The sequence below is a fragment of the Biomphalaria glabrata genome, chromosome 9 (genome assembly GCF_947242115.1).
Source record: "Biomphalaria glabrata chromosome 9, xgBioGlab47.1, whole genome shotgun sequence".
NCBI lineage: Eukaryota > Metazoa > Mollusca > Gastropoda > Planorbidae > Biomphalaria > Biomphalaria glabrata.
The window spans coordinates 39,595,698-39,720,011 of record NC_074719.1 but is presented as its reverse complement, the minus strand read 5'-3'; the positions used below and the strand labels follow the sequence as shown (position 1 = coordinate 39,720,011).

Genomic DNA, 124,314 nt, shown 5'->3' with positions numbered 1-124,314 from the left:
TTTTTGGTACATATTTCGTCACGGTGATATTAAAAAGATCTATAAATACCCTCCAATCAGTATTGTCTTTTTGGTACATATTTCGTCACGGTGATATTAATAAGATCTATAAATACCCTCCAATCAGTATTGTCTTTTTGGTACATATTTCGTCACGGTGATATTAATAAGTACTATAAATACCCTCCAATCAGTATTGTCTTTTTGGTACATATTTCATCACGGTGATATTAATAAGATCTATAAATACCCTCCAATCAGTATTGTCTTTTCGGTACATATTTCGTCACGGGGATATTTCAAACATCTATAAATACCCTCCAATCAGTATTGTCTTTTTGGTACATATTTCGTCACAAGGATATTTCAAAGATCTATAAATACCCTCCAATCAGTAGTGACAGAAATATACACGTTTACTTTTCTAAAAGCAAGAAAATAAAAAAAAAATGTTTAGTCTACTGCATAATGATAAAAATCAACCAAAGAAAGATTTAGATTGAGACAATCCCAAAGTAATGAAACCTACATTTTTTTTAATTTGTGTTCCCATTTTCCACTTACTTCGCCAAGGTTTTGGCTGGCCGGATAAGAACTATTTGTAGGCGGGATTGGGCCCGCGGGTCTTAAGTTGGGTATCACTAATCTAGATCAACAACAATAATTCTGTGTGATTATTATTTTATTTGTACCAATTGTTCTTGTTAAGCGCTGTTTCATGCGTTTAGCTTTCTTAATACGCTATGATCTTATCACTTATGTGGACCAGTTGGGGGGGGGGGGAGGGAAAGAATATCTGGGTGGATTTTACCGTAATTTTTTTTTAGAGGTATTTTTTTTTTAGAAGTTGGAACGACCTAAAGTCAAAATCGCGGCTCAAGACTGTTTCGACCTCATTCTGCAAGTGAGCAACTTGTGACTGATAAGAGTTAAAGAGTGTATAGTTATATATTGTTTAATTCAATTTCAAAGGGGACAAATTGAGCTTTACCAATCAAATACAATTTTTTTCCCCTGTTCAAGATACCTAAACAAAACAAAAATAATTACCAATAGTTAAATAACTAATAGTTTTTTTTAGTGATTTTTGTGTTAACATGTTGTTAAGGAAATAATTGTGCAAACTTTCATCTTAATCCGAAACTTGGTGTCTATATAATGTGTTCAAACATTTTACCAGACAGAGTGCGTTAATATAAGCTTGGTAAAAATAATGGGGATTAAAAAATTTGATGGCTAAAAACTTACAAAATTTCATACTCCCATTTACTTTGAGAAAAGAACCCGAAACTCCTACAATCTTTACAACTCAGCCACGACTCATCCTCTCACCTAAACACGTTGAATACATTCAAGCATGGGCGTAGCCAGGGGGGGGGGTTCAACCTCCCCCCCCCCCCCCACCGAAATGAAATCCCCCCGGGGGGGGGGGGTGGAAGGAATTCATTGACTGATTTTTTGCTTTCATTTCGCTTATTTTAGGTGAGATTTTAATACTAAATCATCACTTTCCACAGCACAGCCGAGGGGGGTTTTGAGTTAATAATCCCCTACCAGGAGGATTTTTAGATTTTAAAAAACCCTATCAGGGGGTTTTGAGATAAAAATCCCTCTACCAGGGGGTTTTGAGTTTAAAACCCCCTACCAGGGGTTTTGAGTTTACAACCCCCTACCAGGAGTTTTGCAGTTAAAGCCCCCTATTCTATAAACAAAACAAACAAAAATGCAAACGACAATACCCAAATTCCAAAAAAACAGCTAAGGAAGATTTTGACTTTAAAACCCCTCCAAAAATTACGATAAACACCCTCTCAATTTGAAAAAAGTAAATTACATATTTTAAAATTCTATGAGCCAAAGGGGTTTTGAGTTTAGTCCCCCTTCCAGTTGGGGTTTGAAGATAAAAAGATCCTATTCAATATAAAAAAAAAAGCAAATTACAAACTTTAAAATCTATAAGCGTAGCCAGCCAAAGGGGTCTTGAGTTTAAATCCCCCTTCATATGGTTTTGATGCTAAAAAATACCTTTTTCAATATAAAAAAAGTAAATTACACTAAAATGAGGGGTTTTGAGTTTAAATCCCCCTCCTCCAGAGGGCTTTTTTAAAATTTAAAACCCCTTCAGGTGGTTTTGAGTTTAAAATTCCCCTACAGAGCGTTTTGAGTTGAAAACCTCTCTCTTCAATATTATTTTAAAGCAAACTACAGTCACCAAATTCTATGACCGTAGCTAAATCGGGTTTTGAATTTAAAAAAAAAAAAAAAAAAAAATCCAGAGATTTTTTAGTTTAAAACCCTCAACAGATAATTTTGACGATAAAACTTCCCTTTTCGATATAAAATCTAAAGCGAATTACATGCATGTAATTCCAAGAGCGTAATCAAGAGAGGTTACGCATTTCTTCCAGTGGCTGGGCTCCATTAATAAATTGTGAATGGTCATCTGCCGAAATTGAAAAACACTAAATGTGGCTCAACAAAGATGGCTAAGACAGATTTGAGGAGTCAGTTATAGAGATCGGGTCTAAATCAAAGAAATCAAATACCGAACTGGGAGTGGAACCCTTAGTAAGGTTGTAACAGCGCGTCGCATGAGGTTTTGCGGGGCATGTTCTCCGACAAAATGAATTATGCATAATAAGAGTTGCAATGACATCCTAGTATACCTTGGCGTAACACTTTCATTGAGATCCTTAGAGAAGGTGGGAAGAGGCTTCAGACATTGCCAGTGACAGATTTTTGTGGAAACAGCTTGCCGGAAAATGCGCCGAACGGCGCGAGAGGGTCTAAGTCAGTAGGAATAGCACATAAGGTTTTTGAAATAAAACTTTATAATAGCAAGATAATGCACTGTAGATACCTCAGAAAATGCATATTGTTGGCTTTCAATACCAGAAATAGTGCTCGGCGGCGGGGCTTCGCCCCGCGCTGGGGGAGCGCTGCGAGCTCCCCCAGACCCCTTTGCTAACAAGTGCGGGGAGTCTTCAAGTTTTCCCCTAATTCCAGGAAGAACCTATTCTAGGGCACAATAAACGTTTTCCGAAAGGGTCAGAATTTATTAAAGATTAATTATGTACACACACATATATATATATATATATATATATATATATATATATATAAATTTCCGCGCCGGGGGGGGGGGGTCCCAAAAAAAAATCCATGCATTCAAGTCAATACATTTCACGTTTGATGTACTTATTTTATATAGCTGAAATAAAAATAGAATATGTACTTACATAGTCCATGTCTTAGTGCTCAGAGTCGTGTACATCCTTACATACTTTGAACCGTGATATGATTGCATTTATCTTTGTTTGTATTGAAATCATTTCTGTTCCACAGTAATGGGTCATAAAATGGCCGAAGCATAACCTTTATGTATAGGTAAAAAAAAAATAATTACATAAATGTTGCGTCACAATTCTTCGTGAAAAAAAAAAAGACAGATACATAAATTGTTTTTAAATGAGAACAAGAAACACATTTAAAATACTATTTATTAAAAAAACAATACTTTTTTTAGTTGGAGATTTTCAGACATGAAGGAAAAACTACAAATAGAAAGCTTTTTGGTCATCCGGTGCGCAAGATAAATGAATTAAAAGGAAGTCTTGAGAGCATCGCTTTTTTTTTGCTTTTGCAGCTATGCGATAATTCGTTTGCAATTTTAGTACCACAGAATAAAACATTCCTCGCTGTTCCATTTCTAGCACACTATAAAATCATAGTGGAGGAATCAGTAGACTTTTACTTTATGCACGTGGCCATCTCTCAAAATGTATTTAAATGGGCAACTAACAATATGTACTAAAAAAGATTTGTTATGTAGATCTAATGGGTTCAAACAAAAACTTCTCAAGAATCTAAAGTTTAGTTTAGAAATGATGTCATTAAATTAGAATTAGATCTAAATCTAAACTATGTAGATCTTGTCTATCATTTTCAAAAATAAAAAAAAAGGGCGTCACTTCTTTATTGATCCTTATGGAAATTCATTGTGATTACAAGGACTCTTCTTACATTAAAAGACAACACAACAGAATCATATAAATAGAACAGACACAACATAAAGAGTTCATTCAGCGACTACACACAACCATCTTGGTTCTTTTCATGTTTCCCTCTCACTAATACACTAATACTAACACTAATACTTCTGATCTCTTTCTACATTGCATTTAAAAACTAGATCTAGACATTTATTTTAAATTATTACATATTAAAATATGATTTACATTCACATTTCACGGCTTCTAACATATATTTGACACACGGATGTTTATTATAGATTTACAGGCTAGAGTGTATTTGTTTTTAAACATTAAGAATTGCGAAACTTTTCTTTTCTTAGTTGGTATCATTGTGGGATATCCAACTTCGAAATCTCTAGATTAAAACATATAGAGCGATGGTTTTCCTTTAAATTACTTATAAATGTTTGATTAAAAAACAATGAAAATTATTTTTTGCTCAGCTGCCTAGTATACTTCCAAATTAGCTTTACTATAGCACTACTTTGGTTGCTCTTTAGTGGTTTGGGTGCTGATTTTAGAAAGAGTGGCAGTCAGTAACATTGGAAGGTGGTCACTACCAATATCGCCTAGTACTTGATACGTTATGGCAGATTCAAAGTTATCAGAGACTAAAGAAAGATCTGGCCGTGATAGTGAACCATTGCTAGCATGCAGAAGAGTAGGAGGAGAGTTCTTATTTTGCAAAAGAAAAAGGTTAGTAGAATTTCACAGGTCATGAACTTTTGTATAAGATACATCATTATCATCACAACCCCAGGTAGTTTAATGGGCATTTAGATCTCCAGCTATGATAGTGTCTACAATTATTGTCTCCCTGACATTTAAAGACAGTTGTTGTTTTAGTGGATTATAAACATTTATGCACTATTTTTTTTTCCTAATTTCTAAAACCAAAGTATCTGTCATCAATTAAATTAAGTCTATGGTCACTTTCTTGGCAATTAGAGCATAAGCAAATGTAACCAAGTATCGGAAATCCTCACAGGACCAGCGGAAAACAGAGTACCCGGGTATTGAGACAGGTGACCCGAAAAAAAGCGCAGACTTATAATGATGTGTATAAAAGTTCCGGATTATTAGTAATTTAATGCATGGGCAGCATTTTTGTCGATGTCTCTTTCTTTTTCAATATTAATAGATTTGAAAGTATGCCATATTTCCAGAGAGCGAGAGTACTTTAAATTTTATATCATCCCCCTTTTTCACCAATGTTTAAATTGTATAGCTTTCTAAAATAGGATTTTTAAATGTGGTGACCCTCTAGCAATCAAGAGACAGTCACACAATGTACTCAAGCAGAAGTCTAAAGTTAAAGACAGCTCATATAAATTATGTAGTTAATGCGGCAAGAACCTTTTGACGCCGACCCAGAAATCTGTTACCTTCCAGCAAGGAAATACTCACAACTAAGACACCAGATCTCAAGGTGGTGAAGAAAATTTTGACTCCGAGAAACAGTCTCAGAAACATTATTATGACAAGAGGAAAGGAGTTAAGAGTCATAATCCATTACAAGGCGGAACGGCAGTTAGAATGACACTAATTCTAATTGGAAACCAGGAACAGTAGTTTCGTAACATTCTAAGCCTAGATCGTATAATGTCAAAAGTGGAAATCGGGTCCAGAGGAGAAACAGGAAACACATCAGAAAGTCTTCTAGGAAAGCAAACAGATTTGACAATAATTATTACTTTCCAGATGACATCTCAGAACAACAGCGCGTCAGTGCAACACCGCTGTTTATGTAATAAATGGATACAACGGCTACTTTTTTCTTTTCTGAAAGCGAAAAATCTTATGTTTTAAATCACTTATGCAAGCAGTTTTTTTCATAAAAATACACCACTTTTACAACTATTCACTATTAATAGTGACAAATACAAGATGCTCTTTATTAAGGAAATTACTATTTACTAAATTTTTAAAACAGTAATGCAAATATTTGTTGATTTTTGTCAAAAAAAAATCTTTTTACATTTGTATTGTCAAGTTACGTAAGGTCTGTTTGTTTGTTTGTAAAATGTTTTACATGTTTCGGATGTTCCTTCAGAGTTGAAGATGGTTTACTTCCGAGTCCAAACCTCCCGCAGGACGACGGGGGATGGCAGCGGGCAGGGTTTGAACCCTCGACCGTCGATAAATCCGAACGACAGTCCAGCGCGCAAACCGCCATTCTACTAACAACAACATTTACCAAAAATACATGTTTTAAAAGAAAAAAAATCTATTTAGTATGCAACAACAATTAATAAGTAGGTTTCCTATTCTCGCATGAACTGTAGCACTGTGTTTTTACACAATAGTACACCAGCTGTGATGGGCAGGACACGTCTGCAGAATGGAAGACCACCGCTTCTCTAAACGACTCTTGTATGGCCAACTAAGTGAAGGAAAGCGCTTGCAAGGTGGTCAAAGAAAGCGCTTCAGGGACACCCTCAAAGCTTCTCTGAAGGCGTTCAGCATAGATTCAGGCACCTGGGAGACAGAGGCACATGACAGAGCATCATGGCGTCGCGCTGTGAAAGCTGGCGCACAGGTTGCTGAGGAAAAGAGGACAACGCTGGCAGAAGAAAAACGCTAGAGAAGAAAAGCAAGGCCAATGACACTAGTTCCAGCTGGAATAACCTGCCCAGTGTGCGGCCGAACATTCCGAGCTCACATAGGATTTTAGGATTTGAATAAGAGATTAACTCCTTACGATCAATTAGATCAATTAGATATTCATTATAAGACATCAGTAAGGCCAGGTTCGCATTTAACTTCACATTCACTTTTACTTATCCTTTGCTCTGTTGGACCGCTGGGGCACCACACAAGATCTGTCAACCATCTCTCTCCATTCTTGTTTGTCATTTGTCTTTGATAGAATTTAATTCTGATGTTCTTTATAAAAAATATTGATACATTCTATTTTACCTACTTGGGTGGAGCACTTCAGGGACCCAATTTGAGTTTGTCCGACCACATACCAGACACAGAAATATTAGAGCTGTCCAACATGAACAGTATCAATACGACTAAAGAAAGGTCCCAACTTCGATGGGCGGGACATGTAGTCAGCTTGCAAGGGTGAAAGAGAGCCGAACCAACAAAAAGCTGACAGAAGAAGCAGGCCTATCTGCAACTGACCCAACCCACCCATGCCACGTATGTGGCCGGCTTTTTAAAGCGAGGATTGGAATGTACAGTCATCTTCGAGTCCATAGGAAATGAAAAATGTGCTCATCTTCGATCACGAAGGAGGAGCTATATATATATATATATATATATATACTAGTTAAAGAACTCAACTGCAGGACGTTTGGACTATGAGATAATGATCTTCATTTTTTGAAGACGAATATGAGCATAGAAACCAAACAAATTGTAACAGTATTCTGGCTAGATCTTTTTTTTTTCTCTTTTACACTCTACATTCTAATATTTTTTTTGTTAGGGTGGGGGGGGCACCACAAATTGTTGAACCTATGACAAACGTACCCTCCTCTGCCACTGGTTTAAACTAAGACATAAACTACAAATACTAAACAGAATCAAGACTACATACGGACACGTGCTAGTAGATGTCACACTTGCTACTGGACATATCAGTTTCTAACCTTATATCCCCGTATTCGCCGCTTCCTTTACAGTGACTTATAACTTGTCCTTCTAAGGTTTTAGTTACTTCATAATTGGTACAAGGAGAGGTGGACAGCATCCTGAAAGCTGGGACAAGAAGGTAAAGTAAGTTGTTATTGGATGTGTTTGTTACATTAGTAGTGTGATTGATGCGATGTCGTCAGTGGTCTTTGACAGAACTAGGGTCAAAGTACAATTCCCCTTTAAGGCCTTATGATCTATAGGTCAGATGATGTAAAGTTCAACTTTTTCTTTGTTAACGAGGATGTCAGGTGACCAGCACAACGACCAACCACCTTACTTTTCCCCAAATTATGTCAGGTACACATTAAAATCCAAGTCTTCACAAGGATTCGAACCCGGGACCCCCGGTTTGCAAGCCAAGCGCTTTACCACTCAGCCACATAGAACGAAAAAGAAAAACAGAAACAGAAGGAGTGAAAAAAAAAAGAAATTTCACAGTTAGAAAAAAAGTAAGAATAAAATGAAGAATAAGAAAGAAAGAAACAGAAGACTTAAGAAAGTAAGAAAAAAAAACAGAAGACTTAATTAAGTAAGAAAGAAAGAAACAGAAGTCTTAAGAAAATAAGAAAGAAAGAAACAGAAGTCTTAAGAAAATAAGAAAGAAAGAAACAGAAGTCTTCAAGAAAATAAGAAAGAAAGAAACAGAAGTCTTAAGAAAATAAGAAAGAAAGAAACAGAAGTCTTAAGAAAATAAGAAAGAAAGAAAGAAACAGAAGTCTTAAGAAAATAAGAAAGAAAGAAACAGAAGTCTTAAGAAAATAAGAAAGAAAGAAACAGAAGTCTTCAAGAAAATAAGAAAGAAAGAAACAGAAGTCTTAAGAAAATAAGAAAGAAAGAAACAGAAGTCTTAAGAAAATAAGAAAGAAAGAAACAGAAGTCTTAAAAAAGAAAGAAACAGAAGTCTTCAAGAAAATTAGAAAGAGAGAAAAAAAAAAGAAAACGATACAAAATCAAGATTAAGAAAAAAAAACATCTAAAAAGAAAGATGAAAAAATAGATGACAAAGAAAAAAGAAAGAAAGTAATGTTATTAAAACAAGATTACAAAAAATAGTTTTTTTTATCACAAAAACTTCGCCCATGTACCAGGAATATTTAAGTCATGGACTTGATCGTTTAAAGTAATACATTTTCAAAAAATTATTAAGCGGTTTTTTTTTTTCACTTAAAAGCAAACAGGACATAACTTCTCAATAACACGACTGTTCTAACCATAGACTTATATCTACAACTAGACTGGAAACCGGAAATAAATTCTTATCTGATCGATCGTGAACTTTGTGTAGAAAGTTGAATCAAGGCGTTGGTTTGTAAAGTCAAGTTGTTTTGTAAAGTCGTTGTTTTTTTCAACCCTAATGTATGTGACATATAATTTTTTATTTTTTTTTAGTTTTCTAGATCTAGTATTTGATTGTCAAAAATAAACAAAAAAATCACAATTCAGTGTTGCATTCAGTCTTTTGATAAAGATCATTATGTATCCAAAAATTGCAAAAATAATAATTATGAGACGAGAGTACTCTTATTTTTGATGTTCATTTACTAGATCTAGATCCAAAAATTTAAATTATATGTTACATTGGTTAGGGTTGAAAAATATAGCCTTTACATCTTTTAACTACTTTACAAAACAACGCCTTGATCCAACTTTCTACAAAATTTTCAAGACATTTGTAGTGTTAAAAGTCTCCATGTCCAGTCTAGATATAGTATATATAAGTCTATGGTTCTAACTATTCAGGAATTGGAATTTTAAATTACACATCTTGAAAGCAGAGTTTACTGATGGCCTAAGTACATCACAGAAACATCGCTGAGACGTTTTCGCTTAATATCTTGAGTAAAATGCAGCGAGCGCGCATTAAACTATTGTAAGCTATTTTATTAATGGTTACAGCGAAAATGGTTTTTGATTCTATTATAAAATTTCGTTGTATTTGACAATTTACCAATAGTCATTACATTGAAAAAAAAAAGTAAAATTATTGCATTAAGAAACATGGAGTTGAATATATTTTTTATTATAATTATTTTAGAGCTTCTTACGGAAAATGTTTTAAAATATGATAAAGTTTCTTAGCTGCTTCTGAAAAGGCCAATCAAACACTGAACACGTTTACGTCCTGCGAAACATCGTCAGGCGAAGCCTAGAAAACCAACAAAGGATGTCGACCAGTTTTGTAGATTGATAAAAACAAAGTTTGCTAGCGTCCAGCTGAATTACTCTGGCCAATAGCAAGAGAATAAGGCGTCTCACAACATTTTGTCTAGATTCAGCGCCATCTCTCATCTTATCCCCCATTTCTCATTCTTGTAGCCATCGACGATGTCATAAAAACACATTAAACAGGCTGCATTTGGGTTCTCATGGGGTAAACCAAACCGAGTTGGATTTCGAAGACTACTTAGAATTACTTGGAAATACAATTAATGTATTCACGAGATGACGGATACAGGCGCCCTCAAAATTACACATGTTGGGTGCAGGTTACCCAGTGCCGTCGTCAACATCAACCGTCATCAACATTGGTCCTACTGATCTTGAACAAAAAGAAATGTTAACCTATTTAGGCAGTGTTATTTGAAGTGATGGAAATGCCTATCATGGTACTGCATGCTGGATTGGAAAGCGGAAGCATTCTTTCAAAATATACGGCCTATCTTAACAAACAAATCCATTAGCCTGGAGATAAAAATCCACCTACTCAATACAATCATTATGCCAGCGGCAACATACGAATCGAGACGTGGAGGATTGAAAAAAAGCTGAGCATCGATGGATGAGAAGGAAACATACCAAAATAATGTTACCAATAGAAAAATGTATTACCTCACATGCATCTGCCGTCTACGAGAAGTGGCAACAGAACATTGATTGATATTTCTGAGACATATCATTAGACAAAACGAAACATGTTTACCAAAGTCAGCCTTAAAATGAAAGCCAAAAAAAGAGGCTCGCAAAATAGAGCCTTCCATTTCTAACAAGTCGTCAAACCTGAATTTCGTGGGCACCAGCTGGGAAGTGGCGGTGAATGTCGCCCTAATTTTATTTCTATGGAGAGAGCTTGCAGCTCTATGCGTCGAATGGCGCGTGAGGGGCTTTATTCTATGTGTTTCTCAATATTTTACAATAAAAAATGTTACGTTCGTCACTCTACTGGTCAGATAAGATGTTAGGAGGAGCGCCTTAAGATAAGAGTTGTCCTGGGTGAAGCGTTTTTCGATGTTTCTGATTCTTAGAAACTTTCTCCTGGCGTATGCGTCGTTTTTTTTCATATTAAGAAAATTACAAATCAAATACAATTAAATTATGAAAGTTTGGGACATGCTGATATTAAACTGAGACAGATAATCAATTTAGTAATTTTGAGCGGCCCCCAAAAGGAGAAAAGACGCTTATAGATTTTGTGTGGCCCGTCCATCTGTCCGTCCGTCCCGTTTAAAACTCAGAAACTCGAAGTATAAATGAAAATATGGAATATCATAATATTTTAGATCATTCAAGTTCTGATGTACTTAGTACTTAGTACTTAGGTCCTCCCGCGCCGTTCGGCGCATTGGGCGGCAAGCTGTCTCCATAATGATCTGTCACTGGCAATGTCTGAAGCCTCTTCCCATCTGGTGTCCACTGTTCTGAGGTCCTCCATGAAGGTGTGTCGCCAGGTAATACGAGGACGTCCCTGTTTGCGCTTTCCTCGTTTTGGCTTCCATGTTATCGCAACTCTTGGTGTGCGTAATTCATTTTGACGTAGAACATGTCCCGCAAACCTCATGCGACGCTCAGTCACAACCTCACTAAGTGTTCGACTCCCAGTTCGGCAAAGGATTTCCTTGTTTGAGATCCGGTCTGTGTAACTGACTCCCAAAATCCGTCTCAGCCATCTCTGTTGAGCCACATTTAGTCTTTTCTCAATTTTGACAGATGACTTCCATGTCTCACATGCATATGTAGCAGTTGGAATGACGATTGTGTTGAGAAGGTGTATTTTTGTCTCGAGTCCAATGGCTTGGCTAGTCCAAATAGGCTGCAGCCTTTGGAAAATGCTCCCTGCCTTTCCTATTCGGCACGCTACATCATGGTAAGCATCTCCATCATTTGTTATGATGCTGCCAAGGTACGTGAACTTGTCCAGCTCTTCAAGCTTTGACTCGCCAAGTCTGACGGGGACACCCTTTGCCTTATATCCCACTCGCATAATTTTAGTCTTATCCAAGTTTATGTGGAGGCCAATTTTGGGTGCCTCTCTGTCTAGGCTCTCCGTCATTTCTTGAATGCATTTATTTGTAGCCCCGAGTAGTGCAACATCATCAGCAAAGTCCAAGTCCGTCAATTGGAGTTGTTCATGCCATGGAATACCAAAGGCAGTCTGGTTCATTGCTCTCCTCATTATGTAGTCGATGGCTAGGAGGAAAAGGAAGGGAGATAAGATGCACCCCTGTCTCACACCTGTCTCGATTGTAAAAAACTCTGTTGTTCCCTCTTCTGTTTTAATGCAGCAACTAGACTGACTGTAAAGGTGTCGTAGGATCTGGACGAATTTTTCTGGTATACCGTATTCTCTAACTATTTTCCATAGTGATTCTCGGTGGACACTATCAAACGCTTTTTTGAAGTCCACGAAACTGATCGTTAGCCGTTGTTGGTACTCAAGACTTTGTTCTATGATATTTCGTAAAACGAAAATCTGCTCTGTACATGATCTGCCTCTTCGGAAACCTGCTTGTTCTTCTCTGAGCCTTTCATCTACAGACTGTTGAAGCCGTCTCAACAAAACAGTGCTGAAAACTTTGCCTGGGACAGAGAGGAGAGTAATGCCCCTCCAGTTGTTACAGTCTGCCAAGTTGCCCTTTTTTGGAAGCTTTACAATCACTCCCTTTTGCCAGTCCTCTGGGACTTTTGAAGTTCGCCAACAGAGATTTAAGAGATCAGTCATTCTGTTAACAATGCACTGTCCCCCATATTTTAGCATTTCTGCTGATATCATGTCTAGTCCTGGTGCTTTGTTATTCTTTAGCACTGCAATGGCCATGGTAACCTCCTCAGCAGTTATTGGGTCTGTCTTGACCTTGAGATCATTGTCTGGAGAGGGGTCCTTGAATATGTAAGTTAGGTCTGGCGACAGTTGGTTAAGGGTCTCTTTAAAGTGCTCTACCCATCTTGCATCCTGTTCTTCTTTCGTTAACAAAGTTTTGCCTTGCTTGTCTTTTATTGGTGCCCCATGTCCACTCTTTGCTCCAGTGAGATCTCGGACAATACGATGGAGGGTTTTTGTGTCATTTCTGCTTGCAGCTGCTTGTGCCACTTGTCCCTTCTGCTCAATCCAGTCCCGTTTATCTTGCCGACAGCTTCTCTTTACTTTCAGATCTGCTTCCCTATAGGCTTCTTCCGCTAGGCTGCGATCCTGTGTTTCATTTTTCTGATCTCGTCTACGTTTCGCCTCTTTCCTCTCATCTATCAATTTCCATGTTCTGTCTTGTATCCACCGTTCCTTGTATGAACCTCGCCTCCTTCCGATAACTTCTTCTGCGCACCCAATAGTGGTATATTTGAAGTTGGCCCACTCTTCTTCAAGGGTCAATATATCTGCAAGAGCCTCAAAGCGGTTCGTTAGTTTCAATTGGAACTGTGCTGCAGTATTGCCGTCTTTAAGCTTCTCTACATTAAATGGGCGGGGTCGTGTGGCTCGTTTTGGTTGGCGTTTCAATCGGAGCTTACATTTGCCACTGACAAGGTAGTGGTCTGAGCCGATATCAGCTCCTCTGCGGGTCCGCACGTCTAACAGAGACGACCTCCATCGTTTGGAGATGCAAATGTAATCTATCTCGTTGAAGGTTTCTCCATTTGGTGATCGCCATGTTTTTTTGTGTATTTGTTTGTGCTTAAAATATGTGTTTCCAATTGAAAGGCTGTTGGATGCGCAGAGAGAAATCAAACGCTCGCCATTATCACTGATGTTTTCTGCAGAGCCATATGGTCCCATTACATATTCAAAGCCAGTTGGGTTGGGATTGATTTTGGCGTTAAAATCTCCCATCAGTAGAATTAGGTCGTGAGTAGGTGTTTCATCAAGAGTGGTTTGTAGTTGATTATAGAACTGATCTTTGATGGTATCTTCTGCATCCTCTGTAGGGGCATAAGCTTGGATGGTAGTGACTTTAATTTGCTTTGTTTGGAGTCGAGCTGTAATGATGCGGTCACTGATCGGCTTCCAAGCAATTATTGCTGAAGCTGCTATTTTAGACATGATGATTCCTACACCACCAATGTGCTCCTTGTCATGTCCTGAATATATTTTTGTCTTGCCATCATTGATAATTTTTCCACTTGACGTCCACCGCATCTCGCAGATCCCAAGGATGTCCAGCCGATATGAGTCAAACTCTCTTAAAAGTTGATGTAACGGCTACTTTTTTCTTTTGCCAAAATTGAATCATCTAATTTTAAAGATTATCTATGCAAGCAGATTTTTTAAATAAAAATACACAACTTTTACAACTATTTACCATACATAGTAACAAACACGGGAGGCTAGTTAGAGGGGGATATGACAGCTTATCATATTTTTAACATACTTATGCAAACGGTTTAAGATTTTTTTTTTTACATTTGTATTGCCAAGTGAAGTAACTAACATACTAACTACTACATTTAAACAAAAAATGTTAACTATTTTTTAAAGAGAAAAAAATATTTTTATGCATTTAAGTTGGACAGAATGTAAAACAACTGTTAGTAAGTAAGTTGTTTTTCATATAATCGAGTTAACTGCAGGAGTTACCTATTGCTATAGAACACTTAATCGTAGGGGTTTTCTTTTACGGATTTTTTTTTTTCTTGAGGATTTGAAAAAGAGATTGACCATTTACAAAACAATTAGATCAATTAGATATTCATTAAAAGACATCAGTTAAGCCAGGTTCACATCTAACTTCACATTCACTTTCACCTATCCTTTGGTCTGCTGGACCGCTGGGACACCACACAAGATATGTGAACCCTTTTTTTTTCTCCATTTTTCTCTGTCTTTTGTCTTTGATAGAATTTCATTCTGATGTCCCTTCTGAAAATTTTGAAACCTGCCTTTTTACTTGACTTGGATGACCACTTCGGGGGCCGATTTTGAGTTTGTGTATCCACAAAAACTGTTTTTGTAACCTTGTTATTTTTAAAAGTTGCATTTTGGAAAAAAAGAATTTTTCCCACTTGGGTATTATCTAGATACAATAGAAGACATGTACTACCTAGAAATAATAGAAAACATGTTCTATTTAGACACAAGAGAAGACATGTATTTATCTAGACATTAGAAGATATGTACTATTTAGACATAATGTAAGACATGTACTGACTTTCATTGCATTTAATTGAGCACAAGAAGAGAGCCACCATCAAATCAACACGGGCCTGAATCATATCTTCCTGGCAATCTATTTCAAGGTCACTAAGGTTATGTATGCACACTCGGGCATTTTTATTTAATCTGCACAAAAAAAATATCAGAAATATTTTATTTGTTATTACAGAGAAATAAATTATGGTAGATAAGTAACTTTAAGAATTAATTAACAGAGACATCTTGTTGATATAAATAGACATTGACATCTTGTTGATATAAATAGACATTGACATCTTGTTGATATAAATAGACATTGACACTATCATTTATTACCTTTCAAGTAATTACATAACATGCACAACATAACGAGGCACGGTGGCTGAGCGGTAAATCGCTTGGCTTCCGAACCGGGGTCCGGAGTTCGAATCCTGGTGAACACTGAGATTTTTAATTTCGGTAGGGCGCCTCTGAGTCTACCCAGATCTACTGGGTACCTGACATTAGTTGGGGAAAAGTAAAGGCGGTTGGTCGTTTTGCTGGCCACATGACACCCTCGAACACCGTAGGCCACAGAACCAGATGACCTTTTCGTCATCTACCCTATAGATCGCAAGGTCTAAAAGGGGAACTTTTTTTTTTACTTTACAACATAAATTGACGCTATATAAACATAGTAGCACATTTTCCTTTTAAAGTTCTTAAACAACACTTCTAGTTGTCATGACTGGCACAACAAGCTCTCTAGAAGTATGTGTACAACTGTTTTTTTTTAGTTCTAACAGTTGGTTGTAGGGTGTTTTTTTCTGTTTCATAGTACCCAGAGATGTCTTTTTCTGTATCGTAGTATCAAAAGATGTCTTTTTGTGTATCGTAGTACCAAGAGTTGTCTTTATCTGTATAGTAGTAGAAAGAGATGTCTTTTTCTGTATCGTAGTACCAAGAGTTGTCTTTATCTGTACAGTAGGGTCTAAGTCAGTATGAAAAGCACATTAGGTTTTTGAAATAAAACTTTTTAATAGCAGGAAAATGCACTGTAGATACCTCAGAATATGCATTTTTTTGGCTTTCAATACCAGAAATAGTGCTTGGCGGCGGGGCTTCGCCCCGCGCTAGCGCTCCCCAGACCCCATTGCTAGTAATGGCAGGGAATCTACAATTTTATGGAAACAGCTTGACGGCTAATGCGCCAAACAGAGCGGGAGGGTCTAAGTCAGTAAGAATAGCACATTAGGTTTTTGAAATAAAACTTTTTAGCAGGAAAATGCTCTGTAGATAACTCAGAATATGCATTTTGTTGGCTTTCAATATCAGAAATAGTGCTTGGCGGCGGGGCTTTGCCCCGCGCTGGGGGAGCTCCTAGCGCTCCCCCAGACCCTCTTGCTAATATTGGCGGGGAATCTACAATTTTTCCACTAACTCATGGAAGAACCTATTCTAGGGCACAATAAACGTCTTCCGAAAGAATGAAGGGTCAGAATGCAATAAAGATTATTTACACACACACACACACACATAAATACATATTTAAAAAAATTCGCGGGGGGGGGGTCGGGAGAAAAAAAATCCCCCCCAAACCCCCCCCCCCCGAAAAAAAAATCCTGGCTACGCCCATGGTACCAAGAGTTGTCTTTATCTGTACAGTAGTACAAAGAGATGTCTTTTTCTGTACAGTAGTACCAAGAGTTGTCTTTATCTGTACAGTAGTACCTAGAGATGTCTTCGAAACACTTGTTTAAAATCGTTGATTTTGCTGTAAAAATCTATTAATACATTTTTATTTAAATTGTTTATTCTTTACATTTTTAGTTCTATATCCATCCATCCATCTTTTCGTCCATCCATTTAATTATCTATCCACTTATCAACTTATCCATTTTCCCATTCATCTTTTTATCAATCCACCCATTCATCCACCATTTATCCATACAGTCATCCAACCTTCTATTCATCCATCCATTCGTCCATGTTTCTATAAGCTTTACGTGTTTGTGATGTTACATTAGATTTGAAGATAAATCTACTTCCTTATCCCTAACATCCCACAGGACGACGGGATGGCAGCGGGCCCGGGACCATCGAGACGAACGAATGACAGTAGAGCGTGCATACCGCACGACCAGCAGCCATCCATAAAAACAATAATATCAAGTAATTGCAGTAATAACAAGTATCACTGAGTCTTCTACTTATAAGCAGTAGTGATGGTGAATAAGTTATTTCACTTATGGAGCATCTCGATGCTAACCAGGCGAGATATGGATCTTTCCAACTTGTGTGTGTTGACTATCTGCTTAACGATACACCTCAATATGACCATTTGATTTGAGGTTACGTGGGGCTTGATATGGTTATCTTAAAACCCCATTCGAGTGTTTCTTCTACTCAGCATAATATTCATAAAGAGTTTCACCTTTTTTCTGATTTCTTATCAATAATTTATATCAGTCATTGACAGTGTTAAACTTCAGTACTATATAGCACAAATTTTTCAATTATTTTGTCTACTGTTTTCACATACTTGAAAATTATTGTAGATGTCACGAGCGGGTTTACCAATCATAACAATAAATCTTTCTTCACTGGCTTAGGCTTCGTATTCTTCTCAGTGGCAATTATAAACAGTTATATTTTGTCTCCATTTTTCATTCTCTATGACAGATTAACGTCACTGGTATAGTGTAATGGAATAATTCCAAAATCTGTTTAGATTATATATCTATGTCTAGATCTAAGACAAAAACGACACTGAATAAATAACATCACGTGATACAAAATAATTATCGATCTCTAAATTCACTTTCAGCAATTAAGAAATCACTATCTGACACCAGCGCTTTAATCACTAGCATATCAGATCTAGATTTCCTCATCTGATACCAGCTCTTTAAATCAGCCACTTTTGATGTCAGCGCTGGTAGTCTGACACCACGTTCTGATATTACAAAGAAATAAATTATTGTAGACAATTAAACATAAGAATTAATTAACAGAGACTTCATGTATATAGACATTGAAAATGTTGTTATAACCCCGCCATGCGCACCGCTATTCAAGATAGTGCAAAAGTAAAAGGTGCGCGGTGCCAGAAACTAGACAGAAAAAGATGTTGACATTAGAAGAGAAAGATTTCCGCACAAGTCTAGAGACTTGAAGAGGCTGTGCTAAAGACACATGAAGCGAAGAACGTAATCATCTTCTTTTTTGAAATATAGTCTGTAACATTTAAGATAAGACAGATTTTGTTTGATGTACTTGTGATGTCCTGTGAATAAACTTTGTTGCCTGGGATTATAGGCAACTCAACGGGAAGAGGTAGGATTGGAACTCAATGGCATCTTTGAAGCTATTACATCAACTCTTAATTAAAGTGCTAAGACAAGAGCTTCGGTACGGAGAATTAAAACCCGTTAGTAGCAGGGAAACCCTCAGGGCTCGTCTCTGGCAAGCCCTGATCGATGAAGAAGAAGATCCGGAGACGTACCAATTTAAAATTGAACCTGGGATTGTTGAGGTCATTGGCAGAGATCCAGGAAACTTCAGGGATGCATTTAATGAGCTAATGAACATGATTAGGAACATGATGGAGAACATGAGTAGGAACATGATGTTGAACAAGGTAGATGAATATGAAAGTGTATTGCAAGTAAAAGACCAAATAGACCAAAGTGACAAAATTGTGTCGCAAGAGAAAGGAGGAATAAACTCGTTAGTGAAGGAGCAGTTACCTGGTCAGGACTGTGGCTGCACAAACAGTGGTGATGGAGGCGCTGGTGATTGGAGCGCTGTCTGTGACTGTGTTGTGGGCAAGTCTTGTGGGTGTGAAACGTGGCAACGATTAGTGCGACGATCTCAACGGCATGTACCGAATCGAAAGAAAAGAGACAAATGAAGGAACTGAAGTCTGTGATGTGCCTGAAGTGTTGGCTCCTAATACACCTGCAACGAGGTGTTGACACCGCCATTCAAGAAAGTGCAGAAGGTGCGCACCGCCATTCAAGAAAGTGCAGAAGGTGCGCACCGCCATTCAAGAAAGTGCAGAAGGTGCGCACTGCCAGAAACTAGACAGAAAAAGATGTTGACAGGAGAAGAGAACTATTTCCGCCCAAGTCCAGAGCCAATAGGAAGAGACTGTGCTAAAAGAAGATGTTGTTCTTATGTATTTGTGATGTCCTGTGAATAAACATCCTTGCCTCGTTGAGTTGCCTCCCTTAAGTTATTACAATATCTTTTTATTCATTCACATTGTTTCAAGTACTTTTAAAAAAATGCACAACAAAAAATTAACGTAACATAAAAATAGAAGCAAAACTTACAAAAAAAAAAGTTAATATTAAATTTAATTGAATAAATTAGTTTCGTTCAGTAATGTGATTAAATTTGCAATACATTTCAGGAAGTTTTGAGATTGGCCAATATGAACAGCATGTATGCTCTCCTGACACAAAGAAGATTACGCTGGCTCGGACATGTCACCCGCATGCCAGATGGTAGAATCCCGAAAGATATCTTATATGCTGAGCTTGTGGAAGGAGTCAGACCCAAGGGCCGCCCAAGACTAACATATAGAGATGTCTGCAAGCGAGACATGAGAGCCACAGGCATCAGTGAAAGTATGTGGGAAAACATAGCCAAAGACCGGAGTGCATGGAGACAGACTGTGAGTGCTGGGACAACCCTTGCTGAGAACAAAAGAATTGAAGCGGCTTTAATCAAGAGGGAAAAAAAGAAAGCTGCCCTGTCTGCTAGCCCTAAATCAGAGGCATACACATATACGAATTGTGGCAAAGTCTGCCGTTCTAGAATTGGCTTGATTAGCCACACCAGATTCTGCCCCGTCTCAAGATTAAGCCAAAACCAGTGACTCACTTGGGCGCATCCATTGCCTTTCGAGACAAAAGGAGCCATATATATATATATATATGTAAATGAACGTTGAATGACAAGACGAATACCAGAGACTGATTGAATGGTGTAATACTGGGTTCTTACTTCCTGAAGTGCTCTAGACACGTGACGAGACAAACACTATACGACTGACTCAAGTCCGTTCAGCAGACAACATGAAGATTTTATTTACAACATAATAATAATATACTGCACTCCTTGTTAGTGCTACAAGTCAAGAAATAATAATCATATCCGCATAACAGCGGTATCAAAAGTATCCAATACGTTAACAACAAGTCACGTCCGCATCTCAGCGGGTAACAATAAGAACAATTACTACTAGTGACACTGGAGCTTCAACTATAGATATCCATTGAAATACGAATAATACCTTAATATTCAATAAGCACATTATGAAATCAACTCTCAAATATTATTAATCAACAATGACTAGTCCTTCGACTCTCATGCTATATGCATACATATCCACCAGTCCAGGAGGAAACGTCCAACCTTCCTGTACCGGGAGCAAGACCTTACTGACTTGACTTAACTCAAAGTCAACTCTATTCACTCTACTTCCTGTTTTCTACATCAGGAATTCCACGTGTCTTTTAAACTCTTAACATGACGTGAACTTTAGATCATGCAATGTCAATTGAGACTGTGACAATATATATATATATATATATATATATATTATATAATCTATGGTATAGACTAACAAAAACAAATCTGATCGATTAGAAATATTTTTATGCAATGATTTTCTTTAAAGCAATTTATCACTTTTAACTTTCTCACTGAGCTATGATCCTATCAACCAGAGCACTACTTTAAGAGAGTCAAGCAAATCTAATAAATTCGATTCGAGTTGGTCTACAGCTCGCAGTACATTTCACGTAAGAAAGAATACAGATATGATCAAAGATTTAAATAAATAAATTGTTAATTTACATTTCAATAAAACAGTTCATGATGTTCATTCATGTATGAATAATGTGTTGGTTTTTTACTAAAAAGCAAAAGGAGATAAAGTGAATAAAGTAACTTAAAATTGTCGGAAATTTTAATATCGCTCACAGTTTAATTAGTCCCTTTACGGCAGGGGTTCTCAACCTGTGAGTCACGACCCCCTTGGGGGTCGATTGACGATTTGCCAGGGGTCGCCTAAGACCATCGAAAATATGGATTGTTATTGTCTATTCTTTTATTGCTGTATCTGTATGTGTGTGTGTGTGGGGGGGGGGTCGCGTCAGAGTGGGGGATTGTAAAAAGGGGTCGCAAACTTAAAAGGTTGAGAACCGCTAACCAACATGTCTGCTGGATTCGTAAGTATATAATATAAATTTACCAGCTGTATATTATGGCATAACTAATACTTAATTACTGGCGTAACAATGTGATGAATTAGCATAAATTACTTACCTACAGTATTGATCATAATAGCTTTGGTTAGTTAAGGACCACAGTCTCAAAAATTCATACTCCCTAAATAAGTCAGTGTTGAAACAACTACTAATGTTAGAACACTCAACATCACTTCGTAACGAATCCCAACAGTCTGATAAAAAATATAGACATATATAGAAAAAAAATAAAAACTTAAAAAAAAACAACATATATTGAGTAAAATTGCAGCAATAATTTTAAAGCAAGGTTACACAGACAAACTCAAAATCGGCCTTCGAAGTGGTATAATCAGGCAGGTAAAAAGTCAGGTTTCAATATTTTCAGAAAGAATATCAGGATGGATTTCTATTGAAGGGAAATGAAAAAAAGAATAATGAAGAAAGAAGGAAGAAGGTTGACAGATCTTGTATTGTGTCCCAACGGTCCAGCCAGTGGCGGACTGGGTATCAAAATCGTCCCGGGCCAAAATCGGCCATATGAACCTGCCCACAAATGAATGGCATGTCATATTATGGGCGTAGCCAGGATTTTTTCGGATTGTGTGGGAGACCTTTTTTCATTCTTTCGGGCGTTTTTTTTTTTAGCCTAGAATAGGTGCTTCTTTTAATTAGTGGAAAGACAGTACACACCAACAAGGACAACTAGTGGGTCTGGGGGGAGCGCTGTGAGCATTATTTCCGTTATTTTAAGCTTTACAAAATGCATATTCTGAGGTATCTACAGTGCAATCAGCTTGCTACTCTTCCGCTAAAAAGTTCACAAATCCAATCCACTATTCACTGCACTTAATAAATGGAGTCCAGCGACTGGCAGAAAATTGTAACTGTAGTTTTGGTTTAGTTTTTGTATTTGAGGGGGAGGATAATCACAAAACCCCTTTTGGCTACGCTTAGGAAATTTGGTGACTGTAGTTTGCTTAAGTTTGGCATGTTTCATGTGTCAATCAAGCATGCTGATCTGGGACTTAAAAAAAAATATGCTAAGTCATTGGTTTTCCTGGCTGACTCAGGCAACCCATTACAATAAAAGATAAGAGAATGCAGAACGGTTAGAGGGGCACTTACAAGTAAATTCTCAAAAAAACGCGAATTGTATATGAATATATTATGTTTCATTATTTAAAATATAAATATAAATCTCCTTTGATTAAATATTGGATGTGACAACGCCATAGGTCTATTAATTATTATAATTATTATGATAATTTTCATCATTAATGACCTTACACTATGCATACTAAGCATAAGGTTTTCATTCATTATAATAGTAAAAAATGATTTAAATCTAGTTTTTTTTTTTAATATTTTTTTTTATAAACCTTAAGAGTAATATTTTTAGATCTATGTTATTAAAAATAAACAAAAAGAAAACTTCCCTCTCTGTATAAATCTCAAAAAGATGAAATCTATACCCCTATTGAGTTGTGAAAAAGTTGGGTGGTTTTGCGATTTCGCGGCCTTGTGTGTGTGTGTTAAAGCTAATTCCTATTTAGTACTGTTAAAGAGTTTCTTCTTCTTCTTCCTCATTCTCATTTTTATGTTGGAGCGTTCAGATGACTAGACCAATATATGAGATGAACTTCTCAGTAGTTTCCAAAACAGGGAGCTCTCCATAGAGTTTTTTTTTTCTATTTGGGTGTTTTGGGGCCAGTGTCTTGTACGGGTCTCTTGGTAAAAAGAGCAGTTTTGAAGGACATGTTGTCTCATTCTGTTGTGTCCGGTCCTGAGTCGAAAGAGTCGACGTTGATCTTGTCAGGATAGCTTATAATAGGCATCATCTTTCTTGTGATTTGGATGAGAGCTTGTCCATTTCTTATTTAATTTATTCACTATTAGTTTCTTAATCTCTTCTGGATAGAGTGCAATAATTAATTGTGAGTTTGTTCTCCCACTCTTGGCGAGTGTGTCAGACTTCTCAGTTCCTTCTAGTTCTATAATCTATATGTGCTGGTATCCATTGTATCCTTTAAAGAGCTAATTGTCGCCCCTAATTTTTTCTGCGTTATATCAATGTTTTCTAACTTAACCTCTCTCATCCCTCTTGTTCGTTAACTGACAATGGAACCATCAAAAGACGGGGAAGGGAGGGGGGCAGGGAAGGAGCAAAAACAATAGGGAGTCCCATCAAACGTACGTGTGTCTGCCAGCAAAATGTGAGGCCAAATACAACCCGGAAGACATCAAAGCAGTGTTTAAGTTCATGCCGCCCGTGCATATCAAAAAGTAAGGTCTAACGTTTTGCAAATGATAATACGTATGCTACAGTGTATAGTGTAATTTTTTTTTATTTTCTTGTTGAATTTAAAAAAAAAAAATTAAGTGTAATAATAATAAAAAAAACAAACAAACGTGTTCTTGCATCTGTGTCTCTCTGCTGTCATTTTTTTTTAAGTTGTCTGCATTGATAATGCGGCCCATTTAGTACCGGCCCACCGGGCATTTGCCAGTTTGCCCATTTAGCCAGTCCGCCCCTGGGTCCAGCAGATTTAGGGATAAGTGAAAGTGAAGGGGAAGTTCGACGTGAGCCTGGCCTAACTGATGTCATAAAATGAGTATCTAATTGATCTATTTGTTCTGTAAAGGGTCAATCTCTTTTTCAAAACCACAAGAAAAAACAATAACATTTCCTTAAAAAATAAAAAAAAAAATCATTTAGTTAAGTGTTCCATAACCATGATTGCATACTGCAGTTCACGCGATAATATGAATAACTACTTATTAATTGTTGTTCTAAATTATGTTCCATTTATATGCATAATAAATAGATTTTTGCTCTTAAAAGAAAAAAGTAAACATTTTTTGGTTGCAACGTAAGGCTAATGATTCTATTGAGTATTTCCAATGAGAAAACTACAAAATGCAATGTTTAATCGTTTAATTAGATGTATCCTGTTAATGTACCATTGTTATAACAAATATCTTTTTTTTTCTAATATTGTACATCAGACATAACCTAATGATATTTCAACAAAACTTTGTATAAAATTTTACTTTTGAAAGTTTATATCTATCTACACAGATATAATTTTTTTTTGTAAACGTGTTTGTTATTGCTTCACAAATATTGCAACATTTATTCTACATCATCATAGTCGATATTGTACATATGTGTACTATTTAAAAAAAAAGAGAGAGGGGAAGAGGAAAATAGAGAAAGTGGGGGGGGGGGAGAAGGGGAAGAAAGGAAAGAGGGGGAAAGAAAATAAAAGAGAGAAAGAAAAAAAAAGAAGAAGAAAAAAGAAAAAAAAATTCTGTACGACTCTAATAGACTAAAAGACAGTCACAAAGATATTGTAGCAAAGATACTGACTCTAGCAGACATAATTGCCACCTTGATGATGAGGAAGTACTGTTCTGAATCGTAAAGGAGGAAATAAAAAATTGTGATATGAAGGGCAAAAGGAATAAATAAAGCCACAATATTGTTGTTTGGATGCTTATGTACGGATACACGTTTAATAAAAAATAAACTTGGGACATGTGAAGTGCAAGTCATTGTTTATAAGAGAAGTTTGATCCAGTTATTTAAAGTGTATTTATGAAATATATAATACGTCTACCAAGGTTAAGCTTTATTAGCTGTTTGGAGCTAAAAGGCCAACAACCGACCAACAAACAAAATTAGGGGAGGGGGGGGGTGGAGCAAAAAAAAAGTTTATTTTTATTGTAAATATTAATCCATGTCTGAATTTTATTAAAATTACATAATTACAAATGTTTTAAAATTAAAATATCTAAAGTAAGAGACGTCGTTTCATCTTCTATTTGGACCTTGGCAAATTTAGACCATTTTCGTGAAAGGTGTATAGATATAAATTGAAATGTATTATAGTGACGAATTTTGTTTGAAAAAAAATGGTCCAAGACATAGAAGTACTTAACAAGAAGATTGTCTAAAAAAAGGGCATGCCAATTACAGACGTCCGTGCTCTATACCTACCTAGAATGTCCCTCGCATAGCACTATTGGCCAAGCTATACTCTTTTTTTATTAGATTTAAAATGGCACTCCACTTTTTTTTTTTTTTACTAGGATGATTAGGGCGTTCTGAAAGAAAACACATCAATATTGGCATTTTCGATATTCTCTTTTTATACTACAAGAAAAAGTGAGTTGTAGACGCCCCGTCCCGACATTAGACTTCTTGTCCACTGATGAGCTTTGTAAACACCGGCGCAGAAACTTAGGTACAAAAATATTAAAGAAATTTTATAATTAAAAAGCGAGTGTCATACAAAGGAATTACCTGAAACAGCCAGGAGTGAAGCAAGACAACTTAGCAGCAGAGGGTGAAACATTTTCTGGTTCTGAAAACACAACGTCTTCCACGGACTGGTTCTGGAACGTCTGACGCAAGCACCAACTGACAATGGACCTCATTCACCAATCGTAAACAAACAACATTTAACCACGTGATTCTCTATCTCTTCTATACAAATTATGTAATCCATAAAGGCTGTCACGTGATACGTTTTTTTCCTTGTTTAATCAATATTATCATGTGGCTAGATGTTGTTTGTTTGCCATTGGTGAATGATTTCCATTACAGAAACGTAGATCTCAAATGTTTAAATGTGGATCCCAATTTCATTTTTAGCAGCCCCCGAAAGGGGAAAAGACGCTATTAGTTTTATGTGGTCTGTCTGTCCGTCGGTCCGTCCTTCCCGTTTAGATCTCAAAAACTAGAAAAGAAAATGAAAATGGGACATCATGATATTTTAGATCATTCAAAGTTCTGATACTTTTTTCGTTCAAACACAAAGCACTATATTTTACTGCTTAAAGGTAAATGAGAAATAAATGACACTTTGTCTTTATGATTTGCATATATTTACTTTTCATTGCGTATTCACCATTGTCATGTTTTATTTCTCAATTTGAAAAGCATGACGGAGCATGGTAAAAATCTCGAGCAACTGAATCCGACAATGTTACAAGAGTTTTTGCGACAATTAGTGAAAAAAGCCAAAATTCCATTGCGAAGGTTGAACCTCCTTATATTTCTCCCGATCAGGACTTCTAGGGCAGTCTTTGCAAGACAAGAACGATGTCATCTTCTGCATCAAATCTACTTCTGTTTTTAACAAGTTGAAAAATCATGTTTTGCAAAGATATGTTGTTGGAAATTTAACTCATTGAAGATGACAAAGATGTCGACTAGACGTATTTTCAGTAGTTCACTTTCAGCGCTAAGGAACGCTTACAACTGTGGGTTGTTTTCTACTTAAAAACGAAGATATAAAACTTGCCTCGTGAAAATCACTTCACTTTCGTTGGGAATTAGCAGAACATTTGAGGACGCTTTGAAAACAGTTCATTTCCCAACAGTAACATCTTTTTTTTTTTAATTACTTCTTGTGGAAATTACTAATATTCGTCTATGAATCATACAGTGAGTTCCAAAGACAAAACGCATTATTTCTGCAGCTAGTAAGGGCCACTTGACACATGTTGAAACAAAGAACAATATCCAATCATGCTTGAAGTAGAATCTTTGGAGACACTAGAAATATTACTTCAAGAAATTTAGTCTGATACATCGGATGCTGTAGCGGTCGTTTCAAGAGATTTACAAAAAAATTACCATCTTTTAGCTCGGATAAACTGGCTTTCTACACAGAATCAGCTCTACATCTAAAATATTGTATGTTCTTGTCAACAAAGCTTGGGGATGTTTTATTTCAAAATGATGTTTCAGAGCGTTCTGATAATTATATTGCACTACAATTGAAGTATTGAGGTTTTTCTATTTCCGCTTTAACTATTGAAATAAAACCATAGCGTCAAAAATCGTCATTATATAATGTATATATTATTTTTCCGAGATTTTCATGATTTGTTCCATAATGCTAATATTACCTTCAATAACATGATAGCGTACTACTGATATTAAATAAATATACTTTTAAAGTACGTGCGTAAATCTTCAACATAAAAATAATATCTAAGATTCTGTAATGGTGAAACGCGCATTTTATCGCCGCTGACCGAAACAGTAACTTTCACTGTTACAAATATTTATGCTGCGAAAATCAAAATGCTTGTAAGGTTATGATTCAGTTGTTTTTAACATCTATTTTCAAATGACAATTATAGGAAAAAATTATACCCATGACCAATTTTGAACATTGACAAGTCTTAGGCAGCCCCTGGAAAATAGTAATTCGACCCCCAAGGGGGTCACGACCCACAGGCTGAGAACCCCTGCTTTATAGGATCTCCCATTATTATTGTTACCTCCCTTGATGGGATACAATATTCATTTGTTAGCTCCCTTCATTTATGAGACTAGCTTACAGTTTCTTTACATCATTCTGAAGATGTCCTTCACAGAAAGGTATCTACTACCAAATGGTGTTATTATGATTAACTGACTTATACATCATATCGTTGCAGCTTTTATCTATAGTTAATCTGCACTTGGTGACTTACCAACTCATTGCTGATGCCAGAATTGTTGATACCAGATCTGCCGACAACTCAGCCCAGATCATACATTACGAGCGTCCAAACAACAACGCTAACCAAAGACCCGTCACTGGCTCCGCTGACAGTAGCCGCACTTGATCCCTGCCCCTATTAACAGTTGCACTGCACACAGCCTGGAGGGAATCCGCCAGTCCACTTGCAGACAACGTCAGCACCAGCCATACCAGTCTCCTTAAGGCAGCACCGGACACAGATAGGCTAAGAAAAAAAAGCCTAATGACACTCAGACCACTTGGCTCCTAGTATCTAGTGATGATATATGTATGCATATATACAAATGTACTAGATCTCATTCATGCACACTGTAAAACATTCCACCTTTATCCTTTTCTTTGTACAATAAACCTTGTATATATATATATATATATATATATATATATATATATATATATATATATATATATATATATATATATAATTTGTTGCCTGCATTTCTAACGCTGTGCCTGTATGTAATTTTGTGCTATTGTGGGTTCTCAAACTCTAAAACCCCCTAGACACCCTAAACGGCCATCTCTAAACCCCCTTGTCACAATCCATTCAATTATCCATCCACCAAGTCAACCATCCATTTTCCCATTTATCTTTTTTATCAATCCATTAATTGATCTGTTTATCAATCTATTTAATTATTCATCCACCCTATCAACCATTCATTTTCCAATTTATCTTTTAAATAATACATCCATCCTTTCATCCATTCATCCATTCATCCATCAATTCATTAATTCATCTGTTTATCAATCCATTTAGTTATCCATCCACCCTATTACCTACCATCCATTATCTCATTCATCTTTTTTTAATCCTTTTTTTCCATTCATCAATCAATCCATTAATTGATCTATGTTTGTCCATCCATTTATATATCCATCCAACCATTTTTATTCGATTTATCTATCTTTTCAATACACCAATCCACAAATTTTCACTCCCATTTATCCACACAGTCATTCACCGTTCAATTGGTCCATCCATTCATCCATGTTTGTATAATTTGTAACTGTTTCGGATGTTCCTCCAGGAGTTGAAGATAATGCATTTCCTACTTAATAACCTCTCGTAGGACGACACGGGAGGGTATAAACCTGAGACCATCAAGATGACCTAACGATAGTCCATCAGCGCTTACAGCACGACCATGCAGTCATCCACATAAATGTGTCACTCTGACCCACCTGTGGATCTTGACAATAGGAATTTAAAATACACACAGATTTACGTAGTTTGTCTGCATTGTTAGAAGCTTTTATCTGTACTTGACTTTTAAGTAAATCGTAGTTTAATAAACAGATGTTCCCCCTCGCCTGTGTCAACTGAAAAACAAACAAACAAGAACTCTTTTGTTTGAACGAATCGAGCACACGTTTTCAAGTACGTCCAGAGACTCCACTCCCTATACTTACTACTCTAAATAGTAACACAAGAAATCTTGTGTTGATAAGTTCTGTGAGCTGGATTTCATACAAATACATGTTCGTTTTGAGTTGTGAAGCATTTAGAGATATATCAGATAAATCATAGATTACAGAAAAAAGCTAATATTTTTTATAGCGCTAAGGGAAGTAATAGCCATAAAAATACTTTATTAGTAGCTTAAGGAAAATATTTGCTCAAAACCTTTGTTTTTTTTAAACATTGTTATATACATATACATATAAGTGAGAGAGACAGAGAGAGAGAGAGAGAGAGAGAGAGAGAGAGAGAGAGTAATAGCTACATTAAATGGGCACCCTTAAGAATGGAGCTTTAATTTTAGTAAAACATTATATAGAAACCATAAAACAATAATGTGGAAACCAGACAGGAAAGTTTGACTTATATTTTACACACCACGGCAATGGAGTAATGAGAATAAGGAAATATTTGTAATTAAAAGAAAATTAAAATAGATCCCTGAGTGATCCAGAGTGACCGGTCATTTCATCCCCTTGCCGTTTCATCCTTGGTCACGTCATCTCTGGACATTTCATCCCCGGTCACTTCATCTCTGGTTACTTCATCTTTAGTCACTTTATACCCGGTCATTTTTTTTCAGGGGACTATCTGAATTTGTTTAGTAGAGTTGTGCGTCTCACTTGGAACTCTGTGGCCAGCAAAAGCAAACATAAGCTCCCTTCCCCCAGGCTGAAATGGGCGGAGAGTTACTCCTTCCCGCCACCCTTTCCGGCGGGGGTGAGACTCGGGGTTAAACTTAGAGTTTGGTTTTGCGTTCACTTCCTGTTGATACGGATACCCCGGACTCGCGGCCTAGAGATGGGGCCGAAGGCCGCACCACTGGGACCCCCGTCGTATTCCTATACTATACCAGGCTTGCCATGCGGGACACGCCATTTATGTAACGGCGCCTGGACGTTGACTGATCGCTGCGGGAGCTCTTTTTCATCCCCGCACAGTGCAAAGAGGATAGTCTCTCACCCTCTTAGGCACTCCCGCAGGAGCATTGTTTCCCCACCCGTTTGGCCTGGTCGTCTCCTCTCACGACCGTTTCTACCCGGGCGCCGCGATGAGGCAGGAGAGCAAGCCCGGGTCCAGGGGGACCTCATCTCTAGTCACGTCATCTCCGGTCATTTCATCCATGTGACTTCCTTTTTTATATGTGAAAAATGATTTAATAAGCACACATTGAGCTTAATTTTTGGTTTGATTCCTCTTTTATCATTGACAATGACAAAAAAAAAATCCTGCCCCTCGATACTATAGGCCTCCACTATATCCTGACCCAGGATACTATAGTCCTCCACTAAATCCTGCCCCTGGATACTATAGTCCTCCACTAAATCCTGCCCCTGGATTATGTAGGCCTTAACTAAATCCTGCACCTAGATACTATAGCCTCCACTAGATCATGCCACTCGTTACAACAGACTTCCACATATACCCTGCCACAGGATACTAGATGCCTATTACATAATTTCATCAAATCGAACCGAACCCAAACGCAAACTTTTTTATTTCACCGAACCGAACCGAACCCGAACTATAATGACCGATCCGAACCCGAAGTTTAAAAAAATGTTCGATTCCCATTTCTAATTCAACTCTTTCTCTATCTCACTATCTCCCTTATTAGTTCACTCTTTATCTTTCTCTCCCCTAACATCTCTCTTTCTGGCGCACTCTATTTTTCTCTTTCTATGTCAGTATTTCTTTCGTTTTTCTCTTTCTATGTCAGTATTTCTTTCGTTTTTCTCTTTCTATGTCAGTATTTCTTTCATTTTTCTCTTTCTATGTCAGTATTTCTTTCGTTTTTCTCTTTCTATGTCAGTATTTCTTTCGTTTTTCTCTTTCTATGTCAGTATTTCTTTCGTTTTTCTCTTTCTATGTCAGTATTTCTTTCGTTTTTCTCTTTCTATCTCAGTATTTCTTTCATTTTCTCATTCTATGTCAGTATTTCTTTCGTTTTCTCTTTCTATCTCAGTATTTCTTTCGTTTTCTCTTTCTATCTCAGTATTTCTTTCGTTTTTCTCTTTCTATGTCAGTATTTCTTTCGTTTTCTCTTTCTATCTCAGTATTTCTTTCATTTTTCTCATTCTATGTCAGTATTTCTTTCGTTTTTCTCTTTCTATCTCAGTATTTCTTTCGTTTTTCTCTTTCTATCTCAGTATTTCTTTCGTTTTTCTCTTTCTATCTCAGTATTTCTTTCGTTTTTCTCTTTCTATCTCAGTATTTCTTTCGTTTTTCTCTTTCTATCTCAGTATTTCTTTCGTTTTTCTCTTTCTATCTCAGTATTTCTTTCGTTTTTCTCTTTCTATCTCAGTATTTCTTTCGTTTTTCTCTTTCTATCTCAGTATTTCTTTCGTTTTGTCTTTCTATCTCAGTATTTCTTTCGTTTTCTCTTTCTATCTCAGTATTTCTTTCGTTTTCTCTTTCTATGTCAGTATTTCTTTCATTTTTCTCTTTCTATGTCAGTATTTCTTTCATTTTTCTCTTTCTATGTCAGTATTTCTTTCATTTTTCTCTTTCTATGTCAGTATTTCTTTCGTTTTTCTCTTTCTATGTCAGTATTTCTTTCGTTTTTCTCTTTCTATGTCAGTATTTCTTTCATTTTTCTCTCTCTAGCATTCTTTCAGAGTCTCACTTTTATTTAGTAATTCTGCATCTTAAAAAAAAAAACAAAAAAAAAACTTTGTATTATGCTTTATTCTCTGTTCTTCTAAATATAATCTGGAATATGGAATTAAGTAAGAATAAATGGAATCATAAAATGCCTAATGCAACATAATCAAATTTCTTTTCAAATTTAGCGTCTCATTTCAGCTTTGGCCTTTGTAAATCACCTGTAGATAGAGAAATAAGATTTTAATTAGTAGTTTTCTTTGACTACATTGTTTTATTCTTTTAAAAGTATTATTTATGATTTACGACAAAATTTTAGGCCAAATTAAAATTTGTGTGGACAGTTAGGTCATTATTTTCTCCCTCCTCCTCCCCCCCTCCCAGAAATATATATATACACACTATCAATGATATAAGAAAATCGTTACAGCCATTTTCCAAAAACCAGTTCTCCTAGTGTCCACCCAATGAGCCACATTCACCAATCGTAAACCAACAACATTTAGCCACGTGATTCTCTACATCTTCTATACAAATTATGTAATCCATAAAGGCTGTCACATGATACGTATATTTCATTGTTTTGTCAATATTATGACGTGGCTAAATGTGTTTATTTACGATTGGTGAATGAGGTCCATTGAAACGTAAACCCGTGAAGAGTTGGCAAGATACTAGGAGGACTTGTGAAATACAAATGGATACAGTTTTGGTGTAACCAGGGTATAAAATAAAGAAAGTGTTGACAAGCTATGTGATTTTTGATCATTGTGATCATTGAAGTGCACTTTTTAGCACTGAAGAATTCAAGTTTCAAAGTTCTTTAGTTTCCAGCCCAAAATAAAATTCAGATGGAGGAATCATCAAATTTTCGCTCAAGGGATTGAAACTTGTTTGAAGCCTTCCTAAAGAAATTTAATACGAAGATCTGCTATCACGCTTAAAATTATTTTTTAAAACTATAGTTCAATTATTTTTTATCATATTTGATTTAGGCTGAGCTGTAAAGCGCTTAATTTCCAAACCAAGGGTCCCGGGTTCGAATCCTGGTTAAGACTGGAATTTTTAATCTCGAGATCTTTGGGTGCCTCTGAGTCCACACAGCCAAATAAATGTAGGACACTCATATCGTGGACACACACACAAAAAATTCAAGAAATTCTTCCCTACATTTTCCATCGTGTTATGACTGTGTGAAAGACACACGGCTATTTTTTTTCGAATTTCTCTATCACTGCTGCGTCCAGGCCCATGACCAATAGGGGCATAAAATATTTTCAAAGTTTATAATACATTGAATTCTTTTTTTTTTTTTTTTTTTTTTTTTTTTTGCGCTATTCAATTTAGTGTTTATCGTTATCAAATTGTATTTCTGATTAAAGCAACGTAGAATCTGCATTGAAAAGACTTTTCTAAATGCACTTATACATACAGAATAAACAAAATTTAGTTTTGGTCAACTTCGCGAGGGGCGCTTTTTTTCTTGATTTCAGTCCCTGTGGGTATCTTAGCTATTCAACTATTTTCTTGTCTTTTTAGTAAATATTTTCGTTACGGGGATATGTCTAAGAACTATAAATACCCTCCAATTAGAATTGACGGAATTTAAGCGTTTACTTTTCTAAAAGCAAGAAAATTGTAAGCAAATATTTTTAGTCTACGCCTACGGCATAAATAATAGAAATCAAACAAAGAAGGGTTTAGATTAAGAGACTCCCAACGTAACGAACGATAATTGTTTTATTCAACTTTTTAAAAATGTACCCATTTTAGACACTCTGCGACGACGATTTGGCGGGCGGATAACAACTAGTTAAATGCGGGATTGGACCCGCTGGCCTTAAGGTGGGCATCACTAATCTATATCAACAACAATAAATCAGTGCGACTAATACTATTAGTACGAATTGCTTTTTTTTTTTAAGCGCAATGTCACCTGCGTTTAGCTTTCTCAATACTCTATGATCTTATCGCTTATCTGGACCAGTTGTGAAAATGGGGGGGGGGGGGGGGGAAGAGGAAATTGATATATGGGTGGATTTTACCGTAAATGGTTTTTAGATGTATTTTTTTAAAGTACAAACGACCTGAATACGAACTCCTGGCTCACGTCTGCTTCGACAGACGTGGTAACCACTCTGTTAGTGAGTAACTGAATGATAAGAATGTATAGTTATATACTGTTTAGTTTCATTTAAATAGGGACTTCTTCAGCTTATACCAATCGAATACAATTTCTTTCCACTGTTCGAGATACGGTATCAAAATAATTAATTACCAATATTTAATTAACTAACTGTTGTTTTTTTTTTAATTGATTGTTGTGTTAAAGAAATAAATAATTGTGCAAACTTTCAGCTTAATATCCTAGATTGGCTGTTTCTAAATAATGTGTACAAACATTTTACCAGACAGACAGAGTGATTGATATAAGCTTGGTAAAAATGAAGGGGACTTTAAAATATGATGTCTAGAAACATTCCGAATTTCATACTCCCAGACTTCTTCGAGATAAGAACCTGAGAAGTCTAGTGTCGGAGGGTCTAAAGCTTTACAACTCAGCCACCACCATAGCACGTCGAATAGATTCAATTGTACAGTTTTTATGTTTGATAGACATATAATAATAATTTTATTTATAAAGCGCTGTTAACAAACAAAATGTAGGCTCAAGGCGCTGTAACAACATTACAAATAAAAACACGAGAGCTGAAATGACAGTTAATCTAAAAAAAAGTTTTAAACAGATAGGTCTTAATGTTCTTCTTAAAAGTGGTGTAGCATGTTGTCTGTCTGAGATCAATGGAGAGTGAGTTCCAAACCTTTGGTCCGTGAACTGAAAAAGCACGCAGACCGTAGCTTTTGAGGGAGAAACGTGGCACTACTAAAAGCGTTGAGTCCATTGAGCGCAGGGCTCTCTGGGGGACATATGGAGTAATCAGTTCGCTAAGGTACAAGGGCATCTCATTGTTATATATACACTGATGACAAAGTGTGGCGACCTTGTAATCGATTCTCGCTTTCACGGGAAGCCAATGGAGCGTGCGCAAGAGCGTAGTAGCAGAATCTTGTCTAGTTTTTTTAAGGACTATTCGAGCGGCGTTGTTCTGTATACGTTGCAGCTTGGCTATTTTGTCATCAGATATACCTGCTAGCACGCCGTTGCAGTAGTCAAGGCGGGAGAGTATGAATGCCACAGCTAGCGTTTTTGTTGACTCTGTTGTTAAATATGGTCGGATCTGGCCTAATCTGCGCAGCTGCAGATAAAGACCTTTGCAGAGCTGACTTATGTGTGGGTCGAAAGATAGTGTTGAGTCGAAGAAAACTCCAAGATTCCGCACTACATGGACAAAAGGAACATGGCAGTTCGTGATAAAGAGAGAATCTGTGCTTTCAACTTTTGAGACATTGTTCCTAGTGCCAATCTTAATTATTTCTGTCTTGTCTTCGTTCATCTTGAGTTTATTTTCAACCATATAATCGCTCACCCTTGCAACGGTACTACTGATTTTCTCTGCCAGATGCGACACCTCTGAGGGTACTGATGAATCGTATAACTGTGAGTCATCGGCAAAGAAATGGTATAAGATGCCGGTTGGCCGTATGACACCGCTGAGTGGATATGTGTACATAGTGAACAGTACTGGGCCTAGAACTGATCCTTGGGGTACTCTGTACTTCAAAAGTAAGCTTGTTGATTCCGTCCCGCTAACAACGACACTTTGGGTGCGTTCCGTCAGGTAGGATCCAAGCCACTTTAGGACGACTCCTGCTAAACCAAAAGTGGCAGAGAATCTGGCCATCATAATTTCATGGTCTAGCGTATCAAAGGCTGCGGACAAGTCCAGCATGGAAAGAATTAATATGTGGCCTTTGTCGGAATAGTGAAGTAAGTCGTTTAGTACCCTGACCACTGCTGTCTCTGTGCTACGGCCCTTCCTATATGCAGATTGAAATTCTTCCAAGAGACAGTACTGTTCAAGATGAGAAAGAATTTGCGCTAACACGATGCGCTCCAGAAGCTTTGACAGGAAGGGAAGATTTGATACCGGGCGATATATACAGCTCTAACAATAATACAATATGTACTTACATATTTCATGTCCTGGTGTTCAATCGCTATCATTTTTCGCGAGATATGATTTCATTTATCTTTTTTTGAATGTAAGTAATTTCTTCTCCACATTTCCTGGCCAGAGGACCGGCAATGCAAGAGCTACATGTAGTGGTGTAATAAATAATTACATAAATGTTACATCACAATTTTTTGTTGACAAAAAAAACAACAAGAGACACATGCCTTACTTGTTGTTTAAATGACAACAAAAAACGCATTTAAAATACTATTTATAAAAGAAAATACCTTCTTTATAGGAGATTTTCCAACATGGCGGAAAAAAACTATAAATAGAAAGCAATTTTGGTGCATCCGGTGTACAAACTAAAGGAAGTGCCGAGAACTTTGCTTTTTAAAAGTCATGTGTTAAATTGTTTGCAATTTTAACTCTACAGAATTATACATTCCTCGCTCTTCCATTTCTAGCCCAATATAAACTCATAATGGAAGCATCAGTAGACTTTCACTTTACGCCAGTGGCAAATTCAAAAAAGGTATTTAAAAAAAAAACAAACAGACGCTAATAAAGAAGATTCGTTACGTAGACCCAAGGGTTCCAACGAAAACATCTCAGTAATCTAAAGTTTAGTTTAAAAATGATGTAAATAAATTGGAAATAGATCTAGATCTAAACTATGTAGATCCTGTCTATCATTTAGAAAAATTAAATATGACGTCTACAGTTGATGTTGTTTAACTACTCTGATAGTTCTGATCTCTTTATGTATTAGACTTATCTGACGAGAATACCATTTCATTTAAAAACTAGATCCAGACATTTATTTTCAAATTATTACAAATTATAATATGACCTACGTTTCACATCTACGGGTTTATAAAATATATTTGACACACGGATGTGTATTCTAGAATTACAGGCTAGAGGGTATCCATCCAAGTAAATACTAAGACTTTTAGAACTTTTTTTTTCTTTTTTTTTTCTTAGTTGGCAACATTGGGAGTCAAGGTCGCTTTGGTCTTACTTGAAAATCTGCATATTACAATTTATAGAGCGATTGCTTTTTCTCTACATTACTAATAAAAAACCCAATTCTCCTGGGAAAGAAATCCTGCTTAAGCAAATGTATAGATCTACAACACTTTATAATATTCCAAGGACTAGCATTGCCCACAAGCTACGCCCGTTGATTTGATCAGAGGCTAGGCCTATTTATTTTTAGTTAGACCTAATTTAAAACCAATAGTTAGTTATCTTGTAAACTTCATTTTTCTATCATTGCACACACTATCTCAGTTTTTTTTTTTTTTTTTTTTTTTGAGGATTCAAATAAGAGATTGAGCGGTAAAGCGCTTGGCTTCCGAACCGGGGGTCCCGGGTTCAAATCCTGGTGAAGACTGGGATTTTCAACTTTGGAATCTTTGGGCGCCTCTTGAGTCCATTCAGTTCTAATGGGTACCTGGCATTAGTTTGGGAAAAGCAAAGGCGGTTGGTCGTTGTGCTGGCTACATGACACCCTCGTTAACCGTAGGCCACAAAAACAGATCAACTTTACATCATCTGCCCTATAGACCACAAGGTCTGAAAGGGGAACTAGGCCAGGTTCACATCTAACTTTACATTCACTTTCACCTATTCTTTGATCTGCGGGACCGTTGGGGCACTACACAAGATCTGTTAACCTTTTTTCTCCATTCATACCTTTGTCTTTGATATAATTTCATTCAGATGTTCTTTCTGAAAATATTGAAGCCTGCCTGGGTGGACCACTTCGGGGGCCGATTTTGAGTTTGTGTTACCACACAAACTGTCTTTGTAACCTTGTTTTATTTTGTCATAACCTCCTCCTTTTTTTTACACACAACTTGGAGAGTCCCGTCGATTCCGACTATCTTCTTTTTCTCGGCCTTACTATATAATCTTCTTTAAACTATCTGAATGCTTTTCTTCTTTTCATATATCTGAAATTTTGTATAGTCTCTAGTTTTTGTGTCTAGGTCAGCTTGTGTTTTGTGTACTGTGTACAATTAAGTCTAGGATCAAGACACGTCTTCCGGTAGTGTTCTATTGGGTTACTACAATGATATTTTTGGGCTGGTCTTTTTTTTACTGTTTACATCATGCTCCGCCCCCCCCCCTAAAAAACTTTATTTTTATAATCTGTTACATCTAATTGGCATGACCCGCTTAATAACGCTACCCCTTCCAGCCATTTCCTTTTTATCCTTTTCATTTATTTTTCTACGGCGCAAAAACGACGTCTTTTGCTCTCTTGCTCTAGAAAAAATGCACCCAAAGGAACTAATGAAAACTTGTCGTTGTATTACCCTTAACATGTACAAGCATTGAGTGTCATGACAAAATAAAAAAAAAAAGATAATTGTTAATAAATACATTGTTACTTATAAGAGGACTCAACTGCAGGACATATGGACTATGAGGCATTAGCGGATTTAGAACTTTGGAGTTGGGGGGGGGGCATTTGTTTCCAAACCCTAACCCTAACGCCCAGTAAACCTTAATCCTAAGCATAAACTGGCGTACAGCAAATATATATATATATATATATATATATATATATATATATATATATATATATTTCATATATATATATATATATATATATATATATATATTTCATATATATATATATATATATATATATATATATATATATATATATATATATATAGATAGATAGATAGATAGATAGATAGATAGATAGATAGATAGATAGATAGATAGATAGATAGATAGATAGATAGATAGATAGATAGATAGATAGATAGATAGATAGATAGATAGATAGATAGATAGATAGATATAGATATATTAGAATGTTAAAAAAAAGCAGTGTTTCTCGACCTTCGGCGAAAAAAAAGTCATGTTGAGGCATTTCTCTTGACAGCTAAGCCAAAATCGTTTTCTTGCATTCTTCACTGCAGAAACACATTCTCCTGACATCTACAGCTTATTATTTATCGTATTCAAAATAGGAACTTTCGAATAATGTTGTACTTGAAAAATATTCTAACATGAATTTACAGGCCCTTACTACATTGCAAATACAACCGATTTGTTCGTTGAAAAAATAAGAACTCATCTCAATTGTTACTCTTATAATGAAAAATTTCGAATGAATTCTAAATTTTCATAAACAAAATCTTTCTTAAAATAGCTAAGATAAATTCGTATACAATGACATAAACTCTGTCGCGATATTTGACTATTCTGTTTTAAAACGTCATCTTTTCGTCTGGAAAAGGGGAGGGGGTGGTAGAGTGAAAACGATTAATCCTCACTCCTTTTTATAATTCTGCTAATGGTTGCAATTTGGCATTAAAGAATAGGGTAGGTCGACTCGATATAAGAATTTAATTTATAGCATATATAAATTATATTAGGTACAATTCTTTTAAAATTTTGTAATTTCTTAACTAAAATTCAAAAAGAAAAAAAAGTATTGGCTTGTCCGATGGGCGGAAGGCGATAGTATGTATCGCCCCTCCCTCCTGGTACAACACTTTTTCATTTTAATTTTTTTCTAATGATAAAATTTGAGATCAGAGTGTCTGTGCGACATAATATACAAATGGGTTAAAACATTAATATGTAGCTTATATTATATAGATATATAGATATATTATATAGATATTCATCTAATTTTGTTCACAAACTATGATTTCTCCATAAAAATAAGACCGCCCCCCCATTCAGAGGGTTAGAGTGGGGAGGGCAGCAAAAGCAATCGCCCCCCTCAACTAACCGAATCGACTAAGATACAAGAAGTGTATGGACATAAAAATGATATTGTAATTCAACTAATTTTGTTCACAAACCACTCAAAGAGCTTAGGATGGAAGGGCAGTAGATGTATTCGCCCCCCCCCACCCCACCCAATCGGCTTACAGGGGAACGACATAATATAAAGATCGGTTAAAATATCAATAACAAGTTTTAATTATATAGATATTTAATTGATTCAGTTAACAAGCTGTTAATTTTACAAATAAATTGGACCGCTCACCCCACTAGAAAGTTTATGGTTGGGGGCGGGCGGGATTGATGCCCACCAAATAGGCCAACATACTTGAGGTGGGGGGGGCGAAATAATCTATAAATAGGTTGAAGTATAAATAATTAGTATGTATTATTAATATAACTAATAAATTCTTATACCAATTGTGTGATTTCTTTACTAAAAATAGTCCGCCCCCCCCCTTAGGGGGGAAGGGTCGACTGAGTGGAGGGGGGGGGCATCTACCCCTATCGCCCACCCCCCCTGGATCCGCCAATGTTATGAGGCAATAATCTTTATTTCTGAAGGCAAGTATGAGCATAGAAACCAAACGAATGGTAATAGTGTTCCGACTAGATCTTTTTTTCTCTGTTATATTACATTCAAATATATCTTTTTGAGGTTGGGTGGTGGGGGACACAACATTTCGTTGAGCCCATGCCGCCTTCATCACTGGTTTAAATTAAGACATACACTTTTAAAATACTTATTAGAATCGTGGCTACACATGGGCGTAGCCAGGTTAGAGGGCTCACCCCCTTACAAATGGAATTCCCCCGCAGAGGGAGGGGGTCGAAATTTAGTGACTGATTTTTTGCTTTGATTTTATTTAATTTAGGAGATATTTTAATACTTAATCATCACTTGCCACAGCGCAGCCAATGGGGTATTGAGTTTAAGACCCCCTACAAAAAAAAACAGCAAACGACAATCCTCAAAATGCCAAGAGCATAGCTAAGGTTTTTAAAAAACCCTTCGAAATTTACGATAAAAACCCCTATTCAATATAAGACTATCCATACATCAGTCACCAGATTCTATGAGAGTAGCCAATAGTGGTGCTGTGTTTAAAATCCCCCACCAGCGGGGTTTGCAGCTAAAAACCTCCTCTTCAATATAAAAAAAATTATACACTCAAAATTCTATGAGCATAGACAAAATGATTTTGAGTTTAAACCCCCCTTAAGCGGGTTTCTAAGCTAAAAATACTATTCAATATAAAAAAAAGCAAATAACGCACTCAAAATGCTATGAGCATAGCAAAAGGGGGTTTTGAGTTTAAACCCCCTTTCAATGGGGTTGAAGCTACAAAAATACCTATTGAATAAAAAAAAAAAAAGAAAATTAAACGCTCAAAATTCTATGAGCGTAGACAAAGGGGATTTGAGTTTAAACCTCCTTTTAGAGTGATTAGAATCTAGAAAATACCTCTTCAATATAAAAAAAAGCAAATTACGCACTCAAAATTTTATTAGCCTGGCCAAAGGGCGTTTTGATTTTAAAACAACACCTTAAGCGGGGTTTGAAGCTAAAAAATACCTCTTCAGTAAAAAGAAAAAAGCAAATTACACACTCAAAATGCTATGAGCGTAGCCAAAAAGGGTTTTGAGTTTAAACCCCCTTTCAGTGTGGTTTAATGCTAAAAAATATTATTCAATATAAAAAAAGTAAAAAATTACACACTCAATATTCAATGAGCGTAGCCAAGCCAAAGGGGTTTTGAGTTTAAACCTCCTTCCAGAGGGCTTTTTAAAAAGTCTCTTCAATAATATTTAAAAAAAAACAACTACAGTCACAAGATTCCAAGAGCCAACAGAGGTTACAAATTTCTACCAGTGGCTGGGCTCCACTAATAAAGTTCAGTGAATAGTCATGTACTAAATTGAAAAAGACTGAATGTGGCTCAACAAAGATGGCTAAGATACTCGATCAAAGAAATACTATACCGAACTGGGAGTCGACATCTTCGTAAGGTTGTGACAGAGCGTCGCATGAGGTATGAGGGGCATGTTCTCCGACAAAATGAATTACGCGTGATAAGAGTTGCGCCACACTTTCATAGAGAACCTTAAAGCAGGTAAGAAGAGGCTTCAGACATTGCCAATAACAGTTTTTTTTTTGGAAGCAGTATGCCGCCCAATGCGCTAAACGCCGCCTGAGAATATAAACCAATAAAAATAGCAGATTAGGTTTTTGAAATAGCAGGATAATACACTATAGATACCTTAGAATATGCATTTTGTTGCTTTCAATATTGGAAGTAATGCTTGACAGCGGGTCTCGCCCTGAATTCCGTTGGAGGAGCTCATAGCGCTCGCACAGACTCAATTGCTGGCAATGGCTGGGAGTCTACAATTTTTCCACTAACTCCAGGAAGAACCTTTTCTAGGGTACAATAAACGTCTTCCGAAAGAATGAAAGGTCAGAAAGCTATATACATACATACATACACACACACACACACACACACACACACATATATATATATATATATATATATATATATATATATATATATATATATATATTGGCTGGTCTCCTCCCCCCCCCCCGCAAAAAACACAAAAAAAAATCCTTGCTACGCTCATGAGGCTACATATGGTTTCTAATTAGAAAGCGTCTAAATCTTACATACATTACAGGACATATCAATTTCTAACCTGAATTCCTCATTGTTTCCATAGCAGTCACTTGAAGCACTATCGTAATAGCATTCGGCCAGTTTAGCATGTGTACAAACAGACTTGGGCAGCATCTCCACAGCTGGGCACAAGAAGGTAAAGTATGTTGTTATGGAGGGTGTTTGTTTGTGTGTTTCTATGGTGACAATGGAAAGAGGTTACATTTGTAGTGTAAATGGTGCCTTGTCGTCAGCGGTCTTAGATAAGACTGGAGTAAAAGTAAAGTTCTCCTTTCAGACCTTGTGATCTATAGATAATGTAAAGATCATCTGTTTCTGTGGCCCACGATTAACGAGGGTGTCATGTGGCCAGCACATCGACCAACCACCTTTCCTCCATTTCCCCCAACTTATTTCTGGTACAAATTAGTGCTGGGTTGACTCAGAGGCACCCGAAGATCTCGAAATTAAGATCCTAGTATTCACAAGTTTTCGAAACCGGGACATCGGGTTCGGAAGCTAAGCACTTACCACTCAACCACCACACCTACTTAGATAGGACAAAGAAGTATATTATCTGAAGGACCATCCGAAACATGTAGGACATTTTTATAATGCTAGAATCAGATTTGCAAAAAATTATTGAAATGTTATACCTGAAAATTGTTTATTAAATTAATGGTTCCTACGTGAATGTAAGCGAGTTACTATTATCAAACGCAAATGACAAAGAAAAATGGAGAAAGAAGGTTGATAGATCTTGTGTGGTGCCCAAAGCCTGTCGATTTTCACTCTTTCCTAGTTTACGAGATCTAAATAGGATGGACGACAGACGGACAAACAAACCACACAAAACTAATAGCGTATTTTCCCCTTTTGGGGAAGCGTGGTCGAAGTATGATTATTTCATTTTTTAAGTTGCTGTTCATCACAATCATGGTTACAAAGATATGGACAGTTAAGGACACAAAATTAATTTTACGTCACAGTTTTTCGGATATTTTCTGTATTCCTATATCATACAGAAAAACAATTGCCACTAGCTTCTTCTCGCCTAGATAGAAAGATAGAAAGATGATCTTGGCCTCGATGTATTCATTACACTAAGCTATACAAAACTATGTAATGTTTTTTAATTATTTAAATCAGTGGCTCACTAAGGTCCCGTCAGGAAAACAAAAATCCCTCCCTAAAAAAAAACAACAACTATTGTTTGTTTTGTTTCATTTCTTTCTTTTTTTGTAAAATAATTGTTAGATAATTAATTTCGATTCTATTGTTTCTCAGTTGTTTCTGAAAAGGCAAATTAAGCACTGAACAGGTTTTTACGTCCTGCAAAACATCGTCAGGCAAAGCATGGAATACCAATAATGGATATTGATCAGTTTTGTAGATTTATAAAAAAAAAAGTATGATATCGTCCATAGAATCACTTTTCAAAAATAGCAAAAGAATAAAAGGCATTTTCGCAACAATTTGTCCAGATTCTGCGCCATCTCTCAAGCGAATCAAGCTGTCGTGTCACATTGACGGATATGAGATTATCTTATCCCACATTTATCTTTCTTGCAGCCATCGACGATGTCTTAAAACACATGTATTCACGAGATGACGGATACAACCGCCTTAAAAATTACGATTGTTGGGTGCAGGTTACCCAGTACCGTCATCAACATCAACCGTCATCAACATTGATCTTACAGATCTTAAACAAAAAGAAAAACTCAACTATTTAGGCTGTGCTATCTCAAGTGATGGAGATATATATCATGGTGTTGCATGTTGGATTGGAAAGCAGGAACCGTCTTTCAAAAAGTACCGCCTATCTGAACAAAAAAAATCAATTAGCCAGGAGATTAAAATCCACCTACTCAATACAATCGTTGTCACAACAGCAACCAACACTCCGAGACGTGGAAGGTTGAAAAGAGGCTGAGCATTGATGATTGAGAAAAATACATACCGAGACAATGTTACCAATAGAAAATTTATTAACGCACAGACATTCGCCGTCTAAGGAAGATAGCGACAGAACATCGGTTGATATTTGTAAGACATAACATTAGACAAGACGAAACTCGTTTACCAAGAAGTCAGCCTTAACTGAAAGCCGAAAAGATGAACTCAAAAACATGGCCTTCTACGTCTAACCTGGCGTCATACCTTATTTTCTTATCTTATATAATACAGACGTTACTTCAAAAAAAAAAAGATGATTACGTCCTACGCGTCATGCATTTAGTCATGCATATTAACCAATGACTTAAATTCTGCCAAGTCACTGGTTTTCCTGGCTAGCTCAGGCAACCCATTCCATGCTCTAATAGCACTAGGGAAGAAGGAGTATTTGTACAAATTTGTCCTAGCATATGGGACGAGGAATACTCCTTTATCTTTGTGTCTTTCAGAGTATTTTATTAAATTTTGTTTTTGTATTTGAAGATTATGGTTCAGTGTTTTATGCATAATTTAGAAGTCCTGAATTTTTGTGGGAACCAGCTGTGAAGTGGCGGTAAATGTCGCCTTAATATTGATTTCTGCTGGAGAGAGCTTCCAGCTCTTATCGTCGAATGTCGCGTGAGAGGCTTACGTCTATGTATTTCACAATATTTTACAATAAAAAATTGACGTCCACCACTTAGCCGTTCATATAAAATGTTTGTGGGAGTGCCTTAAGATCACTCAGAGTTGTCCTGGGCAATGCGTTTTTCTACACTTCCGACCTTCAGAAACTTATTCCTGGCGTCTACATCGCATTATTTTTGTTTTCATATTAGGAAGAGTACAAGTCAAATATAATTAAACTAAGACAGTTTGGGACATGCTGATACTAAACTGTCACAGATATTCGAGGTAGTCATTTTTATTTTTAAAAGTTGAATTTTGGAAAATTGACTATTTCCAGCTTGGGTGTCACAACCTGGTGGGTGTTGCCAGGGGCGTGTATTATCTAGACAAATAGAAGACATAAATAATCTAGACAAATAGAAGACATGCACTTCCTAGAAATAATAGAAAACATGTTCTGTCTAATTATCTAGACACAAGAAAAGACATTTTTTTTTGTATCTAGACACATTAGAAGATGTGTACAATCTAGACATAATATAAGACATGTATTGACAATACTTGCCAGTTTTGCCATTATTGGAGCACAAGAATTCAGCCACGTCCAAATCAACTCTTACACGTCGCATTTCTTTCTCGCAATCGTTTTTAAGGTGACTAAGATTCTTTACGCACTTCTCCGCCTTTCTGTTGAATCTAAACGAAAAACAAAAACAAAAAAAATATTTTTCTTTTATTACAGAGAAATAAATTATGCTAGACAATTAAACATAAGAATTATTTAGCAGACACTTCATGGTGATATAAGTAGACATTGAAACTATCCTTTTGTTACGTCACATCCTATCAAGTACTTTCACAAAAACATGCACAACAAGTAATGAGCTTTAACAACTCGACAACTTCTGGTTGTCTGAAGTGGCACATCAGGCTCTCTAGAACAGGGGTGGGCAACATTGTTCTTTCGAGGGCAGCATGAAAACAAATTTTGGGGAATGGGGGGCCGCATATATATATAATTACATATATATACTATAAAGTAGAATGTAAGATGTATGTATGTTCCTTAAAGAAATCAAAACCGTTTGACCAATCGTGATAAAACTTGGCAGAAATGTTCCTTGGGTACTAACTTGAACCGTAACGTAAGTATAGTAGCCCTAAAACAAACTTAAGAACCTCAAAAAAAGTTCCCCAACTCTATGAAAGTATTATCAGTTCTTCGATCTAGGCCATGATTACCATGTATAAATCGAAAGGATCTAGATCTAGATCTAATTTGAAAACTACACTTTGCACTTATAGTTCACAAAATATAGTGTATTGATTTCATTATTTAATATATTATTTAATAATTTAATGTACTTATAAAATTGTTATTTTGTTTAATTTGTTACAAAACACTCTCAGTGACAACATCGAAAGTAATACGCAAATTAAGACCCGCTAGCCGCGGGTAACATATGGTTAAAAATTAGACAAATACGTTAGGTAACTGTGTATACATGTCTTTTAATTAAAATTTGTACTGTATTATACATTTACATTTCATTTTTCTTGTACACTACCAATAGAGTATTTGCAACAAGAGTTAGCAATATCTCAAACTCATTTTACAAATATTTTTTATTTGTCTTTATAATAGTCATTTTACATCACAACATTTCACCACAAATTTAATGTGAAGTATTTAACTGTTTAATGTGCAGGAAATGTGGAACTAGCCTACTAGTTGTTATCTTTGTGACTGCTGTCAAATTACTGTCAACCTATTCTTAAACTTATTTATTTTCAGTCAAGAAAAAAATATACTGTCGCAGATGTATGTCGATTGGAATAATATGACAGTTTAGAAGCTTTTTTTTTTAATGTGGAAATACAGCTTGTGGCACCATATAGCTCCCGCAGAAGAACTGACTGATTAAATTTAACTTTAGGTCATTTTCTGCTTGGAAGTATATCTACTGGAGCTGAATCAGATTCAGCACTAAATGGTAAGCTGAGGGTATTGAAAAATAGTTCGAAGTTCATGACGTCTTAAAATTTCTTTCTAATTCCAAAATCAAGGAATCCAAATACGTTTTATACTTTTCAACAATTTCACTAGGAATAGTTTCACCTTTCAGCGACAGAAAATGGCAAAACCTGTTTTCAATTGCTTGCCTGGACAAATGGGAAAGCTTTGTTTGAAAAAAACAAACATTTAAAATTTATGTGCATTGCAATACACCAAATGTAATACAATAAGTCTGTCTTCCACTCTTCATTAGAAATATTAGTCACAGTCAATACACGACAAGAAACATGAACATTTTTTCCTTGAGATCCCATATTCTTCTCAATACCTTGCCCGTGCTACACCAGAGGATACTACTGTGGTACCAAACATCGGAATGTTTGGTTTCCAATCTTTCTGTGCTTCCCTCAACTGCCTGTGACTAAATCCTCTAGTTCTGATACGTTTGATCACTGAGATAATTGGGTTAATAATATGTTTGATATTCATTGCAGTCTATGATTTAGATATTGTTCTTCAGTTTAATTTGTTTTTCTCAGTCAAACCACGGACTCCGTCAGTTGTTACACTTGCCGTTTTGTTCCATGCCAACTCAACACTTATTGTAATTTGCCCACCCCTGCTCTAGAAGTATGTCTACAACTGTTTGTTTCCTTAGTTCTAACAGTTGGTTGTTCGGTGCCTTCATCTCTATCTTCATCTCTATCTTCATCTCTATCTTCATCTCTATCTTCATCTCTATCTTCATCTCTATCTTCATCTCTATCTTCATCTCTATCTTCATCTCTATCTTCATCTCTATCTTCATCTCTATCTTCATCTCTATCTTCATCTCTATCTTCATCTCTATCTTCATCTCTATCTTCATCTCTATCTTCATCTCTATCTTCATCTCTATCTTCATCTCTATCTTCATCTCTATCTTCATCTCTATCTTCATCTCTATCTTCATCTCTATCTTCATCTCTATCTTCATCTCTATCTTCATCTCTATCTTCATCTCTATCTTCATCTCTATCTTCATCTCTATCTTCATCTCTATCTTCATCTCTATCTTCATCTCTATCTTCATCTCTATCTTCATCTCTATCTTCATCTCTATCTTCATCTCTATCTTCATCTCTGTATTTTTTCTTTAAAAAAAAATAAATTAAAGTTCAATTTCAGACCTAGTGGTCTATAGAGTTGATGAGGCGGATGATGTAAAGGTCATCTGTTTATGTTGCCTACGGTTAAAGTTGGCGTCACGTGGCCAGCACAACGACAAACCGCTTTTACTTTTCCCCCAACTAATGTCAGGTACCCAGTAGAGCTGGGTGGACTCAGAGGCGCAAATAGATCCCGTAATTAAAAATCCTTGTATTCACTAGGATTCGAGCCCGGTTCGTAAACCAAACGCTTTACCACTCAGCCATCGCTCCTCGTCTTCTTCAAAACTCTTGTTTAAAATCGTTGATATTCGTCCGTAAAAATCTATTACTAAATTCTTATCATTTTCAGTCCTTTATCCATCTATCCATCAGTTCCATTTAATTATCCATCTTTTTATCAATCCATCCATTCATCCACCATTCCCCACTTCCGTTTATCCATACAGACATCCACCCTTAGAAGATGATCTACTTGCTTTTCCAAACCTCCCGCAGGACGACGGGGGATGGCAGCGGGCCCGGGACCATCGAGACGACCGACAGTCCAACGTGCATACCGCACTACCAAGCAGTCATCCATAATAGCAATAATATCAAAAAATAGCAGTAATATCAAGTAATTGCAGTAATAACATGTATCCTTGAGTCTTCTCCTCATCAGCAGTTGTGATGGTGAATAAGTCAGTCCACTTATTGGAGTTTGGAATATTTCTAAAACTCAAGAATGATGAGATATGGATCGTTCCCACTTTTGAATGCTTTGTTGAATATCTTATTTACGACACGAATATACACCTAACTGTGAAGATTTGATTGAAGGTTCCTGGGGCCTGATATAATTATCTTGAAACCCCATTCAGAAGCAAAATCTTTATATCGATAGGTATTGAATGGCATTATGTAGCTCACTGTTTCTTCAGGTATGCCTATTCTGGCAAAATTAAGTTCATCGCCCTGATAACCCATTCAATTGTTGTGTTCTTACATTGCTTAATTTCAGGGCATTTGAGAAATAATGAACTACTAGCAAGTAGTCATTGTTCCTACATTCAAAAAAATTAACCTTTTACCATGGTCTGTCTGTACAGCATAAGGTAGCAATTTTTTCTTTAACATTATCTCTTTTGAACATGAGCATTTTATTATTGTCGAAAAGTATATTAAAACAATCCTGGCCAAAAAAAAAACTACTTTGTTTAACTTTGGATATATTTTTTGTCAAGACCAAAAAGTCCTATGTAGAAATTTTCAAAAGTTTCATTTCTTATAGTTGAAGGAATTAAAACTCTGTTCTCATAAAAATATATTCATGAATACTGTCTTGACCAATATATCTTCATTGCTCCATGCACCTGATTTTTTTAATTTTGACCATCCTTCTCTGACATAATTGCTCAATAACTTCAGCTTAACATTACGTGCATTTTTCCGACGAATATCTTCTATCTTCTAATCACTTTTCAAAAATTATGCTGTTCTGCTATGAGTTTTTATAACCATGAAATCATTTGGACTTGATGGCTTTTGACCTCGTAATAGCTTATCATTCTCTTGCAACGGAGAACTTGACTTAAAAATATTGTTAGTTGACGTCTCTGCATCAACTCTCGTGGAACTTCAATGTATTGTATTAAAACGTCTGCTTCAAAATTTCTTACTAAAACTGGGTGATCTTTCTTTACCACATACATATCATCTTTGACTAACATCCTCCAATTCAAATGTGACTGATGCAGCTCCCTACAACTCTTATGCTTAGTCTCCTAATTCTTGTAGTTATTGTATTTAAGAGCTTTAACTGACTATCAGTTCTAAAATATTTTGCGTCAACTCTGATATGAAGTTGGCTTGTGCTCCTGCATCTATCTTCATTTTGACTATTTTCCCCATAAAATTGGCGTCAACCATCCAAACTTTGACATTGTTGTCAGTAGGCTACCATTTGCCTCAAGCCACAACTCATTTATTTGATTGCTTGACTTTTATCTTCCATTGAATCAACAACATTGAGATATATAATAAAGCACCATGCCATCTGCAGTCTCTATTGACACTTGTTATTTTGTCCTTTGAGCTCTTGACTGGCTTCTATATTCTGTCTTCTTTGACTTATTAGCAGCATTTACTTTTTTGTCCAATCTTATCTTTCATTTTGGTTCTGCGTATGTTCGTCAGGAAGAATTATACATGAAGCTTTCTCTAAAGTTAAGTTAACATCTCCTAGATATAGCATCTCTTTCACTTGATCCAACTGTATGCCGATCAATACGATAAGTTCATCGAATTTTGTCAAACTTAAAATTTTTTGACAAATTTTTCTGATCGAGAGTTTCACCTTCTTTCTGATTTCTTATGAAGAATTTAAATCCGTCTTAAACAGTGTTAGTCTTTCGCAAAGAATGATAAGCACTCCTTTTACTTATGTTGTCTACTGTCTTCACATACTTGAAAATTATTGTAGATATCACGAGCGGGTTCTCCAATTAAAACAATAAATCTTTTTTCACTGTCTCGGGCTTTGTATTCTTCTCAGTGGCGACCATAAACAGTTCAAAACATTGTCTCCATTTTTCCTCACAGATTAACGTCTAGTGATAAGGGTCCACAATGAAAGAATACATCCTATAGCCGTATATATATTCTATATCTATGTCTAGATCTAAAGCCAAAAATGACACTGAATAAATAAGATCACCAGATACAAAATAATTATGGATCTCTAAATTCAATTTCAGCAATAAAGAAATCACTATCTGATACCAGCACTTTAAACACTAGCATATCATATCTAGATCTGCATAGTCTGACTTAAGCGACTTAATCACTAGCTTATCAGATCTAGGTCTGCTACGTCTGACACCAGCACTTTAATCACTAGCCAATTCTACTACTACATTCACAAAAACATGCACAACAAATTGTGACGTAAAATAAACAAAGTAGCACAATTTTTAAAAAAAAGTTAATATTAAATTAAATTGTATAAAATAAGTCTGGATTAGTCATGTTATACAATTCTCAATAGATTTAGACTAACAATAAGAGATCTGTGTAAATATTTTACCAATTTTTTTGTTTGTTTAGAGCAAAAATTTTATCTTTCTGAATACACTATGATCTTATCGACCAGTGAAATGCACTTCTTTAAGAGGGCCAGACAAATCTAGTAAATTTGATTCAAGTTGGTCTACAGCTTACTGTACATATAACTTAAAAAAGAATACAGACATGATCATAGAAGCCGAAATGGATAAATTGTTAGTTTATATTTCAAAGAACAGTATTTGGTATTTGTTGATATATGAACAATGCGTAGAATTCACTGAAAAGCCGAATGGGATAAAGGGGTAAAGGAACTTAAAATTTGTGGAAATTTTGATATCGCTTACAGTTTAATCCCCTTTCGGCCGAAACGGCACATTTCTAGCTACGCCTCTGATTCGGCATGTCTGCTGGATTTGTAGCTGTTTAATACACATTTACCAGCGATATATTGTGGCATGACTAGTTCTTAATTGCCTGGCGTAAAAATGAGATGCATTAACGTAGATTACTTACCCACAGTAATTATCATAATAGGTTCGGTCAGCAAATTTCCACAGTCTTCTAAAGTCATCTATCTCAAAACGGTCAATACTGTCTAAACATTCATTAATTTTACCACACTTATCGTCTCTTTGTGACAATTGCAAACAGTCTGATAAAAATATCAGTAAAGAAAAAAATTAACACGTTTAAAAAAAAAAAAAGCTTATATTGAGTGAAAAACGCATCAATAATTAAAAAACAAATTCATAGATCTAGACAAACAATAATTCATTTATGCGATTGAAGGTGTCTTTTTTATGTTCAGAAGTCTCATCCTTAAGGATTGCTTAGATTTCTGTTTCACACACTTTAGTGAAACAGTTGTGGAGCTATTGAGATTATGGGACACGGTTTCCTTGATGACTTTACAAAAACAATTTTAATAATAAAACGGTGGTCAAGTCGGAACTCAAGCAATAAAGGTAAAAAATAAAAATTAACAGATTTTATAGCCTTTTAATTTTTTTTCACATAACGAACTAATTATCTATACAAGGCTTATCTCCCCTTTAACTCCCGAAATGAATTAATAGGAAATATTCCATTGACTATTAAGTCAAAGTTGTCTATGATTCTTGTATTGTCATCGACAATGAAGCTTTATGCTAAGTTTTAACTTGAGCTGAGATAGGAAAGTGGAAAGAAAAAACTGTGCGACATTCCAATTCGATGGCCAGGTGCATTGAGTTCATAAAAGCTTTATATTGTCTACATTAAACTCAATGTCAGTAAAAGCTTGTAGGTCTCAAATTCTTTTAAAACAGCTTTTTTTTTTAAATATAGCGCATCTTTCATGTTTATAGCATGCTCAGGGTGCTATGGTCCATTCTCTTTGGTTGACCAGTGAGGGGAAGGAATATCTAGGAGAATGTTTTCCGTGCTGCATTTAGGTTCTTAGTAAACACAAATCTCCTCAAGATGGGCGTCGTATCTATAATTTATGTGATAGATAGCCAAACCAAACCCAAGCGTACTTAGCCTCTCAGCCACTCTTTTCCAAAGGTCATGGACCTGTAGTTGTGCTCATTTGGGTCAATATTGTCGTGCGCATCTACAGTTAGTTCTTTCTGGGTGTTTTCTTTTATGCACCATAACGGTTTGTTCCCTCTAAGTTCTTAAGGACGCGCTTTGTTGATGTCATTGCTTCTTTGCCTTTGTTGTGGTTGTGGCGATGGTAGATCTTTTGTTGGAGTTGTTTTCTTTGGTATTTTCTTCCCCAGTATTGGGTAAGTTAGTTTATTTTACTTGATTCTTCGTGGTGTAGCTCTAAAGTCGTTGGTCCTATGATCTTGTGAACCAGCGATCTCAAGGAATGCGTATTTTTCTTGTTTAGGGACGCAGACTTGGGACTCTGTTGGAGTCAAGCCAGATTGTATGGTTTTGTTCTTGCCTCCATGGCTTTAGATTGTGGGCTTCGTGGGCCCCGATCGATTGTGAAATATGTGCTATGTTATTTTGAATAATTATTAGTGGAATGCTAACCGCAATGATATATATATATATATATATATATATATACATGTAAATAATTTATTAATTTACAATTAAGTATTATTGAATATAGTTCACGTTGACAATTGTTATTTAATCAGTAACAGTTCCGTTGGAAAACGTTTATCCATTGTTCAATTTAGTTTGTGGTCTCAAATGCTAGTATATTATGAGGTATCTACTGTAAATTTTCCTGCTATTAAAATGTTTTATTTCAAAAAACAAAATGCTATTTTTACATCCTTACTGGCGCCAAGTTGAACTAGGATGTCATCGCAACCCTTAGTATGCGTAATTCATTTTATTGGAGAACATGTCCCGCAAACCTCATGCGACGCTCTGTCATAACCTCACTAAGGAGTCGACTCCCAGTCCGTCATAGGATTTCCTTGATTTAACCCGATCTTTATAACTGACTCCTAAAATCAATCTTGGCCATCTTTGTTGAGTCACATTTAGTGTTTTTCAATTTCGACAGATGACTATTTAATGCACTTTATTTATGGAGTCCCGCCACTTGTAGAAATGTGCATCCTTTCTTGAATACGCTCTTGGAATTTGGTGACTGTAGTTTGCTTTAAATTTTATATCGAAAAGGGAAGTTTTATCGTCAAAAGTATCTGTTGTGGATTTTAAACTAAAAAACTCTGAAGTTGTTTTTTTTAAATTCAAAACCCCATTTAACTACGGTCCTAGAATTTGGTAACTGTTTGCTTTAGAATTTTTTTTTAAAATCAAAACCATCTGGAGGGGTTTTAAACTTTTAAGAAAAGCCAACTGTAGGAAACGGGTTTAAACTCAAAACCTCAAATTGGCTTTGCTAGGCTGAAATAATTTTAGTATGTAATTTGCTTTTTTTTATATTAAAGAGGTATTTTTTAGCTTCAAACTCCACTGGAGGGGAGTTTAAAAACAAAACCCCTTTGACTACACTTACAGAATTTTGACTGTATAATATTCTTTGTTTTTTTTTTATATTAAAGAGGTATTTTTTAGCTTCAAACCCCGCTGAATGGGGGCTTAAACTCAAAACCTTTTGGCTACTCTCATAGAATTTAGAGCGTGTTATTTGCTTTTTTATATTGAATAGGGGGTTATAAAATCAAAATGTTCCTTAACTTCTTTTTTGTTTTGTTTTGTATTGTTTTTAAAAGAGAAGGATTTAACTGCAAGAAAATCCTGGTAGTGGGTTTTAAACTCAAAAGCCGCTGGTAGGGGGTTTTAAACTCAAAACCCCCTGATAGGGGTTTTGAACTCAAACCCCCCTGGTAGGGGATTTTAAACTCAAAACCCCCTGGTAGGGGGGTTTTAAACTCAAACCCCCAGGTAGGGGTTTATAACTCAAAACCCCTTGATATGGGTTTTAAACTCAAACTGGCTGCCTTGCGACATACCAGAAATACAAATAAGAAAAATAAAAACTTCTGTGTTCATGTTACTTCCCATCTTGATCAGCTTTGTCAAGTGGATGCCCTCCAAAATGTGAAGCAATTGTTCCTTTTTAAAAATGTGCCTATTTTACTCTAGGCTTGTGTTTCACAAATATTTGCTTGTCTCTAACATGGTAATGCAATAAATACTATGGCGTGCCAGCTCGTGGTTGAGCCTCAGCCAAGGAGTCGAAGAGACGCATACGTCTCGAGAGTAGCAGTTTGCGACATACGCAGGGCTGTTCCTAGGCAGCCCCATATTCGCTTTTTTTGGTCGTCTTGTGCTATGATTTTCTGTTTAATTCTCTCCCCCCAAGTGAACAGAAGATTATCAGACGTTGGTAACTGTTGGAGTAATTCTGGAATTTTCTTTTCATATATAATTGTGTGAATCTCCTTGTTTTGGAACCACATAGAAGGATGGCACTTCACTGTACCTAATTCGTGACATTGATTTTATTCTTTGTCTTGCTTTGTTTATTATATACTTACTCTGTCTGGTAAAAAAGTTGAACACGTTATTTCTCCCACACCCATTCTCAAATCAAGTGGAAAATTAGCACAATTATTCAGTGGCAAAGTACGATTCATTAAAAAAAAAAGCTTACAATTTTTATTTACCGTTTAATAATTTTAATACTAACAAAAAAAATACTTTAGTAATTAAATATATGGCTAAATGTGTAAATGTGTCCCCATAGTTAATTGTGCTTTCTTAAAGTGTTTCTCAAATCAAGATGTGACTTTTAACATTTATTTATTGTATCAAACCAAATCACAAACGAATCACTTTAAAATAAACAAGTAATCAATCAATTATTGGTAATTAGTTATGTATTTTTTTAAAGATCGAAAATCTAAATTGGAGATATTTTGTTGTAAATATGGTGTAATTCCTCTAATACAAGTTATTTTTTTCTGTAAAATAATTTTTCTATTCGGATTGTCTTCTTATTGACCCATTCTCTCCTTCCAGTGCTTTTATTTTTTTGTAAAGAAATAGGTGCCGGTACTCAGTGATTATTGCCGGTACTCAGTGATTAGGTGCCAGTATTCAGTGATTAGGTGCCAGTATTCAGTGATTAGGTGCCGGTACTCAGTGATTAAGTGCCGGTACTCAGTGATTAGGTGCAGGTACTCAGTGATTAGGTGCCGGTACTCAGTGATTAGGTGCCGGTAATCAGTGATTAGGTGCCGGTACTCAGTAATTAGGTGCCGGTACTCAGTAATTAGGTGCCGGTACAAAGTGATTAGGTGCCGGTACTTAGTGATTATGTGCAGGTACTCAGTGATTAGGTGCCAGTATTCAGTGATTAGGTGCCGGTACTCAGTGATTATTGCCGGTACTCAGTGATTAGGTGCCAGTATTCAGTGATTAGGTGCCAGTATTCAGTGATTAGGTGCCGGTACTCAGTGATTAGGTGCCTGTACTCAGTGATTAGGTGCCAGTATTCAGTGATGAATCGCCTACTTTTAACTAATTATATATTAATAATAAACGTAAAATACCAAAAAATATAGAAAAAATCTACCCACATTAAAAAAAGGTGCCGGTACGCTGTACCGGTGCGTACCTTCACAATAAAAGCACTGCTGTCCTATATCTGTCTTCGTCACCCCCTCTCTCCTTACATCTGTCTTAATCTCCCCCTCTCTCCTTACATATGTCTTCACCCCTCTCTCTCCTTACATATGTCTTCATCTCCCCCTCTCTCCTTACATCTGTCTTCATCTCCCCCTCTCTCCTTACATCTGTCTTCATCTCCCCCTCTCTCCTTACATCTGTCTTCATCTCCCCCTCTCTCCTTACATATGTCTTCATCTCCCCCTCTCTCCTTACATATGTCTTCATCTCCCCCTCTCTCCTTACATCTGTCTTCATCTCCCCCTCTCTCCTTACATATGTCTTCATCTCCCCCTCTCTCCTTACATCTGTCTTCATCTCCCCCTCTCTCCTTACATATGTCTTCATCTCCCCCTCTCTCCTTACATCTGTCTTCATCCCACTCTTTCTTCTTACACATGTCTTCATCTCCCTCTTTCTCCTTACATCTGTCTTCATCTTCTCCTGTCTCCTTATATCTGTCTTCATCTCCCCCTCTCTTCTTACATCTGCCTTCATCTCCCCCTCTCTAAATACATTTGTCTTCATCTCCTCCTTTCTCCTTACATCTGTCTTCATCTTCCCCTTTCTCCTTACATCTGTCTTCATCTCCCCCTCTCTCCTTACATATTTCTTTATCTCCCCCTCTCTCCTTCAATATTTCTTTATCTCCCCTCTCTCCTTACATATGTCTTCATCTCCCCCTCTCTCCTTACATCTGTCTTCATCTCCCCCTCTCTCCTTACATCTGTCTTCATCTCCTCCTGTCTCCTTACATATGTCTTCATCTCCCCCTCTCTCCTTACATATGTCTTCATCTCCTTCTGTCTCCTTACATCTGTCTTCATCTCCTCCTGTCTCCCTACATCTGTCTTCATCTCCCACTCTATCCTTACATCTGTCTTCATCTCCCCCTCTCTCCTTACAACTCTCTTCATCTCCTTCTGTCTCCTTACATCTGTCTTCATCTCCCTCTCTCTCCTTACATATGTCTTCATCTCCCCCTCTCTCCTTACATGTGTCTTCATCTCCCCCTCTCTCCTTACACCTGTCTTCAACTCCCCCTCACTCCTTACATCTGTTATCATCTTCCCCTCTCTCCTTAAATATGTCTTCATCTCCCCCTCTCTCCTTACATCTGTCTTCATCTCCCCCTCTCTCCTTACATCTGTCTTCATCTCCCCCTCTCTTCTTACATCTGTCTTTATCTCCTCCTCTCTCGTTACATCTGTCTTCATCTCCTCCCGTCTCCTTACATATGTCTTCATCTCTTCCTGCTTCCTTACATCTGTCTTCATCTCCTCCTGTCTCTTTACATATGTCTTTATCTCCCCTCTCTCCTTAAATATGTCTTCATCTCCTCCTGTCTCCTTACATATGTCTTCATCTCCCCCTGTCTCCTTACATATGTCATCATCTCCCCCTCTCTCCTTACATCTGTCTTCATCTCATCCTGTCTCCTTACATCTGTCTTCATCTCCTCCTGTCTCCTTACATCTGTCTTCATCTTCCCCTTTTTCTTTACATCTGTCTTCATCTCCCCCTCTCTCCTTACATCTGTCTTCATCTCCCCCTCTCTCCTTACATATGTCTTCATCTCCCCCTCTCTCCTTACATCTGTCTTTATCTCCTCCTCTCTCCTTACATATATCTTCATCTCCCCCTCTCTCCTTACATCTGTCTTCATCTCCCCCTCTCTCCTTACATCTGTCTTCATCTCCCCCTCTCTACTTACATCTGTCTTCATCTGCTCCTCTCTCCTTACATGTGTCTTTATCTCCTCCTGTCTCCTTACATCTGTCTTCATCTCCCTCTCTCTCCTTACATCTGTCTTCATCTCCCCCTTTCTCCTTACATCTGTCTTCATCTCCTCCTCTCTCCTTACATGTATCTTCATCCCCTCCTGTCTCCTTACATTTGTCTTCATCTCCTCCTTTCTCCTTACATCTGTCTTCAACTCCTCCTTTCCCTTTACATATGTCTTCATCTCCCCCTCTCTCCTTACACCTGTTTTCATCTCCTCCTCTCTCCTTACATGTGTCTTCATCTCCCCCTCTCTCCTTACATCTGTCTTTATCTCCCCCTCTCTTCTTACATCTGTCTTCATCTCCTTCTCTCTCGTTACATCTGTCTTCATCTCCTCCTCTCTCCTTACATCTGGAGAATTCGATCTCTGGAGAATTCAATATCTGCAGAATTCTATCTATGGAGATTGCTATCTCTGGAGAACTCTAACTCATTCTGTCTGTCTGGTAGACGTCTTTTATTCAGATAATGTCTCCGACAACCAATCTCGGATTAAGCTAAAGTTTTGCACAAATACCTCTTTTATCTGACCACACAAGTTTCAATTAAAATATCCTTATTTAATTAACTTTTGGTAATTAATTATTTGGTTTGAAAGGGGAAGAAATTGTACTGGACTGAATAGGTGGTATAAGCTGAATTAAATCCATTTTGTAGGTTGCCGCTTTAAAGTTAGTTTAAAACAAACAAAGAAAATGCTAAATGGACACCCCCTAAGCTTTTCTGAAAGCGTTCATTATTAACCCAGCCACCTGGGAGACAAAAAATACATGACAGACCATCATTGGCGTAGCCAGGATTTTTTTTCGGGGTGGGGGGATGTTTAGGTGGGGATGTCATCGCAACTCTTATGCATAATTCATTTTTTAGGAGAACATGCCCCGCAAACCTCATGCGACGCTCTGTCACAATCTTATTAAGGGGTTGACTCCCATTTCGGCATAGGATTTCCTTGATTTAGATTTAGACCCGATCTCTATAACTGACTCCTAAAATCTGTCTTAACCATCTTTGTAGAGCCACATTTAGTGTTTTTCAATTTCATTGCACTTTATTAATGAGTAGTAGGTAGGGGTTTTAAAACTCAAATCCCCTGGTATGGGGTTTCAAACTCAAAACCCCTTGGTAGGGGGTTTCAAACTCAAAATCCCTGGTAGGGGTTTTAAACTCAAAACCCCCATTGACTGTGCTAAGGCTAGTGATGGTTTAGTATTAAAATTTCACCTAAAATAAACAAAATTAAAGCAAAAGATCAGTCAAAAAACTCCGACACTTCGCCTGTGGGGGGATGGGGGGATTTCATTGGGGGGGGGGGGGGTTAAACCCCCAAACCCCCCCCCCTGGCTACGCCCATGCAGACCATCATGATGTCGTGTTGTGAAAACTGGCGCACAGATTGTAGAGGAAAAGAGAACAGCGCTGGCAAAGGAAAAGCAGAGAAGAAAAGCAAGGCCAATGACACTAGCTCCCGCTTTAATAACCTGCCCAGTGTGCAGCCGATCTTTCCGGGCTCACATAGGTCTCACCAGTCACATGAAGAGGCATAAACCCTAGTGCAAATCCCTCAGCCCCCTGGATGAAAAAGTGGTCATCTTCAAACCACGATGGTCGAACTATATATATATATATAAATCTTCTGTTTTCAAAAGCACTCACAAGCAGACTGTTAGGTGTGTCGGCTTGAGAAGGCTTGATTTAGAACTCAGGTCCTTCTCCCGTTTTTTTATAAACTCACCCATTTTTCTAACTGGTCCAGATAAGTGATAATATTGAAAAAGATAAAAGCATGGAATGGCGCTAAACAAAAACGATTGTTAAAAATTTTCTAACCGCAACGTTTTATTGTTGTTGATGTATTACAAATTGAATGACACAACTGATCCAAATTAATTTCACAATGGCACTTCGTTAAAGGTTTTTTTTTTATGCTCTTCTTATAGACTTGCTCATTTACTAGCTCAGACAAAAGTAGAGCCTCTAGACAATTTCTTATTTGATCTACTCTCCTCGTAAACAAAGCCCAAGCATTTATGGAAGAGTTACGTCGAACACGTAGTCCCATGTTTTGAAGAAGGATTTTTTTTTTAAATGGTTTAGTTTTTACATAATGGTCAAGAAATGATAAAATAGACACATTCAACAACCATGTAAAAGTCTGACCGAGAGGCTAAGTACGCTTGAGCGTGGCTTGGTTATCTATCAAGGGGGCTCGAAGTTCAACACCCAACTCGATCAGAATCCTGTTTACTGAGAGCATAAAGGCAGCACGGAAAACTTTCTCTTAGATACCCCCTCTCCCACTTGGTCCACAAAATTAGATTGGACCATAGCGCTCTGAGCATGCTATAAACATGAATGAAGCGTTTTATAAAATCTATAATAATAATAATAATAATAATAATAACAATAATAATAATGCAATTGTTCTTCAAACATTTGAAAATCTAAAGTTCCAATTCTTCATTTTCCCAGATGTTAAGAATATGAAAACAAGAGAAAAGGGAAACTATTGGTTATGTAAAGACTAGCAGATTTTATTTCTTTTATTAAACATAAAATACAATACAACATAAAAAGCATAATAATTTAGTGGTCGTATCCATCAAATTATTTATAACTTTAAACATGGGCAGTGGTGACCAAGTGGTAAAGCGCTTTAGCCTCAGAATCAAACAGACTTCAGATCATATTCCTGGGAAGATTGGGATTTTTAACTTTTGAATGATTGTTCAATCTAGAAGAGATCCAAGCAGGTGTCATAGCAAATTAGAAAATGTGTAATTGTACATAATTGTAACTCTGCTCCTTCACCAATACCTTTCAATTGTTTTGACAGATGATTCGAAGACTTGTTCCTCAAAGCGATTAAAATCTCCCCTTAAGCTTATTACTTCACCAAATAAAAAAGTCCAAGTGCTGTTCCAGATCCACTGCGACAGCCTCCTAACATGATATTTACTAGTTGGAGTGCAGGGTGCATCTTTCTCTTGCTCAAGAATAAGAGAATCTCCTCATTTGGGAAAAAAGGAAGCTTATCTTTTAAGAAAGTCATGTCTCAGCCTACTTTTAAGCACAACACTGATAAACTTTCTAAACACAGATGCAGAAACATAGCCACATTAAAGAAATTTTAAATTAAAAAGCGAGTGTCATACAAAAGAATTACCTGAAACAGCCAGGAGTAAAGCAAGACAACACAGCAGCAGAGGGTGAAACATTTTCTGTTCTACAAACACAACGTCTTCAACGGACTGGTTCTGGAACGTTCTTGTCACGTCTGACTCAAGTACCAACTGACACGTATACAATTAGCTTGCGCAAACTTCTAATTAATTAAACAATAGCATTGAAAATCTGTACATTGACGGAGAAGTAGATCTCAAATGTTTGAATGTGGCTCCACGTTTAATTTTTTTAAGTACTATTTTTTTTTTCGAATAGTATAAAATGCTTGGTGCGGTTTTGTTTTTAGACAATTTTCTTTTACACAAGTTTCTTCAGACAATGCTGAAAATGAAATCAAGTACACCTATCATAATGTGAGTTAAGCCTAGAACAGGGGTGGGCAACCATTTTCTATCGAGGGCCGCATAAAAAAAAATTAGGATTTGGGGGCCGTATATATATATATATATATTGTCACGTACACTATGACCATATATGGTAACAGTTTCGGGTTGTTTGCCGACATAGCTTGACATAGCTGGAAAAAAAAACAAGCATGTAATTAAAGTTAATTGTTGTACATTAGACTGCAATGATTGGTTGGTCTGGGAGGGGTAAGTTGTTGATCACGTAATTACGAGCTGAAACCCGGCGAAGATGCAAAATAGCCTCAGTCTTGTTCTGGAAGTTGTAGTGTTAACATCTAACTTGTATGTAACGTGAAATTGAGAATATATATTATTTGTATCAAGACTCAGATATACTATTGTGTAGATTCAATTTATGTACATTTTAACCATTGTAACTATTTGTGAATAGTGTTTTCAAGTTATTAATTAAAGTAATTGTTTTTGAACGAAGAGAAGTTTCTTCATTGAATTTAGATCGTACTTAGATCATATTTGTCAAGTTGTAACTCCTAGACCTAGATGATCCTCTTATCAATTGGCAACATTCTGTATGATCGTATTATCAACACAGATCAGTCTACTTCTATACGATCATCTTATTGAAAGATCATTTCAATATCCTCGGCAATCACGATCATTGATGGTGTAATATAGTTCAAGTCTGATTGTGACAGTGGCATTATCTTAGATTGTGACATCAACACCATTGATGATCGTGACATATATATATGTATATATATATATATATATATATATATATATATATATATATATATATATAAATATATATATATATATATATATATATATATATATTCTTATAACTTAGAATAATACGCTAGCTGCTTTTAATGTATACGTGTACTCATATACTGTATTATACAACTAGCCTACCAGTTTTCATCGTTGTGACTGCTGACAAATTACAGTCAGTCAGCATCGACCTGCTCTTACACTTCTTTATTTTTTTTCAAACAAGAAAATTCTTGATCCCAGAAATATGTGGACCAATAATGTAAAAGATTAGCACCAAAGTTTGTTTTTTTAGATATGGAAATACAGCTTCTGGCACTAATAAAATAACAGCGAAAGAACTGATTGAAACTTCTCTTTTAGATCATAATTTGCCTGGAAGTATGTCCTGTGGAGCTGAATCAGCTTCTGCACTAGTGGGTGAACTGAGGATATTGAAAACTGGTTCCAAGTTCTTTACGTCAAAAAAATTAGCCTTCAAATTCCACATTAAAAAAGTCAAATAAGTCTTGTACTTTTCAACAATTTCACTAAAATATATTTACATTTTATGAAATGAAAATGATAAAACCTGTTTTCACTTGCTTGCTTGGACAAATGGGAAAGCCTCGTTTAAAAAGATTAAACATGTATAAAACATTTCCGGTGCAAGCAACCCATTGTAATACTTTCAATGAAAACATGAAGTCTATCTTCCTCTTTTCATTACAAATAATAGTAAAAAAAACGCAGTCAATATCCTTCAAAGAAGACAACAATGTATTCCTTAAGATCCCATATTCTTCTCTTTACCTTGCCCATACTAAGCCAGTGGATACTACTGTAGTACTGAACATATGAGAGCTTTACTTCTTGCAACTGAATGATGTTAAGTCCCTTAGTTCTGATAGGCTTGACCGCTGAGATAGTTTAGTCAATAATATGTTCAATATTTATGTGCATCTCATAAGATACAACTATGCTTGTTACCACACGTTAGAAACCCGAAATAAATTCGGATGAATAATAGCCAAAAAAAAAAATTTCTGATGGTCTTAGGCGACTCCTTGCAAATGGTCTTTCGTCCCCATGAAGGTCGCGATTCAAAGGTTGAGAGCCCTTAATGTAGAGAGTGCGACACGTGTTCTAAACAGGATGAGTCTTCTTCCTAATGAACTAAGGGACATCAATATGAAAACAAAGAAAATTTGGATTGTTTAGAGTTCTTCATTTGTTTGTTCTTTTATCTTCAAGTAGAATATAGGGAAAAAATTTTAAAATTAATATTTAATTAAACATCTATTAATAACATTTTAATTAAAGTTTGTATTCTTTGCATTTTTTTTCATTTATCCATCCACCCTGTCAAACATTCATATTCACATTAATCTTTTTTGTCCATCCATCTATCCATCCATCTATTTATGCATCTGTTTATCAATATATCCATCCATTAATGCATCTGTTTATCAACCCATTCATCCATTAATGCACCTGTTTATCAATCTATCCATCCATTAATGCACCTGTTTATCAATCCACACATCCATTAATGCATCTGTTTATCAATCCATCCATCCATTAATGCATCTGTTTATCAATCCATCCATCCATTAATGCACCTGTTTATCAATCCATCCATCTATTAATGCACCTGTTTATCAATCCATCCATCCATTAATGCACCTGTTTATCAATCCATCCATCCATTAATGCATCTGTTTATCAATCCATCCATCCATTAATGCACCTGTTTATCAATCCATCCATCCATTAATGTATCTGTTTATCAATCCATCCATCCAATAATGCTCCTGTTCATCAATCCATCCATCCATTAAAGCATCTGTTTATCAATCCATCTATCCATTAATGCATCTGTTTATCAACCCATTCATCCATTAATGCACCTGTTTATCAATCTATCCATCCATTAATGCACCTGTTTATCAATCCACACATCCATTAATGCATCTGTTTATCAATCCATCCATCCATTAATGCATCTGTTTATCAATCCATCCATCCATTAATGCACCTGTTTATCAATCCATCCATCTATTAATGCACCTGTTTATCAATCCATCCATCCATTAATGCACCTGTTTATCAATCCATCCATCCATTAATGCATCTGTTTATCAATCCATCCATCCATTAATGCACCTGTTTATCAATCCATCCATCCATTAATGTATCTGTTTATCAATCCATCCATCCAATAATGCTCCTGTTCATCAATCCATCCATCCATTAAAGCATCTGTTTATCAATCCATCTATCCATTAATGCAACCAGTTTATCAATCCATCCAGCCATTAATGCATCTGTTTATCAATCCATTCATCCATTAAAGCATCTTTTTATCAATCCATCCATCCATTAATGCACCTGTTTATCAATCCATCCATCCATTAATACACCTGTTTATCAATCCATTCGTCCATTAATGCACCTGTTTATCAATCCATCCATCCATTAATGCACCTGTTTATCAATCCATCCATCCATTAATACACCTGTTTATCAATCCATCCATCCATTAATGCACCTGTTTATCAATCTATCCATCCATTAATGCACCTGTTTATCAATCCATCCATCCATTAATGCATCTGTTTATCAATCCATCAATCAATTAATGCACCTGTTTATCAATCCATCCATCCATTAATGTATCTGTTTATCAATCCATCCATCCATTAATTCATCTGTTTATCAATCCATCCATCCATTAGGGCATCTGTTTATAAATCCATCCATCCATTAATGCAACTGTTTATCAATCCATCCATCCATTAATGCACCTGTTTATCAATCCATCCATCCATTAATGTATCTGTTTATCAATCCATCCATCTATTAATGCACCTGTTTATCAATCCATCCATCCATTAATGCATCTGTTTATCAATCCATCCATCCATTAATGCACCTGTTTATCAATCCATCCATCTATTAATGTATCTGTTTATAAATCCATCCATCCATTAATGCACCTGTTTATCAATCTATCCATCCATTAAAGCATCTGTTTATCAATCCATCCATCCATTAATGCACCTGTTTATCAATCCATTTAATTATCCATCCACCCTAATAACCATCTGTTATCCCACTTTCTCTTTTTTCAATCCATCCATCCACAATTTTCCACTTCCATGTATCCATACAGTCATCCACCTTCCCATTGGTCCATCCATTCGTCTATGTTTGTAAAATGTTTACATGTTTCGGATGTTTCTTTAAGAGTTGAAGAAAATGCACCTCCTAGTTCAAAACCTTCCGCAGGACGACAGGGGATGGCAGCGGGAAGGTTAGGAACCTGGGACCATCAAGACGACCTAACGACTGTCCAGCGCGCATACAGCACGACCATGCAGCCATACTGTTTCACTCTTACCCACCTGTGGATCTTGACCATAGGAATTTAAAATACACACACATTTATATGGTTTGTTTTGTTAGAAACTTTTATCTGTAATTGATTTTAAGTAAATCGTTGTTTAGTAAAGAATTGTTCCCCCTGCCCTGTCTCAAGTGAAAAACAAACAAACAAGAACTCTTTTGTTTGAACAAATCGAGCTCACGTTTTCAAGTACGTCCAGAGACTCCACCCCTGTACTTACTGCTCTAAATTGTAACACAAGAAAGCGTGTATTGATAAGTTCTGCGAACTGGATTTCATATGAATACATGTTCTTTGTGAGGCGTGAAGCATTTAGAGATAAAATTTAGAGTTATAAAAGAGAGATCATAGATTACATAAAAAGGCGTATCTATTTATAGAGCTAGATCTCATCACGCAGAAAGAGAAACAGGAAATATTTGTACCAAATAATTGAATTGTCGTTTTTAAACATGGTTATTTTTATATATTTATATATAAGAGAGAGAGAGAGAGAGAGAGAGAGAGGAAGAGCTACATTGTTTGGACACCCTTAAGAATGGAGCTTCAATGTTAATAAAACATTATGTGCCAACTATAAAACTATAATTTGGCAACCAGACAGGAAAGTCTGACTTATATTTTATACATTATCACATTGCAAATGAAATGATGTTCTCAATTTAGAGAAAATTAAAATACTTCGCTGAGGAAAATAATATATCATAGCTGTATAGACAGTGTGACCGAGCATTTTATCCCCCAGGTCAATTTAATGTCTGTCACTTCATCCATAGTCCTTACATCTTCGGTTACTTCGTCTTTAGCCACTTCATCCCCGGTCACTTCATTTTTAGTCACTTCATCCCTGGTCGTTTCATCCCCGGTCACTTCATCCCTGGTTACTTCATCCCCGGTCACTTTATCTTTAGTCACTTCATCCCCAGTTATTTCATATATATTTCATCTATAGTCACTTCATCCCCAGTCATTTCATCTATAGTCACTTCATTCCCAGTCATATATAAAAAAAATATTTAAAAATCCTGTTTTTAAATAAACAGCTTATATAAGGAGAAAAACTCCGACCATAAAACTATATTTACCAATAATGTGCAATTATTTCCCTTAGTCGATAGCTAACAAAATAATTAATTACTAATAATTTATTGACTAATTGGGTATTGTTTTTTTTTATTGATTCGTGTTTTGTTTGGTACAATAAATAATTGATTAAGGTATCAATATGATCGGAGAATGCGTGAGGGAGACATAGCGTTAATTACTATGTAAGTAGACTAAACCCAACTATCTGTAAATACTCAACCAATAGTCATGTATCTTTTCATGCCTTACATTGTATCAATACACAGAATTTGAATACTTCAGTTGGAAATGTCCTATAACCTCTGTTGACGATTCCAATCGATTTTGCATATGGTGAATCAGAAACCCCATTAGTAACGAACCATGCTGAGAATTATTCCCTTAGAGCACGGAAGAGGAAGCGGGCAGTGAGTTGTAAGGTCGCCTTGTCCCCGTACAAGGACTGACCTTTTGCCACACATAGACCAATATTCTCACTTTTAATTACTTGTCCTAATCGTCCCCCATGCAGAGCTCGGCATTCATAAAGAATGTGCTCTATTGTCTCGTCGTCCTCGACGCAGTAACGGCACCGTGTGTCGTAGTTCTCCTTCCACCGTCCAAAGTACACGCCTATTAGACAGTGTCCGACTCGTAACTGGACTAGGGCAGCCTGCTCCGCACGGCAGAGCTCCCACTACGCGTCCTTTCGGTCTGGTCTACTCACCTACCTGTTGTCAAGACGCAAGATTTTCACAATTCCTCCTTTTAGGTTGCAAACTTTTATTTGTGAGTGAACACGTAGATCGAGAACGGCTCTAATGATTTCTTATGAAATGTGAGAGTTTATGTATAAAAATTGCTAGCTAATTGGCCACACAGTTGACCGTTGTCATTTTTTTTTTAAATATAACCATCTGAAAATTAAATTCGTCTATTTTGAACACGATTGTATTGGGTACTCCAGCACTCTCCTTTTTGTATTGGGTCAAGGTGTGAAATAATATAATAGACGGTCATGCAAAAACAAAATGAGCTAGACTGCAATAGAAGAACTGATTATGCAATCTTACTGGAAAGACTTTTTGCAATATTGTAGCATTGCAAAAAAAAAAAATAGAATGAAAAAACAAAACTGAAAAAAGAGTAATATTTGAAAAACAAAAATTATCTAGCGGAAAGAACATTTAAGTACTGCCGTTTATATGAAAATTACGAGATGTATCTCCTTTTCTGCTATGTTACACAATATCAATTCATTAGTGTTAAATGATTAACTAATTGGCTAATTTTTGGATTGATTCGTGTCTTTCGAGTTTAATGAATAAATGCGCAAAGTTTTAACTTAGTCCGAAAATGAGAAATAGAAATCAAAACATGTTCAAACTTTTACTTCAAATAAAGAGAGACAAACAGACAAAATGAGTTCATATAAAATGTGTAATTATTGACAATCATTAACTTTATAAAGGAGTAATTTAAAAAAAAAATATTCTATTTATATATTTATTCATGACATTCACTACCATCAAAGAATACAAAATTGATTTTTTGTTAAAGTTTTATGACATCTGTAACAATAATACAACGACACATACAAACCACTATTTGGACGCTTAGGAAATTGTGCAATATAAATGTATGTACTTAACAGCGTAGAAATAGATAGAGTTGGGATTTTTAATAATTTATAGGAGAATGCAAGCTCTTTTACCACAACACAAATAATAGTTTATAAAATCAAAAATTAATTGAATTGAATGGGCTCAAATAAACGATGTTATTGTTAAGTTGGAGAGGAGGAGTTACACAGTTTAGTAAAATCAGGGCAGAATTGACGACATTGCAAGTCTGTGTAGTGGTAGTGGACTTTGCTAAAGATTTCAAATACATATTATTTAAAATAAATACTTTTGTATATAAATAAAGAAATATTCGAAAAATGACATTATGTTTCTTTCTTCACGACACGCTTAACAGCTCCACAAAACTGCTTGCCAGGATAAACTGAGCAACTTGATTGTTAAGTCACAATGTGAATGTATATAAAACACATTTTTTTTTTAAATCTCGAAGACCTTCTAGGGATCTTGATGTAAACAAACTTAATTTAACAAATATTTAATGCCAGCTAGAATGTCAAGATAGAATGTCAAGATAGAATGTCAAGATAGAATATTAAGATAGAATGTTAAGAAGCGTAAAGAAAAACTAAGCAACCCAGAAAGTCTTTGAACGTAGAGCTACCTATCTGGAACATTGTTTAGTTTTCAGTATTCTGTCAATGATTGTTATCTATCGTCGGTTTCTTCACTGGTCTTTACTTATTTAACGATAATTTTATAAATCAGCCATATAAATGTGCTAGTTTTACAAGTAATTAAATTTTTATTGTAAATTTCTTGTTTTGTTCCAAAATGTATTGGCTTAATTTTAAAATATTAACCTCGAGAATAAACATTCTACACCGTGTTTCTTCTGTGCCTGTAAGTAGATGCTAATAGACAACTCCGATTTTACATATGTTAACTCTTTCCCAACGTAATTATTCTCCTCATTTCAATGGGACTATTCATTTTGATCATTTTTGTTATACTACACTGTTATGATGAAACCTCAATATGGCAGCCTGGTAGTGCGGTTTGCGCACTGGACTGTCGTTTGAATTTATCGATGGTCGAGGGTTCAAATCCTGCCCGCTCCCATCCCCCGTCGTCCTGCGGGAGGTTTGGACTAGGAAGTAAACTATTTTCAACTCAGAAGGAACATCCGAAACATGTAAAACATTTTACCAACAACAAACAAACAAACATGTTGGTGTATGTAATCAGGGAATGTTATATAAGGTATACACTTATAGAAGAATACATGCTCTATTTATATAACACAAATTAAAGTTATAAAACCAAAAATTAATTTGATTTCATGGGGTCAAAACGTTGGTATCGCCAGTAAGGAGTGAAATACATGTAGTTAATTGATTCAGGTGACTACTCTCCACTTCACAAACATGACTTACTTCTAGATCGTAGGACGTAATCATCTTCTTTTTTAAGTAACGTCTGTATTATATAAGATCTATTTATATTATTAAGTGCTTAATACTGAAGATGCTAGAGGCTTCCACAAAAAGTATGCTCATGGATACTGGAGACTTCCACAAACATCCTTCCGTAACTGTATACTAGAGTCATCCCCTAAATCCTGCCCGTCGATAATATAGGCCTACACTAAATCCTGTCCCTCGATATTACAGGCCTTCACTAAATTCTACGCCTTGACACAACAGACTTCTACATATGCACTGCTACAGGATACTAGAGGCCTATTATCTAATTTCATAAAATCGAAACGAACCCGAACCCGAACCCGAACTTTTGATTTGAACGAACCTAACCAGAGCTATATAATCGTCATGGAACCAAACCGAAGCCAAACGTAAATCTGACCAAACCAAACCTGAATTTTGAAAGATGGGTTCGATTCCCATCTCTAATTCAACTCTTTCTCTATCTCACTCTCTCCCTTATTAGTTCACTCTTTATCTTTCTCTCCCCTAACATCTCTCTTTCTCACGCATTTCATTTTTCTCTTTCTATGTCAGTATTTCTTTCATTTTTCTCATTCTATGTCAGTATTTCTTTTATTTTTCTCTTTCTATGTCAGTATTTCTTTCATTTTTCTCATTCTATGTCAGTATTTCTTTCATTTTTCTCTTTCTATGTCAGTATTTCTTTCATTTTTCTCATTCTATGTCAGTATTTCTTTCATTTTTCTCTTTCTATGTCAGTATTTCTTTCATTTTTCTCTTTCTATGTCAGTATTTCTTTCATTTTTCTCTTTCTATGTCAGTATTTCTTTAGTTTTTGTCTTTCTATGTCAGTATTTCTTTTATTTTTCTCTTTCTATGTCAGTATTTCTTTAGTTTTTGTCTTTCTATGTCAGTATTTCTTTTATTTTTCTCTTTCTATGTCAGTATTTCTTTCGTTTTTCTCTTTCTATGTCAGTATTTCTTTGGTTTTTCTCTTTCTATGTCAGTATTTCTTTCGTTTTTCTCTTTCAATGTCAGTATTTGTTTCATTTTCCCCTCTCTCTAGCATTCTTTCAGAGTCTCACTTTTATTTAGTAATTCTGCATCTTAAAAAAAAACACCAAAAAACTTTTTATTTTTACTTTATTCTCTGTCCTTCTAAATATATCTGGAATTTGGATATAAGGAAAAAAAAAAGATAACTATTTTCGTAAAATGATAATGCAACATAATGAAATTTCTTTTCAAATTTAGAGTCTCATTTCAGATTTGGCCTTTGTAGATCATCTGTTGATAAAAAAAAGGGTTTTAATTTATAGTTTTATTTGACTACATTTTTTTATGTTTTTTAGAAGTATTATTTACGATTTAAGACAAAATTTTAGGCCACATTTAAATTTGTGTGGATAGTTAGGTCATTATTTTCTCCCTCCTCCCCCTCCCAAAAATATATATATATATATATTTATATATATATATATATATACACTGTCAATTTCTTAAGAAAATCGTTACAGCCATTTTCCAAATACCAGTTCTCCTGGTGTCCACCCAATGGACCACATTTACCAATCGTAAACAAACAACATTTAGCCACGTGATTCTCTACATCTTCTATTCAAAATATGTAATCCATAAAGGCTGTCACATGATAAGTATTTTTCATTGTTTTGTCAATATTATGACGTGGCTAAATGTGTTTATTTACGATTGGTGAGTGAGGTCCATTGAAACGTAAACCCGTGAAGAGTTGGCAAGGTATTAGGAGGACTTGTGACTTACAAATGGATATACAGTTTTGGTGTGTACCCAGGGTATAGAAAATAAAGAAAGTGTTGACAACCTATGTGTTTTTGTGAAGGCATAAGATCCTTGAAGTGCACATTTTAGCACCGCAGAACTAAAATTTCAAGCTCTTCAGTTTCTAGCACACACAAAAAAATTCAGATGGAGGAATTATCAAATTTTCACTCAAGGAATTGAAACTTGTTTGAAAACAAATGGGCAACAGCGCTCCTAAAGAAATTTAATTCCATCACGCTTTAAATTATTTGTATAACTATAGTTCAATTATTCTTATCATATTTGATTTAGGCACTGTGGCTTCCAAACCAAGGGTCCCAGGTTCGAATCCTGGTTAAGAGTCCACACAGCCAAATAAATGGACACACAAAAAACGAGCTTTTATTATTGCGAGAAAGACACACAGCTTTAACTGTATTAGTTTTCAAATGCCCTCTCTATCACAGCTGCGTCCAGGGGCCCATGACCAATAGGGGCCCATCGGGGAAATAAAAAAAAATATTTTTAAAGTTTAAAATGTATTGAATACTTATATAATTTTACAAAGCATCCATCGGGTATTTTTCGTGAATTTTTTTATTTGTTTTTTTTATTTTTGTTAATCCAATTGTATTTCTAAATTAAAAAGAACGTTGAACCTACATTGAAATGATTTCTCTAAATACACATACACGTACTGAATACAGAAATTTGTTTTTTGTCAATCTCGTGAGGGGGCGCCTAAAGTCATTTTCTTGATTCCGGGCCCATGATTACCTTGATTCACTACTGTTGCAGGAGGCGCGGTGGCTGAGCGGTAAAGCGCTTGGCTTCTGAACCGGGGGTCCTGGGTTCAAATCCTGGTGAAGACTGGGATTTTTATTTCGGAATCCCTAGGCGCCTCTGAGTCCACCCAGCTCTAATGGGTACCTGACATTAGTTGTGGAATAGTAAAGGCGGTTGGTCGTTGACCGTAGGCCACAGAATCAGATGACCTTTAGATCATCTGCTCTATAGACCACAAGGTCTGAAAGGGGAACTTTTTTTTACTACTGTTACAACCGATACGTTTTCTTCTCTATTTGGTATATATTTCGTCATGGGGATATTTCAAAGATCTATAAATACCCTCCAATCAGTAGTGACAAAAATATACACGTTTACATTTCTAAAAGCAAGAAAATAAAAAAAAAAAGCTTTAGTCTACTGCATAATGATAGAAATCAACCAAAGATTTACATTGAAATATTCCCAACGTAACGAAATGTAGATTTTTTTATAAAAAAAAAAAATGTACCCATTTTCGACACTCTGCGCCGACGTTTTGGCGGGCCGGATAACAACTAGTTTAAGGCAGGATTGGGCCCGCAGGCCTTAAGTTGGTCATCACTGATCTGGATCAACAACAATAAATCTGTGTGATTGTTACTGTCTGTACCAATTGTTTTCCTTATGGGCTATTTCACGCGTTTCCCTCTCTTAAGACATTATGATCTTATCACTTATCTAGACCAGTTGGAAAGATGGGGGGGGGGGGCGGAAGAGGAAAGTGATATCTGGGTGTATTTTACAGGAAATCTTTTTTAGATGAATTTTTAAAGTTGGAACGACATGAATTCAAACTCGCTGCTCACGCCTGCTTCGACGTCATTCTGCTAGTGAAGAACGTGTGACTGATAAAGATGTATAGTTATATATTGTTTAGTTTCATTAAAAAGGGGACTAGTTCAGCTTATACCAATCAAGTACACTTTCTTTCCCCTGTTCGAGTTACCAAACAAAATAATTAATTACCAATAGTTAATTAACTAACTTTTGTTGTTGTTTTTTTTTAAATTGATTTTCGTGTTAACATATTAACAAACTTTCCGCTTGATTCGAGATTGGGTCTCTATAAATAATATGTACAAACATTTTACCAGACAGATCGAGTTGATATAAGCTTGGTAAAAATAAAGTTAAATTTAAAATTTTAGAGTTAGAAAAATACCAGAGACCCGAGACTTCAAGTATCGGAAGTTAAAATCTTTAAAACTCAGCCTTGACGCCTTCCACCACCTTTACCTTTTTTTTTTACCTTTACCTATCCCTTAGTCTGTTGGACCGTTGGGGCACCAGGCAAGATTTGTCGATGTCTTTCTCCATTCCTCCCTATTTTTTTGCCTTGTTTAGAACCTCTCTCAATGGCAGGCCCGTCCATTCTTTAATGTTGTCCTCCCATCGCTTTTTCGGTCTACCTCTTCTTCTTTTTACCCTGGCACTGTTCCCTGAAGGAAGGTCTTCGCGAGCCCCGTAGATCTTGTAATGTGGCCAAAGGTGTTAAGCTTTCGTCTTTTTACAATAGTTAGCAGGTCGTCATGGGGTCCGATCGCTGCAGTAACCTTTGTCTCTGATTTACACCACCACAGCTCGTTAAACACATTCAGATCTAGACTATTCACGTGTAATGTATCTATTATATACAGCTCTAGCAATGACAGAATACATACTTACATAATCCATGTCTTACTGCTCAATCGCTATCATTCCTCGTGTTTTCAATTTTCCCTATTGATTTCATTAATCCGGTTCATAATATAAATAATTTCATTTCCACATACCTTGCCCAGAGGATCGGCAATGCAAGAGCTATATGTATAGGTGAAATAAATAATTTACATAAATGTTGCATCACAATTCTTTGTTGACAAAAAAAAAACCCAGATGGATACCTTACTTTTTTTTTTTTTTACATTTAAAATACGATTTGTAAAAGACAATACTTTCTTTATAGGAGATTTTCAGACGTGACGGAAATAACTATAAATAGAAAGCTTTTTGGTCATCCGGTGTGCAAACTAAAGGAAGTGTTTATAGCTTTGGTTGTTTTTTTTTCAAGCTATGCGATAAATTGTTTGCAATTTTAGTACCACAGAATTATACATTTCCTCGCTCTTTCGTTTCTAGCCCACTATAAACTCATAATGGAAGCATCAGTAGACTTTCACTTTATGCCAGTGGCAAATCCCAAAACGTATTGAAAAAACAAACTAACAAACGGAAGGAAGATTAGCTACGTAGATCTAGTGGGCTCCAACCATAGACACAAATAAATATAGACTGGCCGATTAAAGAGTTTTATGAAACGAAAATTTGTGACTTGCAATTTTTGTGTACTTTATTATACAGCATTTATGAGCAGTATAAAAGCTAAGTATTCATATCTATTTCAGCCACACACCTATATATATTGTAAATAAGGAGGCAGTGTAGTTTTATTTCATCTCTAAGAATGAAGGTCATGCAATTTTTTTCAGAATTCGGAAATCCGAATACAATAGATATCCATGTTTTCAAGTTACATGAAGTTACTTGCTACGGCCAATCTATAATTATTTATGTCTATGGTTCCAACGAAAACATCTCAGTAATCTAAAGTTTAGTTTAAAAATGATGTCTATAAATTAGAATTAGATCTAGATCTAAACTATGTAGAAAAAAATAATTATGACGTCTACAATTGATGTTGTTTAACTACTCTGATATTTCTGATGTCTTTATGTATTAGACTTATCTGGCAAGGATACCATGGCATTTAAAAACTAGATCTAGACATTTATTTCTAAATTATTACAAATTATAATATGACTTACTATCTTCGGGCTTTTAAAAATATATTTGACACAAGGGTGTATATTATAGAATTACAGGCTAGAGTGTATTTATCAAGATTTTAACAACTTTTTTTCTTCTTTTTTTTAGTTTGCAACATTGACGGTCAAGGTTGCTTTGTTCCTACTTGCAAATCTCCAAATTACAACTTATAGATTGCTTTTTTTCTAAATTGCTAATGGAAAACAACCAAACATTTTTAACCCTGCCCAAATTCTCCTCAAGAATAAAAAACATATGGATTAACTATTTTTCAATAATAAGATTACTAGGTTACGAATTCATAATGAGTTGAAGCCAGACCTCTACAGACCACTTCCCTTGCGTCAACTTCCGCTTCCCGAGAACCTAAACGCACAAAGGCGAGATGTAAGTCTATTCTCCTACTATGCCAACTGGATAGGATATTTCTCAGATAAGATCCATCCTTTAGTACATTACAGAACTTTCCCACACTAAGAACGAGTGAACGAAAAATTTCAAGCTTTGAAAGAACTAGGAATGGCGGTTGTCACTAATGTAGACCATAAATCGCATCTGGAAGTGAAAACAGATGCATCGGAAATCGCTGTATCCGTTACCTTATGCCAGAACAAAAGATTAATTGCTTTCTTTTCCAGAACAGCGACAGACGTCAGCCCTCCTTAGAGAAAGAAGCAATTGCTATCGTTGATTCAATCAAGAAATGGAGACATTTTCTATTAGGGTCGTATTTCAAACTCACCATGGATCAAAGGTCCTCATCCTTCATGCTTAATCATGGTAAGATCAAAGACGACAAAATTCAGAGGTGGAGAATAGAACTATTAATGTACAGTTTTAATGTGTTTTACCGGCCGGGGGCTGACAACATGGCCGCCGATGGTCTTTCTCGTGGATTCAGTGCGAATACAACCACCACTACGTCTTTGAAAGAACTTCACAACACACTTTATCACCCTGGCATAGTGGGGATGCTCCAGTCAAAGAATCTCCCGTATGCAGTTGAAGAAATAAGAGCTGTAACAAACAATTGCAGAGATAAAACCTCGTTTTTATCAACCATCTGCCAGCATCTTAGTAAAAGCCACATCACCATTCGAGAGACTTAGTGTTGATTTTAAGGGACCACTCCCTCCTACCACTAAAAATAAATATTTAATATTTATTGACAATTATTGATGAGTAATCAAGGTTTCTGTTTGCAAATGCATGTCCTGACATATCTACTCAGTCATTAGATGCATGTCCTGACATTTCTACACAAACAGTCATTAGATGCATGTCCTGACATTTCTACTCAAACAGTCATTAGATGTATGTCCTGCCGTGTCTACTCAAACAATCATTAGATGTATGTCCTGACATGTCTACTCAAACAATCATTAGATGTATCTCCTCACATGTCTACTCAAACAATCATTAGATGTATGTCTTGACATGTCTACTCAAACAGTCATTAGATGCATGTCCTGACGTGTCTACACAAACAGTCATTAGATGTATGTCTTGACATGTCTACACAAACAATCATTAGATGTATCTCCTCACATGTCTACACAAACAGTCATTAGATGTATGTCCTGACATGTCTACTCAAACAGTCATTAGATGTATGTCCTGACATGTCTACTCAAACAGTCATTAGATGCATGTCTAGACATGTCTACTCAAACAGTCATTAGATGCATGTCTAGACATGTCTACTCAAACAGTCATTAGATGCATGTCTAGACATGTCTACTCAAACAGTCATTAGATGTATGTCCTGACATGTCTACTCAAACAGTCATTAGATGTATGTCCTGACATGTCTACTCAAACAATCATTAGATGTATGTCTTGACATGTCTACTCAAACAGTCATTAGATGCATGTCCTGACGTGTCTACACAAACAGTCATTAGATGTATGTCTTGACATGTCTACACAAACAATCATTAGATGTATCTCCTCACATGTCTACACAAACAGTCATTAGATGTATGTCCTGACATGTCTACTCAAACAGTCATTAGATGTATGTCCTGACATGTCTACTCAAACAGTCATTAGATGCATGTCTAGACATGTCTACTCAAACAGTCATTAGATGTATGTCCTGACATGTCTACTCAAACAGTCATTAGATGCATGTCTAGACATGTCTACTCAAACAGTCATTAGATGCATATCTAGACATTTCTACTCAAACAGTCATTAGATGCATGTCTAGACATGTCTACTCAAAAAATCATTAGATGTATGTCCTGACATGTCTACACAAACAGTCATTAGATGCATGTCCTGACATGTCTACACAAACAGTCATTAGATGCATGTCCTGACATGTCTACACAAACAGTCTTTAGATGCATATCTTGACATGTCTACACAAACAGTCATTAGATGCCTCATAAACATATTCAGCATTTTCGGGACGCCCTCGAATTACACTCTGACCGGGGATCAGCCTTTGTGTCTGAAGAGCTACATCTTTCCTCAGAGTTAAAGGCATAGTAAAAGACTATTTTCCTACAAAAGAAGATCCGCAGGTGGGGTCTCTCTACCAGGTCCTGTCCTGATGAGAAGGCATGCGAGGCAAAGCAAATATGATCCGCTGGTAGATGCAGTGGAGCTTATTGAAGCCAATCAGAACTGTCTCACTACTTCATTAGGCTCCGAGACGCGACTCATCTAAAGAAACCATATTAAACGATTTCGCTCCTAGAGACATCTTCTGAAGTCTCTCAACGTCAAATGGCTACTGGTAACACTGAGACTTCGCCAGGTGTAACCACTACATTCAGAAAGAAAAAACAAAACAAATGATACACGAACTGCATATAAGTACTACATCTATAGAACAAGTGAAGGCATATAAATGTCTAGGCGTTATCATTGATAACAAGCTTTCGTGGGAAGACCACCTTGGAACAAAGAAAACAGCCCAGCGACCTTTTTTTCACTATTCAAACTCAATAGCTTTAAACTAAATAAGAAGATACTTTTTAATATGAAAAGTCTGCTAACATACGGAATAACTTATTGGCAATGCAACGCTTCGTTGCGCCGTCTAGAAAACATCATAAAAAGGGCACAAAAAATCACACTCACAGCATTACCATATTTAAAGGAACTTTTTGAACAAAAATGTCTAAAAAAATCGAAAAAATCTTTGAAGACTACGGCCACCCGCTCCAACAGAACTAAGTTAGGTCTTAGCGAAGTGGGCGACTGCTCTTAATCAAAACAAGAACAGAGCGGTACAAAGGTACCTTACTCAGTCAGACTATATCAACGCCACTCGTTGATCAGGAAACATGAAAAGGACCACGATGCCTGTGTGTAGTCGCTAAAATAACTCTTAATGTTGTGTTTGTTTTATTTCTGTGTATGTTTCTATCTTTATATGAGAAAAGAGTCCTTGCGTTCATAACATATTTCCATAAGGATCAATAAAGCAGTCTTAGTCTTCAAATATTTTTTTTTGTTGAGGTGGGGTGGGGGGGGACCACAAATTGTTGAGTCCATGCCTCCTTTATCACTGGTTTAAACTAAGACATACACTTTTAAAATACTTATTAGAATCAAGGCTACATATGGTTTCTAATTAGAAGGGTTCTAACTCACGGACACGTGTTGGTAAATCTTACATACACTACAGGACATATCAATGTCTAACCTGAATGCCTTATCCTCCTTTCCAGTGCAGGCACTTGAAGCATAGTTGTATAGGCATCTGGCAAGTTCATTATTTGCACAGATAGACTTGGGCAGCTTCTTGACAGCTGGGAACGAGAAGGTAAAGTATGTTGTTATTGAGTATGTGTGTGTTTTTGTGTATTTCTATGGTGCTTCTATGTGGGAAGCGTGGTCGAGAGGCTAAGTACGCTTGAACTATGAAGGGGGGCTCGACACCCAACTCGGGCACGGAAAACCTACTTCCAGATTCCCCCCCCCACCCCCTACTGGTCCACAAAAGAGATTGGACCATAGCGCTCTGTGCATGATTGTCAATGAACGTTGAATGGTGTAATACTGAGTTCTTACTTCCTGAAGTACTCTAGACACGTGACAAGACAAACACTATACGACTGACTCAAGTCCGTTCAGCAGACAACATGAAGTTTATTTTACTATAATAATAACAATACACTGCACTCCTTGTTAGTGCTACAAGTCAAGAAATAATAACAATCCTATCCGCATAACAGCGGTATCAAAAGTATCCAATATATGTCAGTTGCTAATCAATCACGTCCGCATCTCAGCGGGTAACAATAAGAACAATTACTACTAGTGACACTGGAGCTTCAACTATAGATATCCATTGAAATACGAATAATACTTTACTATTCAATAAGCACATGATGAAATCAACTCTCAAATATAATTAATCAACAATCATTAGTCCATCGACTTTCATGCTATATACATATATACACCAGTCCAGGAAGCAGCGTCCAACCTTCCTGGACCGGGAGCAAAACCTTACTGACTTGACTGAACTCAAAGTCAACTTTATTCATTCTACTTTCTGTTTTCTACATCAGGAATTCCACGTGTCTTTTAAACTCTTAACATGACGTGAACTTTAGATCATGCAATGTCAACTAAGACTGTGACAATGATATAAGCATGAAAGTAGCGCTATATATAAGCTATATTTTTTTTTTTATTTATGGTGACAATAGGAAGAGTAGTGTGGTGTGAATGGTGCATTGTTGTCAGCGGTCTTAGATAGAACTAGAGTAAAAATAAAGTTCCCCATTCAGACCTTGTGATGATGATGTAAAGGTCATATGTTTCTGCTGCCCACGAAGGTGTCATGTGGCCAGCACAATGACCAACCACCTTTACTTTTCCCCAACTTATGTCTGGTAGATATTAGAGCTGGGTAGACTAAGAGGCACCCAAAGATCCTGAAATGAAGATCCTAGTCTTCACAAGGTTTCGAACCCGGTTTGGAAGCTAAACGCTTTACCACTCAACCACCACCTCTCCTTAGATAAGATAAAGAAGTATATTATCAACATCCGAAATATGTAGGACATTTTAAATATTTTGCAATACTAAAATCAGATTTGCAAAAATTTATTGAAATGTTATCCTCAAAATTGTTTGATTCCTAGCTGAATGAAAGCGAGCTACTTTCGTTTTTCTATCTGCGTGGATGTATTTTTTTTTAAACAACTTCCTTTTTTTTAATAAAACAAAACACACTAATGGCTGTCTATAAAAATATATTTATATTAAAATAGACAGATCTCTAGATTTAATAGTTCGAAGTTTAGATTACTTTTCTTTCTAAATCTCGTTAAAGTTTAGAAAGAGAAACAAAAGTATGGTTGCGTGGTGAATTTTTTTTTTGTTGGCTTTTTGGACCATTGTCTGCAAATAAAAAACTGAATTTAAATTTCATGTAATGCTGCTCTTTAACCCAGACATGGTCACAAAGTTATGAACACTTAAGGACACATAAAATTAATTTTAGGTCACAGTTTTACCGATTTTTTCTAAGTCCTATTTCATACATATAAAAATGCCATTAGCCTCCTTCGCGCCAATATTACACAGAAAGATGGTCCTGGTACCGCTGTATTCATTACACCAAGCTCCACATAACTATTTAGTTTTTTGTTTTTTTTTTTAGTATTTAAATCAGTGGCGTCACTAGGGTCGGTGTCAAACCGTGCGGTAAGCTCGGTGTGTGACCCCGATAGGAAAAAAAAAATCTCTCCTTAAAAAAAAAAAACCCCAAACAGCTATAGTTTCTTTTGTTTACTTTTAGTTAAGCAATTGTAAGCGAATTAATTGAAGGTTAAACCCAAAAAATGGTTTACGATTCTAGTTTAAAATGCCGCTGTATTTGACAATTTACCAATAATAATTACATTGACAAAAAAAAAAAGTTAAATTATTGCATTAAGAAACATTGAGTTGAATATATTTTTTTATTAGAATTATTTTAGAGCTCCTTACGGGAAATGTTTCAAACCATGCTAGTGTTTCTTAGCTGCTTCTGAAAAGGCCAATCAAACACTGAACAGGCTTACATCCTGTGAAATATCGTTGATCAAAGCCTGGAACGCCAACAAAGGATGTTGATCAGTTTTGTAGATTTATGCAATAATTTGATAGCGTCCAATGAATTACTTTGTCCAGATTTAGCGCCATCTCTGAAGCCAATCAAGCTGTTGTGTCACATTGACGGATCAGGGTATAACTTATCCCCCATTTCTCATTCTGGCAGCCATCGACGATGTCACAAAACTCATTAAACAGGCTGCATTTGGGTTCCCAAGGGGTAAACTAAACCGAGTTGGATTTGCAGACGACATAGAATTACTTTGAAGTACAATTAATATTTTCGCGAGATGAAGGATACAGGCGCCCTAAAAATTACGCATGTTGGGTGCAGGTTACCCAGTGCCGTCGTCAACATCAACCGTCATTAACATATAATACTACAGATCTTAAACAAAATGAAATGTTCAACTTTTTAGGCAGTGTTATTTGAAGTGATGGAAATGCATATCATGGTGTTGATTGTCGGATTGGAAAGCAGGAGCAGTCTTTCAAAAAGTACGGCCTATCTGAGCAAACAAATCAATTAGCATGGACATAAAAATTCACCTACTCAATACAATCAATCAATGTACCAACGTTCGCCTACGCATCGAGACGTGGAAGGTTGAAATGAGGTTGAACATCGATGGATGAGAAGGATACATACCGAGATAATGTTACCAATAGAAAAAAAAAACATTATTACCGCACAGACATTCGCCGTCTAAGAAAAGTGGCGACAGAACATTGATTGATATTTGTAAAACATAACATTAGAGAAGACGAAACATGTTTACCTAGAAGTCAGCCTTAACATGAAAGGCGAAAAGATTAACTCAAAAACATGGCCTTTTACGTCTAACCTGGCGTCACACCTTTTTAGAAGTCCTGAATTTTGTAGGCACCAGCTGGGAAGTGGCGGTAAATGTCGCCTTAATATAGATTTCTGTGGAGAGAGCTTGCAGATCTATGCGTCGAGTGGCGCGTGAGAGGCTTAAGTCTATGTATTTCTCAATATTTTACAATAAAAATTTTACGTTCGCCACTTTGCCGTTCATATAAGATGTTTGGGGAAGAGCCTTATGGTTACACAGAGTTGTCTGGGGCGAAGCGTTTGTCTACATTTCTGACCTTCAGAAACTTTTTCCTGGCGTCAACATCGCATTAATGTTTTCATATTAGGAAGATTACAAATCAAATAGAATTAAACTAAGAAGGTTTGGGACAAGCTGATATTCAAGGTAGTAATTTTTATTTTTAAAACTGTGATTTTGGAAAAGTGAAAATTTCCCACTTGGGTGTCACACCCTAGTGGATGTTGCCAGGGGCGTGTATTATCCAGACAAAGAGAAGACATACACTACCTAGAAATAATAGAAACATATTCTATATAATTATCTAGACACTAGAAAAGACATGTATTTTATCTAGACATAATAGAAGATATGTACAATCTAGACATAATAGAAGATATGTACTGACATTTCTTACCATTTTTGCCTTCATAATTCGAGCACAAGAAGCTAGACACATTTAAATGAGTTGTCACGAATACCATATCATTCTTGCAATCGTTTTTAAGGTGATTAAATTTCTTTACGCACGCCTGGGCTTTATCATTATTTCTAAACAAGAAAAAAAATTGTTTCTGTTATTACAGAGAAATAAATTATGGTAGACAATTAAACATAAGAATTATTTAGCAGAGGCTTCATGGTGATATAAGTAGACATTGAAACTATTCTTTTGTTACGTCACAACCTTTCAAGTACTTTCACAAAAACATGTATAATAAACAAAGTAGCACATTTTCCTTGAAAGTTCGTAAGATCGATATCTAGGTGGAACTTAAACAACTCGATCACTTCTAGTTGTCTTGACTGGCACAGTAAGTTCTCTAGATGTATGTCTATAACTGTTTGTTTCGTTAGTTATAACAGTTGGTTGTACGGTGTCTTTTTCTGTTTCATAGTACCCAGAGATGTCTTTTTCTGTTTCATAGTACCCAGAGATGTCTTTTTCTGTTTCATAGTACCCAGAGATGTCTTTTTCTGTTTCATAGTACCCACAGATGTCTTTTTCTGTTTCATAGTACCCAGAGATGTCTTTTTCTGTTTCATAGTACCCAGAGGTGTCTTTTTCTGTTTCATAGTACCCAGAGATGTCTTTTTCTGTTTCATAGTACCCACAGATGTCTTTTTCTGTTTCATAGTACCCAGAGATGTCTTTTTCTGTTTCATAGTACCCACAGATGTCTTTTTCTGTTTCATAGTACCCACAGATGTCTTTTTCTGTTTCATAGTACCCACAGATGTCTTTTTCTGTTTCATAGTACCCACAGATGTCTTTTTCTGTTTCATAGTACCCAGAGATGTCTTTTTCTGTTTCATAGTACCCAGAGATGTCTTTTTCTGTTTCATAGTACCCACAGATGTCTTTTTCTGTTTCATAGTACCCACAGATGTCTTTTTCTGTTTCATAGTACCCACAGATGTCTTTTTCTGTTTCATAGTACCCAGAGATGTCTTTTTCTGTTTCATAGTACCCACAGATGTCTTTTTCTGTTTCATAGTACCCACAGATGTCTTTTTCTGTTTCATAGTACCCACAGATGTCTTTTTCTGTTTCATAGTACCCACAGATGTCTTTTTCTGTTTCATAGTACCCACAGATGTCTTTTTCTGTTTCATAGTACCCACAGATGTCTTTTTCTGTTTCATAGTACCCACAGATGTCTTTTTCTGTTTCATAGTACACAGAGATGTCTTTTTCTGTTTCATAGTACCCAGATGTGTCTTTTTCTGTAACGCTTGACTTTCGTCTTCCAGTGAATCAACAGCATTAATATGCATAAAGACCTACCATACGATCTGCTGTCACTTAGACACTTTCATTTTGCCCTGTGAGCTCTTGACTGGCTTCTGTCTTCTGTCTTTTTTTATTTATTAGCAGCATTTAGTTGTTGTCCTGTCTTATATTTCATTAGGTTCTGGGTATGCTTATCAGGACGGAATTATACTTAAAGCTTTCTCTAAAGTTAAGTTTACATCTCTTTGATACGAATCGATATGATAAGTCCATCGAAAGTTGTCAAACTTACATTCTTTTGCCAAATTCTTCAACTTGGCATTTCTTATTTCTGTCTTATTCCTTATGAAGAATGTAAATCTGTCATAAACAGTGTCAGACGTAAGCAAACATTGATTTTCAAACTTTTCATTTATTTGTCTACTATCTTCACATACTTGAAAATTGTGTAGACGTTACGAAAGGGCTCACCACAATAAATCTTTCTTCACTAACTCGGGCTCCGTATTCTTCTCAGTAACCACCATAAACAATTCAAAACTTTGTCTCCATTTGTCCATCTCCCTGACAGATAAACGTCTATAGATAATGGTTAAGGGTTATCGAATAATTCCAATATCGGTATAGATTATTTATCTATGTCTAATTCTAAAACAAAAACGACACTGAATAAATGAGATCACTTGATACAAAATAATTATCGATCTCTAAATTCACTTTCAGCAATTAAGAAATCACTTCTGACACCAGCAATTTAATCACTAGCATATCAGATCTAGAGTTTCAACGTCTGACATCTTCGCTTTAATCACTAGCATATCAGTTCTAGATTTTCAACGTCTGACATCTTCGCTTTAATCACTAGCATATCAGTTCTAGATTTTCAACGTCTGACATCTTCGCTTTAATCACTAGCATATCAGTTCTAGATTTTCATCGTATGATACAAGCGCTTTAATCACTAGCATATCAGTTCTAGATTTTCATCGTATGATACAAGCGCTTTAATGCTATGTGGGACACTAAATTTAGGTAAAAAGGTAACAAATTTCGATTTTCAGCTTTAACCTAATTTTAATAGCCCTACTAATTCTGGACATAAAAATATCATTTTCATGATTGGCAAAAAATTACTTATTTTTTTATCTTTTTTTTTTTGTAAGGTATCTACAGCTGTCTCTTTTCCAATTTTGTTTCGTTTTTTTTTTCTCAAAATACTATTTGTATTCATATTTTTTACTTCTCCTTCACTACTTCTGCATAGAATTCAATCCAACTTGTCCTGCTTATTACTTACACCACGTACAACAAATTCTAGCTTACATTTTCTAAGTCTGAATTAATATTTTGTCTTAATTGCTATAAAATACTTGAAAAATGAAAAAAAAAAAAGTTTTTCTATAGCTAGGTTAAAACAAAAAATTATAAAAAAAAAAAGGTTTTACTATATTTAGAAACTAAATGCTAGAAAATGTTCTGGAATTATTGTTCTACACATTGTATATTTTTGGTTGGCAATAGCTTAAATAGTTTTAGAGCCTTAGCGATTTAAAAACGATAAACAAAAATCCAATATGGCGGCCGTTGCCATGACAACCATTATAAGAAAACAATTTTAATCACATTTTTTTAATGGTTATTCATAGGGATTATACATATAAAGTTTAGAGTAATTTGATCAATAAATTTAAAAAAAAAAGTGTCAAGTGTCCCACATAGCCTTCATCGTTGGCATATCAGATCTAGGTCTACAACGTCTGACACCAGCACTTCATACTCTAGCTACTTCTACTATTACATTCACAAAAACATGCACAACAAATAATGAAACAATATAAACATACTCTACTTAGTAGCACAACTTTAACAAAAGTTAATATTGAATTAAATAGCATACATTAGTTTGGATCAGGCATGTGATAAAATTTGCAATAGATCTAGACTAACATGTTTAAAGCAATTTAACACTTTAAACTTTCTCAATACAATATCATCTTATCGACCAGTTGAGTGCGCTCATTAAAATGGAAGCATCAGAATCTAGTAAATTTGATTCACGTTGGTCTTCAGCTTACGGTACATAGAAACTCAAGAAAGAAAACAGACATGATCATAGAAGTGAAATGAATAACGAGTTAGTTTACATTTCAAAAAGTATTTGGTGTTTGTTGATGTATGAACAATGCAAAATGGGGTAAAGGCGCAAAGGAACTTAAAATGTGGAAATTTTGATATCGCTAACAGTTTATTCCCCTTACGGAACCAACCGCACATTTCTAGCTACGCCTCTGATTCGGCATGTCTGCTGGATTTGTAGCTGTGTATTACACATTTACCAGCGATATATTGTGGCATGACTAGTTCTTAATTAATGGCTTTACAATGAGATGCATTAACATAGAATACTTACCCACAGTATTTATCATAATATTTTCCGTCAGCAAATTTCCACAGTCTTCTAAAGTCATCCGTCTCAAAGATCTCAAGTTCGTCTAAACATCTTCTAATTTTACTACAGTCGACGTCTCTTTGTGAGAAATGCAAACAGTCTAAAAAAAAAAAATGGAAAAAGTAAAGAAAAAAAAGAAAAACGTTTAAAAAATCATATATTGAGTGAAAATGTGTATCAAGAATTTAAACGAAACTATTGTTCACACATCTAGACAAACAGATTTGTGTATGCGATTAAAAGTGGGGTTTTTTTTATGTTTATGGTCCTCAAGACGGGCGTCGTATCTATAGTTCCTTTGATAGATAGCCAAACCAAGCCCAAGCGTACTTAGCCTATCAGTCACTGTTTTTCAAAAGACATGGACATAATCCTGTAGTTGTGGTCATTTGGGTCAATATTGTCGTGCGCATCTACAGTTAGTTCTTTCTGGGTGTTTTCTTTTATGCACTATAATGGTTTGTTCCCTCTAAGTTCTTAAGGACGCGCTTTGTTGATGTCATTGCTTCTTTGCCTTTGTTGTGGTTGTGGCGATGGTAGATCTTTTGTTGGAGTTGTTTTCTTTGGTGTTTTCTTCCCCAGTATTGGGTAAGTTAGTTTATTTTACTTGATTCTTCGTGGTGTAGCTCTAAAGTCGTTGGTCCTATGATCTTGTGAACCAGGGATCTCAAGGAATGCGTATTTTTCTTGTTTAGGGACGCAGACTTGGGACTCAAGTTGGAGTCAAGCCAGATTGTATGGTTTTGTTCTTGCCTCCATGGCTTTAGATTGTGGGCTTCGTGGGCCCCGATCGATTGTGAAATATGTGCTATGTTATTTTGAATAATTATTAATGGAATGCTAACCGCAATGATATTGATATACATGTAAATAATTTATTAATTTACAATTAAGTATTATTGAATATAGTTCACGTTGACAATTTGTTATTTAATCAGTAACAGTTCCGTTGGAAAACGTTTATCCATTGTTCAATTGAGTTTGTGGTCTCAAATGCTAGTTATTTTGTTTTGGTTTACACTGTTCAGGAGGAAGCCCGGGCAGGTGCATCATACCCTAGATGAGCTCGAGACAAAACCATCCTGACAGATATCATGTGGATTTCTTCTTTTTTTGCTCTAATATCACGATGGAGAGCTAGGTCCTAGTTTCTTATGTGAGATAAACTGCGCAGTGCTTTAGAGACCAGGAAACAGGGCAATATCTTGATCTAGACTAGCCAATAAAGTAAGCAACTTTGAAGGACACGGTCTGACATCTCTGCTGACATCAGGGTCGGCCTTATATAGTTAGAGGTCTAGGTGAAGGGAAGTAGGTGGCCCAAAATACAATTTTACCTTTACCTAGCCCTTGGAACGTTGGGGCACCAAGTAAGATTTGTCGACCGTCTCTCTCCATTCCTTCCTGTATTTTGCCTTGTTTAAAACTTCTATCAATGGTAGGCCCGTCCATTCTTTTATTTTGTCCTCCCATCGCTTTCTCTGTCTGCCTCTTCTACTTTTTCCTGGTACTGTTCCCTGAAGGAATATTTTAGCGAGCCCCGTGGATCTTGAAATATGACCATATATTTTAAGCTTGCGTTTCTTTACAATAGTTAGCAGGTCATCATGGGGTTCGATCGCTGCAGTAACCCTGTCTCTAATCTCTTGAATAGAAAATTTAAAAGCATACAACTAAAAAAAGGAAGCATTTTATTTAAAACTTAGTCACGATAGTGACTCCAACAATAACACAAGTCTCTTTATTTCTTCTTTAAAATAATTGTCCCATGTAAAATTCCCCACCAACCCAATGCCCTAGGCGGCCATAAAGTTTGCATACACTTTAGGCCGGTTCTTTTGACGCTAAAAAATTAAAAGATTTGTTGGTTTCAATATTCAGCTTCCATGGATTTTAATATTCCACTTGAGTGGTTTTTAATATTTAGCTTCCGTGGATTTCAATATTCAGCTTCCATGGATTTTAATATTCAGCTTCCATGGATTTTAATATTTAGCTTCCATGGATTTTAATATTCAGCTTCCATGGATTTTAATATTCAGCTTCCATGGATTTTAATATTCAGCTTCCATGGATTTTAATATTTAGCTTCCATGGATTTCAATATTCAGCTTCCATGGATTTCAATATTCAGCTTCCATGGATTTTAATATTCAGCTTCCATGGATTTTAATATTTAGCTTCCATGGATTTCAATATTCAGCTTCCATGGATTTTAATATTCAGCTTCCATGGATTTTAATATTCAGCTTCCATGGAATTTAATATTCAGCTTCCATGGATTTTAATATTTAGCTTCCATGGATTTCAATATTCAGCTTCCATGGATTTTAATATTCAACTTCCATGGATTTTAATATTTAGCTTCCATGGATTTCAATATTCAGCTTCCATGGATTTTAATATTCAGCTTCCATGGAATTTAATATTCAGCTTCCATGGATTTTAATATTCAGCTTTCGTGGATTTTAACATTTAGCTTTCATGGATTTTAATATTCAGCTTCCATGGATTTTAATATTTAGCTTCCGTGGATTTTAATATTCAGCTTTCGTGGATTTTAATATTTAGCTTCCGTGGATTTTAATATTCAGCTTCCGTGGATTTTAATATTCAGCATCCATGGATTTTAATATTAAGCTTCCGTGGATTTTAATATTCAGCATCCATGGATTTTAATATTTAGCTTCGGTCAGCCTTCAGTGGATTTTTCTGTTCAGCTTAGGTGGATTTTAATATGCAGCTTCCGTGGATTTTAATATTTAGCTTCCGTGGATTTTAATATTTAGCTTTCGTGGATTTTAATATTTAGCTTCCGTGGATTTTAATATTTAGCTTCCGTGGATTTTAATATTTAGCTTTCGTGGATTTTAATATTTAGCTTTCGTAGATTTTAATATTTAGCTTCAGTGGATTTTTCTGTTCAGCTTAGGTGGATTTTAATATTTAGCATCCGTGGATTTTAATATTTAGCTTCCGTGGATTTTAATATTTAGCTTTCGTGGATTTTAATATTTAGCTTCCGTGGATTTTAATATTTAGCTTCCGTGGATTTTAATATTTAGCTTTCGTGGATTTTAATATTTAGCTTTTGTGGATTTTAATATTTAGCTTTTGTGGATTTTAATTTTTAGCTTTTGTGGATTTTAATATTTAGCTTTCGTGGATTTTTATATTTAGCTTTCGTGGATTTTAATATTTAGCTTCCGTGGATTTTAATATTTAGCTTTCGTGGATTTTTATATTTAGCTTTCGTGGATTTTAATATTTAGCTTCCGTGGATTTTAATATTTAGCTTTCGTGGATTTTAATATTTAGCTTTCGTGGATTTTAATGTTCAGCTTCTGTTGATTCCAATTCAAAGCATGCCAAGGTGGAAATCGGTAAATCCGGGACAATCAGACTTAATATTAGACACTGCCTACTTTTGCACAATGAGAGTACGAGACCATAATGTTAAGTTTCAGCTACATCGTGTAAAGTACGAAATGACAAGACATATATATTGTTTATTTATATATAAACTGATATTTAGAATGATTAATTAATATATGGAAAGAAATAAAAAGGCGAAATAAAAGAAGTCAATTATTAATGGAGAGAGACAATGTTGATGAAATATTGTTCAAGGTAAGAACTGATTTGTATTTTCAATAGCAATTAAGTAAAGACTGCAATTATGAAAAAAAATGTTTAACATGTATTGGCATTTATAATGCTCAGGTAGAAACTCTAAATATGATGACGCAATTCCACTTCAATTGCCGGTTTGTCTTTTTTTTTTTCAGGCTGAGAAATACAGACACCCTCAAAACGAAAAAAAAAACACAACATATTGAATGATCTAACAACACATAAAATCAATATTTAAAATAGTAACCAAAAAGTTAATAAATAATTTGTAATTAATTATTTAGTTTGATATCGAACAAGGAAAAGAACTGGTACTTGACAGAAGTGTCGGTATATGTTAAATAAGTCCCCTGTATACTTGGTGAAGAGAATAAGGTCGTAGCTTAAACGTTTCAAAACTTAACAATAGATAGATATAAAGTTCACAAGCCTTTCGTTGGCTCAGTGGGTAGTGCACTGAGTTTCGTGAGGCTTGAGTGTGTTCGAATTAAAGTCATTGCAGCTTTCCTTTTTTTTTTTTAATTTCTTTAAAAAGCTATCACTGTTACCTTCACACAAATATCAGAAACTATGAACTACAGACTATCAACAACTACAACACTGTACTACAAACTATCAACAAATGCAACACTGTACTACAAACTATCAACAAATGCAACACTGTACTACAAACTATCAACAAATGCAACACTGTACTACAAACTATCAACAAATGCAACACTGTACTACAAACTATCAACAAATGCAACACTGTACTACAAACTATCAACAAATGCAACACTATCTTTGTCGATACTAAAACAAGAGAAAAGACGTGCTCGTGACGAAAGTGTTCCCGATACTGTTGTATTATTAGTTATACTAGCGACTTAATACCACAAGGATACGGAGATTTTACTTCTTATGATATCATTATTACATTGTTAATATTCATATTTATTAAATGAACTGATACTTGTAAAGGTATAGTCAATTGATTTAAGTACAATATAAGATGCTTTTCATTCTTTGTTGTTTTAAATAATATTACCCTTGCATGCATACTAAATAGATTTTACTTTTAAAAAAAAAAGAAAAACACATTTTTGTAAATGTAGATGGTATATATAAAAAATATGCTAAATAGTCATCTTCCTTACTAAACAAGAATTATTAGTGACATTCAGCTAGCACAATCACCAAATACATTCGTTTTTCTTAATTAAACTCAGGTACGCATTAAAGCTTAGAGGCGCATTAGAGGCGCCGATATAAAAAAAAAATAATAAAAAACTGTCTTCACATATGAATCCCCCCCGCCCGAAACAAATCCTGGCTACGCTCACGATTCGTACATATTTTAATTTATACACACACACACACTCAAAAGCAAGAAAGAAACCAAAGCAGAGTTGACAAAAAAAAAAAAGAGTCTAGACAAGAAAATAGACTAGACAAGAAAATAGACTAGACAAGAAAATAGACTAGACAAGAGAAGAGAACATTTGAACATTGTTATTAGCGTTGTTACGTCAGCGACGAAGACCGTGAGTTTTATTACGCATGAATTCATTAACAGCCTGTTTCTGTTTTGTTTCACTGTCAAAGATTTAAAATGATTGAAAAAAAAAAAATACGCCTGACTGGCTGGAAGATGCGGCTTGAACACAACGAAGGGACATTACATTAGGATTACAAGACACCTGCACTCAGGTAGACAAAAAGAGTTAATTCTACTACAATACTAATAATACTGGAGGCGCGGTGGCTGAGCGGTAAAGAGCTTGGCTTCCGAACCGGGGGTCCCTGGCTCGAATCCTGGTAAAGACTGGGATTTTAATTTCGGGATACATGGGCGTTTCTGAGTCCACCCAGCTCTAATGGGTACCTGACATAGGTTGAGGAAAAGTAAAGGCGGTTGGTCGTTGTGCTGACAACATGATACCCTCGTTAACCGTTGGCCACAGAAACAGATGACCTTTACATCATCTGCCCTATAGACCACAAGGTCTGAAAGGGGAACTTTACTTACTTTTTTACTAATAATATTACGTTATTGTGTATCATACTTACAATAACTAGGTTTTGGGATAATTAAATATATAAGTATACTTCCCAAGATTAAAAGGATTTCGAAAAAAGGACAAAAAAACTTTTTTAAAAAAAATCTTGACTTGCAATGTATTTGATGAAGCGTGTCAGTAAATAGAGGCACAGTGACTGAGCGGTAAAGCGCTTGGCTTCCGAAAGAGGTCACGGGTTCGAATCCGTTGAAGACTGGGATTTTTGGGCGCCTCTGAGTCTACCCAGCTCTAATGGGTACCTGACATTAGTTGGAGAAAAGTAAAGGCGGTTGGTCGTTGTGCTTGCCACATGACACCCTCGTTAACCGAGGGCCAGCAGAAACAGATGACCTTTTATATCATCTGCCCACAAGGTCTGATAAGGGAACTTTTTTATGTCAAGCTGTCATTCAACCAAATATATATTGGATTAAGCAAATTTTCGCAGTAGTTTATCTCTTTCGAGCCAACAGTCCCAGTCAAGGGACAGGTGTAATATAAGGTAGAATTAGCTATATCAATGTAGTTTTAGAAGTAACATGGTGAAGAATTATTTAAGGACGTCACACAGCTGTTTTAACCTGAAATTAAGCTTTAATTTAACAGTATCGTGACAGAAACATCAAAGATAACCAAAAAAAAAAACTTTAAAAAAACGCTTATATTAAGAGTAATTGTTTCTATTAGCTTGGATGAGAGGCGTAATGGGACCTCATTCACCAATAGTAAAAAAAACAACATTTAGCCACATGATAATATTGATAAAACAACTAGAAACAAAACTGTCACGTGATAGCCTGTGTGTATTACGCAATTGTATAGAAAAGATAGAGATAGAGAAGTGGGGTATCTGCGTAAATGTTGCCGTGATCACTTTTTAAATGCACTTATATTAAACAAAACCAAAAAGTGAAAGACCTGAATTCGACCTTGTGGGTTCAAGCCACGTCAAGCTAACACAATAGCCAGAGAAGATTTTTTTTATAGTTATCTATTGTTAACTTGAAACTTTAAGCAGCAACCTACAAAGCCTAAAGGGGGCTAATTCAACTTCTAGCACTTTATAAGTAAAGTACAATTTGTATCCCTTGCTCGACATCAGACAAATTAATTAATTACCAATATTTTATTAATTTTTTTTGTTTTTTATTGATCCTTGCATTGTCAGGTAAAATAGAAAATTGAGCAAAATTTCAACGTGTTTCGAGCTTGGTTGTGGGATAAATAAAGATTTACATGACCAAAAAAAAACAACTGGACTTGCAATACAGTTAATGACTGAAGAGAGAGGAGCCCCCACTTTGCGAGTACTGTGACTCTCGCCTCACCGTGGAACATATCCTCGTTGATTGCCCCAGATACCAGGATGTCAGGGCGAAACATTTTAGAGCCACTAATCTAAAAACACTATTTAATAATGTCGACCCTGAGAAGGTACTGGGCTTTATTCGGGAAGTGGGGCTATCTACGAAGATCTGATTTCTGAATTTGTGAACATGCACTATTTACATTAGATTTTTAACAAATATTTAAATTTTTACTACCTTCACTATTTTAACTGTGAATAGACCTTAATTTTAATTATATTACTGTATAGAATCTGGCCCTTGTTGTTTAGAGAGAGAGTAGTCCTTAAGGGACTGCAGGCACGACATGGCCTAAATTGTGCCGATGTGCCTCTAATCAACAAATCAATCAAACTACAGTTAATGAAACGTGTCATTAAATCAAAATCCACATCACTAGATACAATTTGATCACTCGAGCCGACATACAAGTGGAACTCAATGCAACCATTCTTCCCTTTCAATATCTAAAAAAAATACCCAGTAGGCCGATAGCTTAGTCACCACTAGTCTAATACATGATATCTCATCATACATTTTAATACTTTTCTGAAACAAGGAAACAAAATTACAAATAGAGTTTATGTTTCACACAAACTCAGATGCGGACCCTCCAAAGGCCCACCCATGTATGTAGGTCAGCTGTTTGGTAACCACTGTAATGAGGCAGGTTTTTAGATTTTGTTTTCACATAACAAAAGAACAACAAACTATAAATCAATGTGTTCTTATAGTGTTTTAAGCCTACATTTTTATATATATTATTAAAATTATAATTATTATTATTATTAACACAAGAATACTTACCTTTAGATAAAATAGACGCGTGTGGGGGCGAACATGTCGCCGATGTAGTTGTATTGTTTGGCAGCATTATATTATTATAAGTATTCATTGTTTATATTCATCCTTGTGAACTAATTATTGTTAAGATATGTTTCAGAATGAGCTAGGTCTGGATGTGCTGGATGATGATTTACATGCATAAGGACATTCGGACAAAGGGGTTTGGTAAATGGTCATCGTTTTATACACGGCATCGAACTCTTTAGATAATTAATGTACTATTTGATTACTTAGTGGTAATAAGTTAATTATGTTCTGTATAGATAAAGGGAGCTAAATCTTGCAGTTATTGTGCTTTATTTTCCCTTATATAAGCTTTTTTTAAAAAAAGTATTTTACATAATTTGCTAATTGTTTTCTTTAGAGCAACTTTCATGAGTATAGAATGCTAAGTATGTTATGTTCTAATAATATTTGTGGACTAGTTTGGGGGAGGGTGAGGGAGAAGGTTTTCGTGCTGCCTTTTCCTAAGCCATTTTTTTTAAGTTGCTATATTCTAAATGTAATTCATGGTCTTAAGCCTCCTCCTTAAGGTGTCAATGTTGAGTCACTGAGCTTTTAATTACTTAAAATTGTTTTTCAGTTATGTATTGCTAGGTAGAAATTTCTATAAATCAAATAAGAACATAAAACTAAGATGTTATTTAACCTTGGTTAGGCCAATAATAGAATATGCATCCTCTGTTTGGGACCCCTCAACTCAAGAAAACATTAAGAAACTGGAACAGACAGAAAATAGAGCAGTGAGATTCATAACAAACGAATATTCACATTTGACTAGAGTAACACCTTTAGTAAAATCAGTAAATTTAGTAAACCTTCAGGACAGAAGACTCAAAAGTAAAGTAGCAATTATACATAAAACAGTGAACCATAATCTTCAAATACAAAAACAAAATGTAATAAAATACTCAGAAAGACACAAAGATAAAGGCACATTCCTCATCCCATATGCTAGGACAAATTTGTACAAATACTTCTTCTTCCCTAGTGCTATGGGTTGCCTGAGCTAGCCAGGAAAACCAGTGACTTGGCAGAATTCAATTCATTGGTTAACATGCATGACTGAATGCATGACTGAATGCATGACGCGTACGACTTTTTTGAAGTAACGTCTGCATTATATCAGATAATTATTAGTTAATGACGCAATTCTCTACTAAGTCCTTTACTTTCCGAGCTAAAAATAGTTTTCATATAAAACATCATTAATTAATAATGACTAATTAATGAACTAATTGGATTGATTAATTTGTTGTAACCAATGAAAATTTTGCAAAATTGTAACTTTTTTTTTCGACCTTTTAGATAATAAAAAGCTGAAGACATTTCCGTGTACAAGATTTAACCCAGACAGACAGGCGAAGAGACAAAAACAAACAGGCACATCATATCATCGCACACTTGAAGTGGATTAAGGTGAAAATGCTGTTATTTATTTCAATGTCTTACTTGACATAATACTACCAATAATTAAAAATAATAATATTATAATAACAATTATAGTAACAATAATATTTCTTGGCCAAACTGCCACTCGCTGCCTATATTTCTATGTGATGTTCATGGAAAATGGTGGGGATGGTGAGCCAATAAAGTGCCTTGCCAAGGGCGCACTTTTAACTCACTAAGTTTCTTTTCAAATGCGTTCTTTTATTTTGGTAATATTGAAAGAGGAGGGTGTAAAAGAAGTTTCCCTTAAAGCGCTATAAAGAGACACGAACCATGGATCCTTGGGAATCTTGGTGGTATATTGGTTTGTTCTAAAAGAAGTTTCCCTTAAAGCGCTATAAAGAGACACGAACCATGGATCCTTGGGAATCTTGGTGGTATATTGGTTTGTTCCCTGGTCAAGACAGTCCCTTACCTTGCTTGATTCAATCATTTATTTTCTCTCCTTAAAAAATGTGGTCTCTACTGCTGCTTTTTCATGTGAGCATATGATAATCATACACAGATTCAGAAATTTATCTTAGGCTATACTTGTTTAATAAAAGTAGTGGTCGTAGTGGTCGTGCATATATTATTGGGTTTTGCCAATTTTATTTTATTTTTATAACTGTTACCAAATAATGTTTTTAAAAAAGACTTTTTAATACAGATTTCCTTGATTGGTAGCAAAAGAGTAGTACCGAAAAAAAATGAAAACTTAACAAGCATCGAAATGGAATTAAATATGGTGACCACTTGTCACTAAACATCGCTGTAAGATCTATGCAATCTTAATGGCCAAAAATTAACATAGTCACTACAAAGTTTCGATATGACCAGTTAGACGACGTGTCAATGATGACATAGACATAGGGGCACACAGTAGACCCCAAGTGGAAAAAATCGAACATGAGAACCTATGGTCGACCTGGTTGTGATTGAAACAATGTGGGTTAAAAATGCAGCCAAGGGAGAGTATAATATGTTGTCATTAAAATAACTTCTCGCAGAAATAGACTTTTTTCACAATTTCCATAAGTCAATTCATATGAAAGTACTTTTTTTTTTTTTTTACCATTATTCGAAAAAGAAATAATGAATAAAATATTATATAGGAAAACACAATACCTAGATTTTTTATTATTTTTTTGTTTTTTGCACACATTTAGAGAAAGCACACCATGATTCAATCCATCTCATTTACTTGTTAAGAAATGAATGTAAAAGAGTAGGCCGGACCTTACCGTCACTAAACCAAAACGTTAAATACACAATAGAAACCAATACACGAGATTCTGCTTGCATACAACGTATGATTATCAAGTTTTAGACACATTTAGTGTATGTAATACTTTTCACACTCTCACTTTGACACTTATTATGGAAACATTTCATGGGCTACATCTAGTTATATAATCGTATATTCAAGTACTTACTACTACTAGAGATAGAATTTAGATCTGGACATTTTACAATTAATGTAGAACTTTAAAAGCATATATCTAGTATTAATAAACTTTAGATAGATCTGAAATTTAGATCTACTCAACTTAATAATAAAATCTTCAAATGTCGTGTATAATATGTAGAATATTATAAACGCATTTCATACAGACAATATTAAGATCTATTGCATTTTACACATATAGATATACATGCAAATTCAAAGGCGTGAGCGAAAAGTGTTACGCAAGAGTAGATCTATATCCATTTTTTGTTGCCATATAATGGCCTTCTTGCATATTTCATCCGTTTAATTAAGTACACAGAAACGAACCTGGGTTTTTTCTATGTTCCGATACTAGGTATGTAATAGGGAAACAGTATGCAGCTTAATAAATTGTATATAGAAAATTAATTTTCGTACTTTCTTTGACTACCGAAATTGGGCTATTTAAGTCTGAGACATACAAAAGTTTTTCTTTCAGAACAGAGTTATGACGTTCAGTGAGGAACGGTGACTACAGACTTTGTATTAACTAATTTCATGCATCAATTCCACAGTGTAAATATTAGATGACTTATTTAGCTACGAATTAATGTTTCTCCAAAATTAGTCTACACGGTCACATTAAAAAAAGTTCGGGATGAACCATAGTCGTTCCACGACTGAAGGAGGAAAATATAGTTAAGGAACCAAAAAGCATCTTCCAGTATTTTAAAAGAAAACCAAATTTACTTTACCAATTAAAAAAAAAATGTAATATTTTATCTTACTAAACATGATCTTTTTTTTTTTTTAATTTTTCTTATTCACAATCACTAGCTTCCTGCGTAAGCTATTTCTAAAAGCCATGAAGATGTCTTCAAATCTCATCGGCTTAATTGCCATGACAGCAGTCGTGGGGTGTTTAGCGCAATCGCCATGGGTCAATGAGTACGACGGGACGATGACTTTCAATTGTCCCGACAAGCAAATCCTCATGTACTTATCCAGTATCCACGACAATGTTAGAGAAGATCGAATTTGGGAGATGTACTGTCGCACTGCTAAATTTAAAGACTACTGCATTCAGTCAGGTAGAAGAAGAATGTCGATAAAGAATTCGACTATCGAACAGCTGATTGTAGTGATTAACAATTTTTTAAAAAAGTTTTGCTTTCATCGTTTTTAAAATATCTTTTCTTTACAAAAATCGTTAGTAAGAAATGTACTTTACAATATTGATATATCGACTCTGCGTGTGGGGAATTCGTCTAGGGGAATTAGTAACAAAACAACTTTTTCCAGGCGTCTCCATTCTGGTCGAGTCTCTGAACGAGTCTGTCCTACTGTCATTTCGTCTTGACAATCTGCTTGGCATGCGATTCCAAATTTCTGCGCCATGTTTCTTCTGGGCTGTCCATGCTTTTCCTTAATATGTGGAAGGGGGGGGGGGTGGTTCACTGCAAAATTTTATATTTGACCCTAACTAATTATACTTTGAAGTGTCTGTTCTAGAATAGCCCCTCAAGTCCTCATTATCTTCTTGATCCTGTTGACCTCCAAGGGTGCAAAGTGGAACAAATAGACAATTCAACCTTGGTTCTAATCAGCATTCTTTATTAGCTCCCTTGTCATTTCAGTTCAGCAGTTGATTGCTGCACATTTCCACTGTCCCCGTGGAGTCCAAGCAACTGGTTGCCTTGCGACATACCAGAAATACCAATAAGAAAAATAAAAGCTTCTGTGTTCATGTTACTTCCCATCTTGATCAGCTTTGTCAAGTGGATGCCCTCCAAAATGTGAAGCAATTGTTCCTTTTTAAAAATGTGCCTATTTTACTCTAGGCTTGTGTTACACAAATATTTTCTTGTCTCTAACATGGTAATGCAATAAATACTATGGCGTGCCAGCTCGAGGTTGAGCCTCAGCCAAGGAGTCGAAGAGCCGCATGCGTCTCGAGAGTAGCAGTTTGCGACATACACAGGGCTGTTCCTAGGCAGCTCCATATTCGCTTTTTTGGTCGTCTTGTGCTATGATTTTCTGTTTAGTTCTCTCCACCCAAGTGAACAGAAGATTATCAGACGTTGGTATCTGTTGGAGTAATTCTGGAATTTTCTTTTCATATATAATTGTGTGAATCTCCTTGTTTTGGAACCACATAGAAGGATGGCACTTCACTGTACCTAATTCGTGACATTGATTTTATTCTTTGTCTTGCTTTGTTTATTATATACTTACTCTGTCTGGTAAAAAAGTTGAACATGTTATTTCTCCCACACCCATTCTCACATCATGTGGAAAATTATCACAATTATTCAGTGGCAAAGTACGATTCATTAAAAAAAAAGCTTACAATTTTTATTTAACGTTTAATAATTTTAATACTAACAAAAAAAAAACTTTAGTAATTAAATATATGGCTAAATGTGTAAATGTGTCCCCATAGTTAATTGTGCTTTCTTAAAGTGTTTCTCAAATCAAGATGTGACTTTTGACATTTATTTATTGTATCAAACCAAATCACAAACGAATCACTTTAAAATAATCAAGTAATCAATCAATTATTGGTAATTAGTTATGTATTTTTTTAAAGATCGAAAATCTAAATTGGAGATATATTGTTGTAAATATGGTGTAATTCCTCTAATACAAGTTATTTTTTTCTGTAAAAGAATTTTTCTAATTGGATTGTCTTCTTATTGACCCATTCTCTCCTACCAGTGCTTTTAATTTTTTGTTGTAAGAAATAGGTGCCGGTACTCAGTGATTAGGTGCCGGTACTCAGTGATTAGGTGCCAGTACTCAGTGATTAGGTGCCGGTACTCAGTGATTAGGTGCCGGTAATCAGTGATTAGGTGCCAGTATTCAGTGATTAGGTGCCAGTATTCAGTGATTAGGTGCCGGTACTCAGTGATTAGGTGGCTGTACTCAGTGATTAGGTGCCGGTAATCAGTGATTAGGTGCCAGTACTCAGTGATTAGGTGCCGGTACTCAGTGATTAGGTGCCTGTACTCAGTGATTAGGTGCCAGTATTCAGTGATTAGGTGCCGGTACTCAGTGATTAGGTGCCTGTACTCAGTGATTAGGTGCAAGTATTCAGTGATGGATCGCCTACTTTTAACTAATAATAAATTTAAAATAATCGTAAAATACCAAAAAATATAGAAAAAATCTACCCACATTGAAAAAGGTGTCGGTACGCCGTACCGGTGCGTACCTTTATAATAAAAGCACTGCTGTCCTACATCTGTCTTCGTCTCCCCCTCTCTCCTTACATATGTCTTCAACTCCCACTCTCTCCTTACATCTGTCTTCATCTCCCCCTCTCTCCTTACACCTGTCTTCATCTCCCCCTCTCTCCTTACATCTGTCTTCATCTCCCCCTCTCTCCTTACATCTGTCTTCATCTCCCCCTCTCTCCTTACACCTGTCTTCATCTCCCCCTCCCTCCTTACATCTGTCTTCATCTCCCCCTCTCTCCTTACATCTGTCTTCATCTCCCCCTCTCTCCTTACATCTGTCTTTATCTCCCCCTCTCTCCCTACATCTGTCTTTATCTCCCCCTCTCTCCTTACATCTGTCTTCATCACCCCCTCTCTCCTTACATCTGTCTTCATCTCCCCCTCTCTCCCTACATATGTCTTTATCTCCCCCTCTCTCCTTACATATGTCTTTATCTCCCCCTCTCTCCTTACATCTGTCTTTATCTCCCCCTCTCTCTTTACATCTGTCTTCATCTCCCCCTCTCTCCCTACATCTGTCTTCATCTCCCCCTTTCTCCCTACATCTGTCTTCATCTCCCCCTCTCTCCTTACATATGTCTTTATCTCCCCCTCTCTCCTTACATCTGTCTTCATCCCCCCTCTCTCCTTACATATGTCTTTATCTCCCACTCTCTCCTTACATATGTCTTCATCTCCCCCTCTCTCCCTACATCTGTCTTCATCTCCCTTTCTCTCCTTACATCTGTCTTCATCTCCCCCTCTCTCCCTACATCTGTCTTGATCTCCCTCTCTCTCCTTACATCTGTCTTCATCTCCCCCTCTCTCCCTACATCTGTCTTCATCTCCCCCTCTCTCCCTACATATGTCTTTATCTCCCCCTCTCTCCTTACATATGTCTTTATCTCCCCCTCTCTCCTTACATCTGTCTTTATCTCCCCCTCTCTCTTTACATCTGTCTTAATCTCCCCCTCTCTCCCTACATCTGTCTTCATCTCCCCCTCTCTCCTTACATCTGTCTTCATCTTCCCCATTTCTCCTTACATCTGTCTTCATCTCCCCCTCTCTCCTTACATCTGTCTTCATTTCCCCCTCTCTCCTTACACCTGTCTTCATCTCCCCTCTCTCCTTACATCTGTCTTCATCTCCCCTTTCTCCTTACATCTGTCTTCATCTCCCCCTCTCTCCTTACACCTGTCTTCATCTCCCCCTCTCTCCTTACATCTGTCTTCATCTCCCCCTCACTCCTTACATCTGTCTTCATCTCCCCCTCTCTCCTTACATATGTCTTTATCTCCCCCTTTCTCCTTACATCTGTCTTCATCTCCCCCTTTCTCCTTACATCTGTCTTCATCTCCCCCTTTCTCCTTACATCTGTCTTCATCTCCCCCTCTCTCCTTACATCTGTCTTCATCTCCCCTCTCTCCTTACATCTGTCTTCATCTCCCCCTTTCTCCTTACATCTGTCTTCATCTCCCCCTCTCTCCTTACACCTGTCTTCATCTCCCCCTCTCTCCTTACATCTGTCTTCATCTCCCCCTCACTCCTTACATCTGTCTTCATCTCCCCCTCTCTCCTTACATATGTCTTTATCTCCCCCTTTCTCCTTACATCTGTCTTCATCTCCCCCTTTCTCCTTACATCTGTCTTCATCTCCCCCTCTCTCCTTACATCTGTCTTCATCTCCCCCTCTCTCCTTACATCTGTCTTCATTTCCCCCTCTCTCCTTACACCTGTCTTCATCTCCCCTCTCTCCTTACATCTGTCTTCATCTCCCCCTCTCTCCTTACATCTGTCTTCATCTCCCCCTCTCTCCTTACACCTATCTTCATCTCCCCCTCTCTCCTTACATCTGTCTTCATCTCCCCCTCACTCCTTACATCTGTCTTCATCTCCCCTTCTCTTCTTACATCTGTCCTTATCTCCCCCATTTCTCCTTACATCTGTCTTCATCTCCCTCTCTCTCCTTACATCTGTCTTCATTTCCCCCTCTCTCTTTACATCTGTCTTCATCTCCCCCTCTCTCCTTACATCTGTCTTCATCTCCCCCTTTCTCCTTACATCTGTCTTCATCTCCCCCTCTCTCCTTACATCTGTCTTCATCTCCCCCTCTCTCCTTACATCTGTCTTCATCTCCATTCATCTTCATTCATATTATGTCTCCGACAACCAATCTCGGTTTAAGCTAAATGTTTGCACAAATACCTCTTTTATCTGACCACACAAGTTTTAATTTAAAATATCCTTAGTTAATTAACTTTTGGTATTTAATCATTTGGTTTGGAAGGGGAAGACATTGTATTGGTCTGAATAGGTGGTATAAGCTGATTTAAATCCCTTTTGTAGGTCGCCGCTTTAAAGTAAGTTTAAAACAAACAAAGAAAATGCTTTATGGACACTCTCAAAGCTTCTCTGAAAGCGTTAAGCATAAACCCAGCCACCTGGTAGACAGAAATACATGACAGGGCATCATGACGTTGCGCTATGAAAACTGGCGCACAAATTACTGAGGAAAAGAGAACAGCGTCAGCGCTAAAGCAAAGGCAAAGCGCCAGAGAAGAAAAGCAAGGCCAATGACACTAGCTCCAGCTGGAATAACCTGCCCAGTGTGCAGCCGATCTTTCCGGGCACACATAGGTCTCGACAGCCACTGGAGGACGCACAAAACCCCAGTGCAAATCCCTCAGCCCCCTGGATGACAAAAGTGGTCATCATCGAACTACGATGGTCGAACTATATATATATATATATATACAATCTTCTGTTTTTAAAAGCGCTCACAAGCAGAGTGTTAGTTCTGTCGGCTTGAGAAGGCTTGATTTAGAACTCAGGTCCTTCACCCGTTTTTGTATATACTCATCCATTTTTCAAACTTGGTCCAGACAAGTGATAATGTTGAGAAAGCTAAAAGCATGGAATGGCGCTAAACAAAAACGATTGTTAAAAATTGTCTAACCGCAACGTTTTATTGTTATTGATGTATTACAAATTGAATGACACGACTGATCCAAATTAATTTCATAATGGCACTTCGTAACAGTTTTTTTTTTAAATACATGCTCTTCTTTCTTATTGACTTGCTCAATTACTACCTCAGACAAAATAGAGCCTCATGTCAGTGTCTTATTTGATCTACTCTCCTCGTAAACAAAGCTAAAGCATTCATGGAAGAGTTGCGTCGAACACGTAGTCTCAAGTTTTGCAAGAATGATTTTTTTGAAAAAAATGGTTCAGTTTTTATATATTGGGCAAGAAATTATAAAACAGACACAATCAACAACTATGTAACAGTCTGACCGAGAGGCTAAGTACGCTTGAGCGTGGCTTGGTTATCTATCAACGGTGTTCGAAGTTGGACACCCGACTCGATCAGAATTGTGTTTACTGAGAACCTAAAAGCAGCACGGAAAACTTTCTCCCAGATACCCCTCCTCCCCACTTCGTCCACAAAATTAGATTGGACCAAAGCGCTCTGAGCATGCTATAAACATGAAAGTAGCGTTATATAAAATCTATAATAATAATAATATTAATGCAGTTGTTCTTCAAACATTTGAAAATCTAAAGTTCCAATTCTTCATTTTCCCAGATGTTAAGAATATGAAAACAAGAGAAAAGGGAAATTATTGGTTATGTAAAGACAGGCAGATTTTATTTCTTTTATTAAACATAAAATACAATACAACATAAAAAGCATAATAATTTAGTGGTCGTATCCATCAAATTATTTATCACTTTAAACATGGACAGTGGTGACCAAGTGGTAAAGCGCTTTAGCCTCAGAATCAAACAGACTTCAGTTCATATTCCTATGAAGATTGGGATTTTGAACTTTTGAATGATTGTTCAATCTAGAAGAGATCCAAGCAGGTGTCATAGCAAATTAGAAAATGTGTAATTGTACATAATTGTAACTCTGCTCCTTCACCAATACCTTCCAATTGTCTTGACAGATGATTCGAAGACTTGTTCCTCAAAGCGATTAAAATCTCGCTCAAGCTTATTACTTCACCAAATAAAAAAGTCCAAGTGCTGTTCCAGATCCACTGCGACAGCCTCCTAACATGATATTTACTAGTCGGAGTGCAGGGTGCATCTTTCTCTTGCTCAATAATAAGAGAATCTCCTCATTTGGGAAAAAAGGAAGCTTATCTTTTAAGAAAGTCATGTCTCAGCCTACTTTTAAGCACAACACTGATAAACTTTCTAAACACAGATGCAGAAACATAGCTACAATAATATTAAAGAAATTTTAAATTAAAAAGCGAGCGTCATACAAAAGAATTACCTGAAACAGCCAGGAGTGAAGCAAGACAACACAGCAGCAGAGGGTAAAACATTTTCTGTTCTACAAACACAACGTCTTCAACGGACTGGTTCTGGAACGTTCTTCTCACGTCTGACGCAAGCACCAACTGACACGTATACAATTAGCTCGAGCAAACATATAATTAATTAAACAATAGCATTGAAAATCTGTACATTGACGGAGAAGTAGATCTCAAATGTTTGAATGTGGGGTCCCAGTTTATTTTTTTAAGTACTATTTTTTTTTTCGAATAGTATAAAATGCTTGGTGTGGTTTTGTTTTTACACGATTTTCTTTTACACAAGTTTCTTCAGACAATGCTGAAAATGAAATCAAATACACCCATCATAACGTGAGTTAAGCCTAGAACGGGGGTGGGCAACCTTTTTCTATCGAGGGCCGCATACAAAAATTAGGATTTGGGGGCCGTATATATATATATATGTTCTTATAACTTAGAATAATACGCTAGCTGCTTTTCAATGTATATGTGTACTCCTGTACTGTATTATACAACTAGCCTGCCAGTTTTCATCGTTGTGACTGCTGACAAATTACAGTCAGTCAGCATCGACCTGCTCTTTCACTTCTTTATTTTGTTTCAAACAAGAAAATTCTTGATCCCAGAAATATGTGGACCAAAAGCTTAGCATCAAAAATTCTTCTTTTAAGTGTGGAAATACAGCTTCTGTCACTAATAAAATACCCGCGGAAGAACTGATTGAAACTTCTCTTTTAGATCATAATTTGCTTTGAAGTATGTCCTGTGGAGCTGAATCAGCTTCTGCACTAAATGGTGAACTGAGGATGTTGAAAACTGGTTCCAAGTTCTTGACGTCAAAAAATTTGCCTTCAAATTCCATAACAAGGAATTCAAATAAGTTGTCAAGACTCATTTCCTCTCTAATATACGTATGTGTATTACTAAATGTACCCAAGTCCCAAAACGACAGATACAACGACAGAATACAGATTCAGAATGCCAATTCACAGACATATAACATGTTTATTACGTAAGCTGTACTATAATACAGAATCAGTTCAGACATTTGAAATATACAGTATCAATTAAAAATATAACAGCTTAATATTCCATAGACTGAATAGTGACAACACAGAAAAATAATTAGAGTCTACACTTCGACTATATCTAAATCCAAAAGTCCAACTGTCCTGGACTAAGAACAAAACCACGCTGCCTTATTATGAGTTACATTATATTCAACAAAAACATCTCAACAAGTAAAACAATCCAAAACAATAACAGTTTTGAAGTCAACAACCTGAATTGCCCCCCCCCCCCCCCTTCTCCTATACAGTAAAATGGAGACCCAGGCTGACCAGAACTCAGTCCTGACATAAGTCTTGTATTTTTCAACAATTTCACTAAAACAATATTCACATTTTATCAAATGAAAATGATAAAACCTGTTTTCACTTGCTTGCCTAGTGAAATGGGACAGTCTCGTTTAAAGAGATTAAACATGTACATTTAATTTATTGTAATACTTTTAATAAAAACATGAAGTCTATCTTCCACTTTTCATTACAAATATTAATACAAAGAAAGCGCAGTCAATATCCTTCAAAGAACACAACAATGTATTCCTTAAGATCCCATATTCTTCTCTATACCTCGCCCATGCTAAGCCAGTGGATACTACTGTAGTACTGAACATAGAAATGTTTTACTTCTTGCAACTGAATGATGTTAAGTCCCTTAGTTCTGATAGGCTTGAACGCTGAGATAATTTGGTCAATAATATGTTCAATATTTACGTGCATCTCATAGGATACAATTCTACTTGTCACAACACGTTAGAAAACCCGAAATAAATTCGGATGAATAAGAGCCACAAAAAAAAAAAATTCTGATGGTCTTAGGCGACCCCTGGCAAATGGTCATTCGTCCCCATGGGGGTTGAGATTCGCAGGTTGAGAACCCTTGATGTAGACTTCAGTGGTTCCCAAACTTATTTGTCTCGTAGACCCCTTGCCATGTTTTCTGATTTTCGGCAGACCCCCGTCACCCCCTACTTAACTTGTATTGCATTTTTGCAAATTCATCAACATTTTTTTTTAAAACGAATTTCTAACTATGTTGAGTTGAATATTGAAAAGTTCATTTAAAGCAACATTAAAATTTATAGAGATCTATCTTTTTTATTGCTAAAATTCAAATTTTAACAAACTAAAATAGTATTTAATATTTATTACTGGAATCAACAAACACACTGATTTTTTTTAAAAAATATCCTTGCTACAGATATTATGTTTCATATAGGAATTTCTTGTTCTATGAAGTAGTCCTATAAACGTTAAATATTAATTAATTATTTTTTTTGTCTTAAATATCATTGTAAAAGTTTTGGCAAAGAGTTTCTCGTTTATTTCTCGATCTTTCACGTGTGGCTTAAATATTGGGTCCGCAGAACTGTTTTTACTAACAGGAGAAGGGGCAAAAACGAGTAACTGGCGCCTAAACCAGTAAGCTTCGAGCAGGAAAGGCTTATTAACCTTGGCTTGCTACCCACCTAGCAGAAGGCAAACTGAATTGAAACCTCTCCTGCCTTGCAACTATACTCAAATATGGGCAAGGTTTTGTGGGTATACCCTGAAGTAGAAAAAGGAGCCGGCAACCCTTAGGCAGTTTGCAGCATGAGAAATATTTAAAGGATTAACTGAGGTACAACTAATATATTAGTGTATGAAAGAGTTACATTAATGGAATGTAAACATTTAAGTCAAGACTTGCTAGGCTTAAATGACATCCATGATCGTAGACCCCCGTGGACATCTTATCGACCCCCAATTTATTTTTTCACTTTCGTAGACCCCTTGGAAGTCTTCTTAGACCCCTGGGGGTCTATTTAGACCACTTTGGGAATCACTGGTGTAGAGTGTGCACCACGTGTTCTAAACAGGATGAGCCTTCTTCCTAATGAACAAAGGGACATCATTCTGATAACAAAGAAAATTTGGATTGTCTAGATTTCTTCATTCGTTTGTTCTTTTATCTTATAGAGGAAAATTAAATAATGATTTTAAAATCAATATTTAATTAAACATCTATTAATAACATTTTAATTAAAGTTTGTATTCTTTACATTTTTTTTTCATTTATCCATCCACCCTGTCAAACATCCATATTCACATTTTATCTTTTTTGTCAATCCATCCACCCATCCATCCATCAATGCATCTGTTTATCAATCCATATAACTATCCACCCTATCAACCATCCATTTCCTCATTCATCTTTTAATCAATCCACCTATCCATTTATCCATCCATCCATCCGTTAATTCATCTGTTAATCAATCCATTTAATTATCCATCCACCCTAATAACCATCCGTTATCCCATTTTCTCTTTTTTCAATCCATCCATCCACAATTTTCCACTTCCATGTATCCATACAGTCATCCACCTTCCCATTGGTCCATCCATTCATCTATGTTTGTAAAATGTTTAAATGTTTCGGATGTTTCTTTAAGAGTTGAAGAAAATGCACATCCTAGTTCAAAACCTTCCGCAGGACGACAGGGGATGACACCGGGAAGGTTAGGAACCTGGGACCATCAAGACGACCTAACGACTGTCCAGCGCGCATACAGCACGACCATGCAGCCATCCCTATTACTGTGTCACTCTGACCCACCTGCGGATCTTGGACATAGGAATTAAAAATACACACAGATTTACATGGTTTGTTTTGTTAGAAACTTTTATCTGTAATTGATTTTCAGTAAACGTAGTTTAGTAAAGAATTGTTCTCCTGCCCTGTCTCAAGTGACAAACAAACAAACAAGAACTCTTTTGTTTGAACTAATCGAGCACACGTTTTTAATTACGTCCAGAGACTCCATTCCATACACTTACTGCTCTAAAAAGTGACACAAGAAATCGTGTATTGATAAATTCTGAGAGCTAGATTTCATACGAATACATGTTCGTTTTGAGGTGTGAAGCATTTAGAGATAAAATTTAGAGTTATAAAAGAGAGATCATAGATTACGTAAAAAGGCGTATCTTTTTATAGGGCTAGACTTCATCACGCAGATACAGACACTGGAAATATTTGTAAAAAAAAATAATTTAATTGTCGTTTTTAAACATTGTTATTTTTATATATTTATATAAGAGAGAGAGAGAGAGAGAGAGAGAGGAAGAGCTACATTGTTTGGAAACCCTTAAGAATGGAGCTTCAATGTTAATAAAACATTGTGTTCCAACTATAAAACTATAATTTGGCAACCAGACAGGAAAGTCTGACTTATATTTTATACATCATCACATTGCAAATGAAATGATGTTCTCAATTTAGAGAAACTTATAATACATCGCTGAGGAAAATAATATATCATAGCTATATAGTGTTATGACATGATTAGGAATTAGTTATTTGTTTCGGGAATAAGGGGAAAGTTTTAATTAGCGACAAGTGACGTGACAGATCTTTAAAAAATAAGAACGCTCTAAGTGACGCTAAAAGGAAGACGCTTCTTGTAGAGTAGTAGACTTGAGTACGACATTATTGACATCGGACGATTCCCTTCTTGAGTATTAAACATATTTGTAGAACAACATATCAGCGTCGACTACATATTTGATTGTTTCGGCCTTTCGCCAGTGTTACTGAAGTAGTTTAGTTCAGCGTTACTTCCAGTCAGATCTACACTAGACTGATTGCCAAGAATCAACACCGCGCGGAGGCCTTAACAATAGACAGTGTGACCGAGCATTTCATCCCCCGGTCACTTCAATGTCTGTCACTTCATCCATAGTCATTTCATCTCCGGTCACTTCATCCTTAGTCACTTCATCCCTGGTCATTTCATCCTTAGTCACTTCATCCCTGGTCATTTCATCCCCGGTCACTTCATCCTTAGTCACTTCATCCCTGGTCACTTCATCCCCGGTCACTTCATCCTTATTCACTTCATCCCTGGTCATTTCATCCCCGGTCACTTCATCCCTGGTCACTTCATCCCCGGTCGCTTCATCCTTAGTCACTTCATCCCTGGTCATTTCATCCCCGGTCATTTCATCCCTGAACTTCTTAGAAAGAACTTCTAAGTACTGCCGTTTATATGAAAATTACGAGATGTATCTCCTTTTCTGCTATGTTACACAATATTAATTCATTAGTACTAAATGATTAACTAATTGGCTATATTTTGGATTGATTCGTGTCTTTCGGGTTTAATGAATAAATACGCAAAGTTTTAACTTAATCCGAAAATGGGACATAGAAATCAAAACATGTTCAAACTTTTACTTCAAAGAAAGAGAGACAAACAGACAAAATGAGTTTATATAAAATTTGTAATTATTGAGAATCATTACCTTTATAAAGGAGTAATTATTTTAAAACAAATTTTTATGCTATTTATATATTTATTCAAGACATTCACTACAATCAAAGAATACAAAATTGATTTTTTTTTGTTAAAGGTTTATGACATCTGTAAGAATAGGGTACATAGTATTTCAAAACACTATTTGGACGCTTAGGAAATTGTGCAATATAAATTTATGTATTTATCAGTGTAGATATAGATAGAGTTGGGATTTTTAATACAATATGTAAATTAAAAAAAAAAATTGTTTCGTTTCTCTATTTCGTTTGGAGCCACAAAACAATCACTTCATTGACGGTCCACTGACTATCTAAGGCCTGAACTATCCGTGAAATGATACAAAATATCATTTTTTTTAAACTCAGTTTCTTGATTTGTGTCAACTAGACATCTACGTTATTATTTATCCAAACTAGACATCTACGTTATTATTTATCAAAAAAAAAAAATACTAGTGAATTTTTTTGAATGTTTAATTTCGTAAATTAGTTATACTTTTACAAAAAAAAAGAGCACTTAAAACTTGCTTTTTGTCACGTATTCGAATTCTGTCTAGATGTTGGAGTTTGTTTTCAGTCCCTGACATCAAAAGATGATCTGAGGATGAAAAAAAAACAATTTGATTATTAGCACATTTATCTATAATGTTTAATTAACTTTTAAAAACATGATTTGTCATGAGTTTGTAGGTAATTATTGAAAACAAAAGATGGCTGTCTGATTGGTTGGTCTGCGCTCCGGAAGTCGTCCTGGCGGTTCTGGTTCCGAGCCATTCCCGCAGACCTGCGAGACCTTAAGGTTAGTTCGTAATAATCTTCATTTGAAGCGGAGCGCCAGAGCCATACAAGTTTAGTCGAAAAAACATTTACATGTATATAGTCAAAATATAATGTATAGTTCTATATTGATTGTTTCAATTTAGAGCAGCGACCTATAAAGGGGACTAATTCAGCTTCACTTAAGTACTACTTCTTTTTCTTGTTCGAGATACTAAACAAAATAATTAATTACCAATTGTTGATTAACTAATTGATATTTTTTGTATTAATTCTTATGTTGTCAGGTAAAAGAAAAAAAACTGCAAAATTAATTTCAGTTTGATCCGAGCTTGGGTGTCGGAGAAATCATGTGTACAGACTATTTACCAGACAGACAGACTAACAGACATAGTTGATATAAATTTAGTAAAAAAACAGCTTTTGAGCTATGGCTGTTAAAATACTTACCATTTTCTATAGTACTAAATTAGCAGTTGCCCGCCAGTTCTGGGGTAGAGGCCTGATTGAGCTCCCACAATCTATCCATGACTGGACTTAATCCATCTCCGCATGTAGTGGTCAGAGCACCATTGACGCAAGTTTTTAGAGTAGACAAGAATCTGCATATAAATATGCAAAATAGAATCCGCATTTATATATAAATATTCTAGTTATTTTTAGAACATTTTAGATTGAAAGTTTTCGGGGTACAAATACATGTTCTATACTAAAATTACTAATTTGAGAAGCGATAATGTATTTTTCTTATTAGTTGCAAAAGAATACATTATTGATGTTAAAAGATTTAGAAATTTATAAGAATAACTTACGGACACATGTTGATGTTTTCTAAAAATCGACCTTCGCTTATTTCCTTTAGCGCTTGAACCTGGAACTCTGTCTGAAATGTTTCGAAGCAGACCTGAAGGTCGTTTAAGGCCGAGTTCTGCACATCTTCCTCACTGGCACATGGAGAGTTGGACAATGTCGTTAGAACTGGACACGAGAGAAGATTACTTCATTTAAAAAGTTAGGAATGGTATTTACTTTTGAAGAATGAACCAAATTGTTTGTGGTCAGTGTAAACTTTTTGTAAAAAAAAAGTAAAGTTCCCTTTTCAGACCTTGTGGTCTGTAGTGCTGATTATATATAGGTCATCTGTTTCTGTAGTCTACGGTTAAGGAGGGTGTCACGTGGCCAGCACAACGACCAACCGCCTTTACTTTTCTCCAACTAATGTCAGCTACCCAATTAGAGCTGGGTGGACTCAGAGGCGCCCGAGAATCCAGAAATCGAAAGCCCCAGTCTTCACCAGGATTCGAACCCAGAACCCCAGTTCGGAAGCCAAGCGCTTTACCGTTCAGGTCATTACATATTTTGATTGCTGCCACTAGTCTTTTTTCATACAACGTTAGAGAAACAATAAAGATGATTATTATACATAAAGTTATATGTTATTGTTATAAACACTACTCCTTTGTCTATAAAAAGTACAGATAATGCAATCAAACTAGAACCACTTCTAAATACACAATATTTTATAATAGTTCTAATTACATATTTACCCATGTCCCCTAACGATGGACATATTGTACTAAAATCATTTACTATATAATATCTCTTCATGCCTATTAAAAGTGGATGTTTTCTTTTTCTCCTAGCATCTTTCTTTCATACTCCCCTTCCTATAGTTCACTTCTGTTTTGTTATATAAATACGTGTGTAATGTCCATTTATCAATAGGATCTAAAGAAACAAATGTTGTAATACAGTTTTTAATTCAAAGTTTGGTTTGACTTTAGCTGACAGTGCTGTTGATCTTCACTTCAAGTACCAATGACTGTACTTAACCACAAATATTTGTATATTTTGTAGTATCATTTTTGGACACATAAAGATTTCTCTTTTTTTAACAGACACAAATTAATGTAATTTTTTTTTTCATTTATTTCCCGATTGTCTATTTTAAAACTTTAGCTAAATCTTTATATATGTATAGAGAGAAAGAGAAATAGAACGAGAAAAAGAGAAAGAGAGAGAGAAATGGGGAGATGAAAACGAGTGCGTGAGAGAGACAAATTTCATATAAAAAGAAAAAGAAAAAAAAATTACCAGGCAAAATGTATAGAGAAAGTTATATAAGATAGAGAGAAAGAAAGAGAGAGAGAAAAAAAGAGAAAGAAAAAAAAAGAGAGAGAAAGAAAGAGAGAGAGAGAGAAAGAAAGAGAAAGAAAAAAACAAAAAAAAAGAGAGAAAGAAAGAGAGAGAGAGAGAGAGGAAGAAAGAGAAAGAAAGAAAGAGAAAGATAAAGAGAAAGGAAGCGATTAAGAAAAACTAACCATCATTTCCTTCGTCCGAGCACAGAAACTCGAGCGTATCCACAAAGCTATTGGCTACATCCACTGCTGTAGTGTCCTCGCAATCGCCTTTATAGTGCTCCACACACACCTGGACCGCATCTTGTTGCCTGAGACATAAAACAATTAAATACGTTTTTTAGTCGGTCAAATTAAAATGTATCAAATTTTCTATAAACAAACAGAAGATCAAACTGAAGGTTAAAATACGTATACAGATTAGTATGTCTTCCCCTTAGTATTCTAATCTCTAATTTTGATTTATTGTATTTAATATTCCATGGGATATTTTGTTAATCTAAAAGTTTAATGGATGTGCCTCGCATGACTTAGATTATAATACTCGTCTTGATTTCACTTTGTGAGGGAAACATACAATTAGATATAGCCTGTAGATGACACACTTGTTAGTATGAATAAATGCATCCGATATCCTGCTACTCAATGACGAACCCAAATTTTCAACTCTATAAAATCGAATAGCAAAACTTTTTAAAAGGGGGATAATTACATTTATTGTATAAGAAGAGGGTGGATGCTATTTATTTTGTTAGATATGAACAAGTATTTATTCACTGGCGGTGCCAGGGTCGAGTTTCGTTAAAGAGAAACAAAATTCAGTGTAGTCTCTTTATTATCAGTGTCCAGTGAGGTATCTGTGGGGTCAGTTGCTATTATCCCCTCAGGTAATACTGCCCCACACGACAGCCAATACTGTTCAATTTGAATGTACAAACTTTTAACCGTGACAACGGTACCGCCGTATCAACTCTTGTCTGATTCTGTACTAGTGTCTTCACCTCGTCCGTAACTCTCTTGCACTAGGTTCAACTGTTCATTACTGACTTTTCACACTGGGCTCGTTTTGTCGGACTTGTTCGTAGATCAAGACTTTGTCTCTATGGCGCCGTACAGAACTCACCGATGAACTGTACTGAACTAGTCCGTCTGTAGTGAACTAAGCCGTCTGAGATGCGACACCTTCGCTCTTAATATAAGGTTCTGAATGTCTTTTAAAAAGCGACGGAAAAAGACTTGATCCTTCTGGTTGATCACATGATTATATCTGACGAGACAGACCTGCTTCTGTTCAGAACGCAGATCCTTCCAAAAACGTCGTCGTGTCGTCACTCGTCGAGACTGACAGTCGCCAGTTTTTACGGATGACTGCTCGTCCAGCGCTGGCATGTGTACTTTGTGACAGCACACTACTCACACACACACTGACACCTATACCAATCACCACCAGAATTATAACAATATCAATAAAAACTGTGTAGACGAGTTATTCATGCAAAGTTATAGAATGTGCCGTAACAACAGCAATGAAACTGTTCTTCAATGGATTCCGGCACACATTGAATTAAAAGGCAATGAAAAAGCAGACATAAAGATGGAAGAAGAAAAAAAACAAAAAATAAAAATTCCTCTCTGCCCTGAAGAAAAAATTAAAATAATAGAGTGTAGAAGAAATGAGAATTGAACCAGCTCACATCCCAAAGGACGCCTAATATAAGCTATCTCGACATGACCAAAGCAAAATATTTCGACTCAGAACTGGACACAATGAGACAACATATGTTCCGAAACCTAAAGTCGCGACGAGCGAAACCTGCCCTTGTGGAGCATCACCAGAGAAATTTGACCATTTACTTTAAAGCTGCATTCTACATCAAGAGACCAGAACAAGACTCTGGCCTCAAAACCCTTGTATATAAAAAAAAAACATGTAGAAATGCACTATCTGGAAACCACAGCGCGGTTTTTGTCAGATATACGATTAATGATCTGAACCCTCCGACTTGTAAAATGAGAACAAAAAAAAAGTACAATGTGTCTATTTGTTGGGTTACTTAAAACACAGTTATGAATAAGTATTTTTAAAAAATGGCATGCTATAAGACTGCGTGTAGAAGATACCTGTTTCCTATTTAATGACAAAATGATTCGATGACCTACTTACTGACAGAATGATTCAATGACCTATTTACTGACAGAATGATTCGATGACCTACCTACTGACAGAATGATTCGATGAACTACTTACTGACAGAACTGATCGTAATTGTCTTGGTCTGTCAAGGAAAAGACACTCATGATGTTAGTTGGATCAAAGCCACTGATGATGGAGATGCATTCTTTAAGCTCCGTGCACTCTTGACCTCGCTTTGCCATGTGCAAACCCTCTGAAATACATTTTGTTTCAATTACATTAACAATACAAATGTTTGATCCATAGAAGGAAATCTAGCGTGGCAGCTGAGTGATAAATCTAGCGTGGCAGCTGAGTGATAAATCTAGCGTGGCAGCTGAGTGATAAATCTAGCGTGGCAGCTGAGTGATAAATCTAGCGTGGCGGCTGAGTGGTAGATCGCTTGGCTGCCGAACTGGTGGATCTGAGTTCATATCCCAGTTATTTTGTAATTTCACGGGACGCCAAGTCCATCCGACTTAAATCATCATCTGACAGATTATGATCGTTGTGCTGGCCACATAACACCCTACTTAGGTGGCTCCAATAGATTTCAAGGTCTGAAAGGGGTATCCTTACCTACCTCTTTTCCATAGAATTGAGAAGCTGTTACCTTGTGTTGGCATTTAATTTTTTCCATAGTTTTAGTCTAATTATTACACTTTTAAATTATTAACAGTTGAAAATGTTGTTTACCTGTACCACAATAATCAATTAGACATGATATGTTTAAAACAAATTAAGGCGTGTCTTTGGATCCAACGAACCATGGAAATGTCCCTAACTCACTTAATTGAGAAATCTCAGCAGTTCTTCTGCTTTAAGATTTTTCAGAATTGAACATTATTTCATCGTTGCTGAAACCTCCAGGAGCACTGCAAGGGTTGGTGGCAGGTAAGGTTCGAACCCAGAGCCATCAAGACGACAGTCCGGAACATTACTATGTAGCCGTCATTCACGTTTTACTACACCCAGAAAGTCTTTTTATACCTTTTTAAGTCTGATGTTTAAATATCACTAAAACAAACTGAAAAATATCCGATAAATCGCCACCAATGGACTTAGAAAATGTTCAATTTTATACTTGATAAACGACAGAAGTCAGCGCTATGAATGTGTTGGAATCAAATATAGGCTATATCACTTAGTTCAGATCTCTTCCACATTTAGTAGAAACGTCTTTCCTACTTTACCAAGCCACTAACAAAGGAATATACCTAATCAGCGGCGTAGCAACTGTAGGTCCTACTTACATGGTTTGAGATTTCTGTTTTATAACATGGTAGTCTTACTTACAGGCTGACTAGATTTAAGTTTTATAACATGGTAGTCTTACTTACAGGTGACTAGATTTGAGTTTTATAACATGGTAGTCCTACTTATATGGTGACTAGATTTGAGTTTTATAACATTGTGACAAGTCGGATTAAGATATTGGCCGTTTTGGGTGTCTAGGGGATTTTATAGTTTGAGAATCCTTACTTGCACATATAAACTATAAGCACAGCGTTATAATGCAGGCAACAAATACTATATTTAGATGTAAACTTATGTACAGTTTATTATACAACATAAGATAATGAAAGGTGAAATGCTGTACAGATGCTAGAATGGGATCTAGCGTATTTACATTAGGAGACTATCATCATCAGATATTAGAACCAAGTGGTCTGAGTGTCATTAGGCTGGTTGCTTAGCTTTTGGTCCGGTGCTGCACTGGTGAGACGGGTGTGGCTGATACTGATGCTGTCTGCTGGTGGGCTGGCGTAGTGGATCCAGGCTCCGTGTGCAGTCCAACTTGTATGGTTGCAGAGCTAAGCTGCGTCTACCAATCAGTTAAGCCAGTGACGAGTCTGTGGCTAGCGTTGTTACTTGGACTCTTGAAGGATGAGTAGGTCTGATGTCTACAGATCTGGTGCCAGCAAATCTGCTATCAGCTTTAGGTTGCTAAGATTTCAGGCGGGTGTAGCCTATAGATAAAAGATTATCCATGATAAGAATGCACAAATATATACACAAATAATGTAGTAATAAATGCACAAACATATATATATACATTACTAAGTAAAATGGTTCTCAAGCACTTTACTAAGTTACATACCACCAATCCAAAGTGAAATAAGGGAATGAAAATAGTCTAGAGCTCAAGCAAGAGATAGATGTGCTCCCTGTCAGCTCTCCAGCGTGAATGAGATCGGACGACGAAGTTTGTCCATATACACGTGGATAGAAAGGGGGGGGGGTGAGTGGCGGGAGATAAGTGCAAAGGTGGTCTAGACTATCTGGCGTCTTTGACAAAGAGATCCTCGCTTGACCGTGACGGCGTTTCCGGGAGATAGACATTGCGCGAAGGCGCGAGTTGAAAGTCCAGGAAATCAGTCCAGGTGGTCAGAGTGGATTATGAAGGGGAGATTATCAGAGCTGGGTACATCAAGGGAGATTATACCTTGATAAAGGCTAGTGCCAGACGAACAGCGTTGCCCAAGGCGTTGAGTTGAATGGGCACTTTGAAGTGACCAGCCGCTCCCAACAAGGGGGGGGGGGTCAACGGATGTTTGCCAAGATAGGAAAAGGGGAGCGTACTCTTGTCAAGAGTCTAGTGTGGCACGTGTCAAAGCGGGGATAGTAAAATGTGACATCGATGCCAAAGGGGTGGGGTTGGATTGGAGGGGTGGTAGCTGTGTTTTTAGCGCTTGATTGGCTAAATTAATAAAATTGATGATTAATAGCGAGTAAATAAATTAATTAAATGCTTAGACCTGAGTGATACCTCGAGTGAGCTAAAACGGTTCGTCACAACCCTCCCCGCGTAAGATAGGTCTTGGTTAAAAGATCTATAAAGTGCTCACGTTGGTATCGTTCAAGTTTCGTCTACTGTCGGTCGTAGCATTTAAGAAAATTTTCCCAGTAGTTAAGAGGTTGCCAAGGTCCAGAGGGGTGTCCGTCCTAAGGGTCCGCTGTCGCCTATGTTCTGTCCGCAGGCGGATTGCCACGTGGAAGGGGCAATTCTGGAAACCTGGGGAAATAGGCCGGGTAGATAGGACTGGGTACATCTCCTTCTTGGGGCAGACCAGTAAGTGGGATGGGTGTTATGGCGGAGTGCCCAATGCGCGTATGTTGGACGGGGCTTATCTCTGAAGCCATAGTAAGGCGTTTCTTCGTGAGTGCGATTAATCGGCTTACCTCTAGTTTTCCAGACACGGTCAATGTCAGGGAAGAGTGGCCTTAAAGTGTGGGTGGAGCCGTGATGAGGCCCACTTTCATGAGAGTGAAAGTTTACTTTCCTCTGTGACTTCCTGGCAGGATCAGTGCCAGGGATGAGTGGTTGGATAGCTGAAGAGCGGGAGTTACAAGGACTCTCACGAGTGTAGGTATTTCGCTTACCTCGTGACTTCCTAGCAGTGCCAGTGCCAGGGATGAGCGGTTTGATTGCTGAGGAGCAGGAGTTAAACGGACCTTCACGAGTGTAGTTATTACGCTTACCTCGTGATTTCCCGGCAGTGTCAGTGCCAGGGTGGCGCGGCTTGAGCTTGGCTGAGGGGCCAGTAAAGGATTTGTTAGAGTGGCGACAAGGGCTTCCAACCGGCTGGTTGCTGCCACCTTTCTGCTTTGTCGTTCTACCGACGGGCAGAGAGAAGTATGGTTTATTGACAACTCCTAGAGGTATGTACCTGGAGCCTAGAATGAAGTCATACACTGGCGATTCCATGACAACTGCCTCAATGGTACCATGCACGTACTTGCACTCTACGTGGACCCTAGCAATAGGAAGAACCTTTGGAGGGATCTCACGGTCAATGGACTGAATCGTCACAGTTCTATCTGTGAGATCAGCTGGGTCAACCAGTGCTTTGCAGATAACTGAACTTACCGCACAGCCTGTGTCAAATAAGGATCGGACGTACCGCCCATTTACCAGAATGGTCTCTATCCCAGGGGGAGATGAGACAGGTTGAGGAAGTAGCGGTAAGACTTCCGTTTTCGTTAGGCCAAGAGCAGTGGGTTCAGGGGCCACAGTCAGTGTTGATATGACGTATGGGTCGCCCGCTGTTCTATCAGTCTGTGTTTGCTGATTAGTCACAGAGGGTTTGAGGACCGAGGTCATTACTGAAATGGTCTGTGGGGCCTGCTGCTTTTGGCGGTTGCGGTTAGATTTGCGGCTACGCATGCTGTTGTTGCAGTCATGGTAGGCTTGGCTAGGTTTGTTGCCACGCGTGCTGTTGTTACAGTCACGGTGGGCTTCGTTCTGGTTATGACGAGGCTTACTTGCTGGGCGATTACAGATTTCGTGCGTGGCTGGTTGTTGGATTGGTGCTTTTTTAGGTGGGGTTTTGCTCGAGGGCAATTGCTGGATTGGGGCATCACAGAGGCTATTAGACTGAGCAGGAGGGTCGGGCTGAGTAGACAATGTGGTATTGTTGAGAGGAGGGGTATCAGGCATGAATGTTTCATCCTTAGCAGTAACTTCTGTGTCCGTTTGGGCAGTGTACCCGGTTGGGGCATGAGCCATGGTCTTACTCTCCTCTGCATCCTGGTCTTGTCTTGCGGATGTGCTGTTCAGCTCCAAACTCTGCGGTCTATAGCTGTCTCTGATTTCTGGTATTTCCTGCTCATGGGCTTTGTCCAATTCTTCCCTTTCTTGCTCGAATAGTCTTCCTTTAGCTTTAGCTACTTCTGTTTCCCTTCTCTCTCTTTCCATAGCTATTTCATGTTTCCTTTTCTTCTCCTCCTCAAATTCTGCCCTCACAAATTCTTTCTGCTTTGCCTCATCGTCATATATGAGGGCCGCGAGTTCTCTGAGTTCAGCTATTTTTTGTTCCATGTCAGAGTCCGCTTTGGAGCGTGTGCCACTGGCCATGGTGGTGAGGGGTGCTAGGATGGTGAGTGGTGGGTAATGAGGGGGGGAAAAGCGGAAGGTAGAGTAAGAGGTGGAGACGATGACGGAGCTGCTGAAAGCAATTACTTAAGAGTAATAGGAAAGGTGGTATTAACCTTTGTTTGGTGCTTAAGAACCTGTAAAAGAAGTACAATTACAGCAATACAAAATTAGAAAATTAAAATAGCTCTGAATGACACTCTTTAGTCTTGTGCTCTAACAATGATGATAGTTAAAATACTGGGGAGTTGCCTGCTGTGCTTGCAGTATTAGTTGGGTAAATCCCGGACGAGGCTCGCCATTGTGACAAGTCGGATTAAGATATTGGCCGTTTTGGGTGTCTAGGGGATTTTATAGTTTGAGAATCCTTACTTGCACATATAAACTATAAGCACAGCGTTATAATGCAGGCAACAAATACTATATTTAGATGTAAACTTATGTACAGTTTATTATACAACATAAGATAATGAAAGGTGAAATGCTGTACAGATGCTAGAATGGGATCTAGCGTATTTACATTAGGAGACTATCATCATCAGATATTAGAACCAAGTGGTCTGAGTGTCATTAGGCTGGTTGCTTAGCTTTTGGTCCGGTGCTGCACTGGTGAGACGGGTGTGGCTGATACTGATGCTGTCTGCTGGTGGGCTGGCGTAGTGGATCCAGGCTCCGTGTGCAGTCCAACTTGTATGGTTGCAGAGCTAAGCTGCGTCTACCAATCAGTTAAGCCAGTGACGAGTCTGTGGCTAGCGTTGTTACTTGGACTCTTGAAGGATGAGTAGGTCTGATGTCTACAGATCTGGTGCCAGCAAATCTGCTATCAGCTTTAGGTTGCTAAGATTTCAGGCGGGTGTAGCCTATAGATAAAAGATTATCCATGATAAGAATGCACAAATATATACACAAATAATGTAGTAATAAATGCACAAACATATATATATACATTACTAAGTAAAATGGTTCTCAAGCACTTTACTAAGTTACATACCACCAATCCAAAGTGAAATAAGGGAATGAAAATAGTCTAGAGCTCAAGCAAGAGATAGATGTGCTCCCTGTCAGCTCTCCAGCGTGAATGAGATCGGACGACGAAGTTTGTCCATATACACGTGGATAGAAAGGGGGGGGGGTGAGTGGCGGGAGATAAGTGCAAAGGTGGTCTAGACTATCTGGCGTCTTTGACAAAGAGATCCTCGCTTGACCGTGACGGCGTTTCCGGGAGATAGACATTGCGCGAAGGCGCGAGTTGAAAGTCCAGGAAATCAGTCCAGGTGGTCAGAGTGGATTACGAAGGGGAGATTATCAGAGCTGGGTACATCAAGGGAGATTATACCTTGATAAAGGCTAGTGCCAGACGAACAGCGTTGCCCAAGGCGTTGAGTTGAATGGGCACTTTGAAGTGACCAGCCGCTCCCAACAAGGGGGGGGGGGGGTCAACGGATGTTTGCCAAGATAGGAAAAGGGGAGCGTACTCTTGTCAAGAGTCTAGTGTGGCACGTGTCAAAGCGGGGATAGTAAAATGTGACATCGATGCCAAAGGGGTGGGGTTGGATTGGAGGGGTGGTAGCTGTGTTTTTAGCGCTTGATTGGCTAAATTAATAAAATTGATGATTAATAGCGAGTAAATAAATTAATTAAATGCTTAGACCTGAGTGATACCTCGAGTGAGCTAAAACGGTTCGTCACAAACATGGTAGTCCTACTTACAGGCTGACTTGATTTGAGTTTTATAACATGGTAGTCTTACTTACAGGCTGACTAGATTTGAGTTTTATAACATGGTAGTCTTACTTACAGGCTGACTAGATTTGAGTTTTATAACATGGTAGTCCTACTTACAGGCTGACTAGATTTGAGTTTTATAACATGGTAGTCTTACTTACAGGCTGACTAGATTTGAGTTTTATAACATGGTAGTCTTACTTACAGGCTGACTAGATTTGAGTTTTATAACATGGTAGTCTTACTTACAGGCTGACTAGATTTGAGTTTTATAACATGGTAGTCCTACTTACAGGCTGACTAGATTTGAGTTTTATAACATGGTAGTCTTACTTACAGGCTCACTAGATTTGAGTTTTATAACATGGTAGTCTTACTTACAGGCTGACTTGATTTGAGTTTTATAACATAATAGTTCTACTTACAGGCTGACTAGATTTGAGTTTTATAACATGGTAGTCCTACTTACAGGCTGACTAGATTTGAGTTTTATAACATGGTAGTCCTACTTACAGGCTGACTAGATTTGAGTTTTATAACATGGTAGTACTACTTACAGGGTGACTAGATTTGAGTTTTAAAACATAATAGTTCTACTTACAGGCTGACTAGATTTGAGTTTTATAACATGGTAGTTCTACTTACAGGCTGACTAGATTTGAGTTTTATAACATGGTAGTCCTACTTACAGGGTGACTAGATTTTAGTCTTATACCACTTAGCGTACGGGACGTGGCCCACCATCACATAGTTGCACCCAGGCCCACAGGTACCTTGCTACGCCACTGTATCCAATGTTAACAAAACTTACCGCACGCAACAATAAATACAACGAAGCTTATATACACTAAATACATTTTGTATGTAATGTTTTGCAGTCACACCATAAAAACTCCTGGTCTCCTGTTAACGTTTATATAGATTTCCAGCATAGCTCAGAGTCATTAACTCTCTTGATTATGATTGCGCAGCTAATACCAAGGGCAAGTACGTATAGTAAAATTACAATAAAGTGGAAGCCCAGAGATGTAGTTAGGTAAATGGTAATGATCAGAGTTAGGTACAGCAGTAAATGCCATATTAAATGAACTAGTTTCCTATGATCACACTAGAACAGTGGTTCTTAACTTTGTCCTAAGTTTGACCATATGCTTTGCAAATTACATGATTCTGTTTCTTTCAAAGAATTATAGGTAGATTGATAGATAGATAGATAGATAGATAGATAGATAGATAGATAGATAGATAGATAGATAGACAGACAGACAGACAGACAGACAGACAGACAGACAGACAGACAGACAGACAGACAGACAGATAGATAGATAGATAGATAGATAGATAGATAGATAGATAGACAGATAGATAGACAGATAGATAGACAGATAGACAGATAGATAGATAGATAGATAGATAGATAGATAGATAGATAGATAGATAGACAGATAGACAGATAGATAGATAGATAGATAGATAGATAGATAGATAGATAGATAGATAGATAGATAGATAGATAGATAGACAGATAGATAGACAGACAGATAGATAGATAGATAGACAGATAGATAGATAGATAGATAGATAGATAGATAGATAGATAGATAGATAGATAGATAGATAGACAGATAGATAGACAGACAGATAGATAGATAGATAGATAGACAGATAAACACGTTAGACACTATCAACACAGTATACATATTTTCTAAGAAGTTTTACATCACAAGTAGGATATAATTTAAAAGAAAGAAAGTCTTTTTTTTTTCAATTCTTTACTTTAGCAATATTTATTTTATTAAAACAACACATATTTATATATAAATATTATAAAATGGTATCAATGAAAGTGTCCTATTAAAACATTGTCCAGTTCTAATTGAAGGTTTAGTTACACAAACAAGTAATCCATTCCCTATTTTATGTTCCCAAACATCAATATACAAAAAGGGACAGTACCATTACTCAATATTAAAAATGACAAATAATTACTTCCCCTTCGCCATTTGACGGTGAATGAAATATTGTAATTCATTCAATAATAAATGAACAAATCTTTCTGCAGCTTAATGACTTATTTTGTTACGTACTTAAGTTCCTAAAAGAAAGTTCACCTCGATAGGACTAATAACTAGTTGCAATAAAAGGGGATATAGTGGCTGAGTGGTAGAGCGCTTGACTTCCGAACCGAAGGGTTCGAATCTCGGTGAAGACTGATATTTAGTTTCGAGATCGTTGTGCGCCTGTGAGCTCACCCAGTATAATAGGTATCCACAGAAACTCATGACCTTCACATCATCTGCCTTGTATATATATATATATATGGCTCCTTTTGTCTCGAAAGGCAATGGATGCGCCCAAGTGAGTCACTTGTTTTGGCTTAATCTTGAGACGGGGCAGAATCTGGTGTGGCTAATCAAGCCAATTCTAGAACGGCAGACTTTGCCACAATTCGTACATTTG

At 36.4% G+C, this 124,314-nt stretch overlaps 4 protein-coding genes across 6 annotated transcripts; all 4 read right to left on the bottom strand.

Annotated features, from left to right (window-relative positions):
• Positions 1-3,243: 3,243 nt before the first annotated feature.
• Positions 3,244-25,761, bottom strand: LOC129928445 (uncharacterized). The gene is made up of 5 exons (XM_056042911.1): positions 25,567-25,761; positions 21,337-21,472; positions 15,035-15,165; positions 7,637-7,745; positions 3,244-3,375 (listed from the first exon to the last, which is right to left on the bottom strand). Exons 1-5 carry the CDS (start codon positions 25,616-25,618, stop codon positions 3,252-3,254), a joined length of 552 nt encoding a protein of 183 aa, XP_055898886.1. The 5' UTR covers positions 25,619-25,761; the 3' UTR covers positions 3,244-3,251.
• Positions 25,762-31,934: 6,173 nt separating this feature from the next.
• LOC106053061 (uncharacterized) lies at positions 31,935-61,332 on the bottom strand. Its single transcript, XM_056042234.1, has 6 exons — positions 61,184-61,332; positions 51,658-51,796; positions 45,497-45,627; positions 42,404-42,506; positions 35,962-36,084; positions 31,935-32,089 (listed from the first exon to the last, which is right to left on the bottom strand). The coding sequence occupies exons 1-5, from the start codon at positions 61,233-61,235 to the stop codon at positions 35,991-35,993; spliced, it is 519 nt and encodes a 172-aa protein (XP_055898209.1). The 5' UTR covers positions 61,236-61,332; the 3' UTR covers positions 31,935-32,089; positions 35,962-35,990.
• Positions 61,333-70,964: 9,632 nt separating this feature from the next.
• Positions 70,965-104,940, bottom strand: LOC106075000 (uncharacterized). 2 transcript variants are annotated; one of them, XM_056042233.1, is made up of 6 exons: positions 104,783-104,940; positions 86,511-86,649; positions 82,784-82,917; positions 78,906-79,011; positions 74,101-74,239; positions 70,965-71,116 (listed from the first exon to the last, which is right to left on the bottom strand). In XM_056042233.1, exons 1-5 carry the CDS (start codon positions 104,832-104,834, stop codon positions 74,149-74,151), a joined length of 522 nt encoding a protein of 173 aa, XP_055898208.1. In that variant the 5' UTR covers positions 104,835-104,940; the 3' UTR covers positions 70,965-71,116; positions 74,101-74,148. The 2 variants fall into 2 exon arrangements, with proteins under 2 accessions (XP_055898208.1, XP_055898206.1); XM_056042231.1 differs by having other exon boundaries at positions 74,105-74,239.
• Positions 104,941-110,621: 5,681 nt separating this feature from the next.
• LOC106053062 (uncharacterized) lies at positions 110,622-122,822 on the bottom strand. Of its 2 annotated transcripts, none has more exons than XM_056042203.1 (6): positions 122,666-122,822; positions 115,329-115,467; positions 113,264-113,391; positions 111,755-111,920; positions 111,393-111,544; positions 110,622-110,763 (listed from the first exon to the last, which is right to left on the bottom strand). In XM_056042203.1, exons 1-5 carry the CDS (start codon positions 122,709-122,711, stop codon positions 111,412-111,414), a joined length of 612 nt encoding a protein of 203 aa, XP_055898178.1. In that variant the 5' UTR covers positions 122,712-122,822; the 3' UTR covers positions 110,622-110,763; positions 111,393-111,411. The 2 variants fall into 2 exon arrangements, with proteins under 2 accessions (XP_055898178.1, XP_055898179.1); XM_056042204.1 differs by lacking the exon at positions 122,666-122,822 and adding an exon at positions 122,544-122,654.
• Between the last annotated feature and the right edge of the window lie 1,492 nt (positions 122,823-124,314).

Coding starts and splice junctions, on each gene's coding strand:
- LOC129928445 (XM_056042911.1), bottom strand. CDS start 25,618: ATGTTTCACCCTCTGCTGCTAAGTTGTCTTGCTTCACTCCTGGCTGTT. Junction 21,473..25,566: donor TTCACTCCTGGCTGTTTCAG/GTAATTCCTTTG, acceptor ATTTTTTATCAG/ACTGTTGGGATTCGTTACGA. Junction 15,166..21,336: donor TATTATGATCAATACTGTAG/GTAAGTAATTTA, acceptor TTTTTTGTGCAG/ATTAAATAAAAATGCCCGAG.
- LOC106053061 (XM_056042234.1), bottom strand. CDS start 61,235: ATGTTTCACCCTCTGCTGCTGTGTTGTCTTGCTTTACTCCTGGCTGTT. Junction 51,797..61,183: donor TTTACTCCTGGCTGTTTCAG/GTAATTCTTTTG, acceptor TATTTTTATCAG/ACTGTTTGCAATTGTCACAA. Junction 42,507..45,496: donor CTCCAATAATGGCAAAACTG/GCAAGTATTGTC, acceptor TCTTGTGCCCAG/CTGTGGAGATGCTGCCCAAG.
- LOC106075000 (XM_056042233.1), bottom strand. CDS start 104,834: ATGTTTTACCCTCTGCTGCTGTGTTGTCTTGCTTCACTCCTGGCTGTT. Junction 82,918..86,510: donor TATTATGATAAATACTGTGG/GTAAGTATTCTA, acceptor TTTCTTGTTTAG/AAATAATGATAAAGCCCAGG. Junction 74,240..78,905: donor AAGGAGGATAAGGCATTCAG/GTTAGACATTGA, acceptor CTATACATATAG/CTCTTGCATTGCCGATCCTC.
- LOC106053062 (XM_056042203.1), bottom strand. CDS start 122,711: ATGTATTTAGTGTATATAAGCTTCGTTGTATTTATTGTTGCGTGCG. Junction 115,468..122,665: donor TGTATTTATTGTTGCGTGCG/GTAAGTTTTGTT, acceptor AATGTATTTCAG/AGGGTTTGCACATGGCAAAG. Junction 113,392..115,328: donor AATTACGATCAGTTCTGTCA/GTAAGTAGTTCA, acceptor TTTATGTCTCAG/GCAACAAGATGCGGTCCAGG.